Genomic DNA, 144,179 nt, shown 5'->3' with positions numbered 1-144,179 from the left:
AAGTTACAGAATTATTAGCTATCTGCCTACTGCACCAGGCCACCTCCCCCCTGAGAAGAATAAGAAAGTAATAAATAAATAATCATCCCATCAAAGCCTTAAGCTTATTTCCCAGAAACATACAAGACTGGCATTAGGCAGATACGGTTTTAGACTGGTGTGATTGTCTCTTAATATCTTAAAGCTTAAGATTTCTTGGGAAATATGCTGAACTCACACTTCACATTAAGCATCCCCTAGATTCACAGGTTGGATTTGCCATTCATTTCTCAGAATCAGTCTGAGGCATGGAAACGTAATGTATCATTGGGAATATTTAATTCTTCTAAAGGCACTTATCTTTATGCATTTTCACTAGATCCACTCCCTCTAATCCTTTAAGTAATAATCATCTGTCCTCTCCACAGCTTCACTTACCAAGTCTTCAAATATTTGAAAGTGACTACTTCTTAAAAATGCATCTTGTCATTTTCAGAACAAGATCACATGTACCCAAGCAAATCCAAATCTTAATTTTATAGATGTGAATAATGGTGAGGATTACCCTAAAGTTTGGTTATGGCCCATTAATTTTCTTGGGCTTTTATGCTTTCAGGAAAGTGCAAGTTTGTCTCCCTAATTGTACTTATCTTGGACTTAAGCTGATTCTTTTTTTTTTTAATTTCTTTATTGATTAAGGTATCACATATTTGTCCTCATCCCCCCATCCCCATCCCACACCGCTCCCCACACCCCTGTTGTCCTTAACCGCTGGTTAGGCTCATATGCTTGCACACAAGTCCTTTGGTTGATCTCTCCCCTTTACCCCCACCCTCCCCTACCCTCCCTCTGAGGCCCAACAGTCTGATCCATGCCTCCTTGTTTCTGGGTCTGTTCTTGTTCATCCGTCTATGTTGTTCATTATTTCCCCTAGATGAGTGAGATCATGTGCTATTAGAAATACATTTATAAGAACCGAAAATGAGACAAGCAATAATGGTTATGGTGACAGGCAAATGAATCAGTCTGTAGTGAGTTTCTTTCTGGGCCAACAGTTCTTTTGAGACCCAATTTCAATGTCCAACAGTTCCTTATGTGTACATGTCAGCACTGACATTACAGTTCTGGATGGTGGACAAATGGTGGTAATGCAGGTCCGACTCTGTCTGATTTGGTCCTGGGCAACCTGCAGTGATGCACAGCTGCTACCTGCTAGTATGGGAAGGCCACGTCAGCGTCTTCCATCTCTGGACTGCTTCTCTTCTGTCTTCATGGCTGGAGTAGTCCTGTAGATTCCTCTCTGTTGCTGGAATCCACATGGTCTCAGAGTTGTTTTCTGAAAATATACAAGCATATTCTCGACCAAAGGTTAATAAAGGAATATTTTCTATAAATTTGACTTGGGATCCTATTGCATTTTTTGCCCAAATGATTTTCCTCTGGCTTGTTTTGACAACTTGTGTGTTTTTCATGGGTGTCTTGCTTTTAGCCTTACAATTAATTTTCTAAAGTATTAATTTTCTAGATGTAAGTTACTTACAGGATATTTTTCCTTACATGATATTCTTCTACTATCCCCTCCTTTTTTTATTTAAATGTTAGGAGGCTTTTGAAAATTTTATAATGTAGTCTTGATGGCTTTTAAATTTTAATTTTTTGCACTATAATATTACTGTTTTAGGTTCATTACATGATGCACAATTTTATCATGAGATGAAGTACCAATAAAAATTTTAGTTAACACTTTAGGAACACCTTTTTGTCCAGTACAATTAATTTTTCTAGAATATTTGCTTGTTTCAACTAGCCAATTTAAATTTGCCTGAAAACTTGACTACTATTTTACTGTCAAATTTATTACTCTAACAACAATCTTACTTTACCCTGTAAATATTAGTGGAAGGGATTATTTGCCTTCTTGAGTAGATCCTGAGCATTCCTGGTGGTAGGCTGGATTTAGATATCATAAACCCACTTCCCCACACCATGGGTACAAGACCACTCAAACAATTCTTGTTGGAGTGACAGGGCAGCTGCTGTCGGCCAAGTCTCTGTCGGTCACCTGGGTCCTGATCTGAGCTGGGCCTGGGAAGCACGAAGCAGCCCTGGGGGCAGGAGACCTCCCTCAGAAGGGGATAGGGTTCAGGCCCCTGCAATGTTGGGGGGGTGAGGGTCTGTGCCCCACCTCTGTTGATCCCCGAATTCTCTCCTGATGGCCCCTCTGCGACTGTGCCTGTCTTAGGTTGTTCCTTCCTTGAGGAATCTTACCCGTCTCTGGCTAACCAGCCATCCTCCGGGGCCAAGCAGGGTGACGTGAGGTTCAGTTTTGTCTCCTTGGTAGCCTATGCCCCCGTGGCCTCCATGCCCAGCACCTGCTTTGGGATCCCCTCGCCTGCTGGCAGGGACCCAGCACTGATCACATATCTTGTGGAACCCGGGTTTCTTCTCCAGGAGGGCTCAGTTCGCCCCACTGGGTGAGAGACAGATCCATGGCACCAGTCATCACGAGACTTCAACCTCGACATGAACAGAGAGCTCATGCAACAGCTGTGAGCAATTGAATTGTGAGAAGAGGGTCTCTCTTGGCCAAAAGGCTAAGAGAGACCAACATAGAATGCTCAGGTGCCTTCCCAGGATGCCCTCTACACAATGAAAAGGATTAAATCCTTACATGTCCTTTTTAAATTGCTGCCAGAAATTCAAAGAATTAGTTTGTAAGTTTGCTTGGGATAATTGTATATTATGCTGTTATAATTCTAAAGTATCAAGAGATGTGTTAAGTTTGTCTCCAAGCACAAAACAAATGATTTTTTTTTAAATCCCCAAGGGTGCGAGGAACTATTATAAGTACTGGGGGTGATCCAAATCTGGGAAAAAATTTTAGTGACAGTGTAGAATAATATCATGTAAGGATATTCTTTGTTCTAGTCCATGGCAATTCCCTTTCAAACTGGCTGTTCATTTCTTTTTATATAGACAAGGTCTTAGTTACATTTTCTGCACCTCTACCGGGGGCAAGTAGTGATAGTAGTGACACCCTTTCTTTGGTGTCCACACAAGCCAGAAACCTCTCTTTAATTGTACACACAAAGGGGCATTGTTTTGATTTTGTGTCATACAAAAGGGAAGCTGGGTGGAGACCCTGTGTATTTATACTTTCTTGCCCCACCCATGGGCCTCCTGGATGACCAAGGTGTTTGGTATTATTGGTAACTACATTAGTCAGGGGATCAGCCCCCGTAAGGGGTCTTACCCATGAAGGGTCAGGAGCATAAGACCAAAATACTTACCCTCTTATTGCAGGTAAAATTACTGTACATCTGAAGATTGCTAGCGTGGCTAGAAAGGCGTTCTCAGGCATTCTTGGGTTTCTGGTTACCTCACAATTTCTTCCCTGAGGTTTGATGTTCTGATTGATGTTTCTCTGTTTCTGGATCTATTTTCCCCCATCAGTTTATGTTGTTCATTATATTCCACAAATGAGTGAGATCATGTGATATTTATCTTTCTCTGCCTGGCTTATTTCACTAAGCATAATGTTCTCCATCTCCATCCATATTGTTGCAAATGGTAAGAGCTCCTTCTTTTTTACCGCAGCATAGTATTCCATTGTGTAGATGTACCACAGTTTTTTAATCCACTCATCTGCTGATGGGCACTTAGGCTGTTTCCAAATCTTAGCTAGGGTGAATTGTTTCATCTGATTCTTATGCTGATTTCTCTTCCTGGAAACAAGTGGCATCCTTCCAATCCACCACCTTTTTTACTCCTTCATTATTGCTGAAATTGCTTTCTCTCATTGTGTTTCACATTGCCTGTTTTCACAGTATATCTGTCTGTTTTTACCTTACTCATTCTCCTTTAGAGCTTGGACAAATCATTTTAAAGCTGTTCCCTAAACCGTTTGGCCACTTTGATATTCTATTCTGCTACCATACCAATCTTGCTTCCTGGAGTAATTACTGTAAATAAGACATGCTGGTTGGATGCACTGCAACTTTAAAGTTTTTTATTTTTTAATTTCAGAGGCAGTATGTGGTTAAGTGGCCCTCTGACATGTAAGCTGGGTTTTGGTAATTATCTGAACTCACAAAGTCTTGGTTTTCTTATCTATGAACCAGAAACAATAGAGGACCTCCAGGTAGCTGCACAATTGTCTAAATCCGAATCTCTCTTGCCATTCCCCAAACTGTACAGACAAACAAACAAACAAACAAAAACAACAAGCAAAAAAACCACACAACTCCTACTCTTTCAGTATAAACTTAAAATTATATGTAAATAAAAGAATAATAAAATAAAATAAATACCAAATTCCAGCAGACCTATTTATCAAGTCTTTGCAGAGAGGTAGGGAAGTCCAGAAAATTTGTGCTAAGCAAAGAACAAAAGATTGAGATAAAACAATGACCAGGAAGAGAAAGTCTTCCTTACATACAAAAACGCTGAAAGAGATCTGGTCCACCAGAACACTGACCATAGAAAAGGATGTAAGTGAGCACACAGCATTCAAGGAGGCAGTCTTGAAAAAGTGCTACTTCTGGGGCAGCAAAAGTAAAAAGCAAAGGAGAGACTCTTACAGGTAAAAGAAGCAGGAAGGGGAAATTTTTAGAATCTTTCAAAAGTAAAGCGAAAATTTCAAAGAAAATGACTCCTCATTTACAAAAAAGAAAAGAAAAGAAAAAAGTCATTCAGCCTTTTGATCTAACAGAATATGTTCTTAAACTATAATTGCACAAATAACCTAAAACTCCCACATAAGAAATATAGAAATGCAAGCAGTCTCTATTATACAAAGCTACTAAAAATAATAAAATAAAAAATGGGAATTAAACATTTCTGCTAGTAAGCACCCTCCCCTCCCCCAAAAAATGTAAGGAAATTACAAAACAATGTTCCACATTGAATTAAATAGCTTTAAAAATGTAATTGAATATATAAAGCTAAAACACCTTAAATAATAAATTCAAAAATTAAAAAGAAAAATACATTTTAAAAAAGGAAGGAATGGATGACAAATAATTGAACTCAGGAAAGAAATGGAAAAAAGAAAACAAAATAAAAATTTTAAATGATAAAAAAATTTACACATTACCCAAAAGAGAATGCATCCAAAGAAAATGAAACAGCAGTCATGAACTAAAAGGAGTAAAAAAATCAAAAGGATATAAATTAAATCATAAAATAACTCAAAAGACAAAAACAAAACAAAAGACAGAAAGATACAAAGCAGAAAAACATAAAAAATTCAACAGATGTATTATTATAGGTACTGGACAAACAAAGCAAAATAATGGGCCAGAACTAATATTTTAAAATATTATCTAAGAAAACATTTCAGAAATAAAAGAAGAGTTCAATTTGCATATTAAAATGACCTACCAAGTTTCTGGGAAAATTTGCCTACAGCAATCAATTCAGTGATGGATACTATTAAAATATTAAACTTAAAGATTTAAAAAATCCCCAATGTCTGTGGACAATATTATCAAAGAATTTAGAAGGAAAAAGAAATTAGATTGGCATCAGACTTTCAAAGCAACCTTATAAGAAAGGCAACAATGGAGCAGCATTTTTCAAGGAATTCAAAGATAAGAAGTGTGAAACAAGGATTTTCACTTCCAGCTAATAAGCTGTTCTTCAAGTATCAAGTCCATAGAAAACAATATTAAGCATTCAATAACTGAAAAATGTCTGTACCCATGAGCTCTTCTTGAGTAAGAGTAGAGACTGACCTTCATCCAACCAAGAGATAAGTGGAGGAACTTTGCCAAAGGGAATTGTGGTGAAGAAAGTACATATTTAATTAGATATTTAGGATAAAATCAAAGGCTAGAGACAAGATTAATAGAATAATATATAAATGTTATATGTTTTATATATATACTAGAGGCTCGGTGCACAAAATTCGTGCATGGCGGGGGGTGTTCCTCAGCCCAGCCTGCACCCTCTCCAATCTGGGGCCTCTCGAGGGATGTCCAACTGCCCGTTTAGGCCCGATCCCCGGGGTATCGGGCCTAAACAGGCAGTCGGACATCCCTTTCACAATCCAGGACTGCTGGCTCCCAACTGCTCGCTTGTCTGCCTTCCTGATTTCCCCTAACCGCTTCTGCCTGCCAGCCTGATCACCCCTTAACCACTCCCCTGCCAACCTGATTGATGCCTAACTGCTCCCCTGTCAGCATGTTTGCCCCTAACTGCCCTCCCTTGCAGGCCTGGTTCCTCCCAACTGCCCTCCCCTGCTGGCCATCTTGTGGTGGCCATCTTGTGTCCACATGGGGGCAGGATCTTTGTCCACATGGGACAGCCATCTTGTGTGTGGGAGTGATGGTCAATCTGCATATTACTCTTTTATTAGATAGGATAGAGACCTGGTACAGGGGTGGGGGCCAGCTGGTTTGCCCTGAAGGGTGTCCTAGATCAGGGTGAGGGTTCTCTTGGGGCGTGGGGTGGCCTGGGAGAGGGGCCTGTGGTGGTTTGCAGGCCAGCCACGCCCCCTGGCGACCCAAGTAAAGGCCCTGGTATTTGGGGTTTATTTATCTTCTACAATTGGAACTTTGTAGCCTGGAGTGGAGCAAAGCCTTCTGCTTGCTCCGTGGTGGCAGCCATTTCTGTTGGGGGTTATGTATCTTCTATAATTGAAACTTTATAACCTTAAGCGGAGGCCTGGGCCCACAAGTGCAGGTGGAAAGCTTGGCTTCCTCCATTGCCGGGGAAACCCAAGCCTCCCTCCTGCTCTCTGTGGCCGTAGCCATCTTGGTTGGGTTTATTTGCATATTCGCTCCTGATTGGCTGGTGGGCATGGCTTGTGGGCATAGCGGAGTGATGGTTAATTTGCATATTACTCTTTTATTAGATAGGGTATTTTTTATTTCAGAGAAGAAAGAAGAAAGGAGAGAGAAATCAATGATGAGAGAGAATCATTGATCAGCTGCCTTCTGTACACCCCACATTGGCCTGCATGCCCCACACTGGTTATCGAGCCCACAACCCGGGCTTGTGCCTTGTCTGGGAATCAAAACTTGGCCTCCTGGTTCATAGGTTGACACTTAACCACTAAGCCATGCCTCCTGGGCTAAATTTTATATGTTTTGAAAAGAAAATAATTCAATTTTTAAAATGGGAAGAGGTAGAAATAGAAAAAGAAAAATTGAATAAATTCATTGATTGTTGTATAAACAATAAGTGGGTGTCAATACAAATTAACACTAAACATCAACAACCCAGATAGTAATTGGTCATACATGAAAATGTGGTAAAGAACATTAAAAGGTATAAAATGTAGGTATAAAGGTAACCCTGGAACAAAAACACAAAACTTCCAAATAGATTAATTCAGAAAACAATATATATAGGAATTTATAATGTGAAATGATATGAAGAGTTCAGTTAAAAAATGTCAGTCATATCAATAAATAAGAATGAGGTTAAATCATTCAGCAAGACAGACCAAGTGGACCAAAAATAATAAAAGATATGGACAATAATAACCAATAAAGTAGATTTTATAAATGTATATTGAAATTTACACTCTAATAAAAAGAGCACATGTCCATCTCAAAAAAAAAAAAAAATTCACAGAGATCAATCTTATGTTAGATCACAAAGAAAGCATAGGTTAGATCCATAAAGTAGAATTGCTAAAAACAGCACTTTCTGAATACAATACAATAAAACTAGAAATTAATAATGAATGAATGGGTAAATGGATGTGAGGAAAATTTTGTACACAAGCCTGATTAACACCAAACAATATCAAGAAAGATTGTAGACTATCTAAAAACAACAATAAGAAAAGTGGGTATCAGATTGCAACTGTTTGACATATGATCAAAGTGGGATAAGAGCTAAGAAAGATGACTTCTTTAAGTCTCTTATATGTTGCTTTGCTATTGTTTAAATAGAGTATGCATTTTGAAGGCCATTTCCTTACTTGGAATGTATTTCAATTGTTTAATTTCTTTTTAAATAAGAAACAGGGCAAAATATCCTGAGCTGGATGAGGACAGGGCAAGGAGTAATGAGGTAATATATAAGATCTGGCACCTTCAAAGAAGGAGCTGAGCTTACTCTTGATAACCCTGCCTAAAAGACAAAGCACCTCAAGAGAAAGCAGTTAAGGATGATTGGCAAGCATTCTATTTAAAGAGGGATCACACCTTATGTTCTGCAAACCCATCATGTTTAGAATGATGGCAACAGCATCTTTATCAAGATGAAACTGGAAAGATAGAATAAAAACAATCATAGTTGAGGGATTTCCTATGTGCTTCTTTTGGGAATTGTTAAATTATTTGACACTGAGGGGTAAAGGGAAGTATTCTAAATCCAGCAGAAAGACAGTGAAGGATGGATGCTCGTAGCCTCAGTGTTCTCCTTTTCAGCACTGTTTGCCACATCCTTCTAGTTGCATAGGAAAATATTGTTTCCTTGAGACAGTTTCTTCATATACTCCTAAAATCATCACTGTAACTCTTCTCATTTGTTTAATACCCTACGCAATGATTTTTTAAGGACTTGAGGTTTATCTTAAATATCCCTGGGAAATATATTTCCTATCCCTTTTTCTTATCAAAAGTTTATAAGCCATGAGGAAGATTTTATGAAGAATGAAAAATATTGCCCAGCTAGTGTTCTCGGTGGTTAAGTTATGACCTATGAACCAGGAGGTCACGGTTCTATTCCAGATCAGGGCACATGACCGGGTTGCAGGCTCAATCCCCAGGAGGGTATATGCAGAAGGCAGCCAATCAATGATTCTCCTTCATCATTGATGTTTCTATCTCTTTCTCCCTCTCCCTTCTTCTCTGAAATCAATAAAAATATATTTTTTAAAAAGAATTCAAAATATTTCATACACCTGTCTCACAGTTTCTAACACATAGTAACTGTTGAGAATGGTTAACTTTGCTTCCAAAAGAAAGAAGGGCAGAGCAGTTAGAACCAAGTGGATCTGTCAAGGAATCCAAAATCAATCACTACTTGCTTCCTACTTTACTCCCGTCCTGTCCCTAGTGCTGCCACCTGCCGCCATTCCGGTTGTTCACTGCACACAGGAACTCAGCAAACAGCGAAGGGGAGGCTGAAATCTAAGACATGCTCCATTGTGCTCCAACATAGGGCTGCATTCCATCAGCACGTCACCTTTTCAAGTTCTTACAAAGATACCTCATGGGCTCACAGCAGTTTCGCCTGTCCGTTTCTATCAGGGGGTAGGTAGAATTATTCACCTAATGTCAGGCACCAGTGATCTATCTCCTATGAGAAGAAAGGTCCCTGCCAATGATGACGAAATATCCATTTCTCCTTCTTTCTAAGAAAACCTGGTTTTCTTCATGATGACAAGATGAAGAAGAAAAAAATCCTTCCACTAAGGAGGGCACACCGGGAAGCTGTAGGGATACAGGACATCACCAGCATAATGAGACACTTCACAAATACAGGTTTCCCACCTCCAGACTGCTTGCTGTGTGCAAAGGACAAACATTTCTGCTAAACTTCTGAATGCTGCCTGCTGTTCCAGGCAACACAAAGCACTCCTAAATGACACGCCAGTCTGGCCCCTTGAGAAAGATGTGTGAGAAAACTTTCACTAGTCCTCACGTCCAGAATATTTATTGTATATTACATTTATCCAGTTTAAAAGTTTCATCCTTAATTACCAAGGTGAACCCTACTTACTGTTTCTACCTCATAGACAAGTAATTTAAGCAGGTTTCAGTTAACAGCTCAGATCTATTGCTCAGAAATATATGCTTTTCCCAAAGTTTTAGTAAGGATTCCAAGGGAAAGGGAATAGCAATTAATATTTGGCAAGCTCTGACGGTTTTTTGTTTGTTTTATGTGCTCAGGATATGAAATTTTTAAAATAGATTCTGCCACATGCTCAGTAAATATTGAATAATGATTACAATGGTGGCAAAATATAAACTGTTTTAAACCATTTCCAAAAGAACACTTTATGCTACAGATAAAAATAGATTGGATAAGGTATAGATCCTGATTTTAAATTTCCTAAAATAGAACATCTTTCTTCTACCTTAGAGGCCAGAAAATTGGACGGTTTGATTAGGAATTTACTCACAGTAAAGTTTACTAAAATCTACATAATTATTTTTATGAAATAGGATGTTTTTCATCATTTAAAAGGAGAGTTCTGGAGAGGAGATACTGACGCAAGATGTTTAAGCCCCGTTGGCTGGTACTACCTGAAGAAATGAATTAACCACCTAGCACACAGGCTTTGTGGCTTATGTCCTTAGAGTGTAAACTCCAGAGGGCACTGTCTTACATCCTATGTAATTTTAACCACAGAATATTGCCATTCCCCAAGTATTTAAATCTCTTTGCTCTAATGTTTTCCAGGCTTGATAGCACTGGGGATTAAAAAGTAAATAAGCTATAGTGTCTCTCCTGGAAGTGTTTGTGGTCTTATGGTGGAAATATATCTATTTCTAAGCTAAAGTAAAGAAAATCTAGTAAATGAGGTGGGTAAAATTACTTAATTACTTTGCAATTAAAATATTTGAAAAACTGTTTGAATAAAAATAGAAGCAGAAAAACATCTATATAATGAAGAGCCAGGGTCACAATGACGGTTACTCAACCAGACCGGAAGTCAGTGCTGGGTTGCCATGGCGACCCAGCACTGACTGGGACCTCTGCTGGCACCCTACCTATCACTGACTGCCTAGGGGCCTGTGGATCAGGCCCAGAGAGAGGCCTGCAGAGAGAGAGGCAGGGTCTGATCTGTAGCCTCCGTGGCAAACGTTGATCAGAACTTGCCTCTCTTTCTCTCCAGGCCTGGCCAACAGCCACACCTCCATTTCTCTCCAGGCCTCCACCTGGGCTGCTGATCAGCCCCGCCTTTCTGATCAGGCCCTGTTGATAGGCCCAGAGACACTGACTGGCATAGAAACTGACCAATCAGAACCAAATCTGGGTGAATGTAAGGAGCCAATGGCTGCCTAGGAGGCAGAGCTTTTGACGCTGACCGGCATAGAAACTGACCAATCAGAACCAAATTGGCTAGCAGAGGAGGGCAGTTGGGGTGAGATTAGGCTGCAGGGAAGGGCAGGTAGAGGTGATCAGGCAGGCGGAGGCAGTTGGGGGTGAGATCAGGCTGGCAGGGGAAAGCAGTTGGGGGCTCGATCAGGCAGGCAGGCAGAGAGGTTAGGGGTGATCAGGAAGGCAGGCAGAAGGGTTAGGAGCAATCAGGAAGGCAGGCAGGTCAGTGGTTAGGAGCCAGCAGTCCCAGATTGTGAGGGGGTGTCTGACCACCAGTTTAGACCCGATCCCTAAACCGGTGGTCAGACATTCCCCAAGGGGTCCCCGATTGGAGTGGGTGCAGACTGGGCTGAGGAAACCCCCCCTCCATGCATGAATTTCATGCACCGGGCCTCTAGTACTACTAATAAGATAGTTTGAAAGTCTTTCAGTTGCTGATCAAACCAGTAAGCAAAAATAATCCAAGAAATAATAAGAATCTGAATAACAGATTGTTCGAATAGCTCTATAAAAAGAAAAGTTTGTACCACTTAAAGAATATAATTTTTAAATTGTTTTTAAAAAATTTCAAACATTGACCCTGTATTAGGCCACAAAGAAAATGTCAATTAATTCTCCAAAGTGGAATGCAAACTATATTCTCTGATTATAGTGCAATTAATTAATCTACAAATTAAAAAAAATATAAATAACCAAAATACAAACACTTAAAATGTGCTTTTGTAAAATAATAATGGAATCAAAAAGAATGTAAACCTTACTTTGAAATTATTTAGAAAATGAATATAAGAATATTAAACATTAAAACACATTGGCTGTGTGTGGCTAACACTGAGCTTATGAGAAAAATGTATAACCTAAGAAAGTTTCATTAATAAATAAGAGAGAATAGAGTTAAATTAGTTAAATATTGATGGGCTTTATAGAAAATTGTGGAATTTAAAACTATGATTCCCTCTGTGGATTATTTTTACCCAGCTTTGATTACTGGGAATCAATAATAGCAAGGAGTCCTTCCCTGGTCCCATGAATACCTTTTCTGTGTTCTGGTGGTGTAAAAGGCATTCCTTTGAGCTAATGAGAAAATTGAAATGAAACAAAAGTTTTAAATAATTGATAAATCAGTCAAAGGACTTTCTCTGTAAGACTAGATTTCCCTTGCACTACACCAACAAATTTAGTCTCTTTGCATCCATTCTGACCCTTTGTAACTTATTTTCCAAATTGCTAACAGAGTAATACTGAGTTTTAAAGGCACATATATTATCATTTTACCCCCATTCTTAAAACACTCAGTCTAAATAGTCTATAGAATGAATCCTACTACTCTTATAAAGGACTTACGAAGCTTTCTAAAATCTATATCTGCACATATCATTTCTTTTGTCTTTATATATGTAAACTAGAAGCCCGGTGCACGAAATTCGTCCACAGCGGGGGGTTGTCCCTCAGCCCAGCCTGTACCCTCTCCAATCTGGGACTCCTGGAGGGATGTCCGACTGCCCGTTTAGGCCCGATCCCACCAGGATCGGGCCTAAACGGGCAGTCGGACATCCCTCTCACAATCCAGGACTGCTGGCTCCCAACTGCTTGCCTGCCTGCCTTCCTGATTGCCCCTAACCGCTTCTGCCTGCCAGCCTGATCACCCCCTAACCACTCCGCTGCCAGCCTGGTTGATGCTTAACTGCTCCCCTGCCAGCCTGTTTGCCCCCAACTTCCCTCCTCTGCCAGCCTGGTCACCCCTAACTGCCCTCTCCTGCAGGGTTGATCACCTCCAACTGCCCTCCCTTGCAGGCCTGGTCCCTCTCAACTGCCCTCCCTTGCAGGCCGGGTGCCTCCCAACTGCCCTCTCCTGCTGGCCATCTTGTAGTGGCCATCTTGTGTCCACATGGGGGCAGCTATATTGTGTGTTGCAGTGATGATCAATCTGTATATTACTCTTTTATTAGATAGGATAGAGGCCTGGTGCACGGGTGGGGGCCAGCTGGTTTGCCCTGAAGGGTGTCACAGATAAGGGTGGGGGTTCCCTTGGGGTGTGGGGCGGCCTGAGCGAGGGGCCTATGGTGGTTTGCAGGCCGGCCACGCCTCCTGGCAACACAAGGGGAGGCCCTGGTATCTGGAATTTATTTTCCTTCTACAATTGAAACTTTGTAGCCTGGGGCGGCAGCCATTTCTGTGGCAGTTAATTCACCTTCTACAATTGAAACTTTGTAGCCTTAAGCGGGTGAGCCCCGCCAGGGTGTGCAGAAAGCTTTGCTTCCCCTGTTGCTGCCGGCAACCCTGGCCTGCTCTCTCAAGCTCCATTCTGCTGCCATTTGTTTGAATTTGTTTACCTTCTATAATTGAAACTTTGTAGCTTGAGTGGAGGCTTAGGCCTGCAATGGTTATGGAAAGCTTGGCTTGCTCTGTTACCTGGGAAACCTTGCTCTCTGTGGCTATAGCCATCTTGGATTGGGGTTAATTTGCATACTCGCCCTGATTGGCTGGTGGGCGTGGTTTGGTTGGTGGGCGTGGCTTATGTAGCAGAGTGATGGTTAATTTGCATATTACCATTTTATTAGAGAGGATATGTAAGATATATGTAAATTATAATTCAAAATAATTAATAAGAACTTATGAGGCCATCATTCAAATTAAGAACTAGAACATCACCAATAATGTGCTCTTCCCTAGCTCATTCCTTGACTTACCCTCAACCAGGTAACCACAATCTTACGTTTTGTGACTATAATTCTCCTTGTTGTTGTTGTTGTTGTTGTTAATGAATAAATTCTTCAGTAATTGTTTGGTTTTGCCTAGTTTTCCAAGACTAGCATTTTTCTCTCAACTTTATTTTGTTAATACCAATATTGTTGCATGTGTATATGGAGATCTGGGTTGGTGTTTTGCCAGACTGGTGTGATAGAGAAAGATCAAGGAAGATACATGTAATCATTATTGTGCACGTAAATTCCATGATTGTCAATGGAATTTAAAGAAGATATATTTATATATTTTTTTGTTATTATTAATCCTCACCCAAGGATATTTTCCCATTGAGTTTTAGAGAGTGTGGGAGAGAGAGGGAAAGACAGAGAGAAACATGGATGTGAGAGAAACACATTGAATGGTTGCCTCCTGCACATGCCCTGACCAGGGCCTGGGCCTGGGAAAAGCCTGCATCAGAGGTATATGCCCTTGACTGGAATCAAACCCAGGTTCCTTCAGTCCATAGGCCGATGCTTTACCCACTGCACTAACCAGCTAGGGCTAAAGAAGATATTGATGGCACAAGAGGGATGAGGAGTATAGAATGGTGACTTTGTTCATGGTTTACAGGATCAAAAGAATGTTGGAGTCAAGCAACTAGTGAAAGTAAGACAGAAAAAATAGAAAGTGATATTGAGAGAATGTATTCAAATATTAATGGATATGATATATCTAAGAGAATAAACGTGTGAACTTGTAGCTAGATGTCAAAGGAGCCTGATTTTTTAAAAGTAGAAATAAATTATTTTCTTAAATAGTTTGTAAAAATACATATTTCAAACCAACAGCACCATCTTTAAGGGTGACATGTAGGAGCATGTCTATTACAGTTAGGAATAAAACAGTTACTTTCCTTATCCTCAATATTATTTAACATTGTTCTGGAGGAATTGTTTAAAGCGATTGACCTTTATCTCCTGCCCCAGAATTTTCCTCTTCATAACAAATTTCTGTCACTGTTCTCAATGATAATCAATATACTCCTAGACCCCATGACCTTCCTCTGGACTTCACCAGACCTTTGAACCACCAGAAACTGAACCACCTCTAAAGTTTCAATTTCTTACACTGTACCCTCTGAACAATTCCTCTGAGTCTTCCCACTCTCTTGTCCAAGTACACTCCCAGTAACTCTAAAGAGACCTGACCAAGTTTAAAAACAATAAGAATATAATATAAATTATGTTAGTCTAAATTATAGTTTTGTTGTTCCTATTTTCATCACTTCTTTTGCCCATCAATGAACAACTTTTGACCCGTTGATCTGTTTTAATACAACCGAATAAAAAAGCTTTCAAACTTAATAAATGTAAACATTAATATGCAAATGCTATGAAAATATTTTCTTCAGTATCTAGACTCTTAATTTAACGTAAGCTGAAACAAGTGACCAACAAGTCATTATGTACATGCACAACCCTGGCGAACATTAATTTTTATTAAGAACATAAAAAGGTTTCTATGAAAATCATAATCTTAGAATTTAAATTTATAATATGTTTGAAAACAAATTAATATAATTTATTTTCTACAGCAAGTGCTAACTTATCCATGAAACCACCAGGTCCATCAAACACCCATTGTATAACATTGCTATAGATTTCTTGACATAGAAATATGTCCTACAATAAATCATTTACTCAAAAAAGGTTATAAAGTAGCATGCTTATGTGAGTACATTGATGTGAAATTATATAAATATGTAAATAATATGAACATATTTATATATACAACAAGAAAAAGAGATATCAAATGATGAATGAATATTTCCGAGTGATGGAATTTGGCTTTTTATTCTTTTCTTTTCCTGTTATAAACTCTTAAAGGCTATATCCTATCACTTTAGGTCTGCAATAAATACTTGTTAAAAGGATAAATTGACAAATTATTGGCAACAATTGGTTGTTTAAACAATTTTATTTATCATTCATCTCCTGTGATAAGCTGTCCCCAAATATATCCACCATTCCTCCTCATATTTACATGTCACAACTACATCAGATGGTTGGGGATAATTTCCCTCTAGTCATTCAAGTATTTATTAAAAACTTGCTCTGTCCAATACATTAAGCTTGGCAATAAGGATACAGTGACAAACAAGATCTGCAACAGAAATCCCTGGGATGTAGAAATAAGGCATCTCAAAAGTTTTGGTTTGGGAGAACTTCCATCAATAGTAGGATACTGGTGCCATTCAAGAAATGACATAATAAGGCTGGGGGAGATGTTAAGGAATAGTCAGGGCAATACACTTCAATAATATGATCAACAGCTGCCCAGACAGGTTGCCCCAATCATTGGTGCTAGACCTGGCTCTCTGAGCAACACCACTTCTGGGTACATGACGTGAACAATTGATAGGAGAATATTATCCCTCTTTAGTTCTTCTCTGGGACTAGAGATGCCGGCCATGTGTATAGAACCATCCTCCTTGTTCTGGCTTAAGAGCCCTTTGAATATCCCAGTTTAACACCTTATTGCATGTTCCCCATTCCTCACCCTTCCTGTTCCCTTGTCTCTGACCTCTTCTTCTGTCAACTCTTACCAATCAAAATTGTATTTAACTTCCTTTCTTTTAAAATAAAGACCATTAAAAACGTATTATCAGAAACAATCTCCAGATCCTAACAACATAATATTTTCATTCAATGTTGGCCTGAATTTTCGGGGGGACAATGTAATACAAGGTGAATAATTAAGTTGTTAATGCTTTGGTTAAAAATAATTCTGTGCTAGAGTCTTTAGTTTTTGTAAAACACAAAGTTAAATAATTCTAGAAGAGTAATGCAACCATATAAAAATAAGAAGAAACACTGCAATAATATAATAAAATATTTAAAACAATCTTATTTTTTTTAAGTAAATACAATTACATTCTCCATTTGCACACAATGATTGCTAGTCCACAAGAGAGGCAATGGGAGAATTATTATAATTTAGGCAATAGAGTCAATAAAGCTACCTATTGTCACTGAAAGCTTCCCAATCCATATAAAGTAAGGAAATAGAACACTCAGAGCTTTTGGCTATCGTTGCAAAGATAAATGAAGCAATGAAGTTATGTTAAGTGGCTGAGGAAGAGAAGAAATCTAATCTTAAAGATTGCAAACTATAAAAATATACAAACTAATTTTTGTCTGTATATTTGCAGACAGAAAGAACAAAGAGAAGAAATAGATCCGGGCACTTTATCTGGAATCATTTAGCATAAACCTCATCCTAAAGACAGAAAGTCCAGATGACATATATTACAAAAAAAAAAATGTTTCTTATGTATTTGTAATTAAATTCAATGTACTTCCAAAGAATTACAAAAATCACAGACCAATGCTAATAAAAAGAGAACCTTATAGCACCAAAATAATTAAATTACAGTTTTTCAGGAAATAGAACCTGGGGCGTTTAGAAAAATGTTTAGAAATAAAAACAGTAGCTAACATTTTGATAGATTCTAACATTTAAGTGCCATGGAGAAAATTATTTTATCCACAAAGAGACCCACAGAAAAGCTTTTAAATTCGAAAACATCTAAGGTTCTGTTCCCCATGTACTGGCTACAAGAAGAGAGCAGAGAAAAAGGGCACAACAGAGTCTAGGTAAACAAACTGGGATTGAGAGATTTGCTGCTTTAGGCAAACTCAGAAGTATGTAATATTTTTTGACATTTCTGGCTCACTAGCTTTACAAAAATTCCCAAATTATAGACTTTGATTCCATTTCCCGTCCTGTTTTTTTTCCTCTTTTACTATGTCTATTATAATTTCCACTTGTTTTCACAAATACATTATATGGTATTAAGAGTATATTTATACATTTTTGAAGGTTAATAATTATATTAAAAATAAGTAAACACTTATAATTATTAAGCAATTGGTTTACAAGTTACCCTCACTATCCGAAAGTAGAGCATTCCTTAGAAACATTTTGTAAGCTGAAATGATGTAAAAAGAAGCAGTCAGCATTAATTTATATGGGGGAAAAAATGTGAGTGTTGCCAGACCCAAAGTTCAATGCGTGCATAATCTCTTTATCTCTTTCACCATGATCGAAACAATGACATCTAGTCTTACACTAAGCATAACACCCGATGAGCTCTTAGGCTTTTCTGAAACCTTGGGACACATCTTGCAAATGGATGCACAAAATAAATCTAAATAAAGCGCAGACCCAGTTCAAAGATATGGTGGCTTGATGCTGGGATGCTGAGTGTAATTGCTTTTTGCCTTTTTCTATGAAAGTGAAAATCCTCTTTGTATCTCTTTCAGTCAGTGAAAGCAGGTATTAATGTAGGTCTTCTGTTTAAATGACATGTCATAACTCAGACTTTTGAAAAGTAGGCGATACTTGTATTTGTTAAGCTTCTAATATCTTCCTTTTGCAAATGTATCTTTTTCCAAAATCTAACCAATGTTTTTACTTGGAGGAAATAAAAGAGGCAATAAGATTTTAAAACACACACACTTTGATATAAAAAGATACAAAAAAAATGCACACACACACTTCAAGAAAATAAAAAAAACCTCATTAATCAAAAATTTCAAACTTTAGGTGATTATATGACAAAAATCATCAGAACCCTTAATATTACATTAAACCCAGGTGTCCAATGGGTAAGAAATATGCCTTCACAAAAGCAAAACTTCTAATATTAACAATTAATAGAGACTTGAATCAAGATGAATAAATATTCCTCATCTTTAAAAATTAAGAGTCACAGAAGCCATGTTGCTTATGTGGCCTGTTCACTAACAGCAGCAGGATCTTGATATCCCTTCACTAATCTCATTTTCTGATTCTAGAATATTCCTTCACCCTCCACCTTTCTCCAGTCCCAACCATGGCTGTTGTCACCATTTCCATAACACACTTTTGCTCTTCGATGTTCAGTTCTAGCATCACCCCTCGTCCCCTGCAGCTCTAAAGGCTAGAAAAAGTGACCTTCTATCACCCCATTTTCATGCTATGTATAGTACTGTATTATACCGTCTGGGGCCTCCAGGTGAGAAGTGATGTCTTATTCACCTTTCTCACTGAGTCATGTGCCTGACATTTACCAGGCCCTTAAGAATATTTGCTTTACTAAATTGAATGGAATTGAAGTTCTTCCTGTTCAGTTTAGCAATCCCTGAAGCTCCATTAATATGGGCAAAAAAGTTGGGAGAAGAACTGAACATATGCTATGAGTAAACGATGTGGTCTTAAGCGTGGCAATGATAACAAAGAATATGAAAGCAGTACGACTGGTACATGATTTTAATAGGAGTGATCAGTCCTTCCGCTCTAAGATGTAGTGAAACCCTTTGTTAGGAGTCCCCATGGGATTGTCTCTGTCCCAGGTCTGGTCCAGTTCTGTTTCTACTATTTTTACCTCCCCCCACCCCCAGCCCCGCCAACCAACCCACTAACCTTCTTCTGTTCCTAAACTGGTTCATGTCGGGCTAATTACTTCCTTTTAAAGAGCTTCTGTACAGGTCTCAGAGAATTCTCATTCTCTTCTGTAATTGATCCATGCTGACTTTAATGTAGAAACTTGTCAACTCTGCTCCTATAACCCTCACACAGATAGGTAGAGTGGCAAAATTCCCATATGCTATTCTTTTCCTATCCAGCCTCTGCCAAATATACCTGAGCCTCTGTTTGAGAATTCCCAGCAATAGTTTCTCTTCTTATTGCGGAAGACCCCTCCGGTATTTGGGAGAATATTAAAATATTTAAAGAATAACTTCTAAGCTAAATAAAACTTTTCTGCCAATACTAGAAAAAAAATTATATGCTGACATGGCCTTTAACATTCAAATGCCTCATATTTATTAATACTCGTGTACATTTATACATTAGCTACTCACACACTGCAATTTCCAGTACTTACATAGTGGACAAAACTCATTTATAATAAATCATAGTTTCTTTCAATTTAGATATAAAATTTATCCAATGTTTAGTTATGATTTAATATAATTTTGGATAAATTATAGGTAGCAGCTAAAATAAGAGCCAGCGCACATCATGCTTGGGTCTTCTGAAAATATTTTCAAAACGCAAAGGCTTAAAAATCTAGTATTTTACAGAGACAGTTGTAGCAGCACTTATAGCAATTACTGCCCCTTCCATCATAGATACTTATGGCTACTCACAAGATATTGCTTTCAAGGCACTTACATCAACAGTTGAAGTAAATACATCAGTGATTTACATTCTGAAAAGCAAAGAGACATAGAAAAATATATGCCTAGAACACCCTAACAAGTAGAGAGATCACTCATAGGCAAATGAAGGTAGAGAATATTTAAAATTTAGAGGTGGGACTCATATGTTTAAAAAAGCACACAATTAAAAGAGGAAACAAAATTTTTTTCTGAATTGGGATAAAGCTATTGGCCACGTATATATTTTTAAATAAACTCAAAATTGTGCATCCAATAAAAATAAGTCTACTAGATTGAAATCTCAAGCAAAACCTCAAGCACAAAAATATTTGTCAGTAATAATGCTGAGCAAATAGCAACATCCATAATATGGAAAAGCTAGTTTTTCTAAAATTAGACTTACAGCCTTTCTAACTATAAACATAATAGATGCTTATAGAAAGTTGGAGGATTAAAGCAAGTCATTAAATAACAACACTCATAATCCTATTTCTCAAAGAGAATTATATTTTTGTTTTTCTTTGTATAAGTTTTACCATCTGAAATAATATTTGAAATTTGAAATTTTTTACCATTTGCTATTACTTATGTAATTTCTGTGTCATTGACTCATTTGCAAAGAATTGAGAACTTATTAAAAATGACAAGCAAATAAAGGTACATTTTGGCTTGCGTGAATAGAAAGATTACATCAGGAGTAAGCTTGTTCGGGCTTATGTGCTCAATGAATCAATCAAAAATCCATCTATAACCCAATGCATTTCCCGGTGCTGGTTTCATTCTCAGTCAGTTCTTCCCACAGGATGGCAAACATTCCCAAGATGCTTTTGATTTAGAAACTCCCATGGAAAGTTTCTGCCTCTTCAGCAATACTCCCAGGGAGGGTTCTCCTTGGGGTCCCTTCACTCAACCCGAGGGGATATAGCATTGCTTTTCCAGCCCTTAATTGCCTGGAAAATGCGGGAGTCTTTAGCATAGAGCTGAATCTGAAGCTCTGAGACTGGGTGAGATCACTGCCTTGGGAACAAGTACTAGGTACAGAAGAGAAGAGAAGAGTCTAAAGAATGAGCCTGAGGTCACACAGCCAGACTTGTAAGCAGATTAAAATTTGGTGTAGAACAATAGTCACTAGTTATTTTATATAAATTCCATAGTCTCAGCAAATAGAAAGGCCATGGGCTAAAAAGTCCATGTATTCTACCATAGAGAGGTTAGGTCAAGGTAAATTTTCAGAAGAAAGTATTTCAATGGCTTAATAATACTTCACTGGGAAATCAATATCACAGTGTCCAAATAAAGTAGTATAATTAAAATACTAGTATACTAAACTAGAGGCCTGGTGCATGAAATTCATGCACTTGGGGTGGGGGCCTCAGCCTGGCCTGTTCCCTCTCGCAGTCTGGGACCCCTTGGGGGTTGTTTGACATCCCTCTTGCAGTCCAGGATCCCTCCTGCAGTCCGGGACCCCTCGCTTATTACTGCCCGCCTTAGCACTTCTGCGGAGGCAGGAGAGGCTCCCACCACTGCTGCTGCACTCACCAGCCATGAGCCCGGCTTCTGGCTGAGCGACGCTCCCCCTGTGGGAGTGCACTGACCACCAGGGGGCAGCTCCTGCATTGACAGTCTTCCCCCTGGTGGTTAGTGTGCATCATAGCGACCGGTCATTCTGCCAGTCATTCCACCATTCGGTCAATTTGCTTATTAGGGTTTTATTATATAGGATGGGTTAAATGCAAAGCCTACATTAAACTTTTTTTAAAAATTGCATTGCTGTATACATAATGATTATAAATTCCTTCCTGGTCAACCAATAGAGTAAGCCAGCCAGATCATCTTCAAAATCAAGTTCAATAATATATAGGAAGCCATGATAAAAGACAAACTGTCATCTAAGATTAACATTTATTTTGGCACTCAATGTAGAACTGCCACTTCTGAGGACATTCAATGTCTTTTGAAAATTTTATCAAACTGCGCACGACCAGAATTTTTAAGCTTTTTTTTTTATGGTTGACATGACAGTAAACAAAATATGAATAGCTTCACTACTATTTTCAGCTCATGTTGCAATAAATAATTTTTAACATTTCTTTTGGAATTTTTGAATAATATAAAGCAAGTGGCACTAAAATTTTTATACAAGTATATCTAAATATCATTATTAGCTTTAGAACATAGCACGATGCATAATCTGTGTTTTCACTGGAAGAATCCATAAACTATACAAAATAACTCTTTTTAATTTTTTATTAGTTCTCTGTAAAAATAAAAAAAATATTATATACATTTACAAAGCAATTCTTGGTCTCTAAGATCATATAATCCCAATTCACAAGACATGATCAAAATTTCACTGTAATAGAAAACATGTCCTAAAGAATTCAAAACAAACTTATTAATAATAGTTTTTAACCCCCAGGAGGAATTGGAACATAACTTTCACATTTATTTTTATATAACTCTGTTTTGAAAGACTTTTTCAAACAATAATCTCCTCTGATAATTATTTAAAACAAAATTGTAGTCTTAATGAAGTACTAGAAAAATATGTCAACTATGTCAAATTGTAATATGCAAAAGGATTGACCCTTTTTCTTGATTTAAAACGTACAGATTATTTGGGTCTCACCTTGTAATCAAATCAAATAGGTCTAGGGCAGGGCACCAGGATTCCACACTTGAAGTAAGCAAACCCAGGTGGTTCTGCTCAGGTGGTCCATAGACCACTATGTAAAAACACTGGTTGAGAAATAAATACAAAATGCTATAAAGGAGGAGACCTTTCTGAGACTATTAACAAAAGCAAAATCTAGGGAGAAGTGATGGAATGATTTGACAAATAAAATTTTAACATTGATTAAAATTAAAAAGCAAACAATAAATTGGGAAAGCTATTTTTAAATAAGGAAGGTTAATACTGATATATTAAAATGTTTAAAAATCAATGGAAGAAAAACAAGCATCCTAATACAAAAGTCCTATAAGATTCTAGATCTTAAAAATGTTATCTTTTAGATAGCAAGAAAAATTAAGCAATTAACCCTGTGAGTTATAGCAGTTGAGAAGAAGAAAGAGAAGCCAGGAGGATCAGATGGGACCAAGAAGTGTTTAGAGACAGGGTCATAAAGAGCCATAGCCAGCTGACGTTTTGCGACAGCAGAGTTAGAAGACAGAGTAGCAGAAATATGCAAAAGTCAATACAAAGAACATGGCACGGCTGTCAAGCTCCTGAGAATTCATGAACTCCTGCTGCAGAAAGTATTAGTGCTGCCTTGAATCAAGTTCCCTTTGTAGAATGATCAGTTGTACTACGGTTTCCATTCGTGGAATCATATTTTATCTCTGTCTCTCTAATTGCCCTAAATGTTCCCTTACCATAAAACTGGAGTGAGTTTCTGTTTCCTTCAACTAAAAGATCCTAATGAGAACATCTGCAGAAGTCTACCTAATGCATCAATCTTGGTGAGTAAACTAATATATACTTGGCTTTGAAAGTCAAAAGAATGCCCTTTTTCTGAAAGTAAACATGATTTTGTCAAATTACACTGCTAATTCACACAAACACGTTCTTCTAAAAAAAAAGAGGACAAAATCATATTGAAGATAAAACTAGATTGTAAAACAAGATTAAATTGAATATGGTCTCCCTTCTGGAATTTGAGCAGAATGTGTATTTAAAATAACAGCTTTGGGGCATACTTGAGTTTAATATCAATTGACCTATTTCCTAAACATTGTATGCCAACGGCCTCATAATCTATCCTAAAAAACAGCCAGAATAAAAAGCACCAAACCAAAAAACAAACAAACAAAACCGTTTTGGTCTGTGTAGTTATAAGGTCTAAATAGATGCTGAGATTAGGCCTCGCTACCACCTCCACTTCATCTAGAACTAACCCTTTGGCGAATATGTGGACTATGGAAAGTACAAATCTTATCAGCACTATCTGGTATCAATAGCCCGAAGAAGATATGAGCATCCTTTGGCAAAGGGGCACCATTGATACTAACCCCACATGGTGTGGAGGAGGGCACTCTGCATCCTTCTCAATGGACACCACTCCGTGACCGAGGCGAATCCTAGATTTATAATACAGCTTACAAATAAGCAAGCAACTTCTCATCTAAGTGCTATTCATAATTCAAAGGCAGGAATACCTGCCAACAGGGTCATCAACACACAGGAAATGCGCCGCCTAAAAGAAAGGCATGCTGGTCGATGCAGACTGCAGCTCTCATTTGGGCTTCAGAAGGTTCCATCAACATTCAGCTGGCAAACTCTGCGATATAGGCGGGGGTTTTACATGAAAGAGAAACACCTGAACAGTTCGTGGTGTTTTGAAAGCATCATGACAGCCTAAAAAGTCAGAGAATATGGTTGTTCTCTGAGCAAGCTGTCTTGTCAGACCAATTGTTTTACACTCTCACCTTCAGACTGAGGTGAAATTCAGGTCCCAGGTCCCTCCTGTTCTCTGCATCTCGGCTCTTATCGCTGAGTGAGCACCCAGTTATCACACACCCACACAGATAAATGTCTCCATAAGAATATGAAAATATTTACCTTTTTTAATTCAGAATAATTTGTTCCAAAAGATTGTGTCGATGCCCTCAGGTTTTGAGGGGCAGAAATGTTTGCTTTACTTTTTGCCAGCTATCACTCAAAGTCTCCCAAATCTGTGGTCATATTTCAGTCATGGTATCCCATTATAAAAATTTAAATAAGACAAGATATAACCAAAAAAAAAAGATATGCAGAGGAAAGAGAAACTAAACAAACAAACAAATAAAAAACGGAGATAAAAAGGTCTTAGTACAGGGCTATATGTGAGAATAGAAGAAACAAAAACTCACTTAAATAACAAAAAAAGGGGGGGTTTATTAGTTCTCAGTACAAGACTTGAGGAAGGGAAACTATGGGGTTATTAATTTAGCAGCTCCAAGTCATCAGTAGCAATCCAAGTTTTTGCTATCTTCCTTCTCTGTTACAATCAGCTGGTCAGCTTATTTCGTTTTTGTAATAATTCTATGGCTCCTGGCATCAAAATATTTTTATGCCAATGGAAGGGAGGCAAGGAAAGTGTCTTGTGTTTAAGAACTCAGAAACATTTTCCAGGTCTCAGGTATTGCTTCCTATCTCCCTGGCCTTATTTGGGTAACATGCCCAAACTAAAATCCAACATTGCCCAACTTTATGGGACCTGATCATTGGTCTAGAACCGTAAGGACTGACCAAAGCTTAGACATAAAGCCAGAACAAAATTTAGGCTCTCTGTGCAGGGAAAGGATTAGGAATAAGCGTTGCATGAATAAGTATCAGTTTTACCTACATCTCTAAAAATCAGTGTTCCAGATCCCATATGTTTCTAACAATATGATTTTAGAAACTTCCCAATCTACCCTCTGAAGATATGGAAATTGAAGACGGAAGTCAATATCTTTCCAACTGAATACAATCTTTGACTGTCAAGTAAAAAGAAACTTATCTTTGGCTGTGAAGTTGAAGAGATGGAACATCAAAAAAGCAAAATCCTTGTAAATTATACACCTGACAAGTTACACTCATTATAACTGTTTCAAAGCCCAGTGGCAAAAAGAGAAACTATAGCCTAGGTTTTCCATGTACAAACTCAGGAGTCACGCTCCCGTTACACAGTGGTGCGGGAACTGGCTCGCCCAGGCTTGTGAGAACAATGTTTATGGTAGAAGTGCATTTGGGCCTTGAAAAAGCAGGGTGATTAGTAGTGCCAACGCCCACGCAGTTGAAAATCCACAATCAGCTATGACTCTTGACTCTCTGAAAACAGCTACAGTGGGCCCTTCACTTTTGGGATTCAACCATCCACTGATCAAAAACAGTATTTTTTCATCTGTACATTGAAATCATTTTTTAATACTCAGCCATTAACATATATATATATATTGCTATTGCAACAAATAGAAGAATATCATGTTAAGTGAAATAAACAGTTAAGAATCTTGTGATTTCACTCATATGCGGGATATAAAACGAAAAGCAATAAATGAACAAATAATTTTTTTTAAAAAGAAGCTTATAGACACAGACAATAGTATGTTGGTTACCAAAGAGAAGGAGGTGGAAGGGCATTAAAAGATAAAGGGGGTCAAATATATGATGAAGAAAGATGATTTGACTTTGGGTGGTAGGCACACAATGCAATATACAGATCATGTGTCATAGAAATGTATACTTGAAGCCTTTATAATCTTACTAACTAACTAGAGGCCCTGTGCATGAAATTCATGAATGGGGGCGCGAGGGGGGGTTTCCTCAGCCTGGCCTGCACCCTTTCACAATCCAGAACTACTGGCTCCTAACCACTTGCCTGCCTGCCTCATCGCCCCTAACCACTCTGCATGCCTACCTGATAGCCCCTAACTGCTTGCCTGCCTGCCTGATTGTCCCTAACCACCTCTGCCTCGGCCCCCACTGTGGTGGCTTCATCCAGAAGGACATCAGGAATGACGTTCAGCTATCCAGTCTAATTAGCATATTACGCTTTTATTATTATAGATATCACCACAATACATTTAATTTTAAAAAAAGAAATCAGTATTTTCTATAGGTAGTTGAGGATCCATGGCTGCGAAACTATGGTTAGGAATGAAAAAAATACTTTTTTTCCCAACCATGGTTGGTTGAAATCCATGGAAGGGTCAGCTGTATTTATTGAAAAAAAATCCAAGTATAAGAGGACCTGTGGATTTCAAACCCAATGTTGTTCTCAGGTCAACTATGTAATGGTTTGCTGCTGTGCAGCTGTTACCAGGTCAGTGGCATCACATTTACAATTTGAAATAATTGTGAGTGTAACAGAAAGCCTCAAATGCTGCAGACCCAGGCTTCCGTGTTTGTTAAACATTCACCAGCAAATTACTTCATTTTCAGTTCCTTCATTTTCTTAGCTGGATAACCTTGAGCATCTTTTCCAGGTAATCCCTATTTTCTTCATCTGTTGGTACTAAAAATGCCTACTGCATAAATTAAATATGTTTTATAAAACATCTAGCTGCCTGTTAGACATATCATAAATACCCAATAAATAACATTGCTACTGTTATTACTACAATTATAAAAGGGAGATTTTTTTTTTATTACAGTCCAGTAAGCAACATATTAGACCCTGAACCTTCAAACAGTGCTTGGTCAATACTTCTAAGTATAGAGAGGCAAGTACATTCAACAAGAGCATTAACAGTTAATGCTTTTATTAATCCTCAACCAAGGATATTTTTTTCCATTGATATTTTTATGGAAAGTGGAAAGGAGGTAGGGAGGAATAGATGAGTAGAGAGGGGGAGAGGGAGAGAGAGAGAGAGAGAGAGAGAGAGAGAGAGAGAGAGAGAGAGAGAGAGAGAGAGAATAAGAACTCTGGTGTCTTCTCTTCTTACAAGGACACCAGTCCCATGAATTTATGGCCCTACCCTTATGCCCTATAATTACTTCTGAATAATTATTTGCCTCTTTGTGTCTCAGGGATAAGACAATGTACTCCTTCAGGGCATAGACCAAGTCTTCATCTTATATTATCAGGAATTAACACAGTGCCGGTGATAATAACACAGTACCAGATGTTTAATAAATATGCCTAAATGCATGAGTGAATAAATGACTGAGGAAATGAATTAACCTTGAGCAGAAAGTGTAATATTTCTTCCTGGGAAGTAAAAGGAAAAGAAGAAACACTGCGTACATGTATGTATCAGAAAGGGTTCTGTCAGAACAAAAGAACTCTAGATATTGGATGTGGGAAGGGGGATTTAACACAGGCAATTAGAACCCAGGGCGGGGATCAGGAATCAGATGCAATCTGGTGAATCAGGGCAACAAGCCCAACTGAAAATAACAGTCAAGCCTTCATGGCTGTCTGTGACAGTGCAGGTAAGGGACAAAAGGAGACCTTGGCTTCCCAGTGTTCCAAGTTTTCCCCCCAGAAGAGCACTGGGCTGGGGTCAGGTGGATGCCGTGCAGATGGCTGGGATCATACCACCATGAGGAGAACATCTTTATGGATCCATGAGCTGGTGGGGGGGACTTGGGGCTGAGCTAGCAGTGAAAAGGTCAAAGTCAAAGTAGAGAAAGTGCCTTAGGCAAGGCCCCTAATAAGGTCTCAGACAAGGAAGTACCTGAAAAGTGTGGAAACTCCCAAGGTCCCCTGAGTAGGTCACCTTAGATATGTGTGTAAGCAGGGCTGGCCCCCAAAAACCTGCCTTCTTGACTTCATTTCCTCTAGAGAATATCAATGTCTGACTGAGCAACAAATCTGCTGTGAGGAGGGAGGGTAGCTTCCCCTAGGAGGCCTATTTGGCAAAGCCTTTTGCCTGTGGTCCAACCTGAAAGATCTAGAAATTTGGGGGAAAGGGCCAATGATAATCTCAGCTGTTTGTAGCATCTAATTGAATGAAGGGTAGGAGAATACTCACAAAGCATTTGCCTTCTCCCAAAACCCATGTTTGTCCACTTCTGCTTAGGAGGAATAATGTTTTCTGCTTCTTTTTAGCCATCTACATCTTGCATGAGAGACCTATTGGAATCTTACCAGGAATTTTGTGGGTGGAATTTTGGTAAATATACTAGTATATCTTAGGTTTCTAGAATCTCATGTGATACAAAGGAACACACAAAAGAAAAAAATGATTTCAAAAGAAAACTGATTTAGCATCATCAATAAACAAACCAGCACAGTATATAAAATAGAATATGGAAATGGAGAAGAAAATATGTTTTTGCTAGCTAGACTCAATGTAAACTAAAATATGGAAGCAAAACTGGGAAGGTGTAGAATTGGAATGGGTGACTACTGGAAAACAATGAAAATTAAGAGTGACTAAGAGGAATGGGAAGGTGAGATAGAAATAGTTCATATTATTATTTAGAAAATGTAAATACATGATCTATCTATAATAATAAAAGTGTGATATGCTAATTAGACCAGACAGCCAAACGACCTTCTGGACATCATTCCGGATGTCCTTCCAGACGAAGCTGCCACAGCAGGGCTGAGGCAGAGGTGGTTATAGGGGCGATCAGGCAGGCAGGTGAGCAGTTAGAGGCAATCAGGTAGGCAAGCATAGGTGGTTAGGGGTGATCAGGCAGGCAGGCAGAGTGGTTAGGGGCTATCAGGCAGGCAGGCAGGGTGGTTAGGAGTGATCAGGCAGGCAGGCAGAGTGGTTAGAGGAGATCAGGCAGGCAGGCAAGCAGTTAGGGGCATCAGGCAGACAGGAAAGCGGTTAGGGGTGATCAGTCAGGCAAACAAGTGGTTAGGGGTGATTAGGCAGGCAGGCAGAGGGGTTTGGGGTGATCAGGCAGGCAGGTGGGCAAGCAGTTAGGAGCCAGCGGTCCCAGATTGTGAGAGGGATGTCTGACTGCTGGTTTAGGCCCAATCCCTGGGCAGTGGGACATCCCCTGAGGAATCCCAGATTTTGAGAGGGTGCAGGCCGGGCTGACGTGAACCCCCCTCCCCCATGCATGAATTTCGTGCACTGGGCCTCTAGTTTATTCATAAAACTAGAAGCCCGGTGCACGAAATTCGTGCACGGCAGGGGGTTGTCCCTCAGCCCAGCCTGTACCCTCTCCAATCTGGGACTCCTGGAGGGATGTCCGACTGCCCGTTTAGGCCCGATCCCACCAGGATCGGGCCTAAACGGGCAGTCGGACATCCCTCTCACAATCCAGGACTGCTGGCTCCCAACTGCTTGCCTGCCTGCCTTCCTGATTGCCCCTAACCGCTTCTGCCTGCCAGCCTGATCACCCCCTAACCACTCCGCTGCCAGCCTGGTTGATTCTTAACTGCTCCCCTGCCAGCCTGTTTGCCTCCAACTTCCCTCCTCTGCCAGCCTGGTCACACCTAACTGCCCTCTCCTGCAGGGTTGATCACCTCGAACTGCCCTCCCTTGCAAGCCTGGTCCCTCTCAACTGCCCTCCCTTGCAGGCTTGGTCCCTCACAACTGCCCTCCCTTGCAGGCCGGGTGCCTCCCAACTGCCCTCTCCTTCTGGCCATCTTGTAGTGGCCATCTTGTGTCCACATGGGGGCAGGATCTTTGACCATATGGGGGCAGCTATATTGTGTGTTGCGGTGATGATCAATCTGTATATTACTCTTTTATTAGATAGGATAGAGGCCTGGTGCACGGGTGGGGGCCAGCTGGTTTGCCCTGAAGGGTGTCACAGATAAGGGTGGGGGTTCCCTTGGGGTGTGGGGCGGCCTGAGCGAGGGGCCTGTGGTGGTTTGCAGGCCGGCCACGCCCCCTGGCAACCCAAGGGGAGGCCCTGGTATCTGGAATTTATTTTCCTTCTACAATTGAAACTTTGTAGCCTGGAGCAGAGCCATGCCTGGGGCTCTGGCAGCCATTTCTGTGGCAGTTAATTCACCTTCTACAATTGCAACTTTGTAGCCTTAAGCGGGTGAGCCCGGCCAGGGTGTGCGGAAAGCTTTGCTTCCCCTGTTGCCGCCAGCAACCCTGGCCTGCTCTCTCAAGCTCCATTCTGCCGCCATTTGTTTGAACTTGTTTACCTTCTATAATTGAAACTTTGTAGCTTGAGTGGAGGCTTAGGCCTGCAACGGCTATGGAAAGCTTGGCTTCCTCTGTTACCTGGGAAACCTTGCTCTCTGTGGCTGTAGCCATCTTGGATGGGGGTTAATTTGCATACTCGCCCTGATTGGCTGGTGGGTGTGGCTTGGCTGGTGGGTGTGGCTTATGTAGCGGAGTGATGGTTAATTTGCATATTACCATTTTATTATAGAGGATAATAGATACCACAAATTTATAAAGTTAAAAGTTTAATCTTATTAGTAATCATAGAGAGCAAACACACACACAAAATGTTTCGTCACTTATATTAACAGGGACCTTTAGATGCTACTTTTATATAAGCTACTCAGTGTACCACATGCAGGACAAACAGTTGCTACTTCCACGGTTATTAGAACCTATTGTTCTCAAGGTTCTCAAAGATGATTTGTCAAAGCACATCAAGGTGCTCAAAACTATTATTATTTTTAGTTCCCAGTTTCTATCTTTAGGGATTCGTTTTAGAGAAAAAAGTTTGAGTTGCTGGTCAGTAACAACTTAAATATCACCAGTAAAGTCAAGTTAAAAATAAATTGTGGTGTATGTAAAAGAATAAAGAACTAAGATTGCAAAGCAAAACAAAAGTTGATCCAGGGTCTTTAAGGATTTAGATCTGGCACCCTAGCCTGTTTTGCTCAGTGGATAGAACACTGGCTAGCAGACCAAAGGGTCCTGGGTTCGAATTTGGTCAAGGGTATGTACCTCAGTTGCAGGCTCCTCCACAGCCCAGGCCCCGTTCAGGGCTCTTGTAGGAGGCAACCAATCGAGGTGTTTCTCTCACATTGATGTTTCTCTCTGTCTATCCCTCTCTCTTACACTCTCCCTAAAAATCAATGGAAAGATGTCCTCAGGTGAGGATTAAAAAAAAAAAGAAAAAGAGGATTTAGACCTGGGGTTACAGATTCAGGAGTGACCTGTAATGTGCTCCAGAGAAGACAAAGAAAGCTGGAGCTTAAAAAGGCACAAGTCACAGGTTGTATTGAAACTTCGCGATCGGCTGTGCGATCCGCTGTCTAACAGCATCCGGATAGTCTGAAGAGGGTTAGTAAGGCCCAGGCAGGTGTTGGCATGAATACAGGGGAAGTCAGATCTAGGTTGTGGTCTTGCAGGGAGAACAACAACAAAGTTCAAAGTCTCAAGTTTTACCTGGGTGTGGACCTGGGTAAGGTGGACTCCCCAGTGGCCTCCCAGCTCCGTGTGAGGTAGGGCTCTTTGACATCAGTGACTCCATTTTTGATATTCACACATGTCTTCCAGGGGGAATATTGTGAAGTCATTGAAAAATGGACATTGGAAGTAAATTCCATGACATGAACTAAGTACAATTTATAATATTAAGGACATTTTGTAAAATAATAGGCACATTTTGTCTGTTACATATACAGAAATGAAATTGAAGGGAAAAGCACCAAAATCTTAAAAGAAGTTTTTCTATGTAATGATATAATAGAAAGAACAATTTGTTATTTTTTATTTGTCTTTATGATTTCCTTTATAAACATGTTTTACTTTTGTAAAAAGTGAGTTGCTATGAGAACCCATTTGATATTATAGTTTACTAGAGGCCCAGTGCACGTTTCGTGCACATTGAAAGTAAATTAATTAAAAGGTGGCCAGTGGGGCGGGACTGGGTGAGATGGGCTGGACGCGCACTGGAGCCAACCTCCCTCAGTCCTTCCCCAGCCAGTCGCACCTGGGGCGGTGCTGGAGCTTGAAGGACATCTGCCAAGTGAGTGGGGTCCCTCCAGCAGGTGGGGTCCCTTGGCCTGGCCTGCAGGGATCAGGCTGAAACCGGCAGTCTGACATCCTCCAAGAGGTCCCTGAGTGTGAGAGGGCACTCTGCCAAGTTGCTGTCACTCTGCAGCTCCTATGGTGAGTGTCTGCCCCCTGGTGGTCAGTGCGCATCATAGCTACCGGCCAGTCGGCCAGTCGCTTAGCCTTTTATATATATAGATTAACTTGAAATCAAACTAATCAATATCGTTTTCCAGCAGCTCCCATAAGAACAAGTAGGAAATTAGGAAACCAGGAGTTTGTATTGATCTATAGTTGTATGCAGCTAAGCAAAGCAAGTTAGCTGAAGGGTAAAGGGCTTAGGGAGTTGAAAATGTGAGACACTGTGATATCTAGCCTGGATAAAAACAAACCTGAAATGTCCTGGGATGGGCAAATAATACTGAAAGGAAAGGAAAGAACTGAGAAACTGAGAATGCTAATGAACTTTTTCTTTTGAGATGGAACAGCAAGGCCCAGAGTGTGGCTGTGGTGGTAGGATGCTGAATGAGGAGAAATAAAGGTTGCTGCAGTCATGAAAGATCTCAAAGGATGTTGTGCCAGACACACTACCCACATGGATATGCAGACCCTTTGAGAAAAGAGCAAGACAGCCCAGGCTGGGTGGCTCAGTTGATCAGAGTGTCATTCCCCATACGACAAGGTCGCAAGTTCGATCCCACGGTCAGGGCATATATAAGGATAAATCAATAAGTGCATGAATAGGTGGAGCAGCAAAATGATGTTTCTCTTTATCTCTCTCTCAAATCAGTAAATAAATATAAAAATAGAGCAAGACACAATAAGAGCCCTAAGTTCTCAGTGGATGCAAAGGGTTCCCTGGAGGAGGGGGTGGCAAGAAAGAGAGTATAAGTGTGGCCTGAGCAGCATCTAGGAAGTGACGGTGGGGGAAAGATGAGAATGGCAGTACTGCCTCCAAGTTTTTAACTAAAAAACAAAACAAAACCCTCTTTGATTTTTAACATTTTTAATTATCATCACGCCTTACAAAAATTGGTTCAGATGTAACCAATTTTCCTGTGGTACCTTTATGATTACTTAGCTTCTGAAGGGTAAGAGGTTATAGTATTCGTTAATTTACTTCCCTGCTATCATTACAGTGATTAATGCCTGGCCGTACGGAGAGGTGAGCTTTCAATTTTTTTTCTCATTAAAATTGTGCAAGGAATGTTGACAGTGCCAATTGTACCTTAATAGGCATTTCAGGTTCAAGAATATTTGAGAACCACTCAGTGGATGGTTGATTCAGTGAATAGATTTAAAATTATATGGAATCGGTTTTATGTTAAAAGTGCAAGAGTTCATGCTACAAAAATGCATTAATTTTATTAAATTGTTTAGAGGCTTTGGTTCCCTTTGGATAGAGTCAGCTGACCTCTTGGGTAAGGACAGAAGACAAGACTGCACTCTCTGCCTACTCGGTGTACTGAGCTAGTGTAAAGGAATTCTCTGAGATAATGGTAACCTATCCATTCCAGGTGGCACAATAGGGCAGGGGCTTCAGTGAACTGGAATAAGCACAGAGGTTGTTAAGATTCAAAGGATGGTGTCCAGGAAAATGCAATACTTCTAGTTAGAGTTTTCATCAACGTATGCTCAAGGTAAAAGCTATCTGCCCAAGACATCTTCCTCACTAACATTTCTAGCACTTCAATGCTCCTTCCTGTGGGGTCTTATTCCACAGAGGAACTTGAACTCCTCACACAGTGGCTCAAGGCTTCAAGAGCCAGGCAGCAGAAGTGGGCATTCCTCTTGAAGGCTGGGCTCAGAACTGGCAGAGTGCCATTTCCGCTGTATTATATTGGTCAAACCAGTCACAAGAGGCCCAGATTCAAGAAGGGGGATAGCACTCGTATACAGACAGGGAAGGAGTTGGCAGCAGCCATATTTTCTGATAGATCCCACACAAGGGGGCAGCAGTTGGGGAGTGTCTTAAGGAGATGGGAATAATAGTCATTCTTAGCAGATTGAGTAAGAGATTAGAAAATTATTTGGACAAACAGTGGCATGATAGAAACAAGCACTAACTTTGTGGCAACATAAAAAATGATTATATATTGAAGTCCTAAACCCCAGGACTTCAGAATCCTATGTAATAAAAGGCTAATATGTAAATCGACCTAATGGCAGAATGACCGCTTGCTATGACGTGCACTGACCACCAGGGGGTAGACGCTCACAACACAGGAACTGACCCCTGTTGGTCAGTGCGCTCCCACAGGGGGAGTGCCGCTCAGCCAGAAGCCAGGTTCAGGCCTAAGCCGGCAGTCAGACATCCCCCGAGGGGTCCCGGACTGTGAGAGGGCGCAGGCCAGGCTGAGGAACCCCATCCCCCAGTGCATGAATTTCATACACGGCACCTTTAGTATGACTATATTTGGAGAGAAGACCTTTAAAGAGGTATTTGAGGCAAGATGAGGTCATATGGGAGGGTATTCATCCAATATGACTGATGTTCTTTTTTAAAAATATATATTTTATTAATTTTTTACAGAGAGGAAGGGGGAGGGATAGAGAGTTAGAGACATCGATGAGAGAGAAACATTGATCAGCTGACTTCTGCACACTCCCCACTGGGGATGTGCCTGCAACCAAGGTACATGCCCTTGACCGGGATCAAACCTGGGACCCTTCAGTCCACAGGCTGACACTTTATCCACTGAGCCAAACCGGTCATGCCATGGCTGGTGTTCTTATAAGAAGAGGAGATTATGAAATAAAGAACCTAGACCAGGGAGAACCAAGATGGTGGCATAGGCAATGCCTGTACTTGCTGCCTCCCACAACCACATCAAAATTACAACTAAAATATAGAACAACCATCATCCAGAACCACTGGGAAGCTGGCTGAATGGGAGTACTACAACTAGAGAAGTAAAGAAGAAAGCACACTGAGACTGGGAGGAGGTGCGGAGGCACGGAATGAGCTGGTCCGGCACCCAGGTGTGCCGCTTTTTTAATTGAGAGGGAGATAACCTCGGTAGAGGCTGCCTGTAGGAGCAAAGGATCCCAGCCCCACACCAGATGCCCAGCCCAGGGTCCCAGAGCTGGGAAAAGAAGTCCCTATGGGCAGTCAGAACTACGGGCTGTAAAAACCAGTGCCTATTGGGGCTCAGTGACACAGAGGTGGCTGGAGACCCAGCTGTTGCTCTTAAAAGGCCGGCACCATGAACTTAACTTACAAGCTCCCACTTCTTCTGAGCTTCAGTGCTGGGCGAGGCTCAGGGGGACCCAGACACATACGAGGGGAAATGGGACTGTCTGTCATCGGGGCAGGAACTCGGGGGTGGCTTTCTTCCTGAAGGAGGTACTTGCAGCAGTAATTGTTCCTATGCTGGGACCTCCCTGGTTGCAGGGCTAACTGGCAGCCATTTCTGTTTGCTCCACCCTGGTGATTCCCTAAGACCCCGCCTCATCCAATTTACAACCCCACCCAAGCTGTGGGCAACAGCTTTGCATATGAATGGCCTGTCCTTTCTCAGGCTAAAATCTGTTTAAAAAGCTGCAGCTGGGTCAGGGAGCCCCAAACCTATCAATAAAAGGCCCAAGACCCGGCACCAGCACCTGCCTGCCTTACTTCACAGCTGGGCTTTCTCTGGGCACTTCCAAACCCAATACAAAGAGGAGAAATCTACAGATCTCTCTGTAGCTCCTGCTGACTTTGCACCTCCCTGGAGACCCAAGAGCCAGTGTACCCAGTGGTCAGTGTGAGACCATATCAGATTACAACTCTTCACATCCATAAGTGACACACTCAAGGGGCAGACTCAGTGAGCACCAAAGCACCACTGAAGCAAGTCCTGCTCCATAAGGGTGTCTCCTGCACAGCAGCTCTCCCACTATAGTTGCAGCTGGTCCCCACAGCCAACTGGCCTGGAGGTCAATTCCTCCCAGTGACACCAACAGCAATCAAGACTCAACTACAACAAGACTGTGCACACAGCCGACAAAGGGGTGCACCTACTACACAAGGCCACTCTATCAACTCAAGGAGATTTAGCAGTTCTACCCAACACATAGAAACAAACACAGGGGAGCAGCCAAAATGCAAAGACAAAGAAACATGTCACAAATGAAAGAAATGGGAGAAAGCAAACTACTGGATATAGAGTTCAAAACCACAGTTACAAGGCTTCTCAAGAATCTTCTAGAAACCTCCAAGGGACTTAGTGAGACTTTCAATGATCTTAGCAAGAATGCCAAAAACAATGGAAAAGAACTGGTCAGAAATTAAGCATACCCTAACTTAAATAAAGAATAATATACAGGGATTCAACAGTAGACCAGAGGATCCCAAGAATCAAATCAATAATTCTTGGGAAGTAAAAATACCCAACCAGAACAACAACAACAACAACCAAAAAAATCCAAAAATATGAAGGTAGTGTAAGGAGCCTCTGGGACAACTTCAAGCATACAAACATTTGAATTATGGGGGTGCCAGAAGAAGAGAGAGAGCAAGATATTAAAAACCTATTAGAAGAAATAATGACAGAAAACTTCCCCCACCTGGTGAAAGTAATAGACTTACAAGTCCAGGAAACACAGAGAACCCCAAACAAGAGGAACCCAAAGAGGACCACATCAAAACAGATCATAATTAAAATGCCAAGGGCAAACACAAAGAGAGAATCTTAAAAGCATCAAGAGAAAAGCAGTTCATTACCTACAAGGAAATGCCCATACAATTACCAGCTGATTTCTCAACAGAAACTATGCAGGCCAGAAGGGAGTAGCAAGAAATATTCAAAGTGATGAATAGCAAGAACCTACAACCAAGATTACTCTACCCAGCAAAGCTATCATTTAGAATTGAAGGTCAGATAAAGAGCTTCACAGACAAGAAAAAGCTAAAGGAGTTCATCACCACCAAACCAGGATTATATGAAATGCTGAAGGGTATTCTTTAAGAAGAGGAAGAAGAAGAAAAAGGTAAAGATAAAAAATATGAACAACAAAGTGGCAACAAATACATATCTATCAATGATTGAATCTAAAAATCAAACAAATGAAAAATCTGATGAACAGAATAAACCAGTGAATGGAATAGAATGAGGGGTATGGAAATGGAACAGACTGATGATTCTCAGAGGGAAGAGGGTGTGGGGGGTGCGAGAAGAGATTAGACAAAGATCTTATATGCATCTATATGCATTACCTATGGACACAGACAATAGGGTGGCAAGGGCCTGGGGCAGGGTGGGAACTGGATGGAGGGGAGTTGGGGGGGGGGGGAGAAGAGGGACCTCTGTAATAAGCTCAACAATAAAGATTAATTAAAAAAAAAAAAAAAGAACACAGACCAAGGAAAGAACTTGCGAGGACACAGGGAGAAGGCAGCCACGTGCAAACCAATGAGAGCTCTCAGAAGAAACCAAACTTGTTCTCAGTTCTGCTTCAAGTTTTTAGTTCTCAGATCTTGGACTTTTCACCTCCAGAACTGTGAGAAGATACTTTTCTGCTTTTTAAGACACCTAGTCTGTGGAACTTTGTGATGGTAGCCCTAGAAAATTAACATAATCAGTATCCTCAAGACACTTTACTCCACTGAAGGTATAGACAAATAAATAGGACTTTCTAATACCTGCAACAGGGGTAGACAGACACAGGACTCCACAGGAGCACATAGAAAGGGTAGGGTACTCCTTTAGCTTATATTTTCCATGAGCATGTCTCATTGCATTTTCTGATGGTACAATGAAACATTCTATATAAAACACTGAAACGTAGTAGGTGCATGCTTTATAATAGTTTTTTTTAGATACTTCCTTCATGTCCTTTGTATACGTATATAATGATTGTTATTTCCTCCTACCCATGAAAGAAAAAAAAAGCAGAAAGCCAGAGGAAAAGTTTGAAAAACAAACAAACACCTCATTGGCCTATACCCATTGGCCACACACCAGGCTGTGGTGGAGGCCTGGCACTGGCAGTTTTAGGTCATGTTGGAGAAAAGCCTTTCACAACCGGATGGCCACTAGTCCTGAAGCTCGGTGAAGCTGCGTGCATGGCCCAGGATGCTTCTGATGACAACTAGGAAGTGTTCTGATCAGTTCACTGTGCTCAAGTTAAAAAGAATTTTCTCAGCAGTAGTTTAAGCTATGATTGAGAGCAATGGTTAGTAAATAGGATTTCTCATTATCCTATATAATAAAAGCCTAAAATGCAAATCAACAGAACTGCGGAACTACCAGTGGAACAACCGGTCGCTATGACGCACACTGACCACCAGGGGTCAGATGCTCAATGCAGGAGCTGCTCCTAGTCTACAGGCCCCAGGCCAGCCAAGATGGGTGCCATTGGAGGCCCCCCGATCACCCCGCTGGTGGCCCCACAGAGGGAGGCGACCGGCGGCAGCGATGGGGGGTGGGGCCGGCAAGTGGGTGGTGCCAGGCTGGCCAAGGTGGGTGCCAGCGGGGGCCCCCAATCACCCTGCCAGTCGACCCACAGATCGACCCTGATCGCTGGCCAGGCCTAGGGACCCTACCCGTGCACAAATTTCATGCACTGGGCCTCTAGTCCTATATAATAAAAGGCTAATATGCAAATTGTCCCCTCTACTGGGAGTTCGACCGGGAGTTTGACTGGGGAGCAGGGCCGGCCAGCCAACCACCCGCGGCCCCTCCCCTGGCCAGCCTGGCCCAATGGCCCCCTTCAGGGCAGGCCAGCCAGACCCCACCCATGCACAAATTCATGCACTGGGCCTCTAGTTTTTATATCATAATCTATGAAAATATAATGTTAAGTAAATAGTAATGGCTATTAAAGGATTTTATATATAATCAACATTTGTACATGATGAAAGGTTTATTGAAAAGTTTGTGCTGAGGGAATTTAACTTGGAACACCTTCCTAGAAATGGTATTTCTAAGAGCAACAAGTAAACCTGAGTGCACATCATTCATCAAGGAGTGGTTTCTGTTTCTGATTTATTGTTTTAATTAAGCATTGTTTCTTAATGTCACTCATGACTCAGGGCAGATAAACAGGGTTTAGGTTTTAGCAAACAAAATATTACACCAGGTTCTGATTCCTTGCAGAAAGACAAGGCCAGGGTCATACCCAAAAACTTATAAAACAAATGCTATTTTAGTCAGTGTTCACAAAGACAATGCTAGGAATAAAAATATCCTTGCATATTCTACATATTTTTTGGACTCACTGCACCAATCTCTGTGTGCAAATAAAGAACAGCAAACATACAAACACTAAACAGCATTGTGGGGCCTCTAAAAACAATCTCGAGAGAATCCATAAAAGTTTCTCCACTATGCCTGGCCCCAGCACAACCTTGCTGTACCTGTACTGGCTTCTCTCACCCTTTCGTTCCATCAATGACCCCTCTAGGGTGATTCAGAATGGTCATTTACCCACGAGGCCCGCACTTTCTATTACATAAGGATGAATTCCCTAGTCTCCACATTTTAAGAGGCAATGCCTAGTTTAGTGGTGATCTCACCTCGGTGCTTTCAGCCAGTGACTGGGGTCCTTGGGACTTTTCACTCTGAGTGCTCTTCCTCTGGCTGGAGCTCATCACTCCTCCCCCAGCCCTGGATTCCTTCTCTAGGAAATATTTCACATGGTCCTCCCCACATGCTGCTTTGATCCTTGCATGGATTGTCCCACAATATACAGCATCAAATACAGTTTCAGGTTTGCTGGTGGGACAGATAAAACCCAACCCATGTTCTCAACTCATCCCCCAACTCAAGAGTCTGGGAATTATACTTTAGTTATCAAATCCTCTCCCCCAACTACAGTTTTAAGTGTGTGTGTGTGTGTGTGTGTGTGTGTGTGTGTGTGTGTGTGGTTTTGTGTGATAGTTAGTACCTCTACAGCCAGAGTTTAGGTGCTTGGTTTCTGCATGTGAGAGCTACATACAGTACAATGGTTATGTCTTACCCAATAGTCTAAAGCAGGTGTCCTCAAACTATGGCCCGCGGGCCACATGCGGGTGTTTTTGCCATTTTGTTTTTTTACTTCAAAGTAAGATATGTGCAGTGTGCATAGGAATTTGTTCATAGTTTTTTTTTTTAACTATAGTCTGGCCCTCCAAAGGTCTGAGGGACAGTGAACTGGCCCCCTGTTTAAAAAGTTTGAGGACCCCTGGTCTAAAGAGTATACACTTATTTAAATCTCCTATATTATGAAACCTAATTAGCACTCCCAAGGTTTGGTGATACCGAATTAAGGAAATGGTCATTGGTTCACTAATACCTTGGGAGTTCTTGATTGAAACAAACAAACAAACAAACAAAACCCACAGAATTTGACTTTAGTTACTATTAAAAGAAAATGGTATTTATAAAAAAAGATATAGGATAGACCAAAGAATCAACCTTAAGGTAAAAAGACCAAGCTTGGGTAAAAGGCATGATGCAAGAGACCAGAGAATATAGGTCTTGTCAGAGAAAAAGTCTAGGTAGCAGGTGTAACCTCAGCTACATATGCATAGCCACTCCCATTGTTTGAATCTCGTCTTGTTTCCTAGAGTATTTCCCAGTGCCCTTTTGTTTTATCATTTTCTCGGGTTTCCAGGTGCTAAACAAGAGGATCTAATTGGCTGATCCTAGTTCACATGCCATAGCTGCCAGGGATCAGAGAGAGAGGGTTTAACTGCCGGTTTTTGTTTCTTTTTTGGGAGATAGAGAATACTTTAGATATAAGGAGGTTCAGATGCTTGGTAGCCAAACAATAAAACTTCAACAAAGACCCTTCTTTCAAATACATAAAGTTGTGCTAATTTTAGTATTACTTAAAGAAAACTTTAGCTGGCCTGACATGATCTCATTCACAACTTGCATCACTATGCCAAAACAATTGTTTTTCACTATGTATATCAAAGTCATCTTCCTTTACCCATCATTGTATTCATGATGTAATGGAAAAGCAAATATTATTTCTTATAATATCATCCCAGGGGACCTATTACAGCTGTGGTTAAGTTTCCATTTATTGAGTAATCATTACATTCCAGGCACTGGGCTAGGTTATTTATATTCAGCATCTTATTTAGTCCTCATAAGGACCTTGCAAACTCTGTATCATTCACTTCATTTTCTATGTAAAGAAAATGAGACTCAGAAAGGAACAAATTGGTCTCAAAGTCATTAAGCTGTTTACCTGCAGAGCCAGGACTAGAATCTAGAATTTCCTTCCTTCCTTTCTTCTTTTCTTTCTTCTTCATCAAAGTCCTTGTACACATTTTCACCACTTGTATAGCTAACCAGGAGTGTAAAAGCCCATGAATATTACCTTCATTAAAAAAGTTAGATATTTTCCCCTCAAAATATGTATTTTGTCACCAGCATCATGGATTCTCTGTGACATAGACTGGTTGGCTTTTTACATTAATAATTTTTAAAAACCTATGATTTTATCATTTACTAGTATAATGATACATATATATTTGGTCTTCGTTCCCATTTCTGTCATAGCTCTCCTAAAACCCTTGAAATTTCCTAAGCGTTGAGAGCAATAAAGATGCCTTTTGTTATGTTAATGAGGTGACCTTTGGAACACAACTAAGGAAGGCAGCTGGTTGTCTGGAAAACCAACCACGTGATTAGGACTGACGGTTGGAACTTTCAGTCCTACTTCTCCCCACCACCTCCAGGGGGAAGAGGGGCTGGAGATTGAGCTAGTTGCCAGATGCCCAGTGATTTAACCAATCATGCCTGTGTGATAAAGCTTCCATACAAAGCCAAAGGAGGCGGTTCAGAGGGCTTCCAGGTTGGTGAACACGTGGGGAGAACAGGCAAGTGCTGAGTGAGCCCTTTCCCCATGCTTTGCCCTACACAACGCTTTCATCTGAACATTTATCTGTATTTTTTATTGTGTCTTTTAAAGATGAACTGGTTAACCCAATAAGTAAAATGTTTCTCTGAGTTCTGTGAGCTACTACAGCAAATTAAGCAAACTCCAAGAGGGGTTGTGGGAACCTCCACTTATAGCCAGTCTGCCAAGTTCAGAAGTACAGGCAATAACCTGGGTTAGGAGTGGGTGAACAGTGTTGTGGGACTGTTAACCTGTGGGATCTGGTGCTTTTGCTGGGTAGGTTGTGTCTGAAATGAGTTAATTCTTGCACACCCTGCTGCTGTCTATGAATTGCTTGTTGGTGGTGTGGGATCCCTTCCCTCCACCCACTCATGGAAATTAACTCCCAGAACACCCATTTAAAATCATTTTAGACTTCTAGTTAAAAATGAAAACTGATTTCCAAAGCTATAAATCTTTGACTGCATCACTAAGAAACAGAATAGAACCTAAAGTGCTCTAAAAAATAGAGAGAGAGAGGAACAGGAGATTGTCAATGTGATTTTACAGTTGGTATTCTTCACAGGGAGCCAGAGCAGAGTAGAAAAGCATCTGTCATAAAATGTTGCAAAGGCCACTGCCCTAGTTAAACTGTTGTGAACTGGGGCACTTGAGTCTGAGTAATTCAGGACTTTTATTTTCAGCACATGTCCCCAATCATTCCTGTGGAAATGAAGGCCACCTCTTGACTCCAAATATGCCATTTACCCTTAGCTCATAATCTGTAACTTTTATCCAACCAGAAAGACAGAAAACTAGAAAAATGTTACATTCTCAGATAATAGAAGTAGAAAGCATTTGAGCAAAAGGGAAAGTGAAAAAGTTTGCTAGGGTCTACAAAAACAAAAAGATATATTTCTAGTTGTATGCCCTAAATGTGCTCCCATTCACTTTATCATTTGCTCTGTAACATACCCTACTGACCATAAATAAATGTTATAATTTCTTTAAAAAGAAAAATACCTCCATTTCATACAAACCCAAATAATGCATACACACTGGGAATGGGGGAAGGTGGCCTACATTTGGGTTGATTTTTCTATCCAAATTCTTACTAGATCTGAATACGCATAGCTTATTCCAACAAGAGTTCAGAAAGATAACCAGGAGTGATGCAAGTATCACTTTAGTCCCCTCAGTAATTCTAGATTTTTCTATGGTCTTCTTATTGTATTATTTTTCCCTGACAGGTAAAGCTCTTTGGCTTTGTCTAGTATTGGCCAAGGTCAAGGAGAAAGGATAAATCTGAGTAGAATAAATAGTAGACATGTTGACAGCCATGAAGATGTAATGGGATTTTTTTGTTCAGTAACAGTCAGTGTTACTCTGTGGTTATGGACTCAGAAATCAAGCTTCTTGGATTCAAATCCTGGTTACTGGCTGAATAATGCTGGTCTCATCTACAAAACGAAGGTGCAGATAAGAGCACTTCAAAGAGTTCTGGTGAAGTTTAAGTGAGTTGATAATATAAAGCATCTACATCAATGCATAGTGAGTCCTCAGTAAATATCAAAATTAGAAAAATTTAATACATGAAATTTCTCATTATGTCTTCCAAAATATTTTCATATTGTTACCTAGTATTAAGCCATAGATGAAGAATAATTTATTTTAACTCACTGCCTATTATAATAAAGTTTTAGATTGTTTCCAATTTTTCAGTTCATATTGTCTTATTTTTTCAGAATAAACTTAAAATTACTTTTCCAATGTCTGAGAAAAATACTCCTAGATTTTTAATTGGAATTATATTAAACCTATACATTTATTTGGGGGGATATTCTTTTACAAAGTCTATTTTTACCATCCTGACATATAATATAGTTATCTACATATTGTAGTATTAAAAAGTGACCTAATGTTTTATACTTCTTTTCATAGAGATCATTTATATTTTTTTACATTAATTCTTAGATAATTCATAATTCTGCCATTAGTAGCTTTTAAATAGAATTTATTCTTATTACTCTTAGGAAATATTTGGTATTTTGTTTCGTGGCTTTTTATACAGATACTATAATTTTCAAAGCAAAGAAAGTCAAACCTTTTTTGCATAGAAAGTCTCAATTTACATCCTGAATTTAGAGCAGATTTTACCTATAACTTTTTTTTTAGTAAAACCACTTTCTAAAAGGTAAAAGTTTTAAGTCTATAATATAAATATATCTCTAAGAAATATGGTGATATTATAGAGAATCACTACAACAAACAAAATTCTTGCTTCATCTTCCTTAAACAATGAGTTAGTAAGACCATCTCAGTCAATTAGAAAGCAAGAACTTAAAACAAACCTCATTATTTCATTAACAGATCCATTAACGGATTATAAACTACAGAAGTCTAACATTTACTACTGTTTTGCCTTCTTTTCTACTCATTCCTACCTTAGCATTCTTCTCATAGTTCTGTAATTGCCTTAATTATTATTTTGTTTATTATTTCCCCACCACCACCGATTTACTATCTATCCCCCTTATTGGTTTCAGATATGCTATGTGTGAGAACAATATATATATATATATATATATATATATATATATATGTTAAGAGCTCAGGAGAGAGTGTTAAATGAGGGATGGGAATTTGGGAGCCATTAGATTTTAAAGCTATGCAATGAAATGAGTCTATTTGGCAAGTGACTATAGATCAAGAAGAGATTTGATGTTGAGAAGAAGAAAGGCCGGCCAAGGAGACTGAGAAGCCACCAGTGAGGTAGGAAAAAAAAATAAAACAAGAATGGGTGATGCTCCAGAAGTCTATGGAGAAGTAAGTACAGCACAGGGCTGAAGGGAATTAGTGGTAATCAAATCCCTGTGAGAGTTCAAATAAAATTATGACCAAGAATTGACCATTGGGTTTAGACCATTCTGGAGGTTGTTGCTAGTTTGACAAAGGTGGTCTTGGTGAATAGAGTGATGAAATCTATACTGGAATGGAATAAAAAGAATAGATAGTAATCAAGTGAAGGTAGAGATAATAGACAACTCTTTCAATAATTTTTGCAACAGAGAAGTGGGCTATAAATGGAGAATGATGTTAAATGAAAGGATTTTTATTTTAAGATAGGAGAACTGAAACATGTTTATATGCTGATATGAGTTTTGATAGGTCAAAAGGAAAGTGAAGGCTATGCAAGTGGCAGGGCTAGCTATGGAGAGAAGAGATGGACAAGAAGGAATGCAAAGTGTGTGTGTGCGTGTGTGTGTGTGTGTGTGTGTGTGTGTGTTATAAAGATTCATGCAGATTGGTAGATCTGGTGATTGGACTATGAAGTATTTTTTTTTCTGGATGTTTCTAGCTTCCAATGAAATAAAAAGAAGTTTCATAAACTAAGTGAGAAATGAGAAACATTAGAGATTCGAGGAGTGAAGAAATTATGTAACATAATCATCTCAGGAAGTGTTAAAGCAAATTTAGTAGAGTAATGTAGTATGAGTCAAAAGGTAGTACCAAAGCCTTGGCTGGGTAGCTCAGCTGGCTAGGGTATCATCCCAATATGCCAAGGTTGTGGGTTCAATCCCTGGTCAGGGCACATACAAGCAGCAACCAATAAATACATAAATAAGTGGAACAACAAATCGCTCTTTTTCTCTCTCTCTTTCTTGTCCTCTCTTTCTCTAAAATCAGTTAATAAAAAATTTAAAAAATAACAAAAAAAACATACGGAGGAGCCATTTGAGATACAGTGGTATAATTAAAGTGAAACAAGTGGGATTTCCTCTAGGGAGCAAATGGCAAGGTTACTGAGGATATATGCAGCAGGGAAATTATATAATAAGCCATGGCATCTAAACCAAGTAAGAAGGAAGTGAGCGTTTGAAAATATGGTGAGTTAATGCATTGTCCAGATAAGACCAAAGAACTGTTGCTGAATGACAGGTGTTATTTAAATCTCAGGTAAATGAAACCCTACATAACCCACCCTTACAATTCTCCAAAGGGGCTGCACAATGTTACTCTAACCATACGCACACAACTTGAGCCCTGATGAAGTACTCTCAGAAGGCTAACTATCCACTCAGCATGTGATTTTATTTACTTCCAATTTCTCAGAAATGCATTTATCAAGAAAAGCAGGATCCATCAGTACAACAACTTTATCCCTTTTATTTTAAAGTATGCTTAAATGTTTTAATGCATCAAACTGAGACGCAGAACATCATTCAAACCAAACATGCTATTAGAGCATCATCTGTAAGTGACTTTTGTTTTTCTGCTTATTAATCTCTTAATAGCAATAAAGCATATTACCAAATTTGAAAGCTAATATATTTCCAGAATAATCTGAACAGCAAATAAAGAGAATCTTGTAATGCCATCTCAAATACTCTTCAGAAAACTGTTAAGAGGGCAAAAAGTCCATAAAGTAAGGCACACGGGTAGGCAACGAGAAGCTGTTGTCCTTCCATGTCCAAGGCAGAAATGAAGATTTTGGAAGCTGAGAGACTACACCAGACAATGATGACCAGTGCCAGCACAGTACCGATTGTGCCCCTGTAGCAAAGACAAAAGAGATGGTTACCTTACATCAGGAGAAAGAGGTTACTGAATCAGAGCTGCCTCTGAAATGTCTTTGGTACAATATTTATAACTACTTTCTCATTTGTAAAATGGGAGTGAGGAACCATATGAACTTAAAAGGCTTGGCCAGTTAGAAAATGTTTGAGTCAAATTCACCATCAGAAGCTAAATATTTCATACTTTAGTAGAACTGGACTTAATAGCAACAGAAGAATTCACTTGTAATTACTCTCATATGTCAACATTCATATTACAACTCCTGACATTCTTTTACATAAACTATGTTTAGAAACTTCTTTTACAGCTACAGAGTTCCTTCTCCAACACTTTCTTCCTAAATGTACCTACAGTATGAGCAGAAGATTACTGGACTGCATTCCAGTAGGGTGCCCAGCGCCCACTGCTCCCAAGTCCACTTCCCAGGATTTTGTCTGAGTAGCAAAGTCTGACACAACTCAAGTAGGAATGCGTGGAACAGGAAGGCACATATAAGCATTGCTTCCCACTTCGTCGCTAAGGATTGCTTTGTATGTGCATGTGTGGACTTTTTAGAATGCTGAAATATATTTGTTTAAATTGGTATCTTCAAGCTTTAGCTGGTTTGGCTAAGTGGATGGAGTGCTGGCCTGCAGACTGAAGGGTCCCAGGTTTGATTCCAGTCAAGGGTCCATGCCTGAGTTGCGAGCTCAATCCCTAGCAGGAAGCAGCCAATCAATGATTCTCTCTCATCATTGATGTTTCTATCTCTCTCTCTCCCACTCCCTGCCTCTCTGAAATTAATAGAAAATATAGTTACGTATAAAAAAGTAAGTAAATAAATAAATATCTTTAAGAAGTAACTGTGGAGGCAACTGGTTCTTTAAGAAGAAATGGGCAAGTAAGGTAATTAAGTCTAATCACCTTGGGGATAAAAAGGAAAGTGTGGGTGGTAAAGAGTGAATTTCTTTTCTTCTGTGCAAAACAGAATATATTATTTAGAAAAACAAGACATAAGACCTAGGAGAGATCTCAGGTCTATCTAGTTCCTAGCTTTAAAACAACGAAGTGACTTATAAAAATTGCACAGTAAAATGAGCATTATGTCAAAATCTCCTAACTCCTGGCACACTGTTCTTTTCACCATCAAACTACACTTCCTCAGTTAATCCTAGTTGAATCTGAAGTTGATAATTGTGTTTTTTGTTTGTGACAATGACAGGAAAACCTAATTTAATAATTGAATCAAAGTAAAACAAGTGAAAAATTATACAATATAACATAAATAAAAATATTTAAAAAGTATTCTAACAAATATTATATTCACTGGTTTAATTAGTATCTATTAGAAATAATTCCTAGGGTGATTTAATTTACCATTTTTTATGAACAAGAATGTAAAATTATACATGATTAATTTAAATGATATAGTAATAAGACTGAAAGGGCAATTTCAGTATAGTGGTCTTAGGCGCCAGATAGTTTATTTCCCTCTAATATAACTTAAAGGATTTCTAAATTATTTGTCATAATTTCAGAATGAAAATCTAATGAGAAAAGGTCCATACTTATGATGATTCCAAAAATCCAAGAGTTTTAGTTTTTATTTTCTTCCTCTAATAATCTGGAGTCATTTAAAATGCCCTAAAGTCTCAAATTTGCTGGAAATAATGTTTAAAAATTAGAATTTTTAAATGATAAATCATTATAGTATTCCTTGACAAAAGCACTTGATAAAAATAGAAACTGTAGAATTGCACTCTGTATTAACTTGTCAGATGTTTGTACTAAACAACATAGTAAGTGGAACAGCTTGCTTGCTAAAGAACTTGATAAGCAAAAACTGAAATTTTTCCATGGATAAAACTCAATAAATATACCTACAACTCACATTGTATTTATACATTGAAAGTATCCATTCTCTGTTGTATTCCTCTTTTTTTTTTTTAATGTTGAGGAGTACTTGCTGATTAAATAAGAGTTTGCTCTAAGTTATTTTCAAGAATGTTACTATAGCCCTAGCTGGTTTGGCTCAGTGGCTAGAGTGTGGGCCTGTAGAATGAAGAGTCACAGGTTCAATTCCAGTCAAGGGCACATGCCTAGGTTTCTGGCTCAAGCTCCAATGTGGGGCATACAGGAGGCAGCCAATCAATGATTCTCTCTCATCATTGATGTTTCTATCTCTCCCTCTCCCTTCCTCTCTGAAATCAATAAAAATAATCAAAAATAAAAAAATAAAACTAGCATTTAATAAAAAATAAAAAAGAATCTATATATATAAAAGCATAAGTGACCAAATGACCAAATGATCAGTCGACTGGTTGCTATGACATGCACTGACCACCAGGCAGACGCTCAATGCAGGATCTGTCCCCTCGTGGTCAGTGCACTCCCACAGCAGGAGTGCTGTTCAGCTGACCGATGGGCGCAAGACCACAGAGTCATGGCTGGCAAGTGCAGCTGCAGCGGCATAAGCCTCTCCTGCCTCTGCAGCAGCACTACTGAGTGGGAGCAACCCGGCACCCAGCCCTAGCTTGGGCTCCTCCCCGGCCGCCTGCTGCTTCATGCACTACTACATCAGCACTACTACATCCCTCGGGGGAAGATCAGGCTGAAACCTGCAGTCCAACATCCCCCGAGGTGTCTCAGATTGAGAGAGAGAGAAACATCCATGGGCCCTGACCCAGGGTATGGAGCAAACCTGCAACCGAACAAAGTACTTGCCCTTGACCAGAACCGAACCCTCAACCCTTTGGTGCACAGGCAGATGCTCTAACCACTGAACCACCATCCAGGGCAAGAGACCATATCTTAAAAGCATTTCCAACTAATTCATTTTCAATAATGCTATAAAAATATTATATGAGCCCTTGCCGGTTTGTCTCAGAGGATAGAGCGTCAGCCTGCCTGTGTTTGGTTCCAGTCAAGGGCATGTACCTTGGTTGCATGCTCCTCCCTGGCCTGGGCCCTGGTCAGGGCTCATGCAGGAGGCAACCAGTAGATGTGTTTCTCTCTGTCTTTCCCTCTCTCTTTCATTCTCCCTAAAAAAGCAATGGAAAAATATATTTGAGTAAAGATTAACACACACACAAAAAAAATTATATGAGACTAGTGGCCTGGTGCATGGATTCGTGCACATTGAAAGGAAATTAATTAGAATTCCTGGGGCAGCCGGGTGGCTTGAAGGGCGTCTGCAGAGTGGGGGGGCTGGGGGGTGGGGGAAAGGGGAGGAGAAAGAGGGGGAGGGGAGTGAGGGGAGAAGCTCAAGCTGGGGCATTCCTGCTCACGGCGCTGGCTCCGGTGCAGGGACCAATGCAGGTGGTCCCAGGTGGTGGCCAGCAGGTCAGGACTGGGCAAGACAGACCGGGCATGCCCTGGAGCCAACCTCCCAGGCCGGCAGCACCTGGGGCAGTGCCATGGCTTGAAGAGCATCTGCAGAGTGAACAGCGGGGTCCCTCTGGTAGATGGGGTCACTCGGCCTGGCCTGTGGGGATCAGGCCGAAACCAACCGGCACTCCAACATCTCCCGAGGGGTCCCAGAGTGCGAGAGGGCACTCTGCAACGTTGCTGTCGTACAGGGTGTGGAATGCATACGCAAGTGTGTAGTAAACCAGATTCAGGACCGACAGTGCCCCAGGAAAACATAACCCACAGCCAAAGGTGGAATCACACAGCCCCACGAGGAATTGGTCTCCCTCCTCTCTGGTTTGAGGGTGCTTCACTAGAGAACCACCGTTGCCAAGTCACTGCAGCTTGGCAGCTCCTGCATTGAGCATCTGCCCCTGGTGGTCAGTGCACGTTATAGGTACCGGCCAGTTGGCCAGTCGGACAGTCACTTAGCCTTTTATATATCTAGATTATATCTAAATAAAAAGATTAAATTCTTTTCTAAAATGTCTATCTTTGGTATTGGTAAGTTCTTTATATAATATCCTATCCAGTGTAGGGTTAATAACCTAAAATGTGGATCCCCCAAGAAAAAAATACAAATTGTGTCTCATTACAATGTGGAATCATGAGCACTGGTGGCAAATGTTTATTTCTACTTGGGTTTAGAGCATAACAAGTGACAAAGGACGATGTAATTACTTGGTCTCCCCAATCAAAGTGGTTGTGACATGCAGCTGTCCCGGGAGAGTGCCTGACTGAAACTTAGCTACTGCATCCTTACTAATGGTTTTGAATTGCAAATACTAACTGTTCAGGAAGTAATAAAGAAAAAAAAATTCTTGACTGAGCACATATGCCATAAAACTCTCTAGCATTAATATCCTCATCAGGGTTCCTGGGAATTCTGCACCACACGGAGCCCAGCTGAGAGAGAACAGTTGCTTCCCACCTAGAAGACAGAGTGCCTGGGAGCTGAGGCAATTTGTCAGCAGTTCACCAGGCACTTACTCTTCCACAATCAAACAAGTGAATTTTTTAAAGATCTTCCATTACCCATGACAATAGCTCATATTGAAGAATGTGACAACTCACAAAGTGCCAGTTTTAAAGGTTACTTGGTGTAATCTATTTTTGAAATCATTGATATAGAAACAGCACCTTAGCCAAAACTGGCATACTTCCCTGAATCTGCCTGTAGCTTTTTTAAAAAATATATATATAATTTTATTGATTTCAGAAAGGAAAGGAGAGGGAGAGATAGAAACATCAATGATCAGAGAGAATCATTGATCAGCTGCCTCCTGCATGACCCCCACTGGGGATCAAGACTGCAACTGGAGCATGTGCCTTTACCGGGAATGGAACCATGACCTCCTGGTTCATGGGTCAACACTCAACATCTGAGCCACCATGACTGGGCTTGCCTGTAGCTTTTAACAGTCATCGAGTCCCCAACTCCACCATCAAAATGATTGGGAAGAGGTCAATGTTGCTCTGGTGTGGCACGGTTTAGCAGTGATTGTGCATGTGGGGCTATGAGCGAACACGGACACTTACTGCAGTGAAAAGAAGACGGCGCTGCCGGACAGGATGACCATGGGGAGCAGGCAGTAACCCAGCACACTTGCCACACAGCCATAGGACACCCCTGAAGAGCTCATCAAGTTGAGTAAGGCATAAATCCCTAGGCAGCCGATGGCACTCATGCCATATATGTAACCAAACTGAACTTTTCCTGCCTGAAACAAGGAGAAGAAAACAGTTTGAATACACAGAAAGCATCAAGAGAAAATCAGGGTGTCAACAAATCAGAGAGCATTTTAGAATCAATCAGCTCAGCGCTGTTCCATATCTTTGTAGTGCTTACAATTATCAGGAGACTGGGAGTTCTGGGTAAGACACTGACTATGTTATGAATTCAGGTCCTGAAAACAAACAACCCTGACTATATTTGGGATGGCACAAGTATGCTAGAGAAGATGAAATATTTTTAGGTTTATTTATTTTTTTATCACAGATTGCCTATTAGAGCATAAGTAAGAATATATTTTCTCCCCATATTTGTTAAATAATAAATGAATCAATTAATGAAAAACATTCCAATTTAGTCTTGGTAATTTACAAGGCATATTAGTAATACTAGTGACCCAGTGCATGAAATTCGTGCACATTAAAAGGGAATTAATTAGAGGAAATATTTTAATATTGCTATTTGCCCTTTCTCTATAATAGAAGTGTCAGAGATGAAAGAAAATTAGTAAAATGTATATGAAAATCTTCCTCCTGTCAGAGTCTGGGGTGCGCCACAGGAACCAGAGTCAAGTCCCCGCCCACCCACATGTGCCTCGAAATCAAGCGAGATCCTAACTTGACTGGCCCCAACCCCATTGGGCTAGATCCAGACCTGGCCAGCCCCTCCCCCATCAAACTCCGTGGGTGGGGGGTGCAGCCTGAGGTCCCCCATCAAGCCCCACATAGCGGGGGGGCATGGCCTCAGGTCCTCCAGCCTGGCACCGGGGCAGGGGCCACGGCCCGAGGTCCCCCATCAAGCCCCACTAGGTGGGGGGTGCACCCTGAGGTTCCCCATCAAGCCCTGCCGGGTGGAGGACGCAGCCTGAGGTCCCCCAGCCTGGTGCTGGGGCAGGAGGTGTGGCCTGAGGTCCCCCGTCAAGCCCTGCCGGGCCTGGCGCCAGGGTGGGGGGGCGCGGCCTGAGGTCCCCTGTCAAGCCCCACCAGGCGGGGGGCGGGGGGCGCATCCCCAGGTCCCCCACCCCGGCCCAGCACCACATGCCTCAGGTCCCTGCTGATTGCTAGTTAAGGCTCGTTACGGGAACTTGGCCTCCGCTGTGGGCACAGCCATCTTGTTATGGCGTGATAGTCAATTTGCATATTCCCTCTTTATTAGGTAAGCTAAGCAAAGATCTATAGGATTTGCTATGTTAGGGTCTATTCTAAGCATTTCTATAACATATTTAATCTACACAACCATCCTATGAGATAGGTAGCATTATTTTATCAATTTTACACAGGAGGAAATTGAGGGGCGGAAAGTTTAAGTAACTCCCCAAAATAAAATAATGCTAATTGGTTGAAGTTGGCTTTGATCCCCAGTAGTCTGACTCTAAAATTTAGGTCCTTAACTACAGGAGCTTTAATAACTGAACTTATTTGACCTTTTATTACCCAGCATATCCCAAACTTACCACTGAAAATTTTGTTTTCATAATGCCAGGTTAACTGAACATACCTTATGAAAAGTTGATTTATATAAACTACCTGGTAATGAGTCATAAAAGAGGTACTGTTAATGGAATTCATTGGTGTTCAGGATATACCACTGAGCTTCTGAGGATTTATAAAAATAGCCACCACTCACAAAGCACTAGGGTCTAGGAGCTGAAGTATCTCCATTAAACTCATCTGGGGTAAGTGCAATCTATCATTAATTGAACAGAGGATATTTTAATGTTGGCTACCTGAGGATGCCAACGCTCCAGTCAAGATTGAATTTAGTTTTTACATTTACATTAAACTGACTAGAAATTCTAGATAAAGGTTGGATAAATTGGTTTTGGTTCTCATGGGAATTATTAAAAAACAGCAAAGGATCTGGTAAGTTGATTCAGAGAGTTTTTCAGCTGTCATTTTTTTTTTCCTTTTCCATAGCTGTTATTTGTGAAGTCCTTATGTCTTAGAGAACAAAGAAATATTTATTAATGAAGGGTATTGGAGAATGTTATGACCATTTTAATGATCAAAACTTTCCAGCTATTTTCAACTCTTCTTCTTCTGTAGTTATGGAGGCTGGTCACTACTAAGTTCTTTCACAAAAATGTCCCTGGGTTACACTGGCAGAATTCTCTCTTGCATTAGCCAGAGTAAGTTCTCATTGAATATCTTTTGTATTCTTTTGGAATTCTTTTGTATTATTTTGTGAAAAAACATTATGGATGCTAATGGACATGCTAAAAAACACATCAGTTATGCACTGCATCATTGGGTAGGTTTGCTCAACTTGGAAAATAGTGACACTTTCAAATCACTTTTAAGTAGTAAACATTTTATTTAATATTTTAATTGAATGTGATAATTCTAAGGTAATGATAGTTGTAATGGTGAAAAGCAACTTCTCTACACCCAAAAGACACACAGTCTGAATTTCCTGGCCCCAAGAAGTTTTGTGAATAGGGTGGGGAAAATAAATGATGAATGAAACTAATTTGGTAGCAAAATTGTCCCGTTCCATATCAGTTATTGACATTTCTCTTCATCTTGCTCTCTTGTTATTTTATTCAATTTAAAGTACAATTCCACTTGGCAGGGGCCAGTGCCATTTTTTAATTTGTTTTGAATTGTAACAGGGCTTTTAGTTGAAATGGAAAATAAATGTTCCTTTTTTTCTTTTCTTCTATTTTTTAAATTACCTACAGAGAACAGATCCCAGATCCTTTGTTACCAGAGAGCAGAGAAGAAGGGGGTAAGGAGTGGACTAAAGGGGTAAAAGGTGTTAATTGTATGCTGATTGATAGTAACCAACCTTTATGGGGAGATAACTTTGTAGTGTATAGAGATGCCAAATTATAATGTTATACTCATGAAGTATTTATAATTTAAAAAAAGAAATAAAAGAAAAAGAGTTCCATTTCTTTTTAACCCCAAAATTTTCAGGATCCTTCCTGCACTACCATCTTCATACTAAATCTGTATTTGAAATACTTATTCATGTGATTATCCTATATAATAAAAGGGTAATATGCAAATCGACTGAATGGCGGAACAACTGGTCGCTATGACACGCACTGAGCAGGCAGGCAGGAAGGCAGGCAGGCAGGCGGGCAGGCGAGCGGTTAGAGGCAATAAGACAGGCAGGCAGGTGAGCAGTTAGGAGGTGACCAGGCAGGCAGGCAGAGTGGTTAGGGTCAATCAGGCAGGCAGGCAGGCGAGCAGTTAGGAGCAATCAGGCAGGCAGGCAGAGTGATTAGGGGCCAATAGGTTGGGAGCGAGCAGGCAGGCAAGCAGTTAGGAGCCAGCGGTCCTGGATTGCGAGAGGGATGTCTGACTTCTGGTTGGATCAGGCCTAAACCGACAGTCAGACATCCCCTGAGGAGTCCCGGATTGCAAGAATGCACAGGCCAGGTTGAGGGACTCCCCCCACCCATGCATGAATTTTGTGCACCGGGCCTCTAGTACTGTTATATTGACCATGAATATTCTTTTTTCAGATCACACTATTAGATCTAATAAAAAAAAAAAAATTAAGGACCCATAGCTTTAAATCACTCATCTTTATTGTATTGGGGGTAAAAAGAATTTTGAGAGAAATAACAAGTAAAACTAAATTTGTGTTGTGTTTGAAGCTGTTCTTTTTAGTTTGCCTTCTTCAGCATGAAGAAAGTCCACTAAAAGGTATTGTGCCTTTATGTCAACATAAATCAGAAAAATGATGAGTATGTGACCGTGAATCTTACACCTCCAGGGACAATGAATAGATTTGGATATTGGTTCTGGATTTACTTTTGCTTTTTCTAGTATATATATATAGCTGCCCATAAGATCATCTTTTACATCTTTATTGATATTTTTTGAGAAAGAGAAATACCAATTTGTTGTTCTGCTTATTTATGCATTCATTCGTTTCTTGTACGTGCCCTGACCAGGGATCAAACCCACAACCTTGGCATGTCAGGACAATGTCATTCTAACCAACTGAGCTACCAGGCAAAGGCTCATCCTTCACATTTTAATTGGATATATCCAGAGTCAGGTTAACTTAGCTTCAAATGAATTCTGAGTTAAATCTGACTTCACTAATATCCACTTTATTTGTTTGTTTTGTCCTTATTGCTCTACATGTGTCAGAATCAGTTCCTAAGTAACCACATTCTAATGTTAAAATTGAAGTGATAATGTTTCCCTAAAAAGTTTCAGAAAATATCCATTTTCAAATATTCCCCAAAATTTCAGAACTGAAAGGAATCTTAAGTACCACTTTTAATAAATCTTATTTTGTCTTCAAAATGAAGAAATAAAGTTCAAGAAACAGGAAACAAAAGATTCAAGATCACACCTAGAGGAAAAGTTAAGGGTAGATTCAATTTTCTTACTTCCAATTGATTTCTTTGCCTATATAGCTTTGTACTACTTATGACAAAAGAGAGGATACTTAAATAACTCCAAATAACATTGTACACCCTAAAAAGATCTTAATGGAATTAATAATTTCCTTTAAAGGATGGTGCTGGTAGCATTTCTACAGAAAAAAACAAACAGCTGTTATATTACTTGAAAAAGAAAGATGAGTTAATATATTAAATTGATTGTTTCTGACTACTTGATTAATTGACACGGTCTTACTTAGCAGCATTTAATCTAAGATTATCAAATTACTGTGACAGAGACAGAAGGGAGGTTAGAGACTAAATTAAAACTCCAGTTGATATAGTATTTGATTTATAGAGTATTTGTATTTTCTGTAGTTCAAATAAAGAAATAGATGCTATCACTAAATACTATTGTACTAGATAAATATGTTGTGATTATTGACCACATTATCATGCAGAAACTAGACTTCTATCGGTGTTTTGATACTAGTATTAAGTAGTTAATAAATAAAAAGTGAAAATGTATATAATTGCAAATAACATTTTACAGCTACTTTTAAAAATTGTAACTATATTGGAGAAAAACAATTATGAGAAGTAGCTGTAAGAAAGGAAAGTGAACAAGGCCTAGAATTTTTAATTTCCTACATTATTTCTCCTGCAAAGTTTATCACTTTATGCTTTGATAAAGCCATATATTTTCAGGCTAGCTTGACCATATTTTTCATCCTGTGTTGTGTTTTTTATTAATACCCACCTGAGCATATGATTATTGATTTGAGAGAAAGGGAAACACTGATGTGAGGGAAACATTGATCGGTTATCTCCTGCACATGCCCTGACCCGGAGGACTCTCCAACCAACTGAGCCACCCACCTGGGGCCATCCTGTGTTTTTAATGTATTATCATTCTCTTTTTGGTATAAAATCATAAACCTCTTCTAATTTTTTTTCTTTCTTTTTAAAAATGAAACATTTTTCCAAATGATAAGCTAGAATGCTATCTAAACTTAACTTAGGTGGAAATATGTGACTTAAAAATCTTTTTGGCTTATTTTGATATTATTATTCCCAGATATAAAGAATGAAAGAGGCACATACACAAGGGAAATGGTGAAAGTTAGTGGGGGGAAATGTCATCATAAAAAGAATAAAACTGCCCTAGCCAGTTTGGCTCAGTGGATTGAGCATCAGCCTGCAGACTGAAGGGTCCTGGGTATGATTCCAGTCAAGGGCACATGCCTGCGTTGCAGGCTCGATTCCTAGTAAGGGGCATGCAGGAGGCAGCCAATCAATGATTCTCTCTCATCATTGATGTTTCTATCTCTCTCTCCCTCTCCTTTCCTCTCTGAAATCAATTAAAAAATATTTTAAAAAAAGAATCACGGAGATGAAGACCCATCTCAGACTTCATTGGATACTAGAAATACCCTAGAGATACACCCCAACCAAGAAAATGATGAACAAAGAGAAAGGATTTGTCCGGTGTCACAATACAAATTTCACAAAAAGCAAGAAATGAAATTTAAGCCTTATATTTCCCAAGTTCATGTGCTCCCTTCAACTATTCCAGATTGACATTTTTTTCTTAATAACAATAAGGACCTAAATGATTACCTGCTTTGTTAAAAAATTTTGATTTGGTGATTTTATCTTTAAAATTTTATTTAAATTTCTATTTTTTTTTATCAGTTGTAATGCATGATGGCAGTTTCTATTTTGTCACTATAGTTGTATGAAATATGTCTCTATCTCACCCCCCAAAAATGTAGCCACAGATTAAACAGACAATTTTCACTGTGTAAAGTGCCCTACTGCCTTCTGTGTTTCCAAAGCACTCTGCAAAAATCTCATTGGAAAGGACACACATTTAAATCTGATGCTGCTGTCCTTTACCAGAAGCAGGGTGGCTCCCAGCGCCACACAGAACAGGATGGGCCCAGCCAGGTCGGTTTCATTCATAATGCTGCCATCTGCTGGCTTCAGTGGGTTTAACACTGTCAAGGTTTTTTGCCATATGTGATCAAAATTAATTCCAAGTTCTGCAAAAAAAAAAGGAGGGGGGAAGGTAATATAAATATAGAAAAATATTTATATTAGAAATATAAACATCAGAATATAGAACATCAAATATAAACATCAAATATTAGAAAAATAAACATCAGTAATATTCTTTAATTAAAGTTAATATATTTGATTCACTTGCTTAAATTTTAATCTGATTGTTATAACTTTGTAATCTAAAACTCCAAGTAAAAATTTAAACCATAAATAAGATTAAATTTTTATTTGCAAACAATGAGCTAAGAGAAATATTTTAGACAAATACTTCCATAAGGAAAAGTATCCCTGACTTACGTAGCTAATACAAGCTTAAAATCTAGCTGAAAATTGGGAAATGAACATTCTACAGTAAAAACTAAAATGTAACGGTAGACCCAAAGTCCCATCCTATTGCCCATTTAGACATTTCCTTTCCCTGCAATTTCCATTGCTCACACTTTGGAAATATTGTTATATCAAACATAGTATAATTTTTTCCCTAGAACAGTGGTCAGCAAACTCATTAGTCAACAGAGCCAAATATCAACAGTACAACGATTGAAATTTCTTTTGAGAGCCAAATTTTTTAAACTTAAACTTCTTCTAACGCCACTTCTTCAAAATAGACTTGCCCAGGCCGTGGTATTTTGTGGAAGAGCCACACTCAAGGGGCCAAAGAGCCACTTGTGGCTCGCAAGCTGCAGTTTGCCGACCACTGCCATAGAAGAACTAGAGATAAACTAGAGATATTTGTCCCAGGTCTGGGATTTCCTTTGACATGGCCTAGGCTAGGGAGAGGAGAATGCTACCTGCCTGAAATGTCACAGAGAAGAAAGGGAATGGTCTTTTCGGCAAGTAAACGGAATCATGATGTGCACACATATTCTAACAAGCTAAATGCTCTGCGTGGTTGAGTCTGTGTATTTAGAGATTAAATTCTCTTTTTTTAAAAATATGTTTTTATTGATTTCAGAGAGGAAGGGAGAAGGAGAGAGAGATAGAAACATCAATGAGAGAGAATCATTGATCAGCTACCTCCTGCATGCCTCCTACTGGGGATGGAGCCCGCAATCTGGGCATGTGCCCTTGAAGGTAATAGAACCTGGGACTCTTCAGTCTACAGGCCCACGTTCTATCCACTGAGCCAAACCAGCTAGGGTAAGATTAAATTCTTGAGAAAAGTTAACTGTTTCCTTTTATGAGTGGTGGTGGTGGAATAAAATATCCTGCCATTTGCAATAACATGGATAGAACTTGAGGGCATTATGTGAGGTGAAACAAGTCAAGAAAGACAAATACTGCATGATATCAATTATATGTTGAACCTAAAATTTATTTTAAAAATTAGTCAAACTTATAGAAACAGAGTAGAAAAGTGGTTGCCAGAGGCTGTGGGACAGGTAGGAAGTGGTTGGTATAAGGGTACAACCCATTCCACAAAAACAAACAAACAACAACAATAGAATCCATGCTTTTTATCAAGTCAACGGGCAGTCAATATAATGGTTGTATTTTTTTTTTAATTGAGCCCAATTCTCCCATGTGAAGGATTGTCTCCCTAAATCATTTGTATGTGGCATTCAACTTCCCTTCCTAGAATTTAGTAACTCTCTTTGGTCAGCTACAGAGTATACATAGTTCAACCTTTGCAGTGGCTCATACCACCGGACACCTTGCAAAGCTGACTTTTCTATGCAGAGAAGGCCAGGTGGACCTTTAATAATGGCCATGACCCCAAGAGGCCTTGCTTTAACAGGGACCTTGACATTTTTCAGACTGACAGGCAGAAGTTGGTCTGAACTAGGATGGAAAGCATTTCTCTCACTCATTTCACATTCAGATTGATGACTACTATCCCAAGCTTGAAAGGAAAAAAATCTGGTTGGTTAAATTAATCGTGGGCAAATAATCTATATTATAACATTCATGCTGCATTCTTTTTATTTTCACAGTGTATTTATTATTTCTTAATGAACATACACTTTGGAGACTATAAGCAGTCGGCCAAGCTTAAAATGAGGTTAGAATAGTGATTTTCAACCATCGTGCTGCAAGAATTTTTAAAACATGCAATACCTGATTATTTTGTCAGAGCACTGACCTCTTCTCCCTTAAATTGTCAAATAAAAAATTTCAAAAGCCAACGCAACAATAGCTGCCTTGTGTGAATGAATTAAAATCATGCCTACTTTTGTCAGATCTGCAGAATATTATATTATATTATATTATATTATATATATATATTTTTTGATGTGCTGCAGAATTTTAGTAATTAGTTTATGTGTGCCAAGAGATAAAAAAGAAAAGGTTGAAAATTGCTGGGTCAGAATGTCTAATGTAATTTTTAAAAGAGCAGACTTTAAAAAATTGAGAAATATAGTAGGTGAATTAATTTCACCTGAAATTTATGTTGCTTTCTAACTTCATTTTAAATTTAGACATTTATGTTAATAATGTTTTCAGTATTTGCCACAATAAAGTGGCCTTTAATTCAAAATATCTTTTTTCTGAAAATGCATAATTATTCCCAAAGAAAATCAAATGCTTTATGAGACATTATTACTGATTTCAATCATGTATTTAATAGAATAATTAACTTCTATATATGTTTCAACATTGAGTCAAAAAACAGTAAACGAACCTAAGACATACTAAATATTTTCATAAGAAAAAAGATTTTATGTATTTTCTACCAAAATACATTGCCATAATACAGTGTAGGACAAAAGCAGATTTACAGTTGTGAGTACATGAAACAGAGTTTATTATTATTTATTAATTATTGTATTATTTTCCATACAAAACTGTAAAGCTACTTTTGCCCCACGCTATATTTTGTTTTCAAATGTATTACAAGGTATGCAAATGAGATTATAAGTATTATTAATTGTAGATGATCTAATATTACACTTTATTATATAAAATAAGATAAAAATTGCTGTGAAATTTGAATGCAAAATTATTGTTCTACTGTCATCTAGTGGTAGTGAAGTATAAGATATGTAAGTGCTATAAAAATGAATTAATATATTTATTTTTTATGCAAATTGTGTCATTGGCCTTTGAAACACAAACATCAGGCTATGCTACAAATACCAAATATCACAGTAATTTTTCTGGTCTGATAGACTCAAATTGACTATTAGCCTTCAAGGTGTATTTTTTAACATATTGATTGTATATTACTGAATAGCAAAAGTTATCATTCTTACACAAAACTAAACAAGCCTTTTAGACAACAAAGCATTTAAGGCATAAACAAGCACAGTTTCAGATAACATGTTTTTGTGCAGGGGATGTTTTATTATACATTCATAATTTTATAGGTTGTCTTAACGTACACTCTAAAAAAAGCTGGCAAATGTCATTCATCACCTTATCGCAGAAATTCTGCCTAAGGCCTTTTCATATCTTTTATAGATGAAGCTTGAGACTTTCACAAAGTCACTCAAGCTGAAGAACATTATTAGAGCAGAGCTTAGAAATTCCATAGATTCAAAATGCAAAATTATAGTAAGTGCTCTCTCTTCTAACATACTATACATTTGATGGGGATAATCACAAAGGGAAAAAATAATCAATAAATTTTCGCTTATATGTGTAAAGTGGGAAGGGAAGCAGTTTCATTAAGTGGGGTGGGAAGGGTGGTTACTTTGATATAACCACTTTTCGAAATGATGTCTTCACTGTTGTCCAGACATTGCCAGGGAGTTCAAATTTAAGAAACAGTGAAGGAACCTGTGATAACTGTAGCAATAGCACATACCTCCTTCTGATTCCCCACACACAAACATGCGGCAGACTTCCACTGCTTTAAGTGTCTTGAAGAGGCAGGTTTGTTTACACGTGGAACAGTCACACACAAAACACTGTATGCATCATGCTGACAGCACACGTTACGTGCTCATTATTGCTATTATTCTCGAGCTGTACACACATTAACAGCACTTCCTTAACTTATCTTCTAGCAAAGGAGGCTCTTCATCAAAACTGTCAACGTAAGGAGATTGTGAATAATAGTCCGGGTTGGATGCTGGCTGAAAATATTGTCCAGTGTAACCTGATGACATGAGCATCTCCGGTGGGACAAAGGCAAGCGGAGGCTGCTCAATGGCTTGCTGTCTAGAGAAAGGAAAACACTGGTATTTATGCATCTAAGAAAGGGATATCATGACAAATCAAGGAAATGAAGGAAACTACAATTTCTCTTTCATGAATTATCCCAGGTTTTATGAATATTTAAGCATGAAAGAAATAACTTGCTTAGAGTTGAACTTTAATCAAAAAAAGTGAAGTCACTGGTCATGAAAAGACTTCTAGAAGACTGATCCATACCAACTAATATTTATTGATTATGTACAACATGCTGTCACTTTTTCTTACATTTTCCCATGTAATTAGACTTAGTAAGGTAAAATCTGTCATTTTAGTCCCATTTTACAGAAAGCGAAATAGAGGATCCTGGAGACTGAATGACTTGCCTAGAATCACGGAGCGCAGCAGGTGTCCATCTCTGAACTGAAGCTGGACTCTTACACACACTGAGCACTCTGCCTCTTACACACACTGCCTTTTTCACTGCTATGCATGGCAATCACCAAACATGGACATCCTTTATAAATGTGTGGAAGCAGCAAGTGTAAATCACAATTTTAACAGTATAGCCAATTCATAGGAAAAAATAAATGTATAAACTGACTGCTGTCCATAAAGAAATAGACTTTCTAGCTCTGGCCATTCCCAGACAATTATTGCCAATCAAATGATCTGTGAGCACCTAACTAAAAGCATTCAGTAGCGTCCCTCTTTTGAAGTATGCGATTTAGTTTGTCCAAAGAAGTTTCTTGTCAAACATGACATTTCCTTGACCATGTTTTTGTTTGTTTTTTTATTTCATCATTTGTGTCAGGAAGCTGAAAAACAACAATCTTAGTAAATACTTTCTTGTGAAAGCTAGAAAAAGGAAGAAAGAGTGTGTGACATTATTTGGTCATTTTTAATTGTGTGTTTTCTGAAGGAAGGGGAAGAAATATAAATTGTCCTTATTAACATGTGTTAAGTTTATCCTATCAAAATATCTTAGGCTAAACTAAGCTAAAAATACAGCCCAGGATTCTAAACTTTATAGCTCTCTGGGATCTCTTTATGTTAAAATACTTACAAAATGGCTTTTTATACTTTCCTTCCAACATTCATCTTAATATGAAGTCTAAGAATAACATATTCATCCTCCCTTATATGAGTAAGCCTGAAAGAGAAGATATCCTCTTTTGAAAAATAAAGCTATAAAATAGAAAAATATATACATTTAATCATTCACTAACTCACCATAAGCTCATTAAGGGCAGAGACCTGATATACTTCTTGAATCACCCACAGCAGCAAATTTCAACTGGTTGCTGTGCTGCAAGAATTTTTTAAAAATGCAAAACCTGACTATTTAGACAGGGGCACTAACCTTTTTTTCCCTTATATTGTCAAATTTTAAAAAATGACAACAGCCAACACAATAGCCATCTGGTGTGAATGAGTCAAAATTATACCTTTTTTTTCTCAGATCAGCAAAAAATATATGTTTGTGTGCTGCAGAATTTTAGCGTTTATGTGTGACAGAGATTAAAAGAAAAAAAAGGTTGAAAATCGCTGTTCCAAACCATATGCTGATTACTGTAATTGTTCATGAAATCATGTGGCATATTTCTAATCTTTCTTTAAAAAAAAAGAAAATATTTTATTTATTTCAGAGAGGAAGAGAGAGAGAGAGAGAAAGAGAGATATCAATGATGAGAGAGAATCATTGAATCATTGATTGGCTGCCCCCTGCATGCCTCCACCATGTGCCCTGACTGGGAATCGAATCATGACTTCCTGGTTCATAGGTCAATGCTCCATCACCGAGCTACGCTGACTAGGCTCTAATCTTTCTTTTTAAACAAAGTAGGCCCACTATCAAAAGTACTGGTAGAAACGCATTATATAGAAGAAACTGAATGGCTACTTAGTTGATAAAGCTTTCCCTAGATAAGTTTTTTTTTTTTTTTTTAATGCAACCAGTTCTAGAAGAATGAAAGGGGCAAATAGAGATGAGTGAATGGACTAGTGTCTAAGACTATTTTATTGATATATTAGGGTGTCCCTCAGCCCAGCCTGCACCCTCTCCAATCTGGGACCCCTCGAGGGATGTCTGACTGCCCGTTTAGAACCGATCCCGGTAGAATAAGGCCTAAATGGGCAGTCGGACATCCCTCTCACAATCCAGGACTGCTGGCTCCCAACTGCTCGCCTGCCTGCCTTCCTGATTGCCCCTAACCACTTCCGCCTGCCAGCCTGATCACCCCCTAACCACTCCCCTGCCAGCCTGATTGATAACTAACTCCTCCCCTGCCAGCCTGTTTGCCCCTAACTGCCCTCCCCTGCAGGCCTGGTCACCCCTAACTGCCCTCCCCTGCAGGCCTGGTCCCCCCCCAACTGCCCATCCCTGCAGGCCTGGTTGCCCAAACTTCCCTCCTCTGCTGGCCTGGTCACCCCTAACTGCCCTCCCCTGCAGGCTTGATCACCCCCAACTGCCCTCCCTTGCAGACCTGGTCCCTCCCAACTGCCTTCCCCTGCTGGCCTAATCGCCCACAACTGCCCTCCCTTGCAGGCCTGGTCCCTCCCAACTGCCCTCCCCAGCTGGCCATCTTGTGGTGGCCATCTTGTGTCCACATGGGGGCAGCCATTTTTGACCACATAGGGGCAGCCATCTTGTGTGTTGGAGTGATGGTCAATTTGCATATTACTCTTTTATTAGATAGGAGGATTGAGGTCTGGTGCATGGGTGGGGGCCAGCTGGTTTGCCCTGAAGGATGTCCTGGATCAGGGTGGGGGTTCCCTTGGGTGTGGGGTGGCCTGGGCAAGGGGCCTGTGGTGGTTTGCAGGCCGGCCACACACCCCGGCAACCCAAGCAGAGGCCCTGGTATCTGGGATTTATTTATCTTCTATAATTGAAACTTTGTAGCCTTGAGTAGAGCCAAGCCTCCTGCTCGCTCATGGCTGCAGCCATTTTTGTTGGGATTTATTTATCTTCTGTAATTGAAACTTTGTAGCCTTGAGCGGAGACCAAGGCAGGCCAGGGATGTAGAAGCTTGGCTTCCTCCATCACCGGGGGCAACTCAAGCCTCCTGCTCTCTCCAGCTCCGTAGCTACTGCCATTTTTATTGGGATTTATTTATCTTCTATAATTGAAACTTTAGCCTTGAGTGGAGGCCTGGGCTGGCCATGGTGTGCAGAAAGCTTGGCTTCCTCCATTCCTCCTGCTTGCTCCGTGGCCGCAGCCATCTTGGTTGGGTTAATTTGCATACTCACTCCTGGTTGGCTGCTGGGTGTGGCTTGTGGGTGTAGCAGAATGATGGTTAATTTGCATATTATTCTTTTATTAGATAGGATTATCCTGGCCTCACCAAAACTCATGCCCAGGTGCTAATAACCAGGCTTAAGGAAACATAACTTCCACAATTACTCCAGGCAAAGCAATCTCTATGAATGAGGGGATTCAGTACAGGACCCACCCCCACCCCTGCCAAGAGCAAAACACATTTTTACAAGAAAATATTGTCCAGTACCAGCCAAGTCCTCTCCTTTTCTTTTTCATCTCTCTATTCCTCTCTGCTACTTCATCCAACAAAACATGTTCAACAGGAGCTTTGCCTCTATTGACCTTGTTATAATGGAGGGATAATATTAAAATCCCTCCACTGTTATTTAGAAAATAAAATTTTTAAATTTTTCCTATAAAGGGAACCTCAAACTTCTTTATCTTTAAAAATTATCTTGGTCATTTTCTAAATTAAAGTTTTTCTTTTTATTTTATAACTTTGTACATATTGACTATAGCAATTAATACTATGTCTCCGTGAAGGAAACCTAAGCTATACCAAAATAATCACATTATTAATCCACACTCCAACCCAGAAAAACCCTACAAATACCCAATTCTCTTGTTTTAGGCCTTTCTCTGACAAATTACTCTGCACCATAATTTTAACCATATATCTTGAATCAACACTTACTCCCATGTCTTCTAGTGTTATCCTTTTTTACTAGATGGTTCCAATTTTGAATGACTATGCCAATGACATTCTCTGATATTAAAGTGATGTCTTTCAAGCCTACAGTATCCTTTCATAAAAAATACCAAATCAGGACGAATGGACTGGACGCTACTAATTGCTCTGTGAAGCCTATGAATTAGTAGCCTATTATGAGTCAGACTGATATACCCACCACTTCAGGCAACTGTGAAGTGATTGCAAAATTCTCCTTTAGAACTGGCAACATTCTTGGTCAGATTTTCCTTCTTTTGCCTGACTCTGTGGAGTTACATTTCTTCCTGTAATGAGAGTCCAAGGGTAGATTTGTCCTGAACCAAGTAGAGTAGTTAGCCAATACAGCCACTGAAGTCAGACTGCCTGGGTTCAAATCCCAATTTTATAATCTACTAGATGTAGGGACGAAACCGGCTCTCCAACATCCCCCGAGGGGTCCCAGATTGCAAGATGGCTCAGGCCAGGCCTAGGGACCCCACTGGTGCACGATCGGGGCTGGGGAGGGATGCGAGAGGTTGGCCAGCTGGGAGGGACCATGGGAGGGCTCCAGGGCATGTCCAGCCCATCTCACTCAGTCCCAATCAGCCAGACCCCAGCAGCAAGCTAACCTACCGGTTGGAGCGTCTGCCCCCTGGTTGTCAGTGCATGTCATAGCGACTGGTCGACCGGTCGACTGTCTGCCCCCCGGTGGTCAGCACATCATAGCGAGCAGCTGAGCAGCCTTAACATATCATTAGCATATTACACTTTGATTGGGTTGAACAGCCAACCGGACGACCGGACACTTAGCATATTAAGCTTTTATTATATAGGATACAAATTACCTCACATTCTGTGCCCCAGTCTCTCATCTGTAAAATGAAGATAATAGAACTCAAAGTTGTGGTGAATTAAATTCACTAAAATAAGTAAAGCGCTTAGAATAGTGTTGGGCACACAATACGTGACCAATAAGCATTAGCTAAGTATTTGTCTGTTCTTTTTTTCCTGATACTTACACTAAAGAATTCTAAACATCTTTCATACACCCTGGCAGAGCATCTGTATCTGTAATAGTTGCCTTTCCAATTAGTCACTTTTTCAAAGAAAACAATGCAATTAGGAGGCTAAGAGTTTGAATCTCTTCTGTGATGATCACCTTTAGCCTTTTCCCATGTTGGTTTCCCTGGAATATCTAAAGTGACTTTGACAACATCCCCGCCATTCCATGTTTTCCTTTCAGATGAACCTCCACTCTACTCATGTCAGGATTTCTGTGTCTGAGCCATAAAGCAATGACCGCACACCTGATCTACATAAAAGTCCTTGGTATGCTCACCAATTCGTCAATATTCCCTCTTTCATTCCCTGTACCATAATGTTCCAACAAACCTCCAGAGGCTTGTTTGTCTTCACTTACATAATACTGTGTTAAGATAAGGAATAGTCTCTTGCTGGGGAAAGTTTCTGACCTCTTTCCGAATCAACAAGACTTAACATTCATCTTCTGATGCAAATATAGAAGGTCATTGTTAGAAGACTCAGTTTTGATTTCTGTGTGTTGCAGACTTGGTTATTGCACACGCTTCCCTGCACTCCATCACGAAATCACTAACTACATATTTTATTGGAGGCTTTGTTTTCTAAAACTATAGGTTTGGACTTCCATCATGAAGCTTTTAACTGAGCTGCTTTCCTTTGTCAGTACGTTCTTCGGGGAATACAGGTGGTGCGCTCACTCCCAGTGTCATATGGAGAGCCAGAGTGTAAACCAGATGGTAAAAAATGTACCATCAAATAAGTCCCATTCATTGTAAGTCTATCTCCACACTTAGAGTCACATTCAAGTGTATGTGTATTCCACCTGAGGTGACAAAGGTTTCAGAATTTGCAATACCATCAACAGCGTAAGACAACAATATGACATATCTACACTGTTGACTAAAAGAATTTAGTCAGAACCTCCAGAAACATTTCATCTATGTAAGTCTCCCATCGAGCCAGTCAAATCGGGCATTCTACGTGAACTTGGTAAGAACATATAATATAGGATCAGTTTGATGGTAGAGTGGTTTAGGAAAGTGTAGCTAGGGTAGTTAACCTATGTAACATTCCCAAATCCTGGCTAGTCCAGCGAGTGCACAGTAACCATGTGCCACTGATATGCCATTAGCTATGTTTAACACCAGGGAATGATCGACCTGGGGATTCCAATGAAATGATGACTCAGTACTGGTCTGATAATATCCTACCAAATATACTGTCCACATTCAAAGGGGGTTTTCCAGTTGTCACCTTTCTGCAGACATATCTATTTCTTTTTCTTAATAATTTGAATAGTTTTCCCATTTCAAAAATTGGATACATATAGTCGGAAAATATAGCCTAGATAACTGACTAGCAGTGATTGGAAATGATGCCTACCCAAAGGACTGGACAGAAATTTTAAAATGAGAACCCTCTTTCTTGTTCATTCTAAAATAAGATAACTTGTTTTGAAATATAAATATCTTCATTGTTTTAGTTAAGTACAGTCAACCAGCTTTCCAATTAACATGCCATTGAGCTGAACAAGCCTTTTAAAGGAAGCTCCCATTTATTGGGGAGGAGGGGTATGGGAGAGGACAGAGACAGAGCGATAGATTAATTGATTATAACACTATAACTACCCTCTGGATTCCTATATCTTTTGCCAGGATGATCAACATATTATTTTGACTTGGGGAGTATTTTAATTGAACTACTCACTGAATGAATAAAAGGTCAAATCTCTGGAGTTTGTTTGATGTACACTAGTAATTCGCTGGCCCAAGTCCGTGTTTTATGTACTCATAAAACCACCACAGCTAGGATGGCCTTTTCTAATTCCTGAGACATGCAGTGTGGGTTACAATTTAAATGTTACCACCTCCAAATAAGGATTTGGATTTAAATGCAAATAAGCAGGCAAGGCCATCAACCTGATACAATATAATCAAGAGTTTTCCTCATTTGATTATATTAACTTCCATCTCTTGGTCATCTTGATTTCTGGGCAATATTGATATGTAAAATCAAACCTCACTGGGCAAGGTGGGGTGTGGAAGAAAGCTGTGATCATGAGTCCCTGCTTAAAGGGGAAAGCTTTATTACCCTCTTATTAGACATTTCAGGATAGTTTAGCTTGAAAATATAGATTGCAGGTGCTGCCCAGGTACTTAGCCCAAATGGAGCAGAGAAGGGAGAAAAGAAACAGAAATTCAAGGTGACTGGTTCCTTTCAATAAAACAAGAGGACAGAGCTGAAAATTTTTAGATAGCTCTCAGTATGGATTATATATTTTGAGTTAATATCCTATAATACCTCAATGCTCAAACTGCTTTGCCTGAAACACCTTTTTATTTTTATTTTTCTTGACCTTCCAAGGTATAAATCCAAGGAATAATATGAAGTTGTTTTTCTGTTGTTGGATTCTACGGTGATTGAGCCAATCCTACAGGACCTTGTCCTTTTCACCCATTTTTTTTTAAAACACTCACCTGAGGATATGTTTTCATTGGTTTTTAGAGAGAGGAAGGGAGGGAAGAAGGGAGAGAAAGAGACAGAGAGAGTGATAGAGAGAGAGAGAGAAACATTGATGTGAGAGAGAAGCATCGATCAGTTGCTTCTGGTGCACACCCCGACCAGGAAGAGAACCTGCAACCTTTTAGTGTACAGGAGATGCTCCAACCAACTAAGCCACCTGACCAGGGCTTCACCCATCTACATATATAAAAGCCTAAGCGACCGAACGACTAGTAGACTGGTCACTATGACGTGCACTGAGCACCAGGGGGCAGACACTTAATGCAGGAGCTGCCCCCTGGTGGTCAGTGCACTCTCACAGCCCGAGTGCCGCTCAGCTGACAGATGGGTGCCAGATGCAAGCCTCTCCTGATCGGGACTGACTGGGCAGGAGCCCGCGGCAGGCGCAGCGGGGCCGGACCAGGATGAGCGGAAGAGGCAGGCAGGAGTGGCAGGCAGCATTGGACTGCCAGTTTCAGCCCGATTCCCGCAGGCCATGCCAAAGGACCCCACTGGTGCATGAATCCGTGCACTAGGCCTCTAGTAATTACATAAGTGAATAACATTTATATAGTGGTTTTACTTAAATGTCTACTTTCCTGCACATTATCACAAATGTTCTTCATGATAATTTCATAAAGTAGGTATTATTAATGTCCTCATTTCTCAGTTAAGACACCAATCAGGGAAGTCAAGTCTTTCCCAAGGTCACAAAGAACAAATGCAAGAGCCAGAACTTGAACCAAATTCTTCTCACTCTAAACCCTCATTTTGGGCACTGGTAAAGGATAAATACTAAATTTTTAATCATCTTTATTTATTTCAACTCAAGTTAAACTGTCAACTCAAATTACTAACACATTCTGAAATATGTTTATCTTGGTTCCGTTTAGGAATTTTCACACTGTGTTATAACAGCATATTACAACAGCACCTCCACAACCTCAAATCTTAAATGTTGTGAGGTAAGAGATTATGAATTTCTCCTTTATCTTTGGGTTTATAGTGCCCTTTTTCATTCCTGGCACACAGCAGGCACTCAATAAATATTAATTAAATTGAATAAAATATGTTTTTCAAGCAGTGTCACAGAAAATACAGTCCCTATATTCAGGCTCCCTATTAAGTTCTATTTTGAAAAGAGAGTCAAGCCATTCAGCTATAAATGGGTCTGAGGTGATCAAAGGGATTCTTGGAGAACTGAATTCATTTCTCTGCCCTTTCCTCACATTTCTTCTTGGGCACTTTACAAAGACATGCTTTTGGTTCCTCCAAGGAAACCTCCCTACCTGCCATAATATTATTACTTCTAAAATGAGAACATATTTTTTCAAAATAAGGTACTTACTCTCCAGATCCATAAAGATTTCCATAGGCATTGGAGTCATTACAACTCTGCTCCTGATTCTCAATGGTATAATTAGATTGGTAAAAATCAGAGTCAAATTGTCCCAAGTTTGACATCCTAAAAAGTAAGAATATTTTTTACTGCAAAGTTTAGGAGTCAATAAAACATCTTTTGGAATATTACAAAGACTGACATATGCTGATAAATAGGTTCTTACGGAGAGAAACCAAGATGGCGGCATAGGTAAACACCTAAACTGCTGCCTTGCACAACAATTTTAAAACTACAACTAAAAGAGAAAATGAACATTATCCAGAACCACAGGAAGGCTGGCTGAGTGGAAATTCTACAACGAGAAGGAAAGAGAAAAGCACACTGAGACTCAGAGGAGCTACAGGAGGCAGAGGTACTGAGACACGCGTGAGGAGAGAACTAGCAACTGAGTGCGCGGCTGGCTTTCTCAAACGGGAGGGAGACAAAAACTCCCGACTGCGCTGAACTCCAGTTCCGGGCGAGACACTGGGGACCCAGACTCACACGGGGAGAAACTGGACTGTCAGGAAAGAGAAAAGCTCACTGAGACTCAGAGGAACTGCGGAAGGCAGAGGTACCGAGGCGAGCGCGTGGAGAGGGCGGGCAACTGAGTACATGCCTGGCTTGCTGGCTTTCTCAAGCGGGAGGGAGACAAAAGCTCCCGACTGCACTGAACTCCAGTTCTGGGCGAGACTCTGGGGAACCAGACTCATTCGGGGAGAAACTGGACTGTCTGGCAGCGGGCGGAACTCGAAGGCGGCTTTTTCTCAGAGGTGCTTGCAGCAATTTCCACGGGACACTGAGACACAGGGGCCTATTAGGGCAGGGCTGACGGGAAACCAATGCTGTCTGCTCCGCCCTGAGACTCCGCCCCATCCAAGCTGAGCACAGAAGCTTTTGCAAGTCTTGTTTCATAAGGGTGTCTCCAGCACAGAAGTTCTCCCAGCGTAGACACAGCTGATCCTCACAGCTAATTGGCCTGGAGGTCAATTCCTCCCAGTGATACCAACAACTATCAAGGCTTAACTACAACAAGACTGTGCACACAGCCCACAAAGGGGTGCACCAAGAGTGTCCACCTCAGGTAACTGGGGGAGGCTGAGCCACTGGGCCCTATAGGACACCTAGCACACAAAGCCACTCTATCAACTCAGGGAAGCAGCCAAAATGTGAAGACAAAGAAACAGGTCACAAATGAAAGAAATGGAGGAAAGAAAACGACTGGATATAGAGTTCAAAACCATGGTTACAAGGTTTTTCAAGAATTTTCTAGAAAAGGCCAATAAATTTAGCGAGACCCTCGAGGATATGAAAAAGGACCAATTAGAAATTAAGCATACACTGACTGAAATAAAAAATATTATACAGAGATCTAACAGCAGACTAGAGGATCGCAAGAATCAAGTCAAAGATTTGAAATACAAAGAAGAAAAAACACTCAACCGGAAAGCAAAAAACAAAAAGAATAAAAAAATTTAAAGATAGTGTAAGGAGCCTCTGGGACAACTTCAAGCGTACCAACATCAGAATTATGGGGGTGCCAGAAGAAGAGAGAGAGCAAGATACTGAAAACCTATTTGAAGAAATAATGACAGAAAACTTCCCCCACCTGGTGAAAGAAATAGACTTACAAGTCCAGGAAGCGCAGAGAACCCCAAACAAAAGGAATCCAAAGAGGACCACAAGACACATCATAATTAAAATGCCAAGAGCAAAAGACAAAGAGAGAATATTAAAAGAAGCAAGAGAAAAACAGTTAGTTACCTACAAGGGAACACCCATATGATTGTCAGCTGATTTCTCAACAGAAACTATGCAGGCCAGATGGGAGTGGCAAGAAATATTCAAAGTGATAAACAGCAAGAACCTACAACCAAGATTACTCTACCCAGCAAAGCTGTCATTCAGAATTGAAGGTCAGATAAAGAGCTTCACAGATAAGAAAAAGCTAAAGGAGTTCATCACCACCAAACCAGTATTATAAGAAATGCTGAAAGGTATTCTTTAAGAAGAGGAAGAAGAAGGAAAAGGTAAAGATAAAAATTATGAACAACAAATACATATCTATCAACAAGTGAATCTAAAAATCAAGTGAATAAAAAAATCTGATGAACAGAATATACTGGTGAATATAATAGAATCAGGAGCATAGAAAGGGAGTGGACTGATAATTCTCGGGGGGGAATGGGGTGTGGGGGGTGCGGGAAGAGACTGGACAAAAATTGTATACCTGTGGATGAAGACAGTGGGGGGTGGGTAAGGGCAGAGGGTGGGGTGGGAGGGGAGCTATGGGGAAAAAAAGAGGAACAATTGTAATAATCTGAACAATAAAGATTTATTAAATTAAAATAAATAAATAAATAAATAAATAAATAAATAAATAAATAGGTTCTTACCGGAGAACACTATATTCTTTGCATGGGGTAGATTGAGTATTGGGGGAAGGATATGGAAATGTGTTCTAAAAAGTCATAACATGTATCTTCAATGAACTTTTCTGAAGTTTTCACTCACCAGGACTATGACTTTGCCTAAATTGACGTTAATTGATCTGAAGGAGCTAACATTTCCCCCCAAATACCTTATTCTCAGCAGTTTAAGATAAAAAGCCTAAGACTTGGTACACATCTAGAAGGTTTTCTTTTAAACAATGTCAGCTCCTTATTTCAATTATTACTTATAAGTAATAATTTACGTTTAAAAGTTTTACATTTAGGCATATATATATTCTTGTTGCAAAGTCGAAAAGCAAATGGCTGATAATAATAATACTATTTCATATTTATTTTTTCCTGCGCTAACAGCCTCTCTGCTCCCTTCTGGCTGAGTCAGAGGGGAAAGGCTCAGTTCTGCTAAGGAAACAGTCTGTCTTCCAATAAACTCTCTACATAGTTTCTACTCACTTTGGAGAGTGAAGGGAGTACATGATCTTGATTTAGACCTAACAAACAGGCATATCAGAGGGAAGAAGAAAGATTTGAGAGGAGGAAAAGGTAGGGAGAGAAAGTAAGAGCAAAGTAATGGTGGTTCTTCGGATGAAAATTTGAGAATGGAGTAGAGAATATTTTCAATTGGACAGATATGGTTAGTCACTTCAACATTTTATTCTTTGCTTTTCTTTGAAAAACTTTTTATTTCAAAGTAGTACATTTTAAAATCACTAGGAGTAACCTATATAGTTATAGTAATTTGTGGAATAATACTTATAATACATTTCAAATGCATCTCATAAACAGCCTTAGGTCTCAGAGCCTCATTAATCAGAAATACTCAAGTACAATTGTCAAATACGTCAAATTTTCTCACTTCAGTACAAGTATAGAAAGCTTCTGTAAAATTAGGTGCACTGATTCATATACCTGATTTAATAAATCAAGATTTTTTTCATTAATATTATGCATAAAAGTAGCTATAAATTATGTAAGCTAAAATCAGGACTCAGAGGATGTTAAATATTTTAACAACTTATAATTTAAAGAATTTAAAATTTAATAGCATAACTTTCTCAGTCCATTAAAATGCTATTATAAAGCATAGAGAGTAATTTCACTGGAGAATACACGTAAGTTTTCATAACATGCAAAGCTTTATGTAATATGACTATTGGCAATAAAGTCCTTACACAATCCAGCTTTATATTTTGTTTAAATGCCAAGGTTTTTTAGAAGGATCAGATACATACCTTTATATTATTTTATGTCGAAAAATCCTCCAAGAAATGTTGACCTGCTAGAGAAATTTATAACAAACCAGTTTGTGAAAAGATGACCTGCTGGCTATATATGTGTTTCTAAATTTGACTCTGACACTGAACAGATGCTTGCCAAAAGCCAAAGCCAAACACAGTATCTTATTACACTTGTTAAAGTTTACAAACACAGTGAAAGGTGAAGAAACAAAATTTGATAAAGTGAAATGGTAGATTCTGTTTCCTTGTGGCAAATCCCATTAAACTCTGACTTAGGATCATTTATTTGAGGCAAACAATGGAAGGTAAGAGGAAAACCCTTGAGCTCTATTGCCTATAAGAATAAATCTAGACAAGATTTCCTAATAATATGCAGTACAAATCAATATATGGGTGAAAAAGTGAAGGGATTGAGAAGTACAAATTGGTTGTTACAGAATAGCCATTGGGATGTAGAGTACAGCATAGGGAATATAATCAATAATATTCTAATAACTAAGTAAGATGTCTGATGGGTGTGAGATTTATCAGGATGATCACTTAGTAAGTTATGTAATATCTAATCACTGGGGTGTACATCTGAAACTAATATAATATGTCAACTGTAATTGAAAATAAAAAAAAAAGATAAAATATATATACACTAGAGGCCTGAGTGCATGAAAATTCATGCACTGGGGGATCGGGCCTAAGCTGGCAGTCAGACATCCCTCTGGCAGCCCAGGAGCCCTCAGGGGATGTCTGACTGAGGGCTTAGGGGAGTGGGCCTAAGCCACAGTCGTACAGCCTTAGCGCTGCCACGGAGGCAGGAGAGGCTCCCACCATCACCGCTGTGCTCACAGCTGTCAGCCAGGCTTATGGCTGAGTAGCGCTCCCCCTGTGGGAGCGCACTGACCACCAGGGGGCAGCTCCTGCATTGAGTGTCTGCCCCCTAGTAGTCAGTGCGTGTTATAGCGACTAGTTGTTCTGCCCTTAGGGTCAATTTGCATATTACCCTTTTATTATATAGGATGATCTTAACATGATGAACTTAGCAACTATCTAAAAATGTATGGTCAATTTTATCCAAATCTGAACTATTCAATTATATAAACAACATTTAGGAAAGCTAAATGCAGTGGGGATAAGGAAAATAATCTCCATTTGTAATTTCTTAGATCTCTTTGATGACCTGTAAAGTATTGAAGAGATTGTGAGCTGAAGCAGCTACATCTGAAACAATTTGCCTTTTGTCTGACAACAATACATACATATATGTATTAAAGGATGAATGGTTATATGGATGAATGAACACTATTTTTAATTGTGCATACTCAGGACCGCATATTGCTATTAGTATCTATCAATCTAAGAATCACATAAGATTATTACTTTCATTACTACAATCTTTTGATATGAAACTAGAGGCTCAGAGTGGCTAAGTGACTTGTGCAAAGTCACACACCTAGTATGTGACAGAACCCAGTTTGGAATAATAATTCTCTCATTCAGCCCAGTTTCCTTTCATTATGCAGACTGTTTCTTCCAAAAGACTACCTATGGCTGTCCAAAACACTGGTGTTAAGAATGTACCTGTTTGGCCCTAGCTGGTTTTGCTCAGTGGATAGAGCATCGGTCTGCAGACTGAAAGGTCGCAGGTTCAATTCTGGGCAAGGGCACATGCTCGGGTTGTGGGCTTGATCCCCAGTGTGGGGCTTGCAGGAGGCAGCCGATCAATGAGATCAATGATTCTCTCTCATCACTGATGTTTCTATCTCCCTCTCCCTTCCTCTTTGAAATCAATAAAAAAATATACTTTAAAGAAAGAATATACCTGTTTGGAAACACAAATAATATTTATTCACAAACTCCAATACATATTTTCAGCTGAACAAAGCTGCCAATGAACCAAGAGAAAAATGTCATCATTTTCTATCTCTGCCAACAGAGAAATGGCTTTTTACCAGTGTTTAGATAGTAATTCTTTATTTTGGCAATCTCTATTGCAATTTAATGTACATTGATTCTTAAATTCCTACTTATATTAAGACAGAAAAAATGCAATACATTCTGTGTTCCATTAATTTAAAAAAATACATTTTTGCCTGTATTCTCTACATAATCCTTTGTTAATACTACATAAGATTTGTTCCCGATCATCTGACCTTTAAAGACTACGCTGCTTCTATTTCACGAACCTGAAACTGCAGCCCTGAATGTTACACAGTCACATGAAAAATGGACATAAAATTCTGTTTTAAGGCATGAATTTTAAGGAGCTTACTGTGTACTATGGCACGAAAAAAAAAATAAATTACAGGGTTTCCATCATTAATGCTATCATAATTATCTTTGACTTCTAATTTGCTAGCTTCCACTTTTGTCTTAGAAAAAATTGGAATATAACAAATTATGATTTCAAGTTTTTAGCTTGGTCATTACTGAACGTTAGTAAAAACACAATTTCCTTAAAGTTATGAAAGTTGATATGAGCAGTAGTTGAGTTGTACGTTGTTAGTAACCATATTAGTATAATAATTATTTTTAAATGTAATAAATTCAATTTATATATATTTAGCAGATTCATATCACTAATTTTTATAGAAAATCTTTCCAAGAAGTTATATCTTATGCCTGTGTATATATGTGTATAAATAAATGTGTATAAAATATGAGAATTAGACAGAATTTTGCAACAGGAGCAATTAACCTAGTGGGGGCAAGTAGTAAATGCTCAAAATAGTGTTATCTATTTTGATTATGCTTCTAGGTGAAAACAAAGTTGTATTAATAACAAGTGTGAGTCTTTATTCACCCATTAATTATACATAAATATTTTTTAGTGAACTCTACTTCCATACTACATAAATCTATATCACCAAAGATAAAAAATCATCTTACCAAAAGGTGGGGGGAGGAGTATTTGCAAGTGTTGTGTCCTACAAACAGACTGTGATGAGACATAAAATACTTCTTCAGCATTCATCTCTTACATTTTAATAAAGAAATAATAATAGAAAGGCTAAGAATGGACTTTATTGCCAAGATACCACTTATTATTTTGACCCAACTCCCATAGATACCAGTTAGTGTAGGTGAAATTATATATTGGCTATATTACTTTTAGCAATGAAAGGTGAAATCCTTCCCAATGCTCTGCCATAATTATACCTTTGCAATTAAGCCATTATTAAGTTTTTTTCCAAGGCATGCTAAGTTTAACTTGAATATTTTATTATATTCAGTCCATGAAAGTAGTTATAGCAGTTTGGAAAATAATGACCAGTTGTCAATATAGAAATTCTATTTAAAAAGACAGTATTCCCACCTTCTTTTGGCACTAGAATCTCACTACTTAAAGCTTTGAGTTTTAACTTAATGGGACATTTACTCAAACATTGGCTTGATATAGAGGAGCCCTTTAAGGGTAACTCTCTACTCTGTAGTATTTATATTTTCATTTACAAACATGAGCTAGGGAAAGTAGTGGACAGAGTAACAAAATAATTTTTAAAAATATATTTTTATTGATCTTAGAGATAGAGAGACATCAATGATGAGAGATAATCATTGATCAGCTGCCTCCTGAACAACCCCTTCTGTGGATCAAGTCGCAATCCAGGCTTGTAGCCTGACCAGGAAATGAACTGTGACCTTCTGGTTCATAGGTCGACACAACCACTGAGCCATACCAGCTGGGCAATTTCATTTTCTTTTTAAAACAAATTATTGGGTAATTAGTTCAAAATGGCACTAGGCTAGAAACTTGCCTGACAATTACTAGAAACATACCTATGGGGGTTTGTAAAAAGATAAATAAATCCACAATCTGAAAAACTAATCCTTGGAATTAACCTACTGCCAGAATCTGGGAAAATTTCTATGATAAAACCGAGTCTATAGTGAGAAAATGATTTTTGACCAGCATATTCTTTCCTTTATGCAGAATAGCTCGCTTATATGAAAAGAAGTAGTGAGATTCAAGACCTCAGGAGAGTTAAGTTTTACACTAAATAGAAGAGAGAACAGCTGTCCCTCTGCTGTAAGGATGCTGCTTTTATAAGTATCAGTGGAATAACCCTGCCACCTGCTCCTGTGTTCTGACACACTTAGAGAAAGTCAATCCTCATGGAAAGGAGGACTGGTGAAAGAAAATATGGTGAAGGGGGCTGGCTGAAGGTTCCTGCTAATGATGGTTCTGTGCATCCTGAGAACTGTCACCCCCCCCCCCCCCCCCTCAACTCCATGCTGCCCTTCGTGGAGTCAGAGACAAGAGGCATCCAGTGACAATGTACATTAAGGAGATAGAGCTTTTCATGCACCACACTACTTCCCACTCTGACCTGAGGGGAAAGATGTGCAGCATGATACAGTGGAGCATAGAAACTAATAGAAGAACTGCCATTAGCACTTATTCTCATGTAATAAGAACAAAAACATTAAGCCTTATAACGCAGCTTCCACATTTATACTGCACTCTCCGTTTGTCAGGCTTTATCTGCAGTGTTAGTGAGGTCCTCCAGGCAGAGTGGGAGCCCACAACTTGGAGAGGTTGACAGTGGTGCCCATTTTCATCCCTTCCCTTTTGTGTGTCTTTTTAAAAAATACATTTTTATTGATTTTAGAGAGGAAGGGAGGAGATAGAAACATCAATGATGACAGAGAACCACTGACCAGCTGCCTCCTGCACGCCTCCTACTGGAGGTCAAGCCCACAACCCGGGCATGTGCCCTTTCACCGGAATCGAACCTGGGACCTATCAGTCCACAGGCCGACGCTCTATCCACTGAGCCAAACCAGCTAGGGCAGTGGTCGGCAAACCGCTGCTTGCGAGCCATAGGCGGCTCTTTGGCCCCTTGAGAGTGGCTCTTCCACAAAATACCACGTGCGGGCGCACACATACCATGCAATTGAAACTTCGTGGCCCATGCGCAGAAGTCGGTTTTCAGCCTGGGCGAGTCTATTTTGAAGAAGTGGCCTTAGAACACTCAAGGGGCCAAAGAGCCACGGTTTGCCGACCTCTGAGCTCGGGCATCCCTTCCCTTTGTAGGGCCACAAGGTATGGTGGTTTAAGAGTGTCCTTTAAATGGAGTTATGTACTGGATTTCCTTAACTTAAAATTCCAATATGCACACGTATCTTCGAAGTCAAATTCAGAGTCAGAAAACAGATGAAATGAGAAGACAATGGATTTAAAACAACACATGAGCAGGAAGTCGACATTAAGAGGGTAGAGTTTGCCCTGGCCGGTGTGGCTCACGGTTGAGCGTGGACCCATGAACCAGGAGGTCACGGGTGTGATTCGGGGTCAAGGCACATGCTTGGGTTGTGGGCCGGATCCCCATTGGGAGCCATGCAGGAAGCAACCTATTTATGTTTCTCTCTCATCAGTGTTTCTATCTATCCCCCCCCTCCCCTTCCTCTCTCTCTAAAAAAAAATCAGTAATAATTAAAAAGTTGGCTTTTTGAAGTTCATACTCTAACAAAGGTGTCAGTAGCAATTGCTAGTGGATCAAGTACTGTACAGTCACGATTTATAGCAGTTCCAAGAACCAACGAGAAACAATACCATGGTCAATGGGGCGTCCCACAGCTTCTTTCTCCGTCCTCCGCACCAAACCCGTAGAAACTGCAGAAAACCCCAAGGGCGCTGGAGGGAGACAGACACTAGACCTCATCCCCTCTTATAATCCCCCTCCGCCTTATGTAGCCCAGCTCTGCCCTCGGCAAGATGAACTTGCGTTGAAGTGCAAACTGAAAGATGATGGAGACGTAAGGGCATTCAGAGGGTAACTTCTCCCACCTTCACTTCTGGCCAAAACTTCCCTAGGAGACACTGTCATCATTTCACCGCCGGTTTCCTTGCCGGAAGCGCTAAACTATTAGCGATATCACTGACAACATATTCAGCCTTCCGTGCTTTAAAACAATTACAATGTTATTCTGCTACCGGGGTGGAAAGCTAAACCCAAACGCTACGCTAAGAACAAAACAAGAACTGATCTTGAGAGCTTCCCCGCACCTGACGTCCTGCCGCCCTTGCGCAGAGGCACGCTAGCGTCGTGACGTCGCTCGACGTGCGGACGTCGGCGCGCGGCGCTCCGTCTACGGAGTTCCGGCAGAGCCACCGGTGGGGCGGTGCGGTCCCAGCGCCTGGTTCCGTTGGTTTCTGGAAGTCTGGTGGGATTCTCCTCGCCGCCCGTAACGCGGCGCCTTGGCGAAAGCCGAGCCACGGGCGATGCTCCTGTCGCGCCTCGGAACCTTCCCCTGACGCCTCGGTCGCCCGGGGGTGGGATGCGGGTCCTGGCGGGTCGGGGCTGGTGGCGGCGCGGACGCGCGCTCGCAGCGTGGGTCGCCGGGGCTGCGGGGCGGGCGCTGCCGCTGCCTTGGCCTCCGGGCGCGGGGACCCGCGGGGCTCTGGACAGGCTCTACAGCTCTGCAGCGCGCCAGGTGACCGCCCCGGGTTCCTTTAGCTCCGTGTTAAAGTCCGGGAGGGTGCCGCTGGAGGGTTTGGAGGTGGGAAGGGCTTCCTCGGACTAACGACCCGGCCGCGCGGGTGGCGGTGCCGCACCGGAGGCGGGGCTGACAGCGCGCGCCGCTGGCGTTTCTGGGTTCCCCGCCTCTCACCGGCGACCTTGGACCAGTCGCTGCGCGTGTGGCCTCCTCAGTGATGCCAGTAACTCATTGTTTATGGGAGGCAGCGAGCTAAACGCTTTGCATCGATTACTGGACTCCTGAAATCCTACCGAGGGAGCTGCTAGTATCATCTCAGTTTTCTTGAAATGTGTTAGCCCCGTGACCTGGGCAAGCCCCTTGGCCATTCTGTGGATGTTTCTCCATTTATTAGATGAGACGCTAATGAAACATTGGATGCCCGTTTGTGAGGATTGCACGATGGCAGGCACAGAACTTGTTAGTCCTAAAATATAAGAAGCGCTAGGTACGCCTTAGCTTCTGTGGTGTCGTGGTGTTTTACTTCAGCCGAAGCAAACCTGTGCAATTCTGACTCTGTTCTTGCGGTGGGAGAAGGCAGGAGGGGTTTAGCGAGTCTGAAAAACTCCACTATCTGATAACCTATGAAGGGACATAGTGTAGACAGAAAATTGAAGTGATTGATTGCAAGTTAGGAGTAACTGGGGGGAGGGGGCGGGGAATAAGTCTTAAAATGAACCAGTTTTCCCCATTTCTAAAATGACTGTGGAATTTAAAATGAATTTGTACTGCAATTGACAGTTCTTAAATATGGTTAGGGAGGGGCATTATGGCAAATCTAAACAGTGAAAAGGTTACTTCTGTTTAGCCCACGCTTGTGAAACAATTTGCACTAACCTCAGAACAATGAGGAAACAAAAACAAAGTTAGGTGTTCAATGCTCAGTTTAAAAACTAAACAAGGATTTGTTTGCATTATCAATACAAGACTCACCAACAATGGAGACAAAATTAGTATTAAACTTACCAGTGTGTCTCTTGAATGGTGGGGAAGAGGTCATACAGGGCAGACAGATCAGGTTTAGTTTTTTTTGCAGAATTTCTTTCAGACATAGTTGCACCGTGATTCTCTTTCTTGGAGCATTCATAAAAAGGAAACTTAAAGCTCATAAGAATGTTGTATTTCATTGTAATTTCATGGCACTTTTGGGGGAGCTGATTAGAAAATATAGATTTTATTGGAAAAATAAAATGTTTAGAGTACAAAAAAAGCTGAAATATTTTACTTGAATACCAATTTGTTTAGCAGTTTGTAATGAGTCCTGGTAAAAATTTAAGATGTGTGAACTAAAAGTCAGGAGTTGTATTTTAAAATATTTTGAATTTTAAGATAATAAATAGGAGTTCTTTTTGCTGATATGATCTTTCTCCCACTTCAGGGAAGTTGCTGAGTAACAAAATTGTATCTAAATTAAACTTTTGAAGATTCTATTAAGAGCACAGATTTTTAAATAGACCTAACCGGTAATTAAATGTGTGATGCAGGCAAAGGATTTCATTTTTATTTCCCCCCAGCTTTTCTATAGCCTTTTTTTTCCTTTTTTTTTTTTTTTTTTTTGCCTCAAGAAGTTTTGTTAGACTCTGTATTCTAAGGGAGTTCATAAGTTCTGGATATCTTGTGTTCTCCACCTATGAAAATAAATTCAGTTTCTCATTGACCTTCTAAGTGGTAGAAATACTATTAAGAACTTTTATTTAGTTTCATAGTCACCTTTGACAGCGAATGAGTCATTATAATTCATTGATTATAATATGAGTTTAACCATATGTGACTTTATTGTTAGAGGAATAAAAAATAGAAACAATATAGATGCAATAAATGAAAATTTTCAAAGAAGACTAAAAGAATATTCTTTGAATCAGTATACTTGTTTCATATTGTATGAAATTTATACTTGTAAGTCTAATATTTCTCCCTCCTTTCCAGGAAAAAGTTGACATGTCTAGATTCCCTGCTGAAAATATTAGAAATTTCAGTATCATTGCACATGTGGATCATGGCAAAAGTACTTTAGCTGACAGGCTCCTGGAATTAACAGGTATTTTCATTTCATATTACATACTTAATTGATGGCGATGAGTAAATGATCATTGCTTTTACCATGCTTTTTAAATTTTGTTTTAATTTTATATACTGTATTCCTTTTAAAAGTCCATATAAAATTATGAATTTCTATTTATAGGGACAATTGATAAAACAAAGAATAATAAGCAAGTTCTTGATAAATTGCAAGTGGAACGAGAAAGAGGAATCACTGTTAAAGCACAGACAGCATCTCTCTTCTATAATTGTGAAGGAAAACAGTATCTTTTAAATCTCATTGATACACCAGTAAGTTTAATATTAATTTTGTCTCCATTGTTGGTTAGTCTTATATTGATAATGCAAAAGAATCCTTGTTTAGTTTTTAAATTGAACATTAAACAACTTTGTTTTTTGTTTTCCCATTGTTCTTAGGTTAGTGTAAATTGTTTCACAGCGTGGGCTAAACAGAAGTAACCTTTTGTTTACTGTGGAGTCATTAGATTTACATTTGCCATACTGCCCCTCCCCCCAAAAAAATTGTAGCTAACATTTAGAGGTATCAATATCTTTTGTTTCTCAGGGCCATGTTGATTTTAGTTATGAAGTATCCAGGTCACTGTCTGCCTGCCAGGGTGTTTTACTTGTGGTTGATGCAAATGAGGTAGGTATCTTTAATTTTATGTCATGTGACATACTATTTGGTTCTTTCAAGATGTTTTCCTTAAAATGCATTTTGGAAATATAATTTTTTTGTTTGAAGAAAATAAGATTTATTGTTTTACTTAACCAAAATCATATGCTTTGGTCCTGTTAATTTGAAGTTTATTACATTAAAGTATTTTTTTTGAAATTGATTGGTTCCTCTTTGAAATTTTTTAAGCTGATCAGAGAAATTGTTTAATTGTACTTTTTGTTGAAATAAGTCATCGTTATATCCTACCAAAAAAACCCTCAATTTTTAACAGCTCTTAATCTGCGTTTTTCATATCAATTTTTAACAGACGTTGAAAATAAATCTTTTATTTTTGAGGTCATTTTGGGTGATTTTAAGGTAATAATATGAGAAGTGTTAAGTTTAAAGAAACATACTAATAACATTACCAACTTCTTTTGTGTTATAAGCATACCATATGAACATAGTAACTAAATGACCATACAAGAACCATGATATGCTATGTAAAATAAGCTTTTGTTACATTCAGTTTCTCACAAACTCTTCATTCAAAATCCAGAGGAAAGTCAATCTCTACTTTATATACAAACTACTGGACTTTATAAACTGCATCATGCAGCTGTCCTATATAATAAAAGCCTAATATGCTCAGTATCTGATGGTCCAGTCACCTGTTCAACCAATCAAAGTGTAATATGCTAATGATATGCTAAAGCCGCTCTACTGCTCGCTATTATGTGCACTGACCACTAGGAGGCAGACAGTCGACTGGTCTACCAATCACTATGACGTGCACTGGCCACCAGGGGGCAGACGCTCTGACCGGTAGGCTAGCTTGCTGCTATTCCCTGGAGCCTTCTGTGGTCCCTACCCAGCTGGCCAACCTCCGGCGCACCGGTTGGGTCCCTCGGCCTGGCCTGCGCCCTCTCACAATCCGGGACCCCCCGGGGGATGTCAGAGAGCGGGTTTTGGCCCCATCCCGCAGGCCAGGCCAAGGGACCTTACTTGTGAATGAGGCATCTAGTATCCTATAGTAGGCTTTGATGACCTTAAGGGTCTGTGTTTCACCTTTGTGTCTCTAAGCCTAACATAGTCCCCTTTAACAAATGCTTCCTGAAGTAAAAGGAATTTCACAGAGAATATTCAGATGCATGGAAGTATAGGTACCATATTTTGTCTTATACCTCTGCTTTTGGTGAAGATGTGGAATGGTCTTGAATTAAAAGTTTGTGATAGATGGTAGAAATCCTGTGTCTTGATTTTTCCAGGGTATTCAAGCCCAAACTGTAGCAAACTTCTTTCTTGCCTTTGAAGCACAGCTATCGGTAATTCCAGTTATAAATAAGGTAATTACAATGACACAAAAATGCTATTTATTTCTTTACTTTGTAAATGTGGCCATGCTTATTAATACTTTTGAAAGAAAAATCATAGCGGGGTCAGTTATGCTTTTAACTTATGCTTTTAACTATCATAAAATACTATTTAGTAGGAAATACACTTTATTTTTTATTAAATTAAGACATAATGAATTCTTATTTTTTTTAAGATAGATTTGAAGAATGCTGATCCTGAAAGGGTTGTAAAACAAATTGAAAAGGTGTTTGATATTCCAAGTGATGAATGTATTAAGGTAAAAATACCTTTATTTTAAGACTTGGTTATAATTTTGAAAATCTCAGTTAATTGGTGTAAATGAAATTTAGACTTTTTGATAGCCCATTATTATATCATGTTTTTATAGTTTTACCGAGTTCTTTTTACTAATATTTCATTTGATCCTTACCAGAAATTCTTATTGCATGGTTAGGACAGATGGGAATTATTCTTGAGATCCAGTTGAAAGAACTGGCTCAAAGATGTTAATCACTTTCTTAAGATTACAGATCTAGTTACCTAATATATGCCCATTTTGCCTCTATGGAAATATTTTCTTTGAAGAGCACGTTCAAACTAATTTCAAGGTATTTGTACATTTTCTTGAGATTGAGAGATAACTTCTTTCTCTATATAAAAGAGCTAGCTATGGTAATAATTGTAGGATACAATAGATATTATTTATGTCAAAGTTAATACTATATTTTAAATTTGAACTTTTATTTATTTTTTTAATATATTTTTATTGACTTCAGAGAGGAAGGGAGAGGGAGAGAGAGACAGAAACATCGATGATGAGGGCGATCATTGATCGGCTGCCTCCTGTACGCCCCCAACTGGGGATTGAACTCTTGACCGGAATCGAACCCAGGACCCTTCGGTCCACAGGCCGACACCCTGTCCACTGAGCCAAACTGGCTAGGGCTAAATTTGAATTTTTAAATGTACCTTTCTAATGCTGTTTTGGGTGTTAAATAGCCACAGCCAAACTGCAGTGTTACATGCTTTTGTAGTAAGTATGTCAGTGCAACACTATAACGTTTAGCTTCTACTTTTACTGAGTGGTAAGGTGAATTTACCAGGGTATGCATCCTGGGACTGCCAGGCAGTGTTAACTACATAGTGAGATCTGTGGTCATGAATTCACAAAGAACTAGCTAGACCAGTTAACTTTATTTTTCTCCAGTTATGTTAAGCTACTCTGTTTATAAGCATAGAAAAAGCATATACTTGGATGCATTCACAGTGGGGGTTTTACCATCTGCTTATGATAGAGAATAGAAAGTGGTTGAACAGTGAATGTAAGTAGTAGAGCTTGGAGTCTCTGGGAAATGAGGGAGTGGAGGATTAATGGATAATTTTTAAAAGTAGTCCATTCAATGGATTAGAGGTTATAATTTTAACCTTTTGCACTTGGATGTCGAGTGTGACTTGACACGGTTAGCATTAGAATAAAGGAATCGAGAAAAAAGCAAGCAAGTGCAAAGAGTTAAAGGATTATTTAAAAGTACTAGAACCTAGAGAAGTGGTTCTCTCAGGGTTTTTAGTTTTTAGTTTTGCCCCCCAGTTTTGCCCACATGTGTTTTGAGTCTTTTGCTTTTTCAGTGTGAGAACAGTAGTAATGATATGCCTTATAAATTACCTGCATGCCATCCACATGTAGTGTTTATTCTATCCACACAATAACCTTGAAACTTAGGCAAAATACGAATGATTATTTATCAGATGAAGAACTTGAAGCTCAAAGAAGTACATATGGGTCGAAGTCCACTGCTCTTTCAACATCATAATCAGAATACTCTTGTAATTTAATCCAAGAGTCATAGAAACACCTAACTCTACTGGAAGGACATTTGTCAGTATACTATTTACTTTGTGCTTCCTTTTACGATGATATTCAAACAAATTGATAACTGTTAGAATTCTTTCTTTACTGTGATTATAAAGTTCTTTCACCAGGATAGAAAAAAGGTAATTTTAAATGTTTGTGTTTTTACACATATATTTTTAGATTTCTGCTAAACTTGGAACAAATGTTGAAAGTGTTCTTCAGGCAGTCATCGAAAGAATACCCCCGTAAGTCTTCTGCTATTTCTGTTCTGTTTATTTTTAATAGCACAAAAACCATCTATTTGATCTGTTATTTTAGCTTAGTAGATGTGGTAAATATACTCCTGTGGTCAAAGAAAATAAATACTTAAAAATAAATTTAAGTATTTATTTTCTTTGACCACAGGAGTATATTTAGTAACATGGAAGGCAAATATAGTACAGAAAAAAAAGAGAAAAAAAAAAAAAAGGATGATAGGGATCTGTTCGTAACAATCATTGTAAGAAGGAGACTTACAATGAATATATTAACAATTATTGTTCTTTGCTTTAATACTGAACAAATATATGTCATCAGTTTTATAAGTAATTTAAAAGTCATTTATATAAAACGAGGTTAAATTAAAACTAATATAAAAATAGACATTACACCTTATTTTATAGAAAGATCTTTTTATTTTAGCTGTCAGTTGTCAACCTTTCTTCAGTACTAGAATAAAGGAAGCATAGTATTTGAGTTAAAAATAGGCATTTTATTATTAAGATTTTAATTTACTATGTCTGTATTTACTTTTAATAGTCCTAAAGTACATCGCAACAGTCCCCTGAGAGCTTTGGTATTTGACTCCACCTTTGACCAGTATAGGGGTGTGATAGCCAATGTAGCATTATTTGATGGAGTGGTTTCAAAAGGAGATAAAATTGTATCTGCACATACTCAAAAGACATATGAAGTTAATGAAGTAGGAGTTCTGAATCCTAATGAGCAGCCAACTCATAAACTGTAAGTAATACATATTAGTAAATAAGTACAATACACTTGTATGTCTATCTCATTCTTTCTCAACTTGGTATACTTAGAATGATCCCAATTTGAAGACTCAAAAAAACCAAAACCTGGTTATATAGAGCACCTATCTAGTGAATGATCTTTTGAAAGGAATCTCATGTGTGAAGGATAATAATTTGATATATTTTTATTCCTTTTGTCTAGTCATAACTAATTTTGTGATTCAGTGCAGATAAGGATTCTATTTTGATGCATTTGATGAGACAGTGAAAGAGATAGTTCCTTCACCCATATCTATATTCATATCCGGCATCTTTATTTTGTTTTGTTAATCCTTAGCTGAGGATATTTTTTCCCATTGCTTCTCAGAAAGAAAGTAGGAGGGGAGAGAGAGAGAGAGAGAGAGAGAGAGAGAGAGAGAGAGAGAAAGAAAGAAACAGAGAAACAGAGAAACATTGTTAATTGCCTCCTGCACACACCCTGACCAGGGGCTGGGAGCTAACCCCAAACCCAGGTATGTACCCTTGACTGGGAATCGAAACTGAGACCCTTCAGTGCACTGGCTGATGCTCTAATCACTGAACCACACTAGCCAGGGCTTTTGACATTTTTCATAATTAAATTTTTAAACATAAAAGTAATGAAGAAAATGTCACAATTCTTTTCCTTAGTGTGGAATTCATGTTAGAACTTTGATTAACTAGAATTCCTACATGTTGGGTTAGCAAGGTAGTGTGCACTGGAAAAACTGAGTTCTGAGTTCATTTTTAAATATTTAATTCTATCAGTACTCTAGGGCACCTAGTTGGAGCTTTCTATGGTCTTTGTTTCCTTATCTGTATAAAAATTAAGATACTGAACCAGGAGACTATATGGATCTCACTTGATAGTTTAATGTTATATGTCTAAAACTAGCACCTTTTGTTCATTACATTTTTATTTGAGTCATAAAGTAGTTTATCTTAATCTTATTCAAGTATTTCTAAAGTCTCTCTATATTCTACCATATATATATCATATACTGATCATTAATGCAGTGTGTTATCACTTAGATTTGCTTTAAAAAAAAAACAACCCAAAACTAAGCTAAAACTGAAATCTTTGGATTTGCTCTTTTACTACAAGAGGAACATCAAATAGATGTCAGATTTGTTGCAAGTTCATTTACTGCTGCTTGTTTTTTTCTTTTTCTTCTTTCAAGCACATTTGTAAAACAATACACTAATAGTATTTTAATACTACAAGAAGTCTTTTATGTTTCTGCCACTATCGGTTTCACAGTGTTTATTTACATTATATTCACCTAGTGTTTAACATGCGAGCAAAGGTAGGCCGAGTCATGAAAAGGGCCCTGGGCTTATTGTTGGTAATGGGGTTTAAGGCATGGAGTGTTCCTTTGCTGATAATCCATAGAGTTGAGAATTGATATGTAGCACTTAGTTTCCATTTCATGAGGTTTTGTTTGGAAAGTGATTATTTCCTAGGAAGGTAGAGCTTATTGTGAGTATGTACTTGAAACATTAAAGGAGTAAATATTTCCATATAATAATTTTATTTAGATATGCAGGACAGGTGGGCTATCTGATTGCTGGGATGAAAGATGTCACTGAAGCACAAATAGGAGACACATTGTATTTACATAAACAACCAGTGGAGCCCTTGCCTGGGTTTAAATCAGCGAAACCAATGGTATTTGCAGGTGAGGAGCTCACAAAGTCAAAGGATGAGGGTCAACTTATTCTGTCAATTGAAATAAAATTTACTAGAAATGCTCATTTTAAATAACAGCTAATTCCAGGAAATCCTTTTTGGTTTGTGTGTGTGTGTGTGTGTGCTATTTACATATTAGCTAATTTCATATGTGTAGTAAAACTTTATGTAGGAGATAATTTCCTAAATTTTTTTAAGACTTCTTAAGAAACAAGCTCTCTGATATATAAAAGAGCATAGTAATAAGAATTTCCTACTTGTTTCCTTAGAATATCAGGTCATTATATTTGAAATCCTTTTCTAATTTATCACTGAGTACCTTCCCTTTAGCTGGCCTTTCTTTTAATATTGTACTAGTGTAGATATGGCAGAGAATAGTGTCACCTCACATATATATAACTTCGCCACCTTCTACAACTGTGGAATTACAGATATTTGAAAAAGGAAGACGTGATTGAAGGTCATCAAGTTGCATCCAGCCCTTGTTTTTCTCCCTTAAGTATCTTTGCGAATGATGAACGTTTTTGATCCCCATGGTCAGGCAAAGTCAGTCATTTGGCTTTTGGAGGACTTGAGAGGTGAGGACTTGAGTTGTCAGATGAAAGAATCTGATGAATCAGTAACTTTGTAGTTTTTGTTAGTGAATTGAAAAAAGCAAAATTTATCTTTGATTGTAATGGATAATCTGCCATAGAGAATTCAGAATTCAGTGTAGTTTTCATTTCTACTCCTGTTTTTTTATCCGTTAATGGAGTCTCATTTGTGGTTGTGGAATGACTTCCACTTTTGTTTATTGAAATAAGCACAATGTATTTTCCTAGGCCTAATTCTCATGGTTCTTTTTTGTTTTCCTCACATTTTTGCAAAATCATAAAAACATGACTTTAAGTATGAATCCAGTTATAAATTTATTAAGGCTATGAAACTTGCAAGATACTTTAAAGTCAGTGTAACTTAATATTTACAGGTTTGTTTGTTTTTTTGCAAACATATTTTGGTGAATGAAATTTAAGGAAGTTATTTAAAAGCTAAGTGACTAATTGTGATCTTGGAAGTATTGCATATTTTGTTCCTTTGGCAGCTTTTCACATGTGATAATTAGAAATTCTTATGTCCTCAGGAATGTACCCTGTGGATCAGTCTGAATATAATAACCTGAAGAGTGCTATAGAAAAACTGACCTTAAATGATTCCAGTGTGACAGTTCATCGGGATAGTAGCCTTGCCCTAGGTGCTGGCTGGAGGTAAGATTCAACTACATTGTACTGTTCCATGTTTATTGAAAAGTAAAGTTTAAATGGTTTCTTGCTTTGGAACATTTCTGAAAATAAATTCATATTAGTGTAAAGTGAAATGAAACAATATCTGCCTAATTTACACTGTGGATGCATCTTCTATAGGTAAGTTTTATAGCAATTTTAAATAGAATCCCAATGGAACACTGGAATCTTATTTAATGAAATTATACTAACATTTCATTATGATGTGAATTGCTTGAATGACTCTTATGATATACCCCTTTCCCACAAAGTAACAATATATTCATCAAAGAAAATAGAGTCTATGGGACATAAACATTTTGGGGTTTGATTTTTTTCTCCCCAGATTGGGATTTCTTGGACTTTTGCATATGGAAGTTTTCAACCAGCGACTAGAGCAAGAATATAATGCTTCTGTTATTTTGACAACTCCTACTGTTCCATATAAAGCTGTTCTTTCATCAGCAAAATTGATAAAGGTACTATTGTGAATTCGATAAAAGGGAAAACTAAATGTGTGTGTATATGCATGTGCGTGTATGCAGAATGCAAGAGACACTTTGTATACCATTAGCTGACTAGCTATTAAAACTAAATATTTCTTGATTAATAGCAATAAAAATTGAATTATCTTATGATTAATGTTGGAGAACATACATGAGAAATAATTTATGCAATGTTTTAGTTGGTAAAATAACCACATTATCAATACTAATCTGTTACTGAATTAGGAATGAAAATATTGTTCTAAATCCAGTGCAAGATGATGAATATATTTTTGGTCATAAGTAATTTATCTTACTACAAATGAAGCATTCATTCTTACCTGGTGTAGGAAATTTTAGATTTTAAGTTAATGATAGGGATAATACTGTATTCTATCTAAGTGGCAATCTGTTTATTTTAAAGAAATAGTAACTTTGACAACTTTAAGTATTTTCCAACAAAATTAGGAAACATTATAATGCCTTATAAGGGGTAGAAGAAAATGTATTCTTCATACTTTTTAAAATTGTACATAAAATATGTTTAATAAATGTGAATCATCAGAATATATTGCTTAATAATATTAAATGATTACAATTGGTGGACTTTTAAATCTAAAACACATTAAGATAATATTCTACTCTTTAGGGATTTCGTTGTTTTTATTAATTCCAACAAATTCAATAGCAAAATAAATTCTAACATACTTTAAATTAAAACATTGTTATTGTTTATTCAGATTTTGTTTTAACTATTGGTGATATTTCTTTATTTTTAGGAATACAGAGAAAAGGAAATTACAATAATCAATCCTGCACAGTTCCCTGATAAATCAAAAGTAACAGAATATTTGGAGCCAGTTGTTTTGGGCACTATTATAACACCAGATGAATATACTGGAAAAATAATGATGCTTTGTCAGGTATAAATGTAATACAGTTCGATATAAAAGTAAATTTTAGTCCTCTAGCAGTTTTGAAAGATTTCTCTCTGTGGAGCACATTGAATTTTATAACAAATTTTCATACATATATAGAGATATCAATATTTATCTAGATACATGTGGATATAGGTATATATGTACTTTAAAAATCATTTTGAGCCCTGGTCCAGTAGCTCAGTTGGTTGCAGCATCATCCCATACACCAAAGGATTTCGGGTTTGATTCTGCATCAGAGCACATACCAGGTTGCTAGTTTGATCCCCGGTTGGGGTGCCTACGGGAGGCAACTGATTGATGTTTTCCTCTCTCTCTCTGTTTCTTCCTCTTTCTTCTCTCTAAAAGTCAGTAAAAAAACATATCCTCAGGTGAGGATTTAAAAACATTTTTTATTTTAAATGAGCCCAAAGAAAAGAAATTTGATACTTATTTGTCCTGAGTAGATAAAAGTATAATTTCTTTTAGACTTTTTGAGTATTTGATATTGAATATAGTTTGAAATGTAATAGTAATACTTGACAGACCTTTAATTGGAAGATGTTTTCCATTTTGCTTTAGTCCTCGCCACATTGTAATAAATGACTTATACCAAAAACTGGATATAATCATGGTCCTCAAAAAATACCTGTTTGAAATACTCTGACATGTATTAGAAAGAACTCTAAAATGATGACTAGAAGACTAAAACTTTAGTTGTTATCACAAACTATATTATAACTTTGGTCAATCACTTAATTTCCCTGGTCTTAGGTTTCTTCATTTATAAAATAAGCAATTAGAACTTTATTTGTAGTTACATTTGACTTATTGTTAAATTACTGTATGATTAAAAAAGATAAAATTGTTAAATCCAAAGGACTAAAAGCTTTGGTGTATACCATAATTGAAATACAAAATGATTCTCTGTATTATAAATATTGCTTGCAAGTTTTTACTAGGCATTAAAGAAATATTCCTTCATTTTGTCCACTCATCAGCATTTGTAAGGAAATATTTACATTGGTAATTGGCATCTGTCTATATTTATTTCAAATAATCATTTAAATAGGCGATCATTAAACACATTTTTTTCTGCACTTTTAGGCTCGAAGAGCAGTTCAGAAGAATATGGTGTTTATTGATCAAAACAGAGTTATGCTTAAATATCTCCTACCTTTGAATGAAATTGTGGTGGATTTTTATGATTCTTTGAAATCCTTGTCTTCTGGATATGCTAGGTAATGGGCAATTCAGATACTTAAACAGTTGTGTGTGTTTTAAATATTGACCAGCAAGAGTATCTTATTACTCTTCCTATTTTGCCTAGCAATTAACATGGTATCTTTCATACAGTAAATGCTTAATGATGTTTGTTGAAGAAAGAAAGGATTTTAGCAACACTTTAGGCAATAATCTGGTTTTAGAGAATATTAATATCAATCACCCTGCAACCGTTGTGGTTTAGGAACCAAACATTTGCAGCTGTAGGTACCAGCTTGTTTTAAAATTATGACAATAGGAATATATTTGTTCTTGTCCATAATTGGAAAGACATGCAGGCATAATTGAGATTTTCTTTCATTGGACTGCCGTTTTATAAGTTAAACCTGTGTTTTGATTAGCATGTAAGCTTTGACCATATTATTAATATTAATATTAAGCCCTAACCGGTTTGGCTCAGTGGGTAGAGTGTCGGCCTGGGGACTGAAGGGTCCTGGGTTCGATTCCGGTCAAGGGCATGTACCTGGGTTGCAGGCTCATCCCCAGTAGGGGGCGTGCACGAGGCAGCTGATCGATGCTTCTCTCTCATCGATGTTTCTAACTCTATCTCTCTCCCTTCCTCTCTGTAAAAAATCGATAAAATATATATTAAAAACTAATAATATTTGACACTAAGTGCTTATATGTGCTAGGCTCTGTTCTAAACACTTTTTAGGTACAGGTCAAGCTCTTTACATGTATTAACTCATTTCATCCTCAAAAAAGCCCTGTGAAGGTTCAAACTGAAAAACCAAATCTGAAATCCATAAGTCTCATTTATTAATGGCTCTTTGTCAATGCCATAGCATTTATTTAAGGGGAAATAGAAAACTACACAGAAAACCTTATGAATCTGAGAAGAATCCATTAATATATACTATTGTTTACAGCCAGCCAGTTGCTGGGAGGGAACATTGTAAAGAAGGTGACATTTGCCTTCAGTGATCCATTTTCCTAGCCTGGCTTATCAGTTTCTTTCCCTTCTCCCTTTAGAGGATGCTCCCCTGCCTTTGACCCTCATCTCACAAAGTAAAAAGATGATGAAGTTTGGCCCTGACTGGGTAGCTCAGTTGTTTAGAGTATCATTTGGATACTCCAAGGTTGTGGGTTCCATCCCTGGTCAGGGTACCGTAAAAAAAAAAAAAAAAAAGATGAGATTTGTTCCTTACTGTGATCAGTTATATTCATTCATCTGGAATGTATAGGTAATATTTTGATGGAAAGTTAAATCTTTGTGGGGAGGTATGGTGGTGTAGAAAAAAAGATGTTTTGACTTTTTACAGAGAGGAAGGGAGAGGGATAGAAAGCCAGAAACATCGAAACATCGACCAGCTGCCTCCTGCACACCCCCCACCGGGGATGTGCTCGCAACCAAGGTACATGCCCTTGACCGGAATCGAACCTGGGACCTTTCAGTCCGCAGGCCGACGCTCTATCCACTGAGCCAAACCGGTTTTGGCAAGATGTTTTGAAAAGAAAAAAAATTAATCTATTACTTGAACATTTTTCCTTGTTAGTTTTGATTACGAAGATGCAGGCTACCAGACTGCAGAACTTGTAAAAATGGATATTCTACTGAATGGAAATTTTGTAGAAGAGCTGATCACTATTGTACACAAGTAAGTAGAATAGAAACTGGTCATGAAATGTGAAAGTAACCACTGTTGACATATTTTTATTTAGTTATTGGTTGCTCTATTTGACAGCTACATTTTGAAAATTTAAAGGTAATTAATTAAATTTCCCTGTACTAGTTTTTGTTTCCATTTTTTTTTCATGCTTCTCTTTTCAAATTGTTAAAATATAAAAAGATACTAGAGTTATGATAATCAAAAGAATAGTGTCCTGGGAAGAAATGTTTTGATTACTATGTAAGATGAAGTAAAAGAAATTTTTTTTTGAATTTTATAATAGGTGTAGAATTGAGAATAAAAAGTTTTTCTCTTCGTAAGGAATTTATAATAATGAAAATTGAAATAACCTAGATGTTCAAGAAGTAGCGGATTGATTAAAATAAATTATGGAGCACTCATATATTCTGTTTTAAGTCATTAAGACTAAACTGTAAATTATTATTTAGTGACATGAAAATGCTCATTAAGTAAAATGGTAGAATAAACTATAATCTGAACTGTAAAAATCAAGTCTATAGAAAAATTAGAAGGGCATCATTCTAATATGTTTAACAGTGGTTTTGTATAGGTGAAGGTAAGGGCATTAAGAATGGTTTTTATTCCCTCATGTATGTTTTTTTATATTTTCTGTAATAAATCATGTTATTTTTGCAATAATCAGAGAGTAAGTGATAATATGTGTTTACTAGAGGCCCAGTGCACGAAATTCATGCACAGGTAGGGTCCCTAGGCCTGGGTGGTGATCAGGGCCCATTTGTGGGGTGACCAGCGGGGCGGGGCGATTGGGGCCTCTGCTCGTACCCACCTTGGCCTGGCGCAGCCCACTCACCTGCTCCACCATCCTGCTGCAGTCCTGCTCTCGTCAGGCCCCATCAGGATGGCAGCATCTCCAATGCTGCCCCCTGCCAGCACCGCATAGCCGATGCCTGCTGTGTTCTGTGCCACCCCCTGGTGGTCAGCGCACGTCTAACTCCCAGTCAGTTGAACTCCCGCCCATGGGGACAATTTGCATATTAGCCTTTTATTGTATAGGAGGATGATAAATGAGGTCCATTTGAACCTCTTTAAGGAATCACCTTTATATTGATTGATTATGCATATGGACTAGAATATTACTTAAACATTCTTACTTAGTATAAGTAAATAATTTTCTCTCTTCAGAGACAAAGCACATACTGTTGGCAAAGCCATATGTGAACGTCTGAAGGATTCTCTTCCTAGGCAGCTGTTTGAAATAGCAATCCAAGCTGCTATTGGAAGTAAAATCATTGCAAGAGAAACGTGAGTTGAATTCATTTTTGTTACTGGTGGGTTTTAGAAATAATAAACCCAGGAAATGAAATGTTGAAAAATTTAACTTAACTTTGGCCTAAGCCAGTGATTTTCAACGGGTGTGCTGCAAGACTTTTTAAAACATGCAAGCCTGTCTGGCGTGGCTCAGTTGAGTGTTGCCCTATGAATCAGGTGGTCACGGTTTGATTCCCTAACGGCACATGCCTGGGTTACAGGCTCCATCCCCAATGTGGGGCGTGTAGGAGGCAGCCGATCAATGATTATCATCATTAATATTTCTATCTCTCCCTCTTCCTTCCTCTCTGAAATCAATAAAAACATATGAAGCAAAACAAAACATGCAATACATAACTATTTAGTCAGGGGCAGTGACCTCTTTTCCCTTAAGATTGTCAAATAAAAAATGGATAATGGCCAACACAATAGCCATCTGATGTAAGTGAATCAAAGTATACTTTTTTTTTTGTGAGATCGGCAAAAAATACATTTTTTGGTGTGCTGCAGAATTTTAGTAATTAGTTTGTGTGTGCCATGAGATGAAAAAGGTTGAAAATCACTGGGTTACTAGTAAGCTTTATTAGTACTTGTAGAAACAATCTCATAATTCCACTAATTTAAGTGATGATTGTTACTTTTAATTATTTATATAACACTTTGGGGTGATATTATTCATATGTATTAATAGGATATATATGGGTTGGAGGAATTGCTTAATTTTCACTTATTTTACAGAATGATTATTGAGTTTCCTGGGTAAAGTTTTTATGGTTTTAGCCCTTTAAGTAGATTATCAACTAACCAGAGGCTCGGTGCATGAAAATTCATGTACTGGAGTGGGGGTCCCTTAGCCTGGCCTGCCCCTTCTCACAGTCTGGGAGCCCTCAGGGGCAGGAGGCGACCCGGCAATCAGGGGAAGGCGACACCCCCATCACACCTCTGCTGCTGCCACTCCCGGCAACACAAGCCTCGGCCGGCTCTGATTACCTGAGCCTTGGGCGTCCCTGGGCAGCTGGGGAGCCGCCATCCGAGGCTTGCCTGCACCTCGGGCTGGCTCTGGGCGACTGGGGGGCTGAGAGGACTGGGGGACTCCGGAGGCAGACACACAGAGCAGCTGGACCTGCCTGGGAGTGGGCCTGGCCATGCCATGCACCTGCTACCCTGTCAGGGCTGAGGGGACTGGGCGCCACCATATTGTGGCTGTGGGCACCACCATCTTTGAGGGTGCGGCAGTCAATTAGCATATTCCCTCCTTATTGGCTGTGGGCGCCGCCATCCTTGTTGGGGCATGATGGTCAATTAGAATATTCCTGCTTTATTACATAGGATAGGAACTGAAACTAAAAAGGTTTTGGAGATACTCTTCCAAAAGACAAAACTAAGTTACAGTTTTTATTAGAAGCATTCCTCCGAGTTAATCAGGTTGTAAATCAGAGAGGTGAGAGAGGAATGCTAATCTCATGTTAAGCTTTTGCTTTCTATAATACAGACTTCACATGTGATACTGGAGACATGGAAGATAGGCTAATTTGTATAGGAAATTGGTCTTTCATTGTACATGATGTGTAAATCAGAGCATTGAAGAAGCTGCTCTGCTAGTAACAGAAAGTACAGAAAATATCTTGCAGTGATTCCCTATTTTCCCCCCTTGATTGAATAATTCTGGGAAATCAGAATTATCTCCTCACATGGAAATCGCTATTCAATTCTTGTTTAACACAAATCTAATGTATTAGTGGTAGTAAAATACAACCATGATTTTTATATAGTCTTGGAAACAAATTTTATGCCAATATTTGCAATGAGTTTAATTTTCTAACACCATTTTGCTTTAGAGTTGGTTATTTTGTGTTGCATGAATACCTACAGGTTAGAAAGGAGTTGATAACCTGGGAATATCCTGAAAAGTGCAATTTAAATAGGTAGCAAGCGTAAGGATGCTGAGGTAGACAATAAAGAAAATATAGATTTTTATATTTTATGGAATACATAAAAATGGAGCTGTTATCCAATTTCTTACTTTCCAAAATTCTCAGCCACATTACAGAAGTAGATTAGTTTATAACTGCTTGAATGGATATATTAAAATTTAGTTTACCCTAAAGTGGGTTCTGTAAAACTAATATATTGTTCTTTATGTTCCTAGTCATTGTTGACCCACATTAGGTGAAATTAGTAATGAAATAATAACCATTTGTAATTAATTTTTTTGAAAGTAGAAGTGGTAGTGTTTTTACGTTGAGCCAGAAATTACCTTACATCTATACTAATAAAAGGGTAATATGCTAATTAGACCTTCTGGACATCCTTCCAGACAAAGCCATGGTGGTGGGGCCAAGGCATAGACGGTTAGGGGTGATCAGGCCAGGAGGGGAGGGCAGTTGGGGGTGATCAGGCTAGTGGGGGGGCAGTTGGGGGCGAGCAGGCTGGCGGGGGGGGGCAGTTGGGGGCTAGCAGGCCAGCAGAGGGGGGCCAGTTGGGGGCGAGCAGGCTAGTGGGGGGGCAGTTGGGGGCTAGCAGGCTGGCAGGGGCAGGCAGTTGGGGGTGAGCAGGCTGGCGGGGGGGGCAGTTGGGTGCAACCGGGCCAGCAAGGGGGGCAGTTGGGGGCACTTGGGCTGGCAGGGGAGGGCAGTTGGGGGCGATCGGGCCAGCAGGGGAGCAGTTAGGTGTCAATCAGGCTGGCAGGGGAGTGGTTAGGGGATGATCAGGCTGGCAGGCAGAAGCAGTTAGGGGCAATCAGGCAGGCAGACAGGTGAGTGGTTGGGAGCCAGCAGTCCTGGATTGTGAGAGGGATGTCCAACTGCCGGTTTAGGCCTGATCCCCAAGGGGTCCCAGATTGCAGAGGGTACAGGCTGGGCTGAGAGACAACCGCCCCGCCCCGTGCATGAATTTTGTGCACCGGGCCACTAGTAATTCTTATAATCAAGGTCATACCATGCTTGAATTTGGCTTCATCAATGCTACCCACAGTCTTGACCTTTTTCATTCTTAATAAAATATACACTGAGTGGCCAGATTATTATGATCTCTGGATGCATAATCTGGCCACTCAGTGTGTGTGTGTGTGTGTGTATATATATATATATATGTGTGTGTGTGTGTGTGTGTGTGTGTGTGTGTGTGTGTGTGTGTATTAAGAGGCCCAGTACATGAATTCATGCATGCCGGGTGGGGGGGTTCCGGCCAGCCTGGCCAGGGGGAGGGGACATGGGTGGTTGGCCAGCCTGCCTGCTGGTCGAGGGGACAATTTATATATTAGCCTTTTATTATATAGGATATACACTGAGTGGCCAGATTATTTTGTGTTCAGAGTCATACTAATCTGGCCACTCAGTGTATGTTGGTACTTATGTTGAATTCATTTTCTATTTTATCTTAAATATATGAAACTAAAATAAGAGTATTTGAGCTATCTAATTATTTACTTATGGCAGTTTTACATAGGTCTGACCCGATTATTTAAATTTTTAATAAAGAGGAGAATTTGAAAATAAAGTACTTTTAAATAGTATAATGAAGTTATGTACTTATACAACATTTTCTCTTTTACAGTGTGAAAGCCTATAGGAAAAATGTTTTGGCAAAATGTGTACGTACCTACCTGTATTCTGTTTTGTAATAATAGTTCTGTTTTATGAGTTTAAAATTAAGGGGGTATACATATATTGGTTTCTGTTGTTGGTTTTTATAATACCCTTTTATTTCATCTCTAAGTTTTCTTTTTAAATTGGTAAATTTCACCTTTACTATGATTGTATATTCATTTTGTGTTCTTAAATATTTTTCATCTTATTTATAAAAATTTCCTTATGTAGAACACTATCTAAGAAAGTATTTTATAACACGTTTGTTGATCTAATTTATAAGGAAAGATTTTGTCTAAATAGTGGAAGGAGTATGGGATTGAAATTCACCTCTCTATTATTTTGCCAAGTTTGCTGTCTGTCTATTTAAAAAAAGTATTCTTAGCTCAGTTATGAGAATCAAATGATGAATACTATTTCTAAACTCTTTGCACAGGGACTGGTACATATAAGCCTATGTATGTTTCTGTATTAGGCTCCAGCTATATATAAGTAATCCAAAATTTCAAGCCTTGAATCAGTAAGGAGATTGATAGCTCTTCCTTGACATGGGTAATGTAGTACTGGGTTTCCTTGGGGATCTTCATCTCCATCCAAAAATAAATAAAGCCTTAATCATTCTTAAAGGCAGTAAAATTGGGATCCGCTAGGAAGAGGCCTAGAGAGGTATCTTTGCAGATATCTTCCTCATGAACTCATGGATAATAATTGTAAGGTTGTTGTATTGATGTCACTATGTAATTGTATGATTTTTCTATGGAGTGATCTGGACTTCCAATTTTTAAAATATTTTTCAGTATGGTGGTGATATTACCCGGAAAATGAAGCTTTTAAAGAGACAAGCAGAAGGAAAGAAAAAACTGAGGAAGGTTGGCAACATAGAAGTTCCTAAAGATGCTTTTATAAAAGTTCTGAAGACCCAAACTGATAAATAATTGGTGCGAAAATATAAGGAATTTTATTAATTAAAAGTTGTGTGTCCTTTAGTTTTTCTTGTAAGTTTATAACATGTTGACAGCAGAATTAAAATTATAAAATTTGATTATTACTTTCAGGGTTTTTAGATATAAATAACCATTTGGCTTTTCTTTGAAGGGTACTAGTAAGTGGATAAGGCTTGGACTCTGAAGGCATATCGTCTGGTTTCAAATTTCTGTTCCACCACTTACTAGCAAGGTAAATTACTTACCTCTCTTAGTCTGTTTACTCTAATAAAATCAGGTTAAACTATACTTACCTCTATAGGTTGTTAAATGAGATAATATGGTTGAAATATTCAGAAGAGTGCATGACACACAGTAAGTGCTCAATGAATCTTAACTACACTGAGTGGCCAGATTATTATAATCTCTGAACGCATCATAATCTGGCCAGTGTATATCCTATATAATAAAAGGCTAATATGCAAATTGTCCCCTCAACCAGGATTTCAACCAGCAGGCAAGCCGGACAACCGCCCATGACCCCTGCTCCTGGCCAGGCTGGCCGGACCCCACCCATGCACGAATTCATGCACCGGGCCTCTTAATATATATATATATATATATATATATATATATATATATATATATATATATATGCGCGCGCGTGCACTCTTTCTCTCTCCCCCTCTCTCTCTCTCTCTCTCTCTCTCTCTGAGTGGCCAGATTATATTATTATGCGTTCAGAGATCATAATAATCTGGCCACTCAGTGTATTTTGTTTTCATGCATACTTTTTCTGACACTAAGAAGGCCCCATACTTAAAAAAATCTAATTCAAGACCATGGTAGAAATATTTTCAAAATCACCAAAAGTATCAATTTGTTGTTAGCTGGATAAATTCAGTGATATATATGAGTCAATTATTAAGTAAAGTCACATAACATACTACCTAGATGTGCTCTAGTTTTTGATAAAATTTTTGTCACTTTGACACTGGATGGTTTACATACAGGTTGGGGCAAAGGAAGGTTTACAATTTTTATGGAAAATAATATCATACTTATAAATAGTAACAAGAATAAACTATGTTTCACGTAATCACAACTGTAAACCTATTTTTGCCCCACACTGTATATATACATCTAAGTTAAAATAAAGGTAGGGCTGTCTTAATTTTTGATCATTGAAATGCAGTTGTGCAAAGTGATAGGGGTTTGGTATTAGCAGCAGCTGTTATTAATGGCAGTTTAGTAATTATTGTCTAGATTTCATAATTGAGACTGAGCTTTATTGCTAGTAGTAACTTACTTGAGGTCACACAGGCAGTAAGTGGCCATCTTACTTCAAAGCATGTCTCTTGACTTCCATGTTTATTCAATGAACAGACCAGAGGGCAGATTATTTTACTGTAGATAAAATACAGTTGGACCCTTGAACAATGCAAGGGTTAAAGGCACTGATCACCTGCAGTCAAAAATCCATGCTTAACTTAAATTGGCTCTCTATATATGCAGTTTCCAATTGACCCTTGAACAATGCGTTTAAACTAAGAGGGTCGGTTGAACTCTGCAGGCTAATTGAAAAAAATCTGCTTATAAGTGGACCTACCCAGTTCAAACCCAGGTTAAGAGTCACGTGTAATTTAGCTATTGATTTTTGTCCTTTTCCTTGACTGAACTGGATAAGGTAAATATCTTTGAGGGATAAGACTATCAGTGAATTTTATACCATGGTTATTACATGATCATTTTAAGGTAGTGGGGATTTACTTAAAATTGTATATAAGGGGTAAAATAACTTGTGATTTAGTCCTAGTTAAATTAGCTCAGATATCTCCCCTCTCCTTTTTATCTCTAATAAAATAGGTGAAATATGAGACACATGACAACAGTATTTTGGAAATGGCACTATATTTGAAACTAGAAAAGCATTTAAATACAGTTTAAACAAAGTGTTCTGTTCTATTATTAGGAAAAAGTTACACGTTACTGGGCACGTATTATGCACCATGTATTGACTATTTGGTATTCGTGCTTTATTAGAATGTCTTCAATTTGGATACATTCTCTTCCTTTAACCTCTGACTCTTTAAGAAATAGTTTTAGCAATAAAGGTATAAAAAAGTACTTTTCAAAATTTTTAGCATAAGTTTAAGTTCTCTCCTTTGGCCATAATCTCAAATAGATGGTTTTCATGATTTAAAGTTGTATACCTTCTAAGTATATCCCCCAGAAGACCTTATATTTTTAAGAAATTTGCAAACATTTAAATATTATAAACTATGAGTATTGGAATGCCCATCATTTATTGGGTTAAAATGTGATAGCTACTGTGTTGAGCTCTATAAGCATTCGCTCATTCAATCTATACAACAATCAAGGTACAGGCACTATTGCCATCCCATGTTTTAGGGGAAGAAATTCAGACTTTGTATTGTCTGACATCAGTCATTGACAGAGCTAGAGTTCAAATAGTCGTTTCTTTCTCCAATCCACAATTCTTAGCTACCGTGCTTTTTTACCTCTTATGGAAATACCTTCAATAGGTTTCTTAGTTCTTTAACAGCAGCTTAGCCCTGAGTTAAGGAGCTAGAGTGGCCAGAAAGCAGTTTGCTGAGGAGCTTGAGTGCATGGACCCAACCTAGCCTCCTAATATCGGAGGCAGTAATGGAAAGATCTAGACTGTATTTCCACTAACACATGTAAAGCACAGTAATAACTGGTGAACCATGCACCAAAACAGGTAGCTCTTTAACTAAGATACTACATGACCTTCTAAGGTAGGGTAGTTTGTAGTAACCCATACTTAATTAACAAGTGTGACTGGAAGATGATACTGATTGAGTAGTCATTTACTAACCATTTATAACACTTAAGGCTATTACAGCTTCATTATTTAAATCCATTATGGAATTAAAGCAGTATATTTTATCCTAACAGTTTTATTTCTTTTTATTTAACTTCTAATTTATTTGCTGTTTAAGTTTTTTAGGAACTTCACTATAAACACATGTCAATCACAAAGGCGATTAAGCGGTTACATAAGTAATGCTTCTTCTACTGGATGGGCTTATAACATGCAAAATATTCAGAGGAAAAGGAGCAAGATTAAGAGACAATAGGCAGACTTATTGTCTTTTAACTTAAATCTCCTAATTGCATGATGGTAACAAACAAAAAGTTAAATGCAGGCTCAATAGCCACTATTAATTGTTGGAATCTCTCAGATGCATGTGTTTAATTTCACTTCTGGAAATAAAATTTAGATACTAGCAACTTATATTTGTTTATTACAAGCTTTATTGGAATTAAAGATAGAAATAATTTTCTTTTATTTGTAGTTTAATGATGCAAGTTTTTATGGCAATTTAAAATAGTTTACAGTAATTACTTACATATATATATATATACTTCATTATATTATCCTTTTAGACATATGTAAGGAATAAAGCTAATCATTTATGAAGTTTAACAATCAGAAAATTTTCTTTAAAATAATTTCCTTAAGTGTGTTAATGTAGGTATAAAGCTCATAATTGCCAAAATACTTACATTAAAAGCATGAACCCAAGTCATTAAATAAAAACAAGAGCACATTTGTAAAAAAGGTGCACAAAAATCATGCTCTTATACATACTTTCCAGAAGGGCGTATATGTACTTTTAGGCACTGTCTTCTCTTTAGATTTTCTGTACCTACAATATATAGCAGGACTTTGGATGTCCAGATGCTACTGCAGGAAGATGACTAAGGCAACCACGTGCAGAAAGCTTGTGTAATGCGCAGAAAAATGTAAGATAGCATTTCACAAGTAAAGGTTTGCAGTGATAGTTGTGTCTTCATGTGATCAAAAAATAAAATCTAACAATGCCACTTGAGTCATATGAATGTACTTATGTACAAAATCTTCACCTTTAAAAAGACTTTTTAGGCTAGCTGGCGTGGCTCAGTGGTTGAGTATCGTGGAGTTCACGGTTCGATTCCAGGTCAGGGCATATGCCTGGGTTGCGGACTTGATTCGCAGTGTGGAACATGCAGGAGGCAGCCAGTCAATGATTCTCTCTCATCATTGATGTTTTTATCTCTCTCTCCCTGTCCCTTCCTCTCTGAAATCAATAAAAATATTTTTTAAAAGACTTTTTAAATGTTTAAAACAGACATTTCATTTCTGTGCTGTTTTACAGAGTGGCTATGTGGCTTCTGGACTTGAAATAAATAGCTGGTTAATTATGAGACGCAACTACTTCTAACCCTAGTATAAAATAGACACATTCTAAATATGGAATGTAACATAGATATTGGACTTGAAAAGTGACAGTCTTTAAAAACTCGTGTTTTATCATATTGCATAGCTGCAAATGCATCTGTTATAGAAGTTCTGTTCATTCAAGCAGAATTTTGCTCCAATCTCCTTCAGTTCCTTCTTTCATACTGTACAGTGGATCCACAAGTTTATTGTGCACATGCATTAAACCTTAAAGAAAAAAAGCACAGTTCTAATACTTTAAATTTTGAACTATATCTCATTTACATTAAACAAAATATTTTATAAGATAAAATAAGCATATAGGTTTCCATCTGATATAAAATTATTTATTTTAAAAATACAAATAGAGACATTTCAAAATGTTTAAACTACCTACTAAATACCAATTTACAATACTTAGGAATCTAGAACTAGAATTTGTACAAGTTCTTTCGGAGTAACCAGAAGTAGGAGCAGTTCTTGTGTTCAGAGCTTCGGTATGACAAAATGACAGATTTTTATACTGACTTGGTTAATACATTTTAATTACACTAGAGGCCCGATGCACGAAAATTCGTGCAGAGTAGGCCTGCCTTCCCCCGGCTGCTGGCACTGGCTTCCCTCTGGCACCCAGGACCCCGGCTTCCCTCCTTGGACCGCCAGCAGGCACCCAGGACACAGGCTGCTTCCCTCCTCCGGCCACCCACAGGCACCCAGGACCTGGGCTGGCTTCCCTCTGGCCCCGGCTTCATCAGGAAGGGCGTCCGGTCCAATTAGCATATTCAATCCTCGCTCATTTCCTTTACCAGACTCCAATGCAAGGCTCAGAACTGTTTTACCTAGGGTAGCTTTAATTCCTCGGTAGAATACTGTATATCCATTAATCTGGCAAGTTAATTTCCATTGTTTTGACATGTATATTTACAATAGGAGTTGATTACAAGCCACACCAAGGGGGGGTTTACTAAAACAATACAGAAGAGAACCTATATTAAACGCTAATTTCCAAGTAGACTTAAATTTCATCTTATAATTGGTATGCTTGTAAATTATTATTCTTAAAGCTTCTTGGGAAATATCTCCCAGTTATTAATGTCTTAATACACACATACTCTCTTTCTTTGGGGGAAACAAAAAAAATTGTCCCAATTAGTGAACTAAAGATTTTATATTTTGGAAGTTAAAGACATGAATTAAATTTTCCAATTAAGAACAAAGGCTGGGGAAAGGGTCTCAATGCAATTTTCTCAGGAAATGGTATTATTGGATTGGGGAGACAGGGCACTTCTTGGTTAGTAAGTAGATGGTCCTTGTTCGAAAATCTGCAAAAGCACTCTAAAATCTAAACTGTGAGGAAGACCTGCTTTTAAGAAAAAGGCAAGGCCAGGAACATGCAAAGAACACTGAAGTATTCATGTATTAGGAGAAAAACCAGAAGCAGAGAGTCTTAACCCTTTGCACTCGCTTTTTTCTCGATTCCTTTAATCTAATGCTAACCGTGTCGAGTCACACTCGACATCTGAGTGCAAAAGGTTAAAAGGAGAGAAGACAGAACATTCATTAGTTCAAGATGACAAAATGCTAACTGCCCAATAGCCTACTTCAGTGTCTAATCAGCAGCTTAAATTTAACAAGGTCCAGACCCATTTGTTCCCTTGCAAACCATTTCTTTGAAAGTCTGGTATATGGTGTTACGCTCTGATGAACTGCTAAAGCAGACCACTACAATCTAGTTTTTCTCTTTTTAAATTCAGCAAGACCAGTTTGCACTAGATGCTCCTTGACTTAGATGGAGTTACCCCTCACTAAACTCATAAGTTGAAAATACTTTAAATTGAAAATGCACTTAAAATATTCCATAGAGTATGGGTTGTTTACCCTCATGATCACATGGCAGATGGGGCTGCCCTGCATAACAAGAGTATTTTACTGAGTATCAGTATCCCAGAACAAGATCAGAACTCAAGGTAGTTTCTCCTGAATGCATATCACACTTCTTGCACCATTGTAAAGTCAAAGTGAGGGGCTGTCTGTACTTTCAAAATATATCCCCAACTAGAGGCCCGATGCACGAAATTCATGCAGGGGGTGTGTGTGTGGGGGGTCCCTCAGCCCAGCCTGCACCCTCACACAATCTGGGACTCCTCACTCATAACTGCCCGCCTGCTTGCTCCTTACCACTTGGATCACCACTCCTTAGCACTGCCGCAGAGGCAGGAGAGGCTGTGCTAGCCAGCCGTGAGCCTGGCTTCTGGCTAAGCGGCGCTCTCGCTGTGGGAGTGCACTGACCACCAGGGGGGTAGCTCCCAGGGGGTAGCTCCTGAGTTAAGCATCTGCCCCCCTGGTGGTCAGTGCGTGTCATAGCAGCCAGTCATTCCACCGTTATGGTCTCTGGGCTTTTATATGATAGATTAGCCACAGTTCATCTCCCCACTACTACCCTAGTTGTAGCCACTCTTCAAATCTAAATCAGTTACTTACAATTCCCTACTTTGACTCATTTACTCCATCCCATAATAGTTTCTGCACAGCAGGCAACCTAGCCTTTTTAAAACAGAAACTGGATTATACCATTTCCCTATTTAAAATTCTCCAATTGCTCTGGCCACTTGCAAAATAAAATTGGATTTTATTCTGTTGTCTTTATCCATCTGACCTCATGTCCTCTCCCTTTCCCACTTTTATGCTGTACTCATCCCTAGGTTTGTTGCTGTTACCGCAGAAAAGCTAAACTTGGTTCCATTGCAGGATTTGTATACTTGATTCAGCCTGGAATGCTCTTCTCCTTGAGTGAAGTATGACTGTCTCCTTTTTGTTTATTAGGTGTTAGCCCAAATGTCAACTTAAAATATTCATGCCACTTCACTTTCTTAAAAGCAATTTTCATTCTTAGAAAATAGGATTCTCTACCATGTTTCCAACTAGAAACTAGGTCCAGGACCACATATTCGCTGCCTTAAGTCCTGGGCCTATAAAGATCATTGCATATAGTGGAAGCACAATAAACATTTATTTTTAAAAGTCTATGAAGGCCCTGGCTGGTATGGCCCAGTTGGGCATCTTCCAGTGCACCAAAAGGTTGTGGATTCAATTCCCAGTCAGGGCATATGCCTGGGTTGTGGGCTCAATCTCCAATAGAGGGCAAGCAGGAGGCAGCCACCAATTGATGTTATGCTCTCACATGGACATTCTTCCTCTCCTTTCTTTAAAAATCAGTAAACTGCTCTTAAAAAAAATAATAAAAAATATGCCCAGCTGGTGTGTCTCAGTGGTTGAACATCGACCTATGAACCAGGAGGTCAGCAGTTCAATTGCCGGTCAGGGCACGTGCCTGGGTTGTGGGCTTAATGCCCAGTATGGATCGTGTGGGAGATAGCCGATCAATGATTCTCTCTCATCATTGATGCTCTCTCTCTAACCTTCTTCTCTGAAATCAATAAAAATATATTTTAAAAAATAATAGAAAAAGTGAAGGTTTAATGAGATGGTGATAATCAGTAGCTTTTTAAAATATAAAATCAAGATGGAACAGAAAAGAAAAAGTTCATGATAATGTTTTAAAAACTACCTCAAGCACATAAAACATAATTTTATTTTAAAAAGTAAAAAAATTAAGTTCTAAACTGTTTTCCTGTGATATACTTTATCTTTCAAAAGGAATATATTAAAATAAACTTTACTGATGATTCTTACTGTTTAAATGTATTAATCTACATTTTCTTCAGGAGCTAAATAATCAAACCCTTTAAGATTCCTGTTCTAGTTTTAGGTGATGGAAGAAGAAAGGGTAGTGATGTGAATGGAATTTGAAGAATTAGAGATAACAGTAGGATTCATATCCTCCAGTATACATTGAAGTGATACAGTAACTCAATGAGGATAAGGCAGATATAAGTTACATTTATTATATGTCTAAGTTCATGAATAACAATTATTCTACCCTATATCAAAACACCTATTGTAAGATGAGGTCTATATACAGCCCAGAACAATATCTCAATTCCACTTTTCTCCATGTTGAGGAGGCATCCTGATGAAGCTGATCTCCTGAACCTCTTCAGCTATGTACAGCTCCAAGGGGAAATAAGAGTGTCGTCAAAGAGACAAGGTAGCAATTCTCTCATCGACAGTTGTACAGGCAGTCCTCGGGTTACGTCGGACTCGACTTACGTCGTTTCATGGTTACGTCGCCACCTCCCATTTACAGTATTTATAAAAAAAAAAGTTCAATCATTTCGACGTATATACATATGTGCTTTGTTTTTTATTATTTATTTACCACAAGTGAAAGTCAGGAATTGTTATCTTTATTTTAATTTTTTTTACTGTTTCACTTCATTACTGCTGTGTATGTGCTCCATGTGAGTGACGTAGGTGCTTATGTAGGTGGGTTCTGACTTACGGCGAAAATTGTATTATGTCGCACCGTAGGAACGGATCTCCAATATAACCCGAGGACTGCCTATACACTTCAACATGTTTCAGAAAAGCTTAGAATCTGGATAGGTGAACTGAAAGAACTAAATATATACAATCATGTACTTCTGTTTTAAATTATCTTTCACTTATGTCTATACCTTTTTGGAAGCAATATAATTAGACCATACCATAGCCAGAGTTTACTCTTCTTTAAGGCATTGTAACAGTGGACTGAAGCCCAGACTGCAGATAAGTCTGATTTCAGTTACCCAGCTCACCCACATATGAGCTGTGTGACTTGGGTAAGTGATTTAACAAGTACCCACTTCACAGAATTGTGAGATATAAATCAATCAGTGTAATGTGATTAGAATAGCACCTGGTCATCTAGGTATGGCTATTATTATTAAATATTTCACTAAAATGTAAAACTTTCTGATAAAAACCAAATTGACAAGTAAAGGGGTTTATCTGGGGATTGCTGGTACTAGAAAAATGGCAATGTTAAATGATTCTCCTTAAAACTATCATTAAAATCTGTGGATATTCTATTATTTATCAAGTAATCTGACATTTATGATGAAATCTGAAGGATTACATGGAACTATATGGGTAAGACTCCATCCAAGAGCTCTGTCTTATTCACAACTCATCACATATTCTCTGCTTTTGTCAAACTAGGGGCCCAGTGCATGAAATTTGTGCACGGGTAGGGTCCCTAGGCCTGGCCAGCAATCAGGGCCGACTGGGGCCTTCCTTCCCCCAGCTGTCAGCTGCTGGCTAGAGCCTGCCTTCCCCTGGCTGCCAGCTGGGGCCTTCCTTGGTTCTGCACTGCCCCCTGTTGGTCAGCGCACGTCATAGCGAGCAGTTCAACTCCCGGTTGGTCAAACTCCCGAGGGGACAATTTGCATATTACCCTTTTATTATATAGGATTACTAAGAAGCTAACAGTTTTTCAGTTCATATGATATATTTATAGCTTGGTAAAAAACTGGTAATTTACCTGATAAAAATAAATGACTGGAAATAATTTAAGTGATTAACACTAAGGAAATACTTAAGTAAATTCTGTCTACTTGACTATTACATAGCCACTAGAGGCCTGGTGCATGCAATTTGTGCAGGGTAGGATCCCTAGGCCTGGCCTCCCCACCTCCTCCTTCCCTTGCTCCCTCAGCACCCTGCCGCCACCTCTGTTCATGTTCTGCACCACCCCCTGGTGGTCAGCGCACATCATAGTGAGCGATCAAACTCCCACTTTCACGGTCAAACTCCCAAGCAGATAATTTGCATATTAGCCTTCTATATATATACACTAGAGGCCCGGTGCACAAAATTCGTGCACGGGGGGGGGGGGGGTGTCCCTCAGACCAGCCTGCACCTTCTGCAATCTGGGACCCCTCAAGGGATGTCTGACTGCCCGTTTAGGCCCGATCACACCAGGATCGGGTCTAAACGGGCAATCGGACATCCCTCTCACAATCCAGGACTGCTAGCTCCCAACCACTTGCCTGCCTGATTGCCCCTAACCACTTCTACCTGCCAGCCTGATCACCCCCTAACCACTCCCCTGCCAGTCTGATTGACGCCTAACTGCTCCCCTGCTGGCCCCATTGCCCCTAACTGCCCTCCGCTGCCAGCCTGGTCACCCCCAACTGCCCTCCCTTGCAGGCCTGGTCACCCCCAACTGCCCTGCCCTGCAGGCCTGGCCCCCCCCCAACTGCCCTCCCCTGCAGGTGTGATTGCCCCCAACTGCCCTCCCTTGCAGGCCTGGTCCCCCCTCAACTGCCCTTCCCTGCAGGCATGATCGCCACCAACTGCCCTCCCTTGCAGGCCAAGTCCACCCCAAGTGCCCTCCCCTGCAGGCATGATTGCCCCCAACTGCCCTCCCCTGCAGGCCTGGTCACCCCCAACTGCCCTCCCTTGCAGGCCTGGACCCTCCCAACTGCCTTCCCTTGCAGGCCTGGTCCCTCCCAACTGCCTTCCCTTGCAGGCCTGGTCACCCCTAACTGCCCTCCCCTGCAGGCCTGGTCACCCCTAACTGCCCTCCCCTGCTGGCCTGATGGCCCACAACTGCCCTCCCCTGCTGGCCATCTTGTGGTGGCCATCTTTGACCACATGGGGGTGACCAATTGTGTGTTGGAGTGATGGTCAATTTGCATATTACCTCTTTATTAATAGGATTAGAAATATTATTCAAGAATTTTTAGTAAAATAGGAAAACTTTCACAACAAATAAGTGCAAATTACAAAACTATATCCACATGATCAAACTTTTGCTTTAAAAAGTAGACTATTTTACCGGTTTGCCAAACTTTTATTTGTGCCACCTTCCAGATTTCTGACATAGTCAGACATTTACTAGTACGTGAACTATAAGTTACGAGTTTCCTTTAAATTGACTTAAAACTTTTAAGTTAATGCATTATATTTCATGAATATGAAATGCTGAACTATTAGACTGTTACAATTATTTTATGTACCACGAAGAAAAAACAAATGCTACTCGATAAACTGATATGATACCAATTTTAAATACATTCCAATTATGGAAAAGATAAAAGTGAAAAAAGTGTGCCTAAGAAGCAGTAAAATACGGTAACTTTTTAAAACTTGATATCCATGAAATACAGGTTTGATTGGTTCAGTATAAATTTTTAATACATGTTAAGTAAACACAGTTACTAGAGTAAAAATATAAAGTTTAGATTCACATACTACATACTTTATGGATAATTCACCTACATGTATGACCAATTACATAATATTTTCGTATCAGCTATATAAATACGGGTACTTTATAGAGAGTACCTATTTAGCTGCTTTGGCTCAATGGATAGAGCGTTGGCCTGTGGACTGAAGGGTCCCAGGTTTGATTCTGGTCCAGGGCACATGCCCCGGTTGTGGGCTCGATCCCCTATAGGGGGTATGCAGGAGACAGTTGATCAATGATTCTCGCTTATCATTGATGTTTCTCTCTCCCCCTCTCCCTTCCTCTCTGAAATCAATTAAAAAAACAAAAGAGTATACTTATTTATAGAGCTTGTTTATTTGTATTTATATATGGAATTGGAAAAGCAGGGAATGGCTTCTAAACTGAGTGTACTCAAAATTTCCCTGGAAAATCTCTATAATTATCTATTACATCAAGCATATGTGGGTTTATAAATAAAACCTGGTATGGTAAGGTTTAAGAATTGCTGAACTAGACTGCAGGAAGAAACTAGAGGAAAATACACATGCAGAAGTCTGAGCAATCAAGCTCTTGCTAACTTGTGGAGTTTATGCCATACTGTTTAATACTTAACCATTATAACTTTTAATATGAAAGAGTAATTTGTTTGAAATTGTAAAGATTAAATGAGATAGTGGGCAGCCCATCTTACTTGCTGATTAGATTCTAAACATAGCCTGGGGAGGGAGGTGAGATAGATGAATAAAAATCAGAAAGCACACACACACACACACACACACATATATATATACTAGGAGCCCAGCATGCGATTTGAAATTGGTGGCGCTCCAAGCCCCGCCCTCAGTCCCTCTAGTGGCCTCGGGCTGGTCCCGCCTTCTCTGGGCGCCTCCCTGCTTCTGCCCCATCTCAGTCTCTGACTCCGGAGCAAGCAGCAGCTCTGCCCCATCATGGCGCCAGAGGAGAGTGTAGAAGCCTCCCACCTGCTGCGCTGTCCTCCTTCCCCTGGCAGGTGGGCTGCAGGGCATTCAAAGTGTGAGCGGTGGGTGGCGAAGGACTGGTGAGGGGGGCGCTATGGGCTCTCACCCCTGCCCTCCCTGGCACGGGATGATTCTGCCTCTTCAGGGCTCCTCCTCGCTTCTGCCCTGTCTCCAGAGCAACACCCCAGCTAATATGCTAATGACCTGGTAATTACCTATTACGAGGTATCGACCATTAGCATATTAGCTCTTTATTAGTATATATATTTACTTTGTTTGATTTAATTTTGTATATTCAATATGAAAGTAACATTTTTATTAAATTTGCATTTCAAGAAAAATCTTATTTATTGAAAATATAGATTTAAGAGATTCTCTTCATGGAAAAAAATAGTAAACTATCTGAAAGCCATTACATGACGTGAGATATTCTTTGAATATCATTTCTATTCCTTGGAAGAACTGGCTACTGGGTCAGCACATGCCAGTTTTTAATAGGCCACAGTGCAGGATATAACTCTACAATCACAATAAATTTTAATAGTCATCTACAACAGAACATTCTCACATTTTGCTTTTGAAATGTAAATGCTCACCTTTAAAGTATTTCACAGTTTTAACTCTTAATTCTAAGGTAGCATCTTCATCACACACAAAAATAGTTCGGGGATGCTGCTGGAAAGCTGAAACAGTCCACATGTGATTGACTCCTTCCTCTATTGCTTTGTAGAGAGCAAATGCCTTGTGGGCGCCTGTTATGAGGATCATGACCTGAAAAATCGTGAACATTACTATTAATTCTTAAAATATTCCACATGACTGAGAGGCTCTATTTTTTTTTAAAGAAAGACTTTAGCACCAATATTCCTCTGAGGGTAAAATAGAAATAAACATCTCCATATTTCTTCATAGTACAAGGTATTTCTATTTTTTAAAGGAACAGGCGGACACAAAGTGTATCTCCTGGTTTAACAGGTAAAATAGCATCTTGTTATTTATAAAATATTACTGAATATATCTTAATGCCTATGATTATTAACATTAAATACTGATGAGCATAAAAGGCTGATGTGCAGAAAATCTGGGAGAAAACAAAAGGGCTGTTTTGTTTTAACATAACCAGGAATGATATACCAAATTGTTCTATTCCAGATAAGCAATAAATATTACTTTGGAAAACTAATCTAGAGCAAGAAGCCTGAAGACTGTTTCATTGTACATGTGCTATCTAAAGGTGTCTTGAAAGAAAATCAGGTTTAAAGTCAGAGAAAGACAAGTACCATGTGATTTCATTCAAGAACAAAATGAACTAAAAACAAATTACAGACAAACTCATAGATAAGAGAGGCTGACAGCTGTTGGGCGCATGGGGACAGTGGTGGGGGGTTGAGTTGGGAGGGTGGAGGGATAGAGACAAACAAGAGAAAAAAAACTTATGGGCATGAATAACAGTGTAGTGACTGTCAGGGGGAAGGAGGGTAGGAAAGATAGAAGAGGGTATAGGGGGGACAAATGGGGATGGAAGGAGACTTGACTGGGGGTGGTGAATACACAATGCCGTATATAGATGATGTGTTGAATTGTGCACCTGAAACCTGTACTAGTATAATTTTGTTAACCAGTGCCAACCCAATAAATTCAATAAAAAGGAAAAAAAAAAGAATTTAGTTGAATTCTAAATACGGCAATGAGACTGACAGAAGTTGAAAGCTAGACAACAATAAAAATGTGAACAGGATGCAACCAAAATACCACTAATTTGGCAACATAATTCCTTCAGTATCTATTGATACCAAAGAAAAAAACATTAAAGAACATTTAATTCTTACTTCTCTGGCATCCATCACTGTCCCCACACCAACTGTCAGAGCCATGGTTGGCACCTTTGATAAATCTCCATCAAAATATTTAGCATTTGCCAATATGGTGTCCATTGCTAGGGTCTTTAATCTTGTCCTTGATACTAAACTGGATCCTGGCTCATTGAAAGCGATATGACCATCTGGACCAATTCCTTTCAAAAGAAACACACACACACACATACATATAGAGATAAGTAAATAAGGCTCTCAAAATTCAACATGCCTTTAAGAGCAATAAACAGTTATAATCACACTTACCTTGTTTATTTGATAGCTGAATTTCTAATGCTGCATTAAAATATTTGTCCCTGTATTTGATTCAAAAACTTCAAATGTTTTTCATATGCTTAGCAGTAAACTAGCATGACTCCAGTAACAGTAAAATTAAGTATCTATCTATATATATAAAAGCATAATATACAAATCAACTGGATGGCGGAATGACCGGTTGGCTATGACATGCACTGACCATCAGGGGGCAGATGCTCAACGCAGGGACTGCCCCCAGCCTGCAGGCCCCTATGGCAGTAGGCACTTGAGAACATTTAAGGAGTGCACTACCTCGCCCAATGGGGAACGAGGAACCGGGGGTGGGTGGTGGTGGACGCAGGTGGCACCGGGCCCTGATAACCCCCCTGGTCACCCCCCAGAGGGCTGGTGAGGGGCAGGGCCAGCGAGCGGGTGGAAACGGCCAACCTCTCTGTCCCTCCCCCGGGCCAGCAGGTTCTGATCGCCCAATGGGGAACCGGGAACTGGGGGTGGGTGGCAGCAGACGCGGGTGTGCTGGGGCCCAATTGCCCCACCAGTCGCCCCACACAGGGCAACCAGTAGCGGCGGGGGGTGGGGCCAGCTGTCAGCAGCCAGGTAAGATTGGCCCTGATTGCAGGCCAGGCCTAGGGACCTTACCTGTGCACAAATTTTGTGTGCCAGGCTCCAGTGTCCTCCAAGATCAACACTAGTGGTCTCACTGACCATTTGGGTCATACAAATGTGTACAGCAAAACTGAAATGATCAGCAATTGTTCATGATGGAAAGGGGTCAATACATTCCTTTACTGACCATGAATAACTATCAGAAATTGAACTTCCTAATATAAAATTGTATTTTTTAAATGTTCATAATGTTTTACAAAGCTTTATAAAACTTTCTTAAAAGTAATCATGAAATCTAAAAACCATGGCTAATTCTTATTCAGTTTTAAAATTGAAACTAAAATACCAGAACCTTTATGAAACAGCTCTAAAACCTCAGTCTGGATTGTACAGGGTGAAGCAAAAGCAGGTTTATAGTTATTTGTATGGAAAATCATATAATAATTAATACAAGAATAAACTATTTCACATACAACTGTAAACCTACTTTTGTCCCATCCTGTATTCTTTCTTGTGCTCTTATAGTTCTGTAAAGTAGATTGTAAACTTCATGAGAGTAAAAACTTTATCTTCTTCATTACTGTGTCCTTACCATTTAGAACAAGGCACACAGGAGCCCTAACCGGTTTGGCTCAGTGGATAGAGCGTCGGCCTGCGGACTCAAGGGTCCCAGGTTCGATTCCGATCAAGGGCATGTACCTTGGTTGCGGGCACATACCCAGTAGGGGGTGTGCAGGAGGCAGCTGATTGATGTTTCTCTCTCATCAATGTTTCTAACTCTCTCTCCCTCTCCCTTCCTCTCTGTAAAAAATCAATAAAATATATTAAAAAAAAAAAGAACAAGGCACACAGGAGGCTGAATGAGTGGATGGTTGCTATTCTTTGATATGCTGAGTTTCTCCCTCTTTCTTCTACCCTGCTCTGCTCCCCTCACAACAGGGGCTAAAACAATCATAATACTTATATGTCTCTTATGCAGAATAATTATTGTCTAGGGATAAGTGGATGTCCCAACCTGAAACAAGTGGAACTTCTCTCCAGAAAATCTGAAACTTGACCAGGGATACAGAAAGAAAAAAGGCATCTAGAGCTGAGGCACTTGATGAAAGCACTGCAGGAAAGAGTTGAAGAGTTCCTGCTTCGGAGAAATGAGGCTCCTGGTTCTTGTTCTTCCAAAGACTTGGGTTTTTGGTTTGTTTGTTTTTTTACAACTCTTCTATCCAGTCTAGAATCATTCCAATTAATTCACTTTTGGTCTCAGTAGATTATGTTTCTTGCAAACTAAAGTATCTAATCACGTAACCAAAGCGTTAAGGTTTTCCCTACTGTCTTCTTTTTTAAAAAAAATAATCTTAAGATGATTTTAAAGTTTATAATGGCTTTGGAGTATATTTATAAAATTCCATGTTTGTGTATTTTATTGCTGGAGTGGATCAGGGATGACATGATATACCGTATTTTTTCTCTCAACATTTTTGTCATCAAATGAAGAATGAGAACTTCTGAGAGTACATTTCCTCCTTTTTCTTTTCTTCAGAGGGAAAGAGAACTCCTGCTGCATTCCCAAGGAGTGAGCAATGTGGGTTAAAATCCTTAAACTCCCCATTTTGGCCTCAAGCCCAACCTGCAATCTCTAATCCAACTTTACCTTTAATAAAGCTGATATTTTGATCCCATTTAGGGGCTCAGTGCCATTGATCTCTCTTCTACCTTAAACAAACCCTGGAACAAAAGAAGGGTTAGTGGTAAGACCCAGCTACCAAGCCTCATCTTGAAAATCCAATGATAACAAACCTAGATCAACAAAGGTAAAAAATCCAAAGAGATTCTTTCATGAGTACACATCCAATAATAGGGTATCCCAAACAGTAAAAAGTTCAAAGAAAATGCAATAAGCTAACTCTTCATTCCCTATACAGAGAGTAACCATGTGCTTTGGATGGTACATATAGACTCTCAGACTCTGGACCATCACATGACTACAAATGAAGATGTTAATAGAAGAGGCAAGAAAATCCTCTTAAATTTTCTTGTGGAGGGAGAATTACTACAGAAAGCTTAAGAAAAAAAATGGGTTAAGAAAACAAAGCAAAGTTATTTTCAGTAAAAATCAGTGATAAATAATTATAATTTATGCACCATTTGTTTCAATGGGCAAGGTGGCTTATAGTGAGGAAATGCACCAAAAAACTTGAGCTAAAAGGAAATGAGAAGTAACTCAAAGCTATGGGGAAAGAAGAAAGTTGTACCAGAAATCTTTGATAAGGGAGATTCAACCTTAAATATTATATTAAGCTATAGATGCTTTCTGGAAAGCAGGCAAAAAGATAAACTGGAGTCAAAGAGTTCTTATCAGTTTTTTCCCCAGTAAATTCCTGGCAATGAGTCCCTAAGGGATTTGCTGCATGGATCCTCTGCAAATTCAATGAATAGGAAAAAAAAGTCCTCAATGAGAAAGTAAAAAAAAAAGATATTCTTCATGCAGACATTTTAAATAATGAATCTCTAATAACTTACATGCCTTTTTGTATAACAGTAGACGAGTGAAAATTTCTTGATATCACTAAGATAAACAGTTTAGGTATGTTATATTACAGTAATTATACTAGATTTTGGTATGGATTTTAGAAAATCTAAAGAACACCTGGGTAGTGCACTCCTTAAATGTTCTCAAGTGCCTACTGCCTTAGTTTTGATACTGGCAAGTGCAAATAGTAATTATCTCAGAATTGAGACACATGGACAAAAGTGGAGTGCAAATGTTTTACAGGAGTGTTGAGGTAATATTAGCAAATTTTATTTAACAGAGAGACAACTTTTCTTTAAAAATATATATATTTGTATTGATTTCAGAGAGGAAGAGAGAGGGAGAGAAAGATAGAAACATCAATGATGAGAGAATCATTGATTGGCTGCCTCCTGCACGCGCCCTAATGGGGATCAAGCCCACAGCCCAGGCATGTGCCCTTGACTGGAATCAAACCTGGGATCCTTCAGTCCCCAGGCCAGCGCTCTATCCACTGAGCCAAACCAGCTAGGGCCACACAGATAACTTTTCTACTATGAAAAGCAAAAGAGTCTAACTTGGGATTCTTGCTCAAATAAAAATCATTCTATCTACACAAGAAAGTAATTGATATTGGTTCTGCTAGGCCGAGATAAAAATTTCCATAAAGAGCACTAGTTGGTTTGGCTCAGTGGATAAAACGGCCTACGGACCGAAGGGTCCCGGGTTTGATTCCGGACAAGGGCACATAACTCAGTTGCAGGCTCCACCCCGGCCTGGGCCCTGGTCAGGGCACATGCAAGAGGCAACCAATCGATGTGTTTCTCTCACATCAATATTTCTGTCTTTCCCTCTCTCTTCCACTCTCTCTAAAAGCCAATGGAAAAATAACCTCAGGTGAGGTTTAAAAAAAATTCCATAAAAAGAGACAATTTTAATCTTTCTGGATACCTTTATAGGCAATTCAGTAAAAAGGCAGGGAATTTAGTAAATTATGGCACAATTATTTCAGCATCCAAAGTTCAGAGAAAGAAGACGGAACGAACACTTAATGGAGTATCAACTATGTACCAAACACTTTGCAAGGCATTTTATACATGTCTTAACAGTTAATTCTCACAAATTATGAAATCGTTATTCTGAGCTGCAATTAACTTCTCAAGGTCATACAGGTAAGTGGCCAAAACAGGATGCAAATTTCTTTCTGACTATAAAACCCAATTTTCCCTAAGGACAATCAACCACCTCAACCATACTTGGCCTCCTCAACCATTAATTAATCTCATACAGCTCTACTGAAAATCTAATTTGTGTTCTTTTCAGCAGTGTTCTAATAAATTATAAGATAAATCCAGACTACTTAATTTAGAGCTTTAGTATGTTTAGTTGAATACTAAAGAGTCTGCCAAAAAACTATTTTAGTTTCAGTGTAGTTAATGGTATTCTAATGTCACATACTGTTTTAATGGTAATGAATTAGCTGTCTCATGCTTCATATTGATGACAGAAAACTATGTTGTCATTACAAAGGAAGAAACTCTTCCACCTATTTTTAATGATAATTATGCACAAAGACATACACACACATATAAATTTCAAGAGGAATTTCATCAATTCAACATTTACTCACTTTGTAATTTATTAAGATAACTAGAGGCCCAGTACACAGGCCCAGTGGGGGCATCGGGCTGAAACTGGCAGTCCGACATCCCCCGAGGGGTCCTGGATTGCGAAAGGGCGCAGGCCAGGCCAACGGACCCCACAGGTGCACCAATCTGTGCATCAGGCCGGTTTTGGCCCAATCCCACAGGCCAGGCCAAAGGACCCCACTGATGCACAAATCCATGCACCGGGCCTCTAGTATGCATATAAGATCTGTGGTTAATCTCTTCCTGCCCTCCCCCGTTAACCCATCACCCTCCCCTGTGAGATTCATCAGTCTTATCCAAGTTTCCATGCCTGTGCGTTGAGAATCTACCCCCTAGTGGTCAGTGCTCGTCATAGCGAACGGTTGAACAGCCACTTAGGCTTTTATATATATATATTATATTGCTTAATTCATATTAACTAAAGGCTGCTGATAAATAAAATCTTACATCATCCTTAATTGATTTCTTAGTGAGATAAAATAATTTAAGTTACTAGTACAGAAATGCTAAAATGCACCTCTTCCACATGCAAACTTTTAGAGATTTAACCCTGTAATAAGATAAGAAAACTGGGTTGCAATGAAAGAAATAGGATAAGAATATAATTTAGAAAAGCACATCCCTTGTTTTGTAAGATGTAGTATGCTGTTAATTCTGAAGAGGTAATTAGAAGAATTTGGCAGGGATTGGGACCTATTTCTCAAGATGTAATTTAAACAATTCCAAATTGCAAACTTGATTATTTTTTGATGAAAATAAAGTAAAATAGAAATCAGTAGCTGAATAAATGTGTATTATAGGCAAAGTTGTTCTTTACACCTACACAATGGTAAGATTTATTTTTGTAATTCATAGCACCTAATCGAAATATTAACAAATGATTAATGATAAAAATGTTTTACATACCTCCAACAAAAAGATCAATTCCTCCAGCTTCTTTTATTTTTTCTTCAAATGCATCACATTCTGCTTGTAAATCTGCAGCATTCCCATCAAGGATATGAGCATTATTAGGATCTATATCAATATGCTTAAAAAAGTTATTCCACATGTAAGAATGGTAGCTTTCAGGATGCTGTCTGGGAAGTCCTAAATATAAAGTTAATAAATAAAAATGTAATTATTTTCAGAAATCTAAAATTTACTTTTCTGATTAAGCTCTAAATGTTACTTAAAATACATAATCTTTCTATACTATATTCAATTTTAAAGCATTTTTATGTGGAAAATATGCTAGGCATTATTTTAACCACTGTACATACATTTGTTAAATTAATTAATTTGTATACGGTATCTATGGAAACATTATCACTCCCATTTTATAGATGAACAACAGAAGCACAGAAACGTTAAGTAACTTTCTTAAAGTCACATAGCTCACAGAAGGGCTGGAATTCAAACACGGAAGTCTATTTCATGTGCATTTAGTCACTATATTCCATTTCTCATATATGTAAATTTTAAAAAATATATTTTTATTGATTTCAGAGAGGAAGGGAAAGGGGAGATAGATAGAAACATCAATGGATAGAATTATCTCATCTGCATGCCCCACACTGGGGATCAAGCCCGCAACGTGGCATGTGCCCTTGACTGGGACCCTTTAGTCCATAGGCTGACACTCTATCCACTGAGCCAAACCAGCTAAGGCTCAAATATGTAAAATTTTAACTAATGGAACTGATTTATGTGTTAATATCAACATAATTAACCATACAACTAAAATGTTGGTCCATATTCCTCCTGTATTTTTCCTATATGCCTGCAAAGTACATTGAATCACAACATTTCTTTGGTTATCACTTAGGCTACCATTAAAAGTGTTTTATTATATTTAAACTAGAGGCCCGGTGCATGACATTAGTGCATTGGTAGGGGGGAGGGGGTCCCCTCAGCCTTGCCTGCACCCTCTCGCAGTCCAGGATCCCTCTGGGGATGTTCACCTGCTGGCTTAGGCCTGCTCCCCAGGGAGAGGACCTAAGCCGGCAGGTGAATATCCTCCAAGGGGTCCTTAGTGCTGCCGCAGAGGTGGAAGAGGCTCCCGCCATCACCGCTGCACTCACCAGCCGTGAGCCCGTCTTCTGGCTGAATGGCACTCCCCCTGTGGGAGCACACTGACCACCAGGGGGCAGCTCCTGCATTAAGCGTCTTCCCCCTGGTGGTCAGTGCTTGTCAGCAACCGGTCGTTCTGCCATTCGGTCGATTTGCATATTACGGTTTTATTATATAGGATGTTAAACAGTTTATATGCATCACAGATCTTTCTAGTGAAGCAAGTTAACAATCAATAAATTATAAAAGCATCACAGCTACAAATATACTTAGAAAATCTTTATTTTACTAACTTTTATATACATATTACTTTATTCCTCCCAAGACTGGTTTTAACTTTGCTTTAAGGAAAAATACAAAAGAGAATGAGAAATGTGAAGAGATTAGATCAAAGTTATAAGACTGGTACAGTGCAAAGCCCACGATGAATACAGATCTTCTGATTTCTAGTTCCATATTCTTTCTACTATATTGTGCTGTTATTGCAAAAATAAAGATTTTTTTATAAAAAACTCCCAACCTCATCATAAGGCTATACATTATATTCTAGAAATATATTCATATTATATTAAAAACAAAATTTCAAATAATATATTAAATATTCTCAAAATATAGTCATTTTATTTAAAATATAATATATATGACATATACAAATAATACAGTCAAATAATTAGCTTACCTACATATTCATCCATGTTAAAGGTCTTCACATATTTAAAAGAAAGGAATCCGTTCTTGTGATATTCTATTAGTTTTTTATAACATCCTAATGGTGTACTCCCTAAAACAGATAAAAAAATACACTTTCTAACATAACATAAAAATCTAATTTAAATATTTACAATAACTTTATCCTATATTTCTTATCAGGCAAACAATTATTATTTTAAATATGTATTCAATTAAAATATGTTGCATTAGTCTCTTTTCAAGGTACTTTCAAATTTTACTAAACTAGAATTTGCTGATAAAGTTGGAAATCTGTCAATGAAAACTAGTTCAGAAAATTATTCTTGAGTTGTTAGGTATTTGGAATTAATGTTGTATGTTCCAAGAATAGAAACATTTAGCACATTTGAATCTTTTAACTTAATTTACCTTTGGAGAAAAAAGTTGAGAGTATGTATAGCATAAATGATAGATAAATGGATCAAGTGTTGACCATGTACTGCAATCAAAAGGAAAATGAAAGGTAAATTTAAATATTGTCCCTACTTTCAAAACAGACTCTGAAACTGGCCAGGATTGAGTAAGGAACCTTAGCCTTTAAGTTTTCAACTGGAGCTCGTTTCTCATTTATTATCATGTTTTATCTTTAGTATCTATCAGCTAAATCTATCAGTAAAATGACTTTTAAGAAATGGGATCTTGGCTTTGGGCACTTTATCTGAATTCCTGATTTATTTTATAAATGTAATTCTTTCACATGTTTATAAAATTAAGAGATAGTCTTAAAAGATATGGCACAATAAAGGTAAATGAATTTAGCCACTTGAGGATGGCTTCCCTTGGTTTTCTGAATGGGCTCTAGTTTGTCATCTTAACTACTAACAGGAAGATTGGATTGCCTGCTTTCTTAGGGCAAGCATCTCGGTCCTCACATCATCACAAAACAAAACACCTGCACACAAAATTTCTACTGCAGTGGCAGGCAGAAGTATGATAGAATTCTCTGGCAAAAATAATATACATACACACACCCAAATTCTAGAATAGTAAAAAGACGGTGTCTCAGTTGAGATGACAATAATAGAAGTGCCTATAAAAACTATGATATAGACAGATTCAGAGAACAGACTATTAGATTTTCTTAAAGTTAAGCATACATATTGTTTTAAAATGCAATTAAGTTAAAATTTATGTGGTCAAATTTTACAATTCCTTATCAAAGATTTATAGTCTACTAATATAAAACCTGACTAAAAAATGAATATGTTTTTTCTTTTTCCTTCTAAAAGCATACATATTCTATCTTTCATTGTTAAGGGAATAGTTATAGAAATCCCTCCTTAATTTAAGGATATATTAATGAAAAGGTGAGAAGTTGTTACAATGGTGAAAACAAAAAACAAACATTTTCTATGTTTTAATCAAAGTGGCTGAAAGATATGGTACAGGGTGTATTGAAATAAAATTCATTTTATTATTTGCTTTACTCATTTACTAACATAACTAACATTTAGCAAGTGCTTACTATAATTCTGATAAAACAAAGATTAAGACTACTTCTATCCTAAACTGGCTGGGTGTTGCTCAATGGTTGCGCATCTACCCATGAACCAAGAAGTCACTGGTTTGATTCCAGGTCAGGGCATATGCCTGGATTGCGGGTTCAACCCCCAGTAGGGGCAATGCAGAAGGCAACCCATTGATGTTTCTCTTATCGATGTTTCTGTCTCTCTATCCCTCTCCCTTCCTCATTCTCTAAAAAATAAAAACATAAAAAAAAGACTATTTCTATCCTAGAAGAACTAAAAGGAAGGGGTAGGCAAGTACAAAATAACCATAACACAAGGAAAAATATAAATGACCTATAAGAAACCTGGAGAACTATAGTAAAGCCAAGAAAACTATAGTCTTGCTTGTTGGAGGAAAAATCAGAGAAAATGGCATTTCAACTGAGTCTTGAAGGAGTAGCATTCCAACAGTGAAAGATGGAGTAAGTTGTAATTGAGAATTAACAAAAAAGATGGGGGAGGAGTTTCAGAGAGGACATCTGTATGCCTACCATGTGCTAGATGCAATGCTAGTGTTTTCATATATTAGCTCATGCAAATCTCACAACCTTGGGAAGTTGGCATTATCTTTCCCATTATGAAGAGGAAAGAATTGGGTCAAAATGATTAAAGAATTTGCCAAATATCACATGGCAGTGAAGCCTGAGATTCAAGAGACTCTGGTTCCAGAGTTTTCATTACATAACATGAGTGAAAATAAAGCCAGCACATTCAAGACTATTCTTTGAACTAACAGCAGACTAATTTGCCGGTCACGATTCAGTGTAGGGGAATGGTGGAAATAAGTCAGGAAAGTAGGTCAGGCCCACAGCATGCAGGCCCTTAAATATCAAGCTTGCTAAAAATCACTGCAATAAATATATATTGAGCAAATGCTTCCTTGAAGGATAATTACAATAGAGTGTTACTTGCAATTACAGAAATGTTCAAATTTCAAAACCACAGGGGTTGGGGCAGATGTATTAGTAGGCAAGTATACTACCCAAAATAAAGTGAAAGTTGTATATCTAAATACACAGAAATATGTTTAGCACTGTTGGCATTTATGACTCTAAAGCCTTTCGGTCCTCACACTCAAATTACTCTTTATTTCTGTATCATAATTAAGACAGAGTGATCAAGTTAGCTAGCTTGAATGTAGACCAAGTTTACAACATGAACACTGATACAAAAGCCATGGTTCAACCACTGGGGCTCACATATCAGAACTGCAATGGCTGAGGGGCCCAGAACTGGTGTGAACAATTTTAGAAAATCTCTCTCTGCCATTCTCATCAAGATCTACTGCACTGGACCAAAAAACAAAAAGCAAAGAAAAAAAAAAAAATCAAAAAATCAACTTGGTGAGCTAACTTTCATAGAAATTATGCAAGTGGAAAATATATTATGATTGTACCTTTTATGTAGTTGGCATGTATGGGGGGAGGAGCAGATACTGTTTAAATAAAACACACTTAAACTTTAAATTTATTTAGTATTTACAGTATACAAGGACTTGCACAAGCATGCTTATTTAAGCTCAAAATAGATGGTAAGTTGTTATTATCCTTATCTATATATATAAAAAGCCAGCGACCAGAACACCCTAACAACTGGAACAACCGGTTGCTATGATACCCACTGTGGCCAGCGGAACCGGCCTAATATGGGGGTGGGGCCGGCCGGCCGGCCAACCTCCCATGGCCCCTCCCCCTGGCTGGCCCCACCCCTGATTGGCCCACCTCACCCCAATCAGACCACAGCCCCTCCCCCTGGCCTGCCCTGCCCCTGATTGCCCCCCCAATCGGGGGCAGGGCCCACCAGACAATTGCCTGCAGCCCCTCCCCCAGCCAACCCGGTCCTGATTGGTCCCCAATTGGGGTAGGCTGGCTGGCTAACCTCCTGCTGTCTCCTCCTCCTGATAGGTCCAGCCCCGATCCGCCAATTGGGGCCGGGCCAGCCGGACCCCACCCATGCACGAATTCGTGCACTGGGCCTCTAGTCTTTCTATAAGGTAAGGAAACCAAGGCTTAGGGATATAGAACAAATGCCTTGCAGTAACCAAGAATGTAGCAGCTCTGATTCCAAGTCCAACACTCTCTCTTGTGGAAGTCTACAATATCAAAGAGAGTGTCACAAGATCAATGATATTGCTTGGTTATTTTTAAAGAAAACCTTAACAGAGAACTAAATCCAATAAAATATGTAACAAATGCTTGTGGTTATCCTGCCATAAAAATATACCAATATGCAATTTTTTATAATACTTACAGAAAGAAAATAAACACAGATTCAATCAAACATATTTTATTAAAGGAAACCATTAAATCACATATCGTTAAGTTTCTAAAATGGGGGGAAAATGGTGTATTACCTGTTGGTAAACCCAGTGTAAAATACCTGTCCTTTCCAGGTTTGAACTGAATGATGCGATTACAGATGTACTTGGCTGCCCACTCACTAGCCAGGTCATAGTTATCGAGAATTACAAGCCTCATTATGGTGATGCACAGCTTCCAGGACAAGTTCAAACCTAGAAAATCCATTTACAACACTTTAATTGACAGACACTTAAATAGAAGTGCAACATACTGATGACTTCAAAAAAGACATTACTTAAGAAAGACATGTATTATACAAATACAATCTGTACTTTCTTTTTTTATTTTTTCTATCACCATTAATCCCCTCTATGCCCTCTTCCACCTCTACCACCCTCACCCCTACCCAGACCTATCTCCACCCCTGCTAGAATCACCACACTGTTGTCCATATCCATGAGTTCTCTTTTTTTCTTTTTAGCTCACCCCTTCCCAAAAACACCGACCCTCTTCCCCCAGAGCTGTCTGCTTGCTCTCTCGGAGTCTGTCTCTGTTTTCCTTGGTAGTTCAGTTTGTTCATTAAATTCCAGATTTGAATAAAATTATATGGTATTTGTCTTTCTTTGACTGGCTTATTTCACTTAGCATAATGTATAATCTTCTCCAGGTCCATCCATGCTGTGGTACATTTACAATCTGTACTTTTAAAATAATAATAATAGCTGTTCTCTTTTGAACAGACCTTGGTTTCTGGGCAATGGGCTAGGTCCGTGGTCGGCAAACTGCGGCTCGCGAGCCACATGCGGCTCTTTGGCCCCTTGAGTGTGGCTCTTCCACAAAATACCACGGTCTGGGCGAGTCTATTTTGAAGAAGTGGCGTTAGAAGAAGTTTAAGTTTAAAAAATTGGGCTCTCAAAAGAAATTTCAATCACTGTACTGTTGATATTTGGCTCTGTTGACTAATGAGTTTGCCGACCACTGGGCTAGGTATTTTCTAATCTTTACAACAATCTGCTAAAATAAATATAATGCCTAGTCTTAGATGAGGACGGACACGCACACAATTTAAGGTTACACAATTCATAAGTAACAAATCCAGAATTCATATTAAGGCAAAGTTACAATAAAGACACCACACTGCACTCACTGTCTCTACAAGGATATTGTATAAATCAGCATCAAACAAACCTAAAGGCAAACAAAGCAGTACAGTACTCATTTCTTGATTGCAAGTTAATGGTAGTAATGACTACTCAGCAACTTTTGGATTATTTACTAAAATCCAGAATTCTCCCTATAAATATTGTAAAAAACAAACCTCCCTTCATTAAATAATGTTCTTATAGAAATGATACCTGCACTTTAAAAATATTCAATCAATATAGAAAGGTACAAATAAGTTTTTAAAAAAATCAACCAAAATCCTACCACTCTTAAATAATTCTTATATTATTAGGTATTCATTATTCTAGATATGTATGTAATGCACACATATAAATAGAATGTATACAAATAATTTTTAATAATGGGGTCATACAAGACATGCTATTTTTTGAGTATTTAAAGTACTTTTATTTGAGATAATTTTTTCCATTTTTTTAAATTAAATATATTGGGATAATATTGCTTAATAAGATTATATAGGTTTTGACATACTATTTTTAATAAAAATCATAACACTAAATTTTTCCTGCATTCAACAAAAGAAAAAGAAAACAAAATAAACTAAAGAAACTGCTGATCTTTGGGGGAAATTTTTTCTTCACAAAAAGCAATTTCAGTTCCTAAAAGAATAAAGTTAAGAAACAATATTACACAAATAGTAAAACAGCAGTGTCATTTAAAAGCTATATGATTCCATTTTAGACAATGTGGACTGACCTACTATTATTAAACAGAAAATTGCATTCTTATACTTTCTTACATCCCAATTTCTGTAAGAGGTATTATTTTTGTATTGTCAAGATTTACAACATTTACACTATGACTACAGTTTCCAGATTTTAATTCTTAGTTGTATATTTCCACCATTCCAGATTTTAACTTAGTTTTATATTTAGAAACTACTTCAGCAGCAGTCCTGAATTCTGTACCAACACACTTTACATACATAACAAGTCAAATTCTTTAATGGGAGTAGATTTCATTACAATAAATATATGGAACCTAAAAGATGTCTTTAGGACCCAAACAATTTATAATTCTGGCATAACAACTATTATGATCACCAACATCTAGAATTCTGGCACAGTAAGAGGTAAATAGCATTTTCTTGTTAAAAATATAGCTTCCCAGGCCCCTCTCACTGGACATAGTATTTCAGAAATGGGGTCCCAGGGAATCTGCATTTCTACAAATATCACAGGTGATTCTTACTATTAGGTTAAATTTGAAAAAACACACAAAAAACAACAACAACAAAAACCCCCACAAAAACACAAAAACAAACCACCAAACAAGATGATTGCACTGGAAAGAGCTTGTTCAAGTAAGTCTCTCAGATCAGGTACAGAGAAGGCTGGTCTGATTTTGGTGGTGGTGGTGTTTTTTTTGGGGAGGAAGGAAAGAGGGGCTGGTACGTTTTTTAAACTCTTTGGAGAGCTCAGAATTCACTCCCCAAAAGTTCCCACACGAATCACCTCGCCCAGAGTACAGCAGGATGTTTTTGCAACATTTATGCAGATGAAAACATCTCTCAGAGATCCAAACTGCTGTGGCCTTGGGCGATTCTCTGGCAGCTTTCAATCAGGGACACAGCACCGCTTCTTCTCCTTCAGGTGCTGATTCACGTTGGACGTGGCCGTGCGCGGCTTGGAGAAGGGGCTGCTGAGCCTCAGCTTTGGGGCTGGACGGGAGCTTCCACAGGACCGGAGGCTCACAGACAGTCTAGGAGCCACACTGAATGAACTCCCAGAATCCTTGCCCTGGGCTGGTTCCCTACACCACACCGCACCGCACCAGACCTGACAAGGAACCCCACCAGGGAGAGGAAGGGGTGGGGGGCAGGGGGGCAAGGAGTGCGGGGGAAGGGGAGCGGGGCAGGAGGGGCGGGGAAGTGCGGGACGGGAGGAGGAAGGTGGAGAGGAGTGCGGGGTGCGGGGTGCGGGAGGTGCGGGGCAGGGGGTAAGTAGTGCGGGGCAGGGGGGCGGGGCAGGGGAGCGGATAAGTGCGGGGCGGGATGGGGAAGGTGGAGGGGAGTGCCGGGCTGGGGGGTGCGGGGCAGGGGGGAAGAAGTGCGGGGCTGGGGGGGCGCGGGGCAGGGGGGAGGAAGTGCGGGGCAGGGGGGAGGAAGTGCGGGGCTGGGGGGGCGCGGGGCAGGGGGGAGGAAGTGCGGCGCCGGGGTGCCGGACCCAAAGAGGGCCCCCAGCAGCAGACAGGGCTGCAGACGCCCCTACACTGTGGCCGCTGGGCCCAGTCACTCCAGGAACTAAGGCTGGCAGCAAGTGAGGAGGATGACTTACGAATTTGTAACAAGTGTCAGGAGAAAGCCGCCAGGGAGGAGGCCCAGCGAGAAGAGGTCATCCTTCCTCCCCCACCCCCCACACACACACCCCTGCTCCTCGGGGCCCCCGGGACCCCAATCCGCCAGGGCTCCACGTCCCCGAATCGGTACAGAGCCCACCGGAGGGGGCAAGACCCGCCAGGTACGCCCACCCCACTCCCCTTCTTGGCCCACAGCCCTGGGCTCACCCGCCGACTCACCTGCGCTTCCGACGCCGCAACCGCCGGAACAGCCCACACCTCGCAGCCTCCGAGCGACCCTGCCCGCGGAGCCGAAGACCCGGATGCAACGCCAGGCGCCAGGGGGCGGCGGCGGGTGCGCATGCGCGGGCCTCGGCCGGCTGGTGGAGGGCTGCAATGCTCATACAAAAACATACTTTGGTTGTTGCTCATCATGGCGATGGAAATTCATCTCTTTACCACAAGCAATTGGTTGGCGCCTGCTTTGCAAGCACAATGACAGCTAAGCGCTTTTCCTCAACGAGCTCATCAAAGTTAAGTTTGCTAAGTGCTGACAAAGGCAAAATGTTTATAAGGGGAAACCTTGAAGCAGCTCCGGAAGAGTAAACCCAGATTTTCATGGGATGTGGGCTTGTGCTGAATGGGTCTGAAAAGGGGGAAGCCCAGCCGGTGTGGCTCAGTGGTTGAGCATTGATCTATGAACCAGGAGGTCATGGTTTGATACCCAGTCAAGGCACATGCCTGGATTTCGGGCTCCATCCCCAGTCAGGAGTGTTCAGGAGGCAGCCAATTAATGATTTTCTCTCATCATTGATGTTTATCTCTCTTTCTCTCTCTCCCTGTTTCTTCCTCTCTGAAATCAATAAAAATATGTGAAAGAAAGTTACAAAGGTGTATATTATATAGACATATTGCAGGAAAACAAGAAATGGCACATGGAATTTATGGCCCATGAGATTTCTGTGTGCCAGGAAATGTTTTAGCAGGATATTCCATGACCAGATTCATATGCAAAACAAAAATCACCCTGTGTGCCTATAAAGAACAGACTGAAGTTAGATGAGGAGGAGATCAGGGTAAGCTGGATTTTGCCAACAATAGAATACAGAGAACCCACTAAGCCCAGGAAATAGCTTGCCAAAGGTATGCAGGCAAAAAAATAAAAGTTACACAGGTGGAATTTTGAATTACTCCCATGTGGCTAAGACTAGGATGTATTTCAAAAACTAGCAGAAGTTGAATTTGGCAAGAGAGATCAAGATGAAATGAAGTAGATTGGAGGCTATGCATAGAAGTTAAACTTTATATATCCCTACCCCAACCCTAGTATCAGGCATGCACTATTGGCTGATAGTTTTGGTATTTTTTAATTTTTAACTTTTTTAGAGGGGTTTTGGTATTTTTAAAATCAAGAATGGATGTTACTTATCACTTTCCTGCATCATTCTAGAGAAAGGATGGTTTGCTTTTCCATTTCAGCCTGTTGGTGAATTAGTGGCTGATTTTCAAATGTAAAATATATCTTGTGTGGACAAAAAAGGGGCTAAACTTGACAAGCTCAGGGGAGGCATGCATGGCAGGCCTTACAAACTCAGAGACCTAAAGTCACCACACAGGATGATCTTGTTGTAGGCAGCAGGAATGACACCCTGTGGTAGACTGGTGGGGTCATTCTGGACCTGGGTATAGCAACCGTGGTACTTGAGTTCTGGCTAGAAAAGAATTCGGAGCCAAGACTCAAACTATAAGGGGATATCTATTTATAAAATCACAGAGGTGGAAGAAGTAATTTGTAGAGGAAATGGGCTGAGGAGACAAGTTATAGAGGCAAAGGCAGGGCCCTAGGAGCTTTGGGAGTGAGGAAGGTAACAGTGATGTGCCTGGGAGAGGGGATGAGAAGGGGCGGGGGGGATAAGGTAGGAAGGGGAGACAGGGATGGGGGTGGGTATGGGGAGGGAAGGGAATGGCTCTGGCATGCTCCCAGGAGGGAGAGAGCACTGGGTCCCCTGTCCTAAGGGTTTAAAGGGTGGAGGTTTTAGGGGAGGTCCCATGGGAAGATCTCAATAGAATATTTAGCAGCTTTCCTGGTCTGTCCTTGCAGGGTCTGGGTCTTCACTGATTGATTGGTTAGCGAGAGAGCAGGGGGTCATTAGTCAATGCAGCTGGTTCTGAGGTCAGCCTTGGTGTCCTTTGTCTGGTTTTGCTGCTTTTCTGGGCCTGGAGCTGACATACAACCGAGGCCAAATGTTATCTCTAGGGAGGGAAGATCTGGGGGTGGGGAGAAAGGTCACCCTGGGGAGGAGATCTCAGCCTACAACAGTCTTTTGCTAGACAACCAGCACTTTTGATGGGGGTGGTGGGGTGGGGGGGTGGTTATAATCTGATAGAGCACCTGAATTTATCTGAAAAATAATCATATTAATTTTAAATACTAGAATACATATGCTTATGTGAACAGAGGGTTAAGTTTCTTATTGGGAACAGAGGGTTAAGTTTTTCTGAGTTTCATTTCTTAGGCCAGTGCACCTGCATACTCCCTTGGATCCCAAACGAAGTGATTGAGGAGGTGACTCAGCTGCAGACAATATACAATGTACCCAGCAAGCAAGTAGAACCATTAAGCATGGTCAGGCTGTCCCCACCAGGAGTCAAGACATCTTCTCATCACATGACCACCAAGAACAATAGCTGAATTCTGCACACCTCCAGGGGCTGTATCTAGCTTCATTCCATTCCCAGCCTCACTCTAGCCCATTTCCCTTTATAATCCAGTCCCCTGCACCTTGTTGTAAGACAGGATTTGAATGCGTGTAAGCGCCCTGTCTTCTTGGTTGGCTGGCCTTCTGAATAAACTCCTCATATGATTCAACCCTGCCTTCCTTATTAGACATTGTGACAGGCAGCCCGAGCCCATCAGGGGGTTTCCGGGTAATATTCCCCCGCCCCCCCCCCCCCCCCCCCCCCGTGAACTTCTGTATCAGGCCCATTGTCCTTGTTCTGCTCATGTCTCTCTAACTGCCTACCACAGTCTGAAATCAAAACTTCCTAACTAAAAGTGAGTCATGGTGAGTAGTCATGTCCTAGGCCAATGTCTTCCTGAAGAAAGGTCCATTTTTACCTTAACTGACTCTGTCTATTGTCTTTTTGCATCTAAGAGAATACAAAAAGCTGCTAAATATTCTATTGAGATCTATCTGCAATGTCAGTAATCTCCTTCTCCAGATCCCTCAGGACACAACCACTGCATGAGAGCAGGAGACCACAGAACCCCTCATTGTTATCTTGTTCTTCCCCATACCATCTCTATGTCCTAAATGTTAATTGTTAACTATCCTGTACCCACCAACATAAAAGAAGTATGTGTCAATTAATTTTATTTGTATCCAGTCTCAAAGATTTCCATACTCCCCTTTTTCTTTCTCCCATCTCCCTAATCTATCACCAATGGATTTCATGTAACCCCCTTACCTTACCTCTTCCCCTTTGATTCTGATGTATAGAATAAAAGGTAACTACCATTTTCTGGAGCATTTTCTCAATACCTTGAGATTTTGCTTCCTGGCAACTGTTTGTTGTCCGTTTGGCTCAAATAAACTCATAAACATTCTTACAAGTTTGGACGTTTCTTACGTCGACACTTGAATTGCTGAGATAAGCCTGATTTGGTATGTGGTAGGCAGTTAGACAGACATGAGCAGAGCAAGGAAGATGCCCAGTTACAGGAGGTCACAGAGAGCCTAGCAAAGGACAATTGTAGGGTTAGGACCTCATGTCCAGGGTGACCTTTCCTCCCCTAGCATATCACTGGCCATGTGGTTTGGACCCCCTGACCTTTCCTCTCTAGAGTTAACATTTAGACCTCAGTTGTATTTCAGCTCCAGGCCCAGAAAAAAACAGCTGCATTGGATAATGACCCCCTGCCCTGGTTCCAACCAACCAACCAACCAACCAACCAACCAATCAATCAATCAATCAGTGGAGACCTAACCCTGAAAGGACACACCAGGAAAGTTGCTGAATATTCCATTGAGATCTCCCTCTGGGACCTCCCCCTAAGATCTCCACACTTAAAACCTTTAGGAAAGAGTTACCCAGCAAGCTCTCCCTCCTGGGAGTATGCCTGAGCCTTTTCCTTCCCCCTCTCTATCTGCCTTCCCCTTTCCTTCCCCCCACCCCCCAGGCACTTTACCATTCTATTCCTCATTCTGAAGTCCCAAGGGCCCTTCCTTTACCTCTGTAACTTGTTTCCTAAGCCCATTTCTTCTAGGAATTACTTCTTCTACCTCTGTGATTTCATAAATAATTGTTCTCTTATAGTTTGAGTCTTGGCTGAATTCTTTCCCAGCTGGAACGTAAGTACTGAGGTTGCTGAACCTGTTGTAGGTGGTGGCAATTGTACCAGGTGTCTGACCGGTGAGTGGGGTCAGACCAAACCTGGGTTCAGCAACCTTGGTACTTGGGTTCTGGCTAAGAAAAGAATTCAGAGCAAAGACTCAAACTCACTAAAGAAAATTTATTTGAGCAAGCAAAGAGAAAGTACACTCCAGAAACGTCAAATGGGTGGCTCAAAGAGCTGCCCTGGGGAGTGGACTAGGATTTAACCCCTGGAGGGGCGTTAACTGCTTTCTTCTTCAAACTCACCTATCAGGGCCTGTCCTGTCTCTTCTGTTCTTGCAAGCAAGTTAGATGGGCTTTCCTCCAGGCCCCCTCCTCCTCTCCTTGTCCTCTACAGGTGGGGGTCTGCCATGTGACTAACCACATGCCAGAGGAGAAAAGGTCAGGAGAATCCCACCCCATGACCTGAGGCATTCTAGGGTGGAGAGAGTTCCTAAGGGCAAGGTCTTGAATTGAATACCTCCAATATCTGCTCTACCAGCTCTTTCTCACTACCAGGTGTTGGGGTGTTCCACCCTGGCCACCTTCTGTACATGGCCCATCGTCCTTGCTCTGCTCTTGTCTGTCTACCTGCCTACAACAAACCCAGGTCCAGGCTGACCCCACCAGACTAACACTTGGTGCCATTCCCTTCCTCCACCTACAATAGGTAGGATTTTTCTTGGCTCATGGTCATGGTCTTTCAGCCAGAAGCAACTAAATATCTGCTTGTAAAGTTTTTGACAAATGCCATTTCCCTCTGGGTGTGGCTTTAGCACTATGTGAGAGTTCTGAGGTGGACAAAATAAGACAAGCCTTTCAAAGGCTTCTCCTGAGGTTCTTTGATCTTAAAATAGAGAGGTTAAGTAATGGCTATTATCTGGGAAGGAGGGTTTGAAGGTGCTCCCAGCTGGTTTTGTTTTCCATACCCCAGACAGGGCTACTTTTGATCTGGGAGCAGAGGATAGACTAATAGACTAGGCCAAATTAAAACACAAAACTGACTGGTTGTTTTTTTGTTTGTTTTGTTTTTCCCTTTTTGCTTCTCTGACTATTCTTAATGATATTCAGTCAACGTTCATGAATCTCCCCCAACCCCAGGTTTCTGAAATCTCTAGTCAATCTCTAGAATTCTAAAAATGTTGATTTTGATAGTTTGAGACAGGCTAGTAAGTAAGCCAGAACAAGTGGAATAGGGAAACTGAGGCAGATAGTTAAACAGTACAGAGGTTTTGAAATGGATGTTTACTTCTATAAATAATCATTAAAGTAAGTTCTAAATAATCTCCATGGTTATGGGGACCTTTTAGGTTTTTTCTACAGCTGTTTCCTCAGCTCCGGGCATAGAACCTGGCACATGCTGGGTATTCAGTGTTCAATTTGTTTCAATATAAAATGGAAGCTGCTACACTACACTTACACACTAGAGGGCATGGTTGAACCTGATTCAGGACAGGCTGTGTTGCTAGTACTGCTTTTTCTTATAAACTGGGTTTTGTTTGTACCAATTGTTCTTTATGGATAGCAGGTTACTCTGGCTGACCTTCTAGACTAGAGTATAGCAGTAACAGACAGTAAAGACTATTAAAAAAAAACACCATTAAACTGAAACTTACTAAAATATAAAGCTTAGCATTTACTTTTATTTAAACTTTTTGAAGGATTTATCATAGAATTGAAAAAATAAAACACAAAATAGAGTGATGTACAATTTTGGGATTTTTTTTCTTTAATTGAAAATTTTCCACAGGAACTGGGACTCTGTCTCAGGTCACTGCCATGGGAATTGTGCTTTTACTTGGATAACATTTCTTAAATTTCTTTCTTCTCTATTTTTGAGTAGTGAACTATAGCAAATTAGTGTAAGAAAATTAGCCTTGATTAAGAAAACATGTCTTCAAACTATAAAATAGCAAGAATAAGCAAGGGACGGAATTGGAGGAGGGAGCTCTGTTGACCATCCTAGACTCTTGATAGGTGATTCTACAAAGACCCAAGGCGTAGACATTTCCTGACAATTGTATATTACAATTGTGCAGCTGTTACAGATCAGTCTTATGTCCCTGTCTTCCAGCTCTCTTCCATGGTCTCAGATTGCTCATTAAAAAATAATAACAAATAACAAAAAAATTTTATTTCTCTGTAACTACCTCTGTATATAGTATGTTTCTTCCTTGGCAATGGTCACCATGATATATTTGTTGCTAAACTGATAGGCAACTCCTTTCTAAATCTTCTCCTTAACTGGTCTCTGGGAACCACTTAGTGCCATTGATCTCTCTTCTATCTTAAACTCTTGCTCTCTCCTGCTTTCTTTGCCACTTTTATGGACTTTCCTTTTTATTTTCTCAAATGGGCTTCTCTTTCCAAGATTTCTTCTTTGACTCTTCTCTAATAACTTCACAAATAGTCTCTGGACAAACTTTTTTACTGTGTGACTTCAGTTATATTGTCCCAACCTTACAATTTTAGTTTAGCTCACAATCATAAGCTGTAGACCCCAATAAAACTGAGCTCTGGGCTTTCCAACTAGAAGTTCAAATATATATATATTTTAAGTATATTGGGAGATGGGAGGTTGGTATGTTTTTATTGATTTCAGAGAGGAAAAGAGAGATAGAAACATCAACGATGAGAGAGAATCATTGATTGGCTACCTCCCGCACGCCCCTCACTGGGGATTGAGCCCACAACCCGGGCATGTGCCCTTGACCAGAATCAGACCCAGGACCCCTCAGTCCACAGGCCTATGCTCTATCCACTGAGCCAAACTGGCTAAGGCTCAAATATATTTTAAAAGATTTTATCATTGCTCTTGCCTGGTGGCTCAGTTGGTTGAAGTGTCCTTCAGTACACCAAAAGATTGTGGGTTTTATTCCTGGTCAGGGCACATACCTAGGTTGCGGGTTCAGTCCCCGGTTGGGGCCTTGTATGGAAGGCAACCGATTGATGTTTCTCTCTCTCTCAAATGAATAAACATATCCTCAGGTGAGGATTAAAAATTATATTTTATCATTCCTTACCCCAAACCTGTTCCTCTCACTTAGTTCAGTGAACGGCATTACTATCCTGTCAATGGCCCAAACTGGGTGTCTAAGCAGTTATTTGGACTTTTCCTTCTTTCCCAGCCTCCACATCTAATCAGAATTTGGTAGTCTCTCCCAGCAGCCAATCCCAACCTTTCTTCACTACTTTTGGAACTTATTTCCCATGATAGAGGCTGAAAGGGCCAGATGTCATTTTCTCAGCTTTCCTTGCGTTTGAGACACGGGCAATTCTGGTTGATGGAGCACGAGGGGAAGGTATTTAAAGGGTTCTGGGAAAGATCTTCCGCTCTGATTCAAAAGGAAGAGATGCCTGTGCAGTGGGCTTTTCCTTTCCTTCCTGTCTGGGCTTTGCTGCTTGCAGATATGATACTCAAGGCAGCTGCTGGGGACCGCGAGAAAGAACAACTGCATGGGGAAGTCAACACAGAGTTCTGGCAGTGATGCAGCAACTCCAAACTCCATTCTCCTTATGTAAGAAAATGACCCCAATTCATTCTCTTACTTACTGTTGGAATGAGTCTAACATCAAGTGGGAAAGATACTTGATGGCCAACTGATTTTAGTGTCTCTAAATATGCCCCCTTCTCTCAGTCCCCTTTGTTCATACCCTTGGCTAGGCTTTTCCTGATTTCTTGCGTGGGTTATTTCAACAACAGCCTAACTGGTTTATCTGCTTCTCCTCCCACTCCTTCTTCAGTCCAACTTTCCCTCTGGGATTAGAGGAGTTTTAGTTTCATATTTCAAGTTAGATCATGCCTCTTTCCATGCTCCCACATTTTCAGTGGCTCTTCTTACATAGTGGTTATTCTTTTTTTTAAATATATTTTATTGATTTCTTACAGAGAGGAAGGGAGAGGGATAGAGAGCTAGAAACATCGATGAGAGAGAAACATCGACCAGCTGCCTCCTGCACACCCCCTACCGTGGATGTGCCCGCAACCAAGGTACATGCCCTTGACCGGAATCAAACCTGGGACCTTTCAGTCCGCAGGCCGATGCTCTATCCACTGAGCCAAACCGGTTTCGACATATAGTGGTTATTCTTAAGTGGTTCAACAGTCCCTATGCAGCAGCTGCTCCGTCAGCCGCTAGATGGACTTTTCACATTTCCATGACTTGGGTCGGTAAGGAAACAATGAGCATAAATGGATTTAGATGGTTTATTGCTCACGGGACATCAGGCAGCACAAACTTCATCACTGCAGTGGTTCCCCTTGCTCTCTCCTCATCTAATGGGGCTGATGCAGGATGAGTCCTGGTGAGCTTTCTATGTTACAAGTACACTTAAATGTCTAATGAAAATATCAGATTTACCATGTCCAAATCTCTTGTTCCCAAAGATGAATGGTAGTTTACCTTTCTGGTGGCTCAGGCTTCAAAACTTGCTGTCATTTTGACTGCTCTCTTTCTCTTACGCCACACATTCATTGCATCTGCAAATCCTGTCGGCTCTACTTTTAAATATATTGAAAATCTGACAAATTGCCTCTCCTCCACTGTTACCACACTTGCACAAGGCACTACCTTCTGCTTGGATTATTGGAGACACGTTCTAACCATTTTCTCTCTCTCTCTTTTCTTTTGTTAATCCTCACAAGAGGGTTCCCCCCTCCCCCATTTATTTATTTATTTTTAGAGAGAGTGGAAGGGAGGGAACGGGAAAGAGAGAGAAACATAGGTGTGAGAGAATCATCGATCAGCTGCCTCTCACACACACCTAGACTGGGTCTGGGGATCAAACCTGCAACCTAGGTGCATGCCCTTGACCAGGAATTGAACCTGGACCCCTCAGTGTGCAGATAGATGCTCTAACCACTGGGAAACACTGGCCAGGGCTAACCATTCTCCATGCTACCTCTTTTTAGGTTGTTCTCAGCGCAGCAGCCAAAGTGATCATGTTTAAACACGTCCTCCTAGGACCAAAACCCCATTTTCTATTCAGAAGCAAATGCCAAAGACCTGACTGTGATCTACAAAGTCCCATAAGAATTTTCCCTTCCACCATTGCTATCCAGATTGTATCTTCTTCTTTCCTTCTCTCACTTTGCTTTCACCATACCAACCTCCCATCTCAGGACCTTTCTACTTGCTCTTTATTCTCCCTCAAGTGCTTTCTCCATTAATATCTACACATCCAACTCCCTCACTTCCTTCAAGCAATTACTCAAATGTCACCTTCTCTCATATACTCACTGCCTAGTTGACAAATAGACTTGGATGTCAAATTTAACATGGTCCACATGAGGACTTTCCTGACCACCTTATTTAAAATGTCAATCTCCGCCCCTTTCCCTCCCCCCTTATTATTTTTCTGCCATATTTTATATGTTTGTTTATTTATTTTTATGGACATTCATCACGATCTACATATAAAACAAATAAACAAATAAAAACTTTTAATGGATTTTTAAAGAATCCTCACCCAAGGATATACTTCATTTGTTTTAGAGAGAGGGGAAGAGAGAGAGAGATCAATGCAAGAGAGAAACATTGATTGGTTTCCTCCTGCATGTACTCAGACCCAGGATGGAACCCCCAAGCTAGGTACATGCCCTGACCAGGGAATACCCACAACCTTTTGGTGCAGGAGATGATGTTCCAACCAACTGAGCCACACCAGCCAGATCTAAACTTTTAAATCTCATTTATTTTCTGTTTCCTCTCTAGAAAATAAATTTCACGAAGGTAGGTATTTTTATTGTCTTCACTACTGTCACCCCAGCATCTGGAACTCTGTCTCATACACAGTTGGTGCTAAATAATGATTTTTTAAAATATATTTTATTGATTCTTCACAGAGAGGAAGGGAGAGGGATAGAGAGCTAGAAACATCGATGAGAGAGAAACATCGATCAGCTGCTTCCTGCACACTCCCCACTGGGGATGTGCCCGCAACCAAGGTACATGCCCTTGACCAGAACCGAACCCAGGGACCTTTCAGTCTGTAGGCCGACGCTCTATCCACTGAGCCAAACCGGTTTCGGCAATAATGATTTATTAAATGGTTGAGAAAGTGAATGAATTTTGCCTTTATGCTTTAATTTCCTCAAGCCTTAGAAAAGTTAGTTAACCTAAGCCTTGTCTTTTTCATCAATAAAGAGAGAAAAATAACACCACTACCTCACCAGATGATTGTGAGGGTTAAATGATATAACCTGTGTAAATCACTTAGTATGCAGTAGTGCCTGCACACAGTAGGCATTCTGATTCCTTAGGGACTGAGATACCTCTCCACACCTCTTCCAGTTTGTGCCAGCCATGGATTCTCATAGCATTCTGTGTCTTCTATTATACATTAATTGTAAGTTGTTTTCTAATTCCTGTTTGTGTGCCTCACTTGCTGTTTGGGCCTATAAGAACTGAGAAAAAAAAATGATTTGGCTGGTTAAAAGTTGTTTTAAATGCCTTATTTCATTTGACCCTCAGAACTAACCCATGTAGGGAGTATGTTCCATAAAATCATACAACAAAACAAAACAAACAAAAAAACGAGGGTTAGAAGGATTCACAGTAGATTGCCACATCTTATCTGGCAATGATTTCTATTGTTTTTGTTGTTTAGATAAAAGTCTCACATTTGCCCTAACCGGTTTGGCTCAGTGGATAGAGCGTCAGCCTGCGGACTGAAGGGTCCCAGGTTCGATTCTGGTCAAGGGCATGTACCTTGGTTGCGGGCACATCCCCAGTAGGGGTTGTGCAGGAGGCAGCTGATCGATGTTTCTCTCTCATCGATGTTTCTATCTCTCTATCTCTCTCTCTTCCTCTCTGTAAAAAAATCAATAAAATATATATAAAAAAAAGTCTCACATTTTCTATCAGGTACTGAAATGAAAGTATTTTTGAAACAGAAACTATCTACCTGTGTATATTAATTTGAGTTCTTTAAGGCCCACTGTGTTTGACCTTTGGAGGCATTTCAACACACTTTTAATATATGGGTGAAATTGTGTTAGAAGTGAGGATCACCTTTACTCTCCACATTCTCTGTTTCACTTAACATACATTGGAAGATCAAACAGACAATGCCGACTTTTCTTAAATAGTCTGTTCTTAAAGAAGAAATCAACACAGACAGCAACTTTGTCTTCTCAAAAACTTCATAAAAATAATGATGTGCTATTTGAGGATTTAAAAATACATTTTGCTTCTAAATTGGTGTCTGAATGACATTAATTAAAATAGCTGCATAATCATGACTTAAATATTCATTAAGTCTTTGTTAATATCTTTCCTAGTAATTGTTTTGAGAAAGCAATTTATAGAAAACATCACTATCTCATCAAATTATAATGATCATCTTACAAATAGAGATAGTTTGGGAGTAATGACAAGTGATTGAAATGGGAAAGATATTTGATATGGAAGGAATAGTTTCTGGGCATCTGAGGTAGGTTGGAACAATTTTTGTGGGTGTGTTAGTTTCCTATTGCTGCTGTAAAAAAAATTACCGCAAACTGCCCTAGCTGGTTTGGCTCAGTGGATAGAGCATTGGCTTGTGGACTGAAGGGTCCCAGGTTTGATTCCAGTCAAGGGCACGTGCCTGGGTTTCGGGCTCGATCCCCAGTAGGGGGCGTGCAGGAGGCAGCTGATCAAGGATTCTTTCTCATCAATGATGTTTCTGATTCTCTCTCCCTCCTTCCTCTCTGAAATCAATAAAGATATATTTTTAAAAATTACCACAAACCAAATAGCTTAAAACAGCACAACTTTATTATTTTACATTTGGAGTCAGAAGTCTGAAATGGGTCACATTGGGCCAAAATCAACCTGTTGGCAGGGCTGCCTTCCTTGCTGGAGGTTCTGAGGAGAATCCTTTTTCTTGCCTTTTCCAGATTCTAGAAAATTTCTGGATTCCTTAGCTCATGACCTCTTTAATCTTCAAAACTGGCTTTCTCACGATGCCATCTCTCTAGTTCTGACTCTCCTGTTTTCCTCTTCTACATCCAAGGAACACTATGTTTACACTGAGCCCATCACAATAATCCAGGATAATTTCCTTATATTAACTTCAACTCATTAGTAACCCTTATTCCGTCTGCAACTGTAACTCTTGTCATGTAATATGACGTTGCACAGTCCTGGGGGGTATGTTATTTTGCCTACCATAGTGGGTAAAGCAAAGATAGAGGCCTAAGATGGAATAGCTGTGGATGCTTGTTTAGATGAGGAGTGCAGGGGCGAATATGCACTATAATTTAATATTGCTCCCATCTCAGTTGGCTCCTTAAGACATTTTGATCATTTTAGGAAGTTCTAATCATGCTTTTGTGTGGCTATTTGATCTATGTTGAATCTATTGCTGCCAATTACCTTTTATAACAAGTGACTTGCACTTCTAATTTTTTAGCAAATGATTTTGCTATTATCATAATATGGCAAAGAGATTAGCCAAAGAACATATATGCATAGCCCCTGGACACAGACAACAGGGTGGTGAAGGCCAGGGGAGTGGAGAGTAGGGGTTGTGTAGAGGTGGGCAAAGGAGGGAGAAATGGGGGGCATCTGTAATAGAGTCAACAATTAAAAATCAATAATATTGCCAATTGATTGAATATATGCTTTCTCATTCTTGATAACCCTTTATTGTTACCTCCTGGCAGGTAGAGGACAACTTTATTCATTATACTAATTTTAGCTCATATATATTGCTACCCACCACCAGGGAAAACGGGTTGTGTTTGGAACAGCAGGGGATACAAAAATAAGTACACAGTAATTTTCTACCATTTTAAAATTTACAGAACTTTTTCATCCAATGATACATCCCGTGGAAGTCTATAGTCCATTACCTGAAGAAGAGGAGAGCTCTAATCTCATTCCCCATTTCTTATTCTTGGCAACTCCATTTTGAAAAAAAACAACAACGAATTCATGGGTCCTTAGGAAACATATAAGGAAATAGAGGATAAAACAAAAACTTTTATTTTTTTATTTAAAAACCTTCCCCAGCTTTATTGACTTAAATTGATATATAACATTGTACAAGTTTAAGTATAGACTATACTGATTTAATATATGTATGTGTAGCAAAATGATTACCACATTAAAGCTAGTTAACATACCTATCACCTCACATTGTTATAATTTTTTTGGGGGGGGGGGGTGAGAACTTTTAAAATGTACTTTCTTAACAACTTTCAAATATACAACATAGTATTTAATTATAGTTACCATACTGTACATTATATCATAAATGTTGACTATGAACTTAGGACATTATAAAGGTGCAGAGGAAGTACCTGAG

The 144,179-nt window shown here is 39.4% G+C and overlaps 3 protein-coding genes across 12 annotated transcripts; 1 reads left to right on the top strand and 2 right to left on the bottom strand.

Annotated features, from left to right (window-relative positions):
- Positions 1–46,190: 46,190 nt before the first annotated feature.
- Positions 46,191–80,884, bottom strand: YIPF7 (Yip1 domain family member 7). Of its 7 annotated transcripts, XM_079772647.1 has the most exons (7): positions 80,335–80,457; positions 74,781–74,827; positions 71,066–71,182; positions 62,073–62,233; positions 57,965–58,110; positions 51,525–51,706; positions 46,191–46,574 (listed from the first exon to the last, which is right to left on the bottom strand). In XM_079772647.1, exons 3-7 carry the CDS (start codon positions 71,179–71,181, stop codon positions 46,412–46,414), a joined length of 768 nt encoding a protein of 255 aa, XP_079628773.1. In that variant the 5' UTR covers position 71,182; positions 74,781–74,827; positions 80,335–80,457; the 3' UTR covers positions 46,191–46,411. The 7 variants fall into 7 exon arrangements, with proteins under 7 accessions (XP_079628773.1, XP_079628767.1, XP_079628768.1 ...); XM_079772641.1 differs by lacking the exons at positions 62,073–62,233; positions 74,781–74,827 and having other exon boundaries at positions 46,201–46,574; positions 80,335–80,805; XM_079772642.1 differs by lacking the exons at positions 46,191–46,574; positions 51,525–51,706; positions 57,965–58,110 and having other exon boundaries at positions 61,919–62,233; positions 74,781–74,824; positions 80,335–80,459.
- Positions 80,885–80,932: 48 nt separating this feature from the next.
- Positions 80,933–111,499, top strand: GUF1 (GTP binding elongation factor GUF1). Of its 4 annotated transcripts, XR_013813592.1 has the most exons (19): positions 80,933–81,215; positions 83,184–83,295; positions 83,440–83,588; positions 83,863–83,943; positions 85,224–85,301; positions 85,505–85,588; positions 87,344–87,408; positions 87,962–88,165; positions 89,731–89,870; positions 91,002–91,125; positions 91,487–91,619; positions 92,405–92,548; positions 93,650–93,783; positions 95,323–95,424; positions 96,601–96,720; positions 100,282–100,318; positions 101,111–101,308; positions 101,409–101,489; positions 109,505–111,499. XR_013813592.1 is itself a non-coding variant. In XM_079772617.1 (17 exons), the coding sequence occupies exons 1-17, from the start codon at positions 81,060–81,062 to the stop codon at positions 101,246–101,248; spliced, it is 2,001 nt and encodes a 666-aa protein (XP_079628743.1). In that variant the 5' UTR covers positions 80,933–81,059; the 3' UTR covers positions 101,249–101,820. The 4 variants fall into 4 exon arrangements, 1 of the variants encoding a protein (XP_079628743.1); XR_013813593.1 differs by having other exon boundaries at positions 101,111–101,489; XR_013813594.1 differs by lacking the exon at positions 109,505–111,499 and having other exon boundaries at positions 101,409–101,820.
- GNPDA2 (glucosamine-6-phosphate deaminase 2) lies at positions 101,938–130,868 on the bottom strand. Its single transcript, XM_079772632.1, has 7 exons — positions 130,755–130,868; positions 127,106–127,264; positions 123,195–123,296; positions 121,370–121,552; positions 115,403–115,587; positions 114,170–114,344; positions 101,938–105,710 (listed from the first exon to the last, which is right to left on the bottom strand). Exons 2-7 carry the CDS (start codon positions 127,227–127,229, stop codon positions 105,619–105,621), a joined length of 861 nt encoding a protein of 286 aa, XP_079628758.1. The 5' UTR covers positions 127,230–127,264; positions 130,755–130,868; the 3' UTR covers positions 101,938–105,618.
- Positions 130,869–144,179: the final 13,311 nt, after the last annotated feature.

The sequence above is a fragment of the Cnephaeus nilssonii genome (assembly GCF_951640355.1).
Source record: "Cnephaeus nilssonii genome assembly, chromosome: 1".
NCBI lineage: Eukaryota > Metazoa > Chordata > Mammalia > Chiroptera > Vespertilionidae > Cnephaeus > Cnephaeus nilssonii.
Note: the sequence above shows the minus strand (reverse complement) of the source record. Positions and strands in the feature narration are given on the sequence as shown.

Excerpts from the sequence above, each read along its gene's own strand:
- GUF1 (XM_079772617.1), top strand. The coding sequence starts at position 81,060 with ATGCGGGTCCTGGCGGGTCGGGGCTGGTGGCGGCGCGGACGCGCGCTC. Across the intron at positions 95,425-96,600 it reads CTGATCACTATTGTACACAA|AGACAAAGCACATACTGTTG; the intron begins GTAAGTAGAATA and ends TTCTCTCTTCAG. Across the intron at positions 100,319-101,110 it reads AAAATGTTTTGGCAAAATGT|TATGGTGGTGATATTACCCG; the intron begins GTACGTACCTAC and ends AATATTTTTCAG.
- GNPDA2 (XM_079772632.1), bottom strand. The coding sequence starts at position 127,229 with ATGAGGCTTGTAATTCTCGATAACTATGACCTGGCTAGTGAGTGGGCA. Across the intron at positions 115,588-121,369 it reads AATTGATCTTTTTGTTGGAG|GAATTGGTCCAGATGGTCAT; the intron begins GTATGTAAAACA and ends TTCTTTTGAAAG. Across the intron at positions 105,711-114,169 it reads AACTGTGAAATACTTTAAAG|GTTTAATGCATGTGCACAAT; the intron begins GTGAGCATTTAC and ends TTTTTCTTTAAG.
- YIPF7 (XM_079772647.1), bottom strand. The coding sequence starts at position 71,181 with ATGTCAAACTTGGGACAATTTGACTCTGATTTTTACCAATCTAATTAT. Across the intron at positions 62,234-71,065 it reads AATCTTTATGGATCTGGAGA|ACAGCAAGCCATTGAGCAGC; the intron begins GTAAGTACCTTA and ends TCCTTTCTCTAG. Across the intron at positions 58,111-62,072 it reads AGAGCCTCCTTTGCTAGAAG|AACTTGGAATTAATTTTGAT; the intron begins ATAAGTTAAGGA and ends TTTTTTTTGCAG.